Source organism: Larus michahellis, chromosome 1, assembly GCF_964199755.1.
Source record: "Larus michahellis chromosome 1, bLarMic1.1, whole genome shotgun sequence".
Classification (NCBI taxonomy): domain Eukaryota; kingdom Metazoa; phylum Chordata; class Aves; order Charadriiformes; family Laridae; genus Larus; species Larus michahellis.
Window position 1 is genome coordinate 125539991 of NC_133896.1, and position 103255 is coordinate 125643245.

At 44.9% G+C, this 103255-nt stretch overlaps 3 protein-coding genes across 3 annotated transcripts; 1 reads left to right on the forward strand and 2 right to left on the reverse strand.

The window, feature by feature from the left end:
• Positions 1-33834: 33834 nt before the first annotated feature.
• Positions 33835-51915, reverse strand: TMPRSS3 (transmembrane serine protease 3). Its single transcript, XM_074572870.1, has 13 exons — positions 51898-51915; positions 50693-50837; positions 48633-48743; positions 47636-47752; positions 45904-46027; positions 44812-44937; positions 44040-44083; positions 43139-43304; positions 41417-41586; positions 39656-39751; positions 38353-38495; positions 36782-36934; positions 33835-33855 (listed from the first exon to the last, which is right to left on the reverse strand). The coding sequence occupies exons 1-13, from the start codon at positions 51913-51915 to the stop codon at positions 33835-33837; spliced, it is 1434 nt and encodes a 477-aa protein (XP_074428971.1).
• A 1938-nt stretch (positions 51916-53853) lies between these two features.
• UBASH3A (ubiquitin associated and SH3 domain containing A) lies at positions 53854-77378 on the forward strand. The gene is made up of 14 exons (XM_074602658.1): positions 53854-54126; positions 57585-57638; positions 59253-59439; positions 61751-61949; positions 62652-62821; positions 63722-63930; positions 64786-64912; positions 66873-66981; positions 68246-68368; positions 69160-69252; positions 70273-70417; positions 74589-74695; positions 75187-75293; positions 76184-77378. The coding sequence occupies exons 1-14, from the start codon at positions 54014-54016 to the stop codon at positions 76319-76321; spliced, it is 1881 nt and encodes a 626-aa protein (XP_074458759.1). The 5' UTR covers positions 53854-54013; the 3' UTR covers positions 76322-77378.
• Positions 77379-86229: 8851 nt separating this feature from the next.
• Positions 86230-95486, reverse strand: RSPH1 (radial spoke head component 1). The gene is made up of 9 exons (XM_074602742.1): positions 95199-95486; positions 94534-94647; positions 94307-94412; positions 93031-93121; positions 92658-92793; positions 92284-92355; positions 90305-90521; positions 89731-89874; positions 86230-87897 (listed from the first exon to the last, which is right to left on the reverse strand). The coding sequence occupies exons 1-9, from the start codon at positions 95250-95252 to the stop codon at positions 87848-87850; spliced, it is 984 nt and encodes a 327-aa protein (XP_074458843.1). The 5' UTR covers positions 95253-95486; the 3' UTR covers positions 86230-87847.
• Positions 95487-103255: the final 7769 nt, after the last annotated feature.

The following is a 103255-nucleotide window of genomic DNA, read 5'->3' on the forward strand; positions in this document are numbered from 1 at the left end:
TCCTTGTTAAAACTGATTTGCGTTTGTGACAGTTCTGCATGTTGTTAGAAGAGAAGCCTCGTTGTACGCTTATCCCCCACCTCTCCCCAGACAGCCCTTTTGGTCACTGAAGGACAGAGAACCAGAAGACCCCGTGTGGCCACCCGTTGGTCTCAAGGCATCATGGTTGCACTTGGATTTCTTTCCATTATGCAGACTAATCAGGTAAAGTAACCAGCCTGAAACACTACAAGCAGTTTTAAAGTTTCTGTTTAAATTTCTCTTTCTAGTGCTGGACACAGGTCCATACAAGCAAAAAGAATGGGGGGAAAAAATATGAAGAAGGGACAGAAAAGGACAGACTTTAAACAATCCAATAGTACGAAGCCATTTCAATTGCATCAGCTGATGAAGCCTGTCAATCTATTGACGCAAAATAAATGAACGACCTGCGCATATCTACTTGTGTCTATCTGCTGTCCAGACTATGAGCTCCAAAATGCGATCAATGCAATCAGCTGCCAGGACGCCTCCGTTCCCGTGCAGCGGTGTGTCTTTCTTGGGCCTCTGCCACCAGGTCGCCTAGGAAAGCCACCATCAAGCCAGAGGTGTGTGCCAGGGCAGTGGTGTTCCCCATCTCTCTTTCTCCTGTCCCTTGAGTGGGTCTCTCCAGCATCGAGAGGCTCTGATGGGGAAACCCAAGGGAGCAGATATGTACAGCTGCTTGTGTAGGCACCCTTTGGAGCTGGGTGGAGCCTTTCTGGACAGTTCAGTTCACTCTACTGGGGACACCTGAACTAGCCAGATGATTTTCAGCCCAGAGGTTGTCTTCTCCTCTCTGAGGGCTGTGAACGGGGCCTGTGGTCACTGGCTCAGGTGTAGGGAGCCCACAGAGCAGCCCTGAAAGTGAGGAGAGGAAGGTCCCTCTTTCTGTAGACACATCTCTGCAGGTCCTGCACACTCCTCTTTGGTGTGCATTCCTGTTTTGGGATCTCACTTTGCTCTACCTTGGCTCTGCCTGCCATCTTCAAATCCTCGGCTTACTCATCGCAAAAGCGTACTTGGAGAAATCTCTAAGGTGGGATGTGTCTCCACCATTTTCTCTCTCTCCTTGCAGCACAGCCCGGCACAGCTGCTCTTTCCTGCCATGCCCCGAGCACGGCTTTGCTGCCGCAGCCGTCTCATGTTACCCACTTTGTTCCCAGTGGTGCTCTTAGAGGCTCCTTGCTGTGCTCTCACTCAGCCACAGCAGGGAAGCGTTCCAGCTGCGGTGCTGAGCACTAAAGGCACCCAGGAGCAAGCAGCCACACTCACCTGGAGACCCGGAGCTTCTCCGGTGTCTGGCGAGACACAGCAGGCTCAACTTTAGGTACAGGTCAGGACCTGTGTCTTGCTCTTAGTGTTGCAGAGAGTTTTCCCGAGCATGACCCACGGGACCCGCGTGTGGGGACGCTGGTTGACAGTGAGAGTGGCTGGTGCTTCAGCTGCATGTTGGGCCAGCAGCCGGGGCCCATGTTGGGTTAGGCAGGATACCCTGTGGGTACCCGCCTTCCTGAGCTACTCTGTGTCCCCGCTGGTAGCAGCAACGAGGTATCAGCAGCATCAGGGACACAGTGATGCAGAGAGCAGGAGGTCTCTGAGTCAGATGAGCTCAGTTGTCAGCTAACAAAGGTACCCTTCTCAGGGCCATGAAGATGATGACAGGGCTGGAGCACCTCTCCTGTCAGGGCAGACTGAGAGCGCTGAGGTTGTTCAGCCTGGAGAAGAGGAGGCTCAGGGAGATCTTATAGTGGCCTTCCAGTACCCGAAGGGGGCCTACAGGAGAGATGGGGAGGGACTCTTTATCAGGGAGTGTAGCGATAAGATGAGGGGCAACAGTTTTAACCTGAAAGAGGGGAGATTTAGATTAGATATTAGGAAGAAATTTTTCACTATGAGGGTGGCGAGACACTGGGACAGGTTGCCCAGGGAAGCTGTGGATGCCCCATCCCTGGCAGTGTTCAAGGCCAGGCTGGATGGGGCTTTGAGCAGCCTGGTCTAGTGGGAGGTGTCCCTGCCCATGGCAGGGGGGTTGGAACTAGGTGATCTCTAAGGTCCCTTCCAACCTGAACCATTCTGTGATTCTATGATTCTATGTCTTGAGGGGAAAAAACCCACCAAACCCACAGCTGTAGCCATATAAAGGGAAACTCTGAGTATTTTCAGTATTCAGAAAGGCGAGTGGCCAGTGTAAGGCCACATATCAGCTAACAAATGCAAGCAGTCACTTGCAAGTGTGAAGTGTAACTAACACGAAGAGCTGAGTGCCATGTTCCTTTCAGAAGTGTTAGTGATTTCTCTGTCATCGGCGAGTTGCTAAGATGCCGAATTTCCTGGGAAACAGAGAAACACACAGCTCTAAAATAAAGATACCAGAGAACTCACAAATTGTGTCTTAGTTCTTTTATTACAGTGAAAACCTGCACAGTACTAGCCTACTGAAGGAATAAAAGCTGCAAGTAACTTTTCATCAGAAAGGAGTCGATCCAAGGTAAAAATGACCTAGAAATCATAGCTGTTGCAAACTGTGAAGTCTGAGTTGGGACCTCTGGCTGTTGTTTCTTGTTGGAGCAGGTCCAAAGATTGCAAGGTTCTTGGTGGAAGTTTCTCTTTTAACAAGCTGGGGAGGTAAAGAGGAGAAGCAGATTAAGGGACGTGTTTTCTCCACGAATTACACAAGGTGTTAGGAAGTGTTTTGCTCAGATGCAGGATGTCAAAAAGGCAATTTTTTAGCAATTGCTTCCCCTCTCCGCTCCCCGTACACGTGTTTCCTAACTGCGATTCAGATCAGTAAAACCAAATTATGGTTAATTGTTCCCAGTGCAAAATACACTGTGGGGTGGGTTAGAATTGACTGAGGCTGTTGGTTATCTACGTTAGATATGCTGAAAGGTCAATGCTCATTAAAAACACAGAAGCAGGGGAACAGAAATTTCCGCAAGTGTTTCATTCCACCTTTCTAAAGCAAAGCCTTTTATCTCTTGTGATAAAGTAGATGTGAGTTTGGTAGCTGCACCTCTAGCACCGCCTTAGCCAAGGGCTTGAGCTCACACCTGAGCCCAGACTCACTGTTCAGCCACGTTGCCCACAAGTCCCTGTCTCAGATGCATCAGTAACACCCACCCTCGGTGCAAGAAGCCAGTCGTTTTAGCGTTTAGCTATCTTCTCCCCAGTCACACCCTGGGTGAGGAAGACCTGCACCCGCACCAGGATAGGTGAGGAGACCCCATCCTGCTCCATCCCTCCTGCGTGACCTCCCACCACTCCAGGGCACACCAAGCCCGGGCACAGCACGGACCCTGCCAGGGGCCGTGGTGCATACACGGGGATGCAGGGATGTTGTCTCATGCAGAACGTTACCTTCCTCCACCACGCGGTGGTAGAAGCACCAGGGGACACCGGCGGGATGTGCCCTGAAGCAGCAGCCCTTCCTTTCACAATCCTTAGCCGTGATGCCGGGGAAGCCGCAGTTTATCCTGGCATAGGAGTCGTTGGGACATACTTTCCTAACTGTGTAAGGCGAAAACGAAGGAAGGAAGGAGGCTATGTTACTTTATGTTCTGTTTACCTGGCAGCATAATTCATAAATAAAAGGCAGGCCACCAAGGTGAGATCAGTGAGTGAACATGACAGCCATGATAACCTTCTCCACACCCATTTCAGGCAGCAGGTTCACCCAAATCCTTACCATGCCTGTTAGGCAAAGCTAAATACCAAGGGGTAAGGAATTGCTGCTGTACCCCAGGGGTCAGAGGGGGACAAATTTTCCCCCAGAAGTGCCTGGCAGACAGCGACCCAGCTTTACTTTTCCTAGATCCATTAATGGGGTCAAGAGCTGAATGTCTTCCATCATGGTACCACAGACACTGGCCTCGGAGCAGGGTATATTCATGACCTGACCCAATGCTAACCCCAGAGAGCCTGGATAATGTGGGGAGAGGAAAACCCAGCCTCCCCTGCATGCCAACTTGAGCTACGGAAAGGAGATAGGTCATTTTGGAGGAGATCACAGCTCATCCAGGCAATTTAATGTAAAATCAGAGGTAAAGAGGTTATACCACCCGGCCTGAATAATTCGGTTTTTCCCTCCTGAAACTCAGTTCTGCTCAGAAAAGCAATTCTATGAAAATGACACTGTAAGCTGCTGCCATTCATTTTTCAAGATTTTCATGAAATGCAAACAGTGTTCAAATGCAATATTATTTTTTCCTCTGACAGTTCTGAGCCCTCTTGGCCAATCTTGATTCATATCAAATTCTTTTACGGGGTAATGTTGCCTTTGAACCCTCAGTTCCTTTTGTTTCACCTGTACATCTGCTGAGATTGCCCTGAAGTTCTCCTCAGAAGGCGTCGGGCAGTCAGCCCAGCGAACATAGCTTACATTCAGCAGTTGTGTAAAATATACACCCAGCCCTTGAAGGACTGGGAGAGCAGCTCTTACCCTCTCTGAGAAAGCAAAGGCAAAAACTGGAAGCAGGAGTTTAGAAGATTTAGAAGGAAGAATCTACTGGAGAAAAGGATTTCCCCTGGGATATTTTGATGTTTTCATTGGATGAAGACTGGGAGCCAAAATGGGAGAGAAAATAAGAACCAAGTGGCACCAATTCCAAGTGGAATTATGCTGGGAAACAGGAAGGATCTAGCAATTGTCAAAACAGGCTAGAGAAAAGAGCAAAAAGCCTAGAAGAAGCCAAAAGTCTGTGGTCTTTTGCACAGGTGCCAAACAGCTACAGAGGCACTCATCTACTCAGGACTTTGACATGCAGTGCTAAAGTCCTCCTCAGCCACATAGAAAACCCACTTAAATAAGTGCTGAGGATCCCTTGCTCTACTGATGAACAAGACCACAAATGGCAGTGAAATGGGTTTAAATAATCAGCACGGGTTGTTTGATAACTAGAAGGCTGAAGGGAGAGGAAATATATTTTGTGAAGAGGGTGAGATAAAAGACTGATGGGTAAGCAAGGTTTGACTTCGTGTTTTGCTACCAGTGGTCTTCTAATAGAGGTTTGTACCAGCTTCATTGCCCTAAGAAGAAAAGCAGAGCTGCTCCCCGGTTGTACACATTTCCGCATAATCAAACACGAGGTAAATCAGTGTTTCTGGCAGAGCTATTACCTCTCCTTGGTTTAGGAGCAAAGCACCAGGGAACGCCGGGGACTGAAGCGTTGAAGCAGCACCCAGCTTTCCTGCACTCCGCTGCTGAGATTCCCGGGTAGCCGCAGTTCCTTCGCTCCCTGGGGGCCAGTTTACATTGGCATCTCGCTGTTCGGGACAGAAGTAGCAAGTTACTGGGTGTCAGTTTGCACACTCATTAGCGGAGGTGCATTTGTCAGGTGTCCACTGGGAATAACAATCTTTCCCTAGACAGTCCATCTTTGCAAGTGTACCTTTTCTGTCGCTTGCTAAGACCAGAACTTGTGCAGTTTAAAAGCTGCTTTTGAAGTCCCACCGATTTCAGGAAGGGTTGTACTTCACCCTTTGAGAATCTGTGGTCTCACTTGCAGCCCAGCACAGTGGCGTCTGTGGGCTTCAAATAGACCACATCAAATGGTAAAAACCCATAACTTCAAATGTCATGCTAGGAAATGCGCATTGCTTTGCCCATCTCATGTGAAGAAAGAAAGAGTTAAGGGTCCAGTAGATATCCAAACTGGTGTAAAGATACAAAATCTTTGCATTCTCGTCAGGTGACTATAAAAACACAGGATTACATGCAAATAGTTGCGGCTACACTTTCAAAATTTTGAGTCTACAGCACAGTCATCTGCAACCAAGAAATTCTGGAGATGGCCCTAGGTGTCTGTCATTGATTTACTCGCTTTCCACTTCCTAAGTTGTCTAAATGACTTGTCTTTTATTGAGGAGGCAGATGGACTCCTTTGAAATTGCATTCATGTGGCAAAGTAGCACAAAATAAATATCGTAAGACTAGACAAAGCTAGCTCCTGTTCCAGTCCTGGTCTGTTCTAGTGAGCTCCTGGGCTTGTCTGTCCCTCTGCCTTTGCAGCAGGCTCCTGGCTATACCACCAACAGGAGACTTCAGCTGCAGTCTTTTTTTTTTTTTTTTATTTTGCCATAGATTTCTCTGAAAAAATTAAGAAGTAAACTCCAGCTTTGGTAACGGTACCAGAGCAAGACATTTGCTGTCTGAAACATAAACTGGAGACGTGCTCTTGCCACAGTTACAGTCAGCAGGGTGAGGCCCACGTACATACCTGTGAAGGCAGCAGTACTTACTTGGTAATGTCTTTCCCTCCGCCAAGGTGCTGAGGGCTATGACGAGGATGGCGGAGAGCACACAGATCACTTTGAGATCCATTGCTCTTGGAAGGTGGGTGGAGGAGAGGTGCCGCTCTCCCTGGGAACAGCTCGTTTTATACGCTCCTCGTGTTTGCCTGGGGAGGTCTGATAACATTGTTCCATCCGATGCTTCACCCAGAGGCTGGGTTTTCTTTTGTTTAATTAGGAAACGTTGACATGCATATTTTGATATGCCTGAGATAAATTCCTAGGCTCCCGTGAGCTATTGACCACGTATCTATTACGTACTTACAGATACATATCTATTACGTGATCCCATAATCTATTAAACGGACGCTGCTAGGTGCCTCTGGCAGCCCCAGTTGATTTCATTGCCATTAGAGTATTCCACACCTCTGGGCAGCTTTAAATGGTTACCACTACTGAAAAATATGTACATATATTTCCTACCCAAGTGTATCTTTTCTGCCTCGTTTTCTTCCCTGGCCTTAAGGTTTGGGTTATGCTTATTCTCACAGAATCACACACAGAATCACAGAATGGTTCAAGTTGGAAGGGACCTTAGAGATCATCTAGTTCCAACCCCCCTGCCATGGGCAGGGACACCTCCCACTGGACCAGGCTGCTCAAAGCCCCATCCAGCCTGGCCTTGAACGCTGCCAGGGATGGGGCATCCACAGCTTCTGAAATGAGTCAGGCAGGGGGGCTGGAGGTGTGATACCTCCAAGCTTCAGGAGAACACAGGGTAAACCGCGCACCTGAAGAAATACGTAAACACAGAAAGTGGAAGGTGTGACAGTGAAATAGCGAGCCTGGCTGAGGCCACTGTTCATTTCCACACTCGACGCAATTTGCATCAGTTCGAAACAGGAAAAGAAGGTAAGATTAGGAAAATAACCCCAAAACCCAAGAGGCACACCAGCATAAAGAGACTTCAGAAAAGAAAGGAGAGTTTATATACGATCTCAGCCTGACCCACAGGCACTGTGCTCACCCAGGGGTCGGACCCAAGTGCCCTAGACAATATTTTGGAGTTGCTGTCCTGTGCAAGGAGGAAGGTCAGGCTCCTGGAGCAGACTCTCTCCCAGCCAGCAGGTCCTGCCCCAGGGGGGCTGTGGCAGGGGCTGCCCCCATCCCCTCTGCCTGGTCCCCAGAGCAGCATATTGCTTTGTATCCCGTCCAACACCACGGGCACGTGATTTGCCAAAAACAAACTTCCGAAGCACTACATTTGACCTCTTAATTTCCCAATTGCTTTTCTCCTGGTTTCAAAGGTGGCCTCTAAGATAGTCTTTGGGCTGGTTTAGATCAACGGGCCTTGGGACTTGGACTGCACCGTGAGGCTTTAAAAAATCTTTAAAAAATCTTCCTTTTGGACATTTTTCTACCATGTACAGTAAAGTTTCTTAACGTCTGACTACTTCCCAGCTCTTGAACACAAGCAGAGTAGTGCCAGGAAGGGCGAGACAAGGAGCAAGATGGTGGGACCATCTTTCCACCCTGCCCAAAGGAGGCACCCGCAGAGCAGACAGGGCTGGCCACAGCCCCCATGGTGCTCTGCAGCATCCCTTTTCCCATGGGAAAACCACCAGGGGATTCTTCCTCTTCATCACCAAAAAAGGCATTCAATGCATATTTTGATCTTGGACAGAATTGTGCCTTCATGCCTTTGATTATTGTATATGAGTTTTGTTTGTGCCTGCTTCCTTGATAAAATAGAAAGCGAGAACTTTAAACTTCTATAGTTGTGTTTTGAACGTAATTTATTTGTTGAAAAGTATTTTGAACCCTGTGGGACGGATTTTGGTCTACAAGGGAAAACATAATAGAGCTCATTTTCCTGCTGTTTAACTTATTTAATACTTTACGTACTTTATTTATGTCCATCCCTATTTAATATATTGATGGCACTTCTCACTGAAAGGCAGGATTCGTAAACCAGACATTTTGTGTATCCTTCATTTTACAAGATACAAGCTGCAGGCAGAAGAGGACTGTGTTCCACCACTCAGCTGTTCATATCATGCCTTTTACCTCCATCGCTGGGAGAAAATGTCAGACTTAGAACTTAAAAATCTGTTTTTCTCCTTGCATTCAATGTCAACAGTGCTCCAAATGCCCATCGTGATGCCTGGTCCAGTGAAGTAATTTTTCCATCAGCTTTCTTCTCTCAGTGCAGGGGCTGAGATTGGCTGAAATGTTGCCCGTGCAGGAGAGAAAAGCAGTCATCCCAAGGGGGGACCACGTTGCTTTCAGACCTCCATGGAGTTCTCAATGTATTATCGGCCCATCGCGTGAGTCAGGTGAAACTGCCGATAACGTTCCTTCCTCCTGCTTCTTGCTGGACATTAATTAAGTCCTTATCTGTTGGCTGTCACCTCCTGGGCCCGATCCCAACTGCGTGCACAAAGGCAAATCTACCACTGAATTTTTGCTGCGGAAAGACCATTTGATTGGCATCTTAAAACAAACACACTGAAAGAAATAAGCTGCTTGCTTTCTGCCAGCAGATTACTTTAAGGTCTTTAATATGTTTATATAGCAAAGACTTGAAAATTATCTGGGGTTTCCCTGTAAATGCGTGTCTTTCCCTGAGGCTGGCACCTACCTAGACCGTTTTGGTCACTCGGCGTAGGGTGCCCAGGCTCTGCAAGCACCCGTGGCCAGAAGGGGCTTGGAGGGCTCCTTCCTCCTCTCCAGCCTCCACATCCTCCCTCATCACCCTCCTCCCATCCCACGGGGTTTTTAGCTGAACTGTGGTGCTCTTCTTTCCTTCCCAGCAAGGAAATGGAGAAATTACCATGGCTGGTAAGGACTTTCTAGCTGCAAGTCAGCAACAAGCCGCAACTTTTTATTCTGATATTGCAGAGCTTTTAAAGAATGTGGGTATTTAATTTTTTTCTTTTCACTTAAAATCAAAGAACCAGCAACCAACAGTACAAGTTAGTTTTTCATCTTAAAGGGAGTTTTTTTTCCTAAAAGGAATTTGGTTTTGTGGTTACTGTTGGTATGAGTGCTGATCTAAGAAATCTGTCATTGGGCCAACACCACCGCACGTGAGCCCACAAAATAAATCCCAAGTTTTGAGTACTCCCTAAAACAAATATAAATAAAAGATACATTTATTAAACTAAATAAAAAAGGAAAAAAAAAATCAGAGACAAAGGAGGAGGGAATTTTCAGCAATTTTGCTCCTTCCAGCTGTGCGAGGGGTGCTCAGCAGGAGGAGACATTCAGGAGCAGGGATAGTCTGGCACCACCACTTAGGTGTACCCCACTACATGCCACTCATTCACTGAAATATTGTTTTTTTGAGAATGTTTCTAGAAACCCTAGTAATGAGTAGTACTCTCCTCCCTTATCATCAAGCTTACTGTTTGCTTTCCTTCATGATGACCACTGGTGCCCTCCTATAGCTCCTGCCTTCCTCCATCCCTTTTTGGAGGTACATGGAAGGGGCAGTTTGGGGAACAGGCAGCTCAGGTGCCTGCTCTCCCCCACGCTATGGCCACGGTAGGACCACAACATTTAAAGCGTGTATTTTTCAGGGTGTACTTCCCATGGGGCCCATAGGACCATATTGTGGGGCTGCTCTACCATGATGGGTGCTATGGGCGGTCTGTGTAGGGCACCAACACAAACCCTCTGTGTGTGTGTGTGTTTGTGTGTGCGCGGGCAGCTGCTGCTTCTCTGGGCAGGGTCTGGGATCCCAACATGGGGACGTTCATCGCAGCTTGCATCTCTGGACGAGATGCTGTGGCTGGAATTAGGGATGTGGGTTTCTTCCAGCAAGTCTCTTCCTTGTGTTTTCAACAGACACATTCCCACAAGCTGCTTGTCCTTGCAAGGCATGGTACAGTGTTGAACTTCCTTGCTGCTCCTGTTAAAACCTGGAGAAAAATTAAATAGAGATAAAAAAAGTAGGGGACTTGGTTTGGAGCTACAGGTTTCTCTATGCCTCAAGGATCCTGGGCTAATGGCAGAAATCATTCCAGTCCTCCCCAGTCCCTGGTGTAAATTAGAGTTACCTGGAGGCTGAAAAACTTGTAATAGGATCTTTAAGCACTGTTGCAGTCAATTCCTAATGTTCCTTCCTGTTCTGAGCCTGTAGTCATTTATTTCTGTGCCAAACACATCTGGGAATGGGAATTTCCAGAGGGCAGCAAAGTCGTTGGGATTGTGCAGGAAGGAGTGTGCATTTGAACAGAAGTGAAAATACCAGGAAGAGGTTCCCAGTAAGATTCGCAACTCAGCGCCTGTAACAAGCATCATGGTCTCAGATTTGTATTTGGCTTCCCTAGCAGAGGTTATTCTCTAGCCCACGCAGGAAATCCCCATGTTTTTGAAGCTTAAAGGTCAATATTTTGAGAGTGTGTGGGAGGTGTCTTAACCATGTTGTTTTTAGATATAGGTCTGTTGCAAAACACACTCGAAAATTTTGTTTCCCACATAGCAGGCAGGAGCTGTGCGGCAGCTTGGAGATATCCGTGCAGAGTGGTGTGAGCTGTGCCCCTTGTTGGGCACAGACCGGGGCTGGCTTTCCCTTTTTCTATCAGGGTGGCCCCCATTTCAGAAGCAATCAGCCAAGCCGTGCTTCACGGGGAAGCTTAAAGATACCACGTCGGGAGAAACACAGCTGGGCCTAGCTACAGTGCATGAGACTCAAGCTTGTTGTTAAACACAGGTTAAAATATGGGACGGGTGAGATTTTGGAAAAATTTAAACACTTGTTTATATACGTAAGCCCCCAGGGTCCAGCCAAAGGTTTTGCAGTTCTCCCCTTGCATGGTTGCTGCCTGGCTTACTTTTGCAAGCCATGCTATGGAGAAACCTGTTGCACAAAAACATCAGAGCAGGGGCAGATGTGTGTCACTAGGGAAAACAGGGGAGGCATTTAGAAGGTTTAGAGAGGAACTCTGTGTGTGACCCTCACCTACACCAAAGTTTGGCTATAGATTCCTGCAGCAGGCCATGTCCCACCACACTTCTCGTCTCCCCAGGCTGCTAAACTTACCGTCAGTGGAACCAAAATCTGAACAGGTTTTGGAGGAAAAGGTCTGGAGAAGGAACTACAGAAAGAGGAAGAAGCCTTGAGCTGTAAAGGTAAAAAAAAAAAAAAAGAAGAAAGAAGAAAGTAGTAGGGATAAAGGGATAAAAGGTACTATACAGTCTCTGACTACCTGTGTTGTGTAGGGTGTGTTGATCTATGCATATGGAGCAGTTGGGAAAACCCTGGCATTTCTGGTGTAAACGAGGGAGGAGGCTGTTAGCCTCCCATGTATTTTAACTAGAGGAGTTAGCACACAAAAACCCTCAAATCAGGATGTTATCTGCCTAATAATGCTGTGGCTTCAAAAAAATTAATAGAGAAAACCATATGTGTTAATTCTGGGAATGGCCAGTTCAGAGTAACCATTGCGATTCACTGCTTTGACAAACATACCTCCCTGAGATACAATAACGCACGTGTCAAAACCAACTTTAACCTGATGTGTACAGACTCCTTCAGGAGTCATCTGAACAGAAGTGAAAATACCGGGAGTATGTCATTTCTACAAACCACAGACAGTGATGGAGGAGGGCTTTTGTTACATTTCTGTGGCCAACGTCCTTGCACAAGGTAAAATGAAAAAAATAATTACCTGAAGTTAATGAAATGTATAACTCAGCGCTGAGTCAGACCACAAAGCCTGAATGTCAGCATCCAATACATTGCAAAAAGTTTTGGTTGCAACTGCGGAAGTCAGTGCCGATTTAGAAATACGGACCCAAGCCTATTATTTTTCCCAGTGCTTCTGGGTTGTCCAAGCAGCACGTGATACCTGCATTGCCAGCATTCGCCTTTTTTTTTTTTTGTGAGCACCAAAAAAACACCAGAAAATGCTTATTGGTCCTCAGGTGAGGTGGGGACCAGCCTGTGGAGAAAAGGACGCGCTGGCTGTAACCAGCAAAGCAGGGAAAGATGCATTTCATTTATTTTCTAGACCTCATCATTTTTGCAGTGACCGAGAGAGGGAAGATCACGTTCAAGATGTGGCCATTGAACGGTCTCTTTATCTAGTGATTGTGATGCATTCCAGTTTACCACGGCCCAAGCAATAAAAAAAGCCCAAATCCTGATCTATTACGTTCTGAAAAGGGAAACATACAAACCAAGGCGACTTATTAAATGGAACTTAAAGGAAGAGTAAAATGAGTGAAACGTTCACAAACAGCAGGGTGCTATTTAAAGACACAATATAAGGGAGACAGAGCAAATATTTGCCATCAAACAAAAAATATGAAAAGGATGTCCTCAGGCACACGTATATACCCAGAATAATTAAATGACAGAGTAATGGAAGCTACTAGAAGAAAAAAGACTTTTTTTTCAAAGCCAAAGAAAGAAAACAGAAAACTTCCCTGCCTGCAGGAAAGTAAAATCATAAAGAGGTAAACAGATAATTTCTTTTAAGATAAGAGACAAAGGTCAGCTATCACCACGGAGAGAAGAGGATTTTTGTTGTTCAACTTATTCATAATCGATTGGGAAAGGTTGGTGAATAATTAGGCGATGAATATGCTGATGATTCAGAATTATTTTTCATATTTTTCAAAAGTGCAGGTAACTGAGGACTTGCAGAAATATCTTACAAGGCTAAGTGACTAGGTGATAAATGGCAAATGAAAGTCAGAGTGGGTAAGTGCAAAGTAAAGCTCATGGAGGAAGAGTAACCCAATTATACAAACACAAAGATGGGCTGCAAATTAGCTATTGTCACTCAGAGATCTTTGTATCACTGTGGACTGAATATTCAGAGTGTCAAAAAGGCAAATTGAGTTTCAGTAGTCATTAAGAAAGGGCCTGAGTACAAAGCAGCAAACATAATTTTGGTGCCATCGCGATCCCTGCCGCTCCCATGCCTGCATTGCTCTGCAACGTTGTGGTTGCCCCAAGCTAAGAAGGAGAAAGTGTAATTAGAAGAGATGCTGAGAAGAGCCCTCTGGCTCATGGGAGCAATGAGCTATGAAAAAAAGATTTTGAAGAGTGTCTTAGAAAGTAAGGTGCCACAGGATCAAAGGGGAAATTTTCTCCTGGATAAATACCGGGGTAACAAGCAGAGGGTGGGAGCCAGTGGATGGTTTTCACTGTGGGGACAGGCCATGAGGAGGCTCCTGCAGGGAGCTACGCTGGGACCTTTCCAGCTTAACAAACTCATAAACCATCTGGAAGGGGAGGCAAGAGGGTAAAATTTGTTGACAACACAGTATTTCTGTGGTGGCAAAGATACAAGCCAATTGCTCAGATGGACTGTGAAAAATTGAATGACTGCAGAATAAGATGGCAGATGATGCTTAATGTCCGTAAATATGAAGTGATGCACACCTGGGAAAGGAGCAATCCTACCTTTTCAAATAAAATGATGGGCCCTGAGCTGATTATGATCACTCAGGTACGTGCAAGTGCAACGCAAGTATGACATGAACATATGGAGGACAACAGTTTTATGAAAACGCCAGCTCAGTGCTTAGCAACCGCAAGAAAAGCAAATGGCAGATTAACAATTACTGGGATAGAAAATCACACAGATTCACACTGTTATGCCATCTTATAAACCCACCGTACTTCCACCTTTTTCAGGCCGTGTTCTCAATTTCCAGCCTGTAAAATGTCCCGTGACGGGGATGGCAGTGTGGGACAGCATCACACCAGGACTGACCGCGTACACGAGGTGTCTCCAGGCTGTGAGGTCTGCAACGGTCACAAGAGGCTGAGCTCATTGTCTCATCTAATATAAAAGTCTGACCGCCTGAGTGGCAGGTTTAAAGCATGTGAAGGAAGACAGTTCTTCTCCGAGCATGTGGGTACAACGCATTTCAGCTGTGGAGCTCCCTTCTGCAGAACGTTGTGCATGCTAGAACTTCACACAGATCTGAAAAGCAATTGGAGGAACTCAGAAGGAAACTTGTTTGGGGCTGTTAAACCCCCAAACTATATATCTATCTCAGGAAATGTATAAACTGCACATCACTGGAGGTTGGAAGAGTATTCTGGGGGAGTATCACTGCCCGTATGACTACTCTTGCTGCTCTTGAGGACAGGACATTGGCTGGCTGGGCTTCAGCTAATGTTACTCATCATTTCCCAGAATACAACAACCAGAAGGCATTCAATGAAATGATGAGGCAGGGGTTGTAAATGAGAAGTATATGGGGCAGATGTGGTGCTTAGGGACATGGTTTAGTGGAGGTTTTGGCAGTGTTAGGTTGATGGTCGGACTCAATGGTCTTAAAGGTCTCTTCCAACATAGACAATTCTATGATTCTATGAATCTATGATTGTATTCTCCATACTCTTTCTTGAAGTTTTCCTGGAAGCACCTGTAACTGGCCATGTACGACATGGGGAACTGGGCTAGGGATGGCTTTGGCTTAGTCTGGCTGGTCCTATGATTTCATCATTGCATCTTTTGATTTTCATCTTTTTTTTTAGGAGCATCTTTTCACGCTGTCCTTACTTGATGAGTTTAATCATCTGGTGAAAGTCTTGAGCTCAAAACCAAGATAATCTAGTTTCTTTTTAATACTGAATCTGGTAAAAATATCCCAGTTTGGAGAACGGAAAATGCCGTGATGAGTGGAGTTTCACAGATGCTTCTGAAACTCACCAAAACCCAAAGCAAACCCACCCCCTGTGGATCAGTTGTGATTACCCGAAGAAAGACCCCAATCTAGCACCGCTCATGAAGCTGGGAGGGTTTCTGAGTGTGTTGCCTCCCTTGGTGACTGTCAGGAGGGAGGGATGCTCGCAGGTGCAGGGAAGTGCATCGCCCATGGTACCACCACCAAGGGGTATGAGGAGGCCAACACCTCTCACCTGTGCCCGGGACAGGGGATGGGGGAGGCACTGAGGACCGGTCAGCAGCTCCAAACACTGACGCGCTGAGGGCAATGGCATGGAGCAGCTGATAAATATTGCCTGTATTGTATCATTTTAGCATAATTCACTCATTAATGTCAGAGCACTTGGTAACATAAATAGGAGCACGCAGGGGTAGGCAGCCATTAATCCTGCAAACTAAAGGTAAATGTTCCCCTTTTATTTTTCTTGCAGCTTCTTAGAGCGGACTGTGAACTCCGGTTTTCACCTTACATGTCAAGGAATGAATATTATTCAGGACAGATGAGGAAAAAAAAATAATCTGTAGTTCTCATTTCCTACTACGAGAACAGTGGGTGATCAAAACTTTGAAAACCAGGCAATGCAGGCAAAAGGGTCGTGAGGTTATTTTGGGCACAAATAGCTAAAGAGATAAATACAAATGAGCAATTCTTGAAATAGGAGAAGCAGGAAACCTGGGAAATAATAAGTGAGCCCGAGACATCATGTGGGAGGAAAAGGTCATTTCAGAGAAGTTTTGCCCTAGCCATTTCAAAAGCAGGTAGCAAAATGATACTGTCTAAACTGCTGTCTCTAAATAACGGTGAGGACGGCAGAAGGCAGAGAGGGAGGTACAGTGTGGCTGGGTCTGTAAAAAAATTAGAGGGCAGAAAGTGACCTGGACTGTCTGAGCTGAGCTGCTAGCAAAAATTACCTACTGTTGTGGCAGAGAGGAGTCAAGACAGTTGCTGCTTTTAGCAAGTTTCAGTCATTGCACTTTTCATTGCTGACAGTGAGTGGAGGAAATACTGGCCGGGAAGTGTTTCTTCTGTGCCAACTAGATGTGGTTAAAAATAGAGGGAGAAATATTAAGCTCTAATGTTAGCAAGAGTATACAAGGATTAATGGGAAAATTACTTCAGGGGAAAACCATCTCTCTATATAGTTAAATTCTTCAAAGGAGTTAACAAAATAATGAAAGAAAAAAGTAGAAAGTAGAAAGAAAAAAGTAGATGTTTCAAAAGAAAAAAGAAGGCTAGCTATAGAATTCCTCCGAAACCTTCCTTTTATGGATTTTAAAGAGAGTGAGCACATGAAGTGAACCGTGAAGTTTTGGCAAGAATCAGAAAAGGAGAAAAAAATATTTTCCTCCTCTTGAAACTAAATAATCTTAGTAAGAACATTTTTCTTCACTGCGTTTTTTATAATATGTTGCTGCAGGTGAGAGAACTGCAGAATCCACAAAGGTCTTTATCTCAGGTCTAGACGAACACGTTGGTGGTCTACAGCTGGGATGAAGGATGCCATGGCAGATGAAATGACACCTGAGGCTGCCCTCACTGTGTCCCAACACAGCTTACCCAACAAAAAGCTGATGCTTACCCAACCAAAGCTGATGCAACCTGCTGGACTACAGCTCAGGTGCAAGAACTAGATCAAATGCACTCAGCAGGATTAAAACATTGCTCACTACAGTTGGCTGGGATTTTTTTCAACATAAAGTTTTGTCAGGATGAGTAGATTGAAACAGAAACTTGATGCCTGCAAGGACTGCATTGGCAAAACACCACCACGACAGTTCTCCCCGGTCTGAAGGTGTTTTGGGATGGATTAGACAGCAAGCAAGAGAGCTCTCTGTCAGCTCAACAAAAAGCCATTTGCAACAGTTCGCGGAAGGCAAAATCCATCCGGGCTTTTGAAAAACCCCAAAATATCACAGTCGGTTCATGAACTCCTGAGTCAGGAATTCCCAGGAGCTGGGAGTGTACTAGACATGAATGCTTGCCCCCTTGTTGTGACCATGGAGGCTGGCGTCTAGGGCCAAAGGCAGCACAGCTCTGCTCTTTCACACTTGTTGAGGAGGTGGCACCAGCTCAAGTCTTTTCCCCTTTCATATAACGCCCTATCGCAGATCTGTGAGATGAAGTGAGAGCTAAAGCCAGAAAAATCCTTTAATAGTGAGAACATACAGCCTTTGGGTGCAAATAAGAAAGCAATCAAATTTTGATGATAAAAGATACTGTTCACACTTTCTGTGTATGTCACACAGACAATACATAGCCCAGGAAGACGCTGTCATTGGATCACTGGATTAGATCCCTCATTTGTAGCACAATAAAGTAAATTATCAAACACATTTCTGTCCACAGTAGCAAAACAGCAACTGATTCATGCCCATAAATACAGGGAGGAAAATGTTAATATTGCAGTAAATCAAGCTGCTTCTCTCTCTATCACATTTTGCTTTTCAGAAGTGAGACCTGAATTGTCAATGTCTCTCTGCTAATGGAAAAATTCTAAAACCTAATTAAAAAGTCTCTATTCAATGGGCTGGGGAGAATTTATAGCAGTGAAACTGTCTGTGTCAGACAAATATGCTATTGATAGTCCTGTGGGAACTAATGATGAAGGGACTACAAATAAGAATAGAGAGAGAAAAAGGAAATGGACAGTACGCTGGGCGCCGTTTCAGACAGCTGGGTGCTGGTGCGTGGGGAGGCCGAGGAGGGGAGAAGGCTGGGGGCATGTGCTGGTGTCAGCGCTAACAAATGCCACTCTGGGAGAGGTTTTGGTGGGAGAATCGGAGGTGTCCTGTGGGCTTTCACCTTGTCTCAAGGAAGGGGCTGCATCTGTGGTTTTGGTTAACCAAAAGGGCAGGAAACCATCCCACTAGGCATCACTGTCTGGAAACATCACAGATCCCTCCCGAAGGGTGAAGACAAATACTGAAACACAGCACCAGACCATCCTGGGACACTCTGCTTTCTCCAGTGACGTTTGGCCACCTCGACAGTCAGGAAACAGGTAGCTGTTTCCTGACAGCACGTGCCATAGCCTGGCTCGGCTCCAGCTCCATGGGAGGTTTTTGGGGAGTTCCAGGGGCTGCTGCTTGCCTGGGGCTACCGCAGGGCCATAGGGATGCTGGGGGTGACCTGCACCCTGGGCTGAAGGAGGACACCGTTGTAGATGGTGTGGACAATTCTGCTGGGCTCAGCTGTGTGCATGCCTTTGGCCGTCCCCCACGGCCGCAGCACTTTGCAGCTGAGGGCATTGCAACGGCAGCACCCGTTGCGGATAGGAGGGCCAGCAACGTTTAATTACATATAAACTGGAAGAGGAGTTTCTTGTTGCCGGAACACACTGTTACTCCTTTCTACAAATGCTGTTTCTGGGTTTTACTCTTGGGCTGGTTGGACTTTATTCGGAGAAGTTCAAAACCCCTTTATTCATCTCCTTGGCAACAAAAGAGAGCTTTAGAAATGTGGAGAACATGAGGCCCCTACAAGAAAAGGCCTGATTTCTCAATAACAAGCCAGGTGCCCTTACCTTCCTGACAAATGTCCTTCTCATTAGGCAATAGGATCAGCCACTTTCACCTAATGCGCATTTAATTGTTTGCATTAAGGAGGGCCACCTGCAAGGGCAGAAACTGAGAGGGGAACCATGTGAGTCAGAACGAAGCCTCAGAAGTTGGGAGACCCGGCCAGGTGCCCTCACCTGAAGTTTTCGGGGTTGGGGGTTTTTGTCTCATTCCTTCCTCCAGCCTGGACTGGATGTAAATTCCTGGCTCAGTCCCTTTGCTCTTTTAAAATACTTTTCTTTAGTGAAACTACATTAGTAGTAAGAAAAAGCTCTGCCAATAATGTAATTCAAATTATTTGTTGCCACCTATACAGCCCCTGGTGTTTGTGTTGGGATCGATTCAGAATAACTGTTATTTAGTAAATGCTTTGTTTGCCATTCTTAACTGTATCTTTATGTAAACTTTGATTAGATCATACCCTGCCCGGATACAGGAGCCAATGCGCTGGTCAGAAATTCTCAGTCAGAGGTTTGCTTCCCATGCTGTAACTAAACTTGGTCATTGTAACTGCATAATGTAATGAAATTGTTGCTACTTTAAAGACTAATTTGGTAGTTTCTTCGGTATCACCTTAGTCTCAGAGATTTTCTGTGTTCAAAACAAACGATCCCTATTGTTGGCCCTTGGGAAATGCAGGCCTGGAGATGCTGTGAAGCAGAGGCCCCAATGATATAAATGCTAAAACGCTCCTGAAAAAATAGCTTCCAGACTGACTTCATACAGGAGATGCCATCAGGCAGCTGGGAGGTCCTGCAGAAGGAAACCTTGGCAATGAGGCTTGATCCTCTTCTGAAAGAGCCTGTCTGGCCACAGGGGGAGCCAGGAAGTTGAGCTTCACTGGCTTTAGATGGCCCCAGGGTCAGGGCTCTAGCTCGGCACGAATGGTTCCCATTCATGTTATGTGGGTCATCCTAGTGCCAACAGGACTTTCTGTTACTGGCCTGACCTCATTCACCTCACCTTTTAAAAGAAAGAAAGAAAGAAAACAAGTTCATGTAGTTCTTGAAGAGACCAATTCCCATACTGTGGTCGTAGCAAAATGGGTGGATAAGGATAGGATGAGGACAAACTGCTTTATATGCTTCATCTGTCACCTTTATGTTCCTCTATGATATAGAAATGCAGGTCACAGAATCACAGAATGGTTTGGGTTGGAAGGGACCTTAAAGATCACCTAGTTCCAACCCCCCTGCCATGGGCAGGGACACCTCCCACTAGACCAGGCTGCTCAAAGCCCCATCCAGCCTGGCCTTGAACACTGCCAGGGATGGGGCATCCACAGCTTCTCTGGGCAACCTGTTCCAGTGTCTCACCACCCTCACAGTAAAGAATTTCTTCCTGATATCCAATCTAAATCTCCCCTCTTTCAGCTTGAAACTGTTACCCGTTGTTCTATGACTACCCTCCCTGATAAAGAGTCCCTCCCCATCTCTCCTGTAGGCCCCCTTCAGGTACTGGAAGGCCGCTATAAGGTCTCCCCAGAGCCTTCTCTTCTCCAGGCTGAACAACCCCAACTCTCTCAGCCTGTCCTCATAGCAGAGGTGCTCCAGCCCTCTGATCACCTTCGTGGCCCTCCGCTGGACCCGCTTCAACAGGTCCGTGTTCTTCTTGTGCTGAGGACTCCAGAGCTGGACGCAGTACTCCAGGTAGAGTCTCACCAGAGCGGAGTAGAGAGGCAGAATCACCTCCCTTGACCTGCTGCCTACGCGTCTTTTGATGCAGCCTAGGATGCGCTTGGATTTCTTGACATAGGCAGTAAAGCCCCTCTGCAAGAAAGGAGCACAAGGAAAACAGATTTCGGCAGGTGCTTTACCCCACTCTCTTCCCATACAGTTAAACTTAGAATATGTCTTTCCTCTCCAGTCCTCCGTACAAAGCCTCCAGGGCCTAAAAGTTAGCAAAACTGCTTTTGAAGTTCTCTTCCACGGGCTGTAGGGTAGGGTTAATTATCCAGAGTCGAAATCATAGGAGCAAACCCCTTCTGAAAAGCAGGATGCTTGCAGGAGATGGAGTGGGACGGGGTCACGGTGTTTGTATTTGGCAGGTTCAACCCAGTGGCCAGCACACAGCTCTGCTGCCCCAGCCTTTGCCCAACACCGTGCAGCCTGCAAGAGAGCACAGCCAAGACCGCAGGCTCCCGACTTCTGGGGCTGTCAGCAGACCCATTTGCTCCTTGAGCTCTCTGAGCCTTTTTTCCCCCAATTCCCCTGAAAACACAAGTGTCCACAGGTCAAGCGGCAGAAGTTCAGCTCGAACTGAGCCACAGGGAGGGCAGAAGCTGCAGCAGCCGTTGCTGGACCCTCCTTGCCCATCCTTGCTTGCCCACAGCCCTGGGCCTGGGGCTGTCCCTGCCCCAGGAGAGCTGCTGCAGCTCCGCAGAGCCGCTCCTGCCTTGCCAGCCCGCAGGCCTGCACGGAATAATTGCAAACCCACGGTTTTTCCTCTCGTCAGCAATTTTGGGACAGGAAATATGAAGGGACTAATTACTGGAGATAGAGGTCTTTATTTTTACTTTATAAATTGAGCACATTTGGACCTGGGAAGCGCTGATCATCCCGAGCGCTGTGCCCTGCTTTGTGAATGAGCTTTGTGCTCCCTCTTCTGGCACACGGGCCGGGAGCGCAGGGGGATGAAGAGGAGGGACGGTGGTGGTGGTCCCCTGCAGAAAGGCTGCTAAGGTGCTTGAGGGTGCCAGCAATGGAGGACCCTGCCTGCCCTGAGCCACTCTTGGCCCCGCTGCCGCCAGCCCAGCTCCCCCCATCCATCCTCACCCACCCAGAGGGGATTCGGCTCCTCTCCACAAGGGAAACCACTCACTCCTCTTTTGACAGGAGCCTCCTGCCCCAGCTGCCGAGGTGCAGACCCCGGCGGGAGGGTCTTCTTAAGCAGAAACCCCACTGTGTGGGTTGTGCTGGGGAAATGACCCTCATGGTGTGCTTTCTTGTGGGTTTGGGCATGCCAGAGTCCCTGCGAGCTTTGCGTCAGGGCTCGATTTGGTTGTCTGCACCCCTCGTGCCGGCTGCAGTACCCCATGGTGCCTGTGACGCTCCTGGGTGCTGGTCGGTATCACACAGGACCTGGGGGGGTTGCTACAGGGCACCCAACACCCAGCTGTGAGTGACCCCGTCCAACTCTCAGCATCTCTTTCCCAGTCATGGTTCCTGCTCACAGGTGACCCAATGCTGCGTGTTTAAATGGTTCCTCTGATCCAAACACCAGTGGTCCCCCAGGGTCATCCTCCTGTTTCCCCTTTCCCCTCCCTCCCTCCACCACCAGCTGAGCACACCCCTGCCTGAGCCACCCCATAGTGCTCCATCTTGCTGCAAGAGAAAGAAATCGATTGTTACTGGTTAGTCCATGTACTTCATGTCCTCGAGATACAATTATTTCCCTTTGGCTTGGTCCAGTGCGTGGATAACCCTCAGTTCCTCCTAGCACTTGCTCGTGCTCCACAGTTGCGGTCGCTTGGAGGAGGAGATCTCTGCTATTGGCATTTGCCTCCCCGGTATTCCCAAGTGCCTCCTCCCATACCACAGCCCTGGTAGATCAAGCATCCATGTTGCACCACACCACAGGCTGTCTCCTTAGCAGGTCCTGAAGAGAAGGTTGCATGTCACAGGGCCCTGGTGTCAGCAGAGGGGAGGGGAAGGAGCAGCCTCTCCTTGGCCCCCTGTTCATGTCAGGGCTGTACCTGCCCTTGCTGCGGTGCACGTTGGCAGGTAGCCAGCCATTTACCTATATGCCACATAACTGCTTTCCTTCAACCCGTGGTGGTGTGCTATCAACCAGAGAGCAACCGAGCTGCAGGTGGTGTGGTGTTTCATTGAGCCTGGGACTCATTCTGCAGGGTCCAGCATGGACCTTACAGTGCAGCAGCCCCAGTGCTGAGCCCTCAGCACAGCACAGGTCTGGAAAAAAGCCATGGCCACAAAGGTCTGTCATTAAAAACTGAGGAGAACTGGCAGCGCTTCTGGTGGATACTGACCACCTGGAGAGAGGTCTGAAGCACCAGGGCACAACGTGAGGTGGTTGGGTCAAAGCAACACATCTGTTGTAGAGTATTGTGATGACTCTGTGGCGCTTAGAAACCCGCGGTTTTCGCTTGCTTTTAGGTGCGCACCACATTAGATGCATTTTGTCTAAAGCAAAGAATAAGGTAAACGACATGTATATAAATCTATATGCCACACAAACATATACATACATATACATACATGCGTTTATATAAAAAAACCCAAAAGCATAGAGATACATAAATATTTTTTCTTAACCAATCAATGCAGCCACTCCAGGGTTACATTTGATATTTGACCTGCCCAGCAAAATATCAAATGTAGCGGTGAACACAGAGGTGTTTTGCCTTCCACTATAAATAGGCCCAACAGGGGTCAATCCTTTAAGCAAAGTGCTACTTAGTGAAGTAGGTTATGGTCTTGGCCTGCTATCAGAAGCGGAATATGCTAATCTTCACAATTTAATAGTTTCTCGCTCTTCACATTAGTCCCTAGCACCTGTCTGTGCATATGGCCATAACACTGCTGTGCTGACTGACGTCCCTCTAAACGTCGCCCGAGGACCCTCCGAGGGGTGACGCTGCGCTGCTCTGCTGCCCGTGGAAACAGCCTGCTGACAGTGGTGGCAAGTTGTTAACATCAGGCACTAAAAGCTGATTAGGTGTAAACATGAGGCAGGGGATGACTTAGCCGTAACGTGAGACCGATGCCACCAAAACTGTGGGCAATGTGTCAAGGACTGTTTGTGTGAAAAGCGAAGGGGGGTCATGTGCACCAGTGATGATGGTGGGGTGCCTCCAGCCGCCTCCGAAGCAAAGCCAAGCCTTTTCCCCTCCATCCACTGGAAATGCTCTGCTGCAGCCGTCTCGCTGAGGATGCCCCAGGGACCAGAGGTCAAGCCGGAGCTACTTGCGTGGTCCGGAGGTCTGAGTCACAACAGCCTCTTGCACCCTGCCTGGGCACTAACACCCTCAGCAGGAATCTTTCTTACAGATTTTGTAGAGTACAGCCCGTACATATGTCGGGCTGCAACTGCGACCGCCCGAGAGACCCCCTGACTTACTTGATGGCTCTCCTCTGACAGAGGAGATGAAGGCACCTGCATAAAGAACATCTCTGAGCTCTGTACAGCAAGGATTATACAGGATGATGCCGTAGAAACTTATTTAAATAAATCTTACTTATATTATTAACAGTAGATTAACTAAACATTCAGAAAATCTCCTTTGCATCTGAATATTGGTTTGGTTATGGAGTTCATTTGGCTTGGAGAATGAAAATTGATTAAACCTTTCGTAAAGTAATCCTTTGGGGACGTTCTCAATGCCGTTATATTCTTCCTGATGTCACGTACATAACGGAGTGAGGGGCACCCATACACTATCTAAAAGCAGCTGCGTATCTTCACTCCCTGAGTCTCTGCTAGTGGAATGGGGCTGCTCCCTTTGAGCTGCTGAATGCTTTAAACCCAAAAATAAATCTGCTTTTCATGAACTCAAGAAAGAAAAAAAAAAAAAAGAAAAAAGATTTGCAGTAATTCCTGAACAGATTCAGAAAAATGTTAGTTTTGAGCTGCTCAAAAAGCAGCGCTGCTGGGAAAGCAGACCTGCCTGCGGCTGCGCTACCACAGCTAGGAGAAACACAAATCACTGGTGTCCTGATCTCTCCTCTCCCAGCTTCTGACAGGAACAACATGGGAAGTGTCTTCATTTGCTGTGTCCGTCATGCTTTTCACGATCCCATACCAAATCATGTTTTACCTCTGCATGTAGCTTTGCAACTATGAGGATAATATTCTTTTAATGTCTAGTGTATCTTGATAATGAGCAAGCCCCCCAGGAAAGATGTTACTTAGCAGCACCCCTTAATAACGCAGGCTCATTTCAGGTGGCTTGATTTTACACCCGGTACAAGTGCTGGATGCTGATATGAAAACTCCTGCGCTTACTCTCTGGGGTGCTGCTGAGCCCCACAGCCAGCCGGGTGGTGAGAAGCCACAGCAACATCTTCTGCACAGCTGCCCTCCGTCTAAAGACTTCAGGCAGGATGTGTGTCCACAGCAAAAAAAGTCACTTTTGAGGCTTTTGTTTTGTATCAGTTGTGTTTGTCCAAACACTCCCATTTACATTTGCCTGAGGAGGAGCTTTTTGGCTCTTTTATTTTTTTTAGTCACTCTTGATTAACTTTTTGTTGGCGCATTTGGTGTCCTATAAACGGGCAGGTGGCTGACCCTGGGCAAAGGCCCATCGTTTGAACGATACCCCGTTCAGTGTCAGGCCTGTGGGGTAGGGAGGTTTGACCATCAAATCAGTCATTCTCACCACTGCTAGCCTGGCTCTCGTTTATCACCGGGTATGTGTTCTGCCAGTTGCTAAATAAGTTATCTTCAACACAGTGAATCACCAAGTCAATGCTTTTATGTGTGTGTACAGCAATATTTTTTATTTACTTCTTAAATTATGCAGGTGACGGGGAGCCTCCAAATAATGCTCAGTCCAGGGACAAAATGAACAGGGGCTGCAAGTGCTGGGGGAAAAAGCAAGAAATGCGGTTTCTTCTTTAGTGAGGTACAGCAGCACAGAGCCAAATGGGAATGGATTTGCAGAGGGGCTTGTTATTACCCCTCCTTCCTTTTAACAGTGTCTGGTAGATATGAACTCCCAAGTAAATGGCGGGGGAGCCGTCGTGCAGCCCCTCCGCTCCTGGCTCTTGACACCTCGCGAGATAGCATACACAGCTTGTCTGTAGCACAGGGGAAAATTGAGATTGTGGGTCAGGTGGAGCTGCACTTCTCTCCTTCATGCTGCAAAAACATCATTAGCAAAACAGCCCGGAAGAAGTCAGGTTCCCGCGTGTGTCTGTGGTTTCTGTTGCTTCCCGTAACAGAGACTGAAAAAAGGCCTTTAAGATATTGCGCTCGCTGCAGTTGCAGGGGCTCTCCACAGGGACTGATAAAGCCTCCGTCAGCATTGCAGAGCTGGGGACCTCCCTGCTGTAAAAGGGGTGCCACGCGGTGGCTTGCTGCCCAGCGAACCCAGAGGGGTTACAGGGGCAGGTACAAGCCGCATACAGGCAGCCCCGGGGTACAGGCAGCACTGAGTGAAGGCAGCCCTGGGGTATAGGCAGCCCTGGGGTACAGGCAGTCCTGGGTGCAAGAAGCCCTGGGGTACAGGCAGTCCTGGGTACAAGAAGCCCTGAGGTACAGGCAGTCCTGGCTGCAGGCAGCCCTGGGGTACAGGCAGCCTTGGGGTATAGGCAGCCCTGGGTGCAAGAAGCCCTGGGGTACAGGCAGCCCTGGGGTATAGGCAGCCCTGGGTGCAGGCAGCCCTGGGGTACAGGCAGCCCTGGGTACAAGAAGCCCTGGGCTACAGGCAGTCCTGGCTGCAGGCAGCCCTGGCTACAGGCAGCCCTGGGATACAGGCAGTCCTGGCTGCAGGCAGCCCTGGGGTACAGGCAGCCTTGGGGTATAGGCAGCCCTGGGTGCAAGAAGCCCTGGGGTATAGGCAGCCCTGAGTACAGGCATTCCTGGTTACAGGCAGCCCTGGGTGCAGGCAGCCCTGGCAGGGCTGCAGGAACCCTTCTTGGAGGGAAGCTGATGGTGTGGGCTGAGGGGTTCCCCTGGCTCCAGGTGGGCGCTGGCCTCCTGGGTCTGTCCCTGCTCTGTCGTAGTCTTCACACCTCAGCCTGTGTGTGTGATTTATGCGATTCCAGCAAGTGACAGATCCCCCGTGACACGCAGGTCTCTGTGAGGATGGGTCTCACAGTTTTGTCCCCGGTGCCTCCTGAAGGGATGCTGCCAGTGCTCAGAGGACATCTGGGAACAGCAATTGCCGCTCTTCCCTCCAGCTCACCCATGTCTCAGGCAGGGATGAGTAGCTTCAAGTCCCATGGGGGTTGGTGGTCATTTTACCAACCTACTGCAACATGAAGGGGAATTAATTAATGATCTGGAGCAGCATTTCTGAGCCTCCAGTCTCAGTCCGTTGGGGACCAGTGGGTGATCTGCACAGCAGCTGCCAACAAAAAAAGGAAAAAAACTCTCTATAAATATGAACACATCCCCATGCATATAGGTGGGTGATCAGAAAAAGGAAACTAGCATAAATAACAAAGCATCTCTACTTGTAAATAAAAAATCTTTTTGGGTGCATGGTGAGGGGTGGTCCCTGGCTTTGTTTAAAATTGGCCTTCAGACTGAAAAAGGTGGGAAATGCTGATCCCTGTGTAGCACACGTGCACTACATCTGTCATTACACAGCAGGCAGGGCTGCCAGCGATAAAGACCTTGTGTTTGCCGACATATAAACTGGGATGCTCCCAGTTTGCTCTGCCTGATGGTGACTGCCCGAAGCAGTGAGATGTGCTGTGCCTGTGCAGCCACTGACCTGGGCTTGGCTTTCTCTGTAGAGTCCAGTCTCCACTAAACACACTCTGTGGTGGTTCTCCTGGGCTGTCAACTGGGGGAGCGACAAGGTCCTGGAGGGATGCTGGAAATGAACCACAGCCATAAAGCTCTTAAACTTTTCCAAGGCTTTTTTTGTTTTGTTTTGTTGGTTTGCGGGCTTATGTTTATTTTCAAGCCCATCTGCCATTTTGAGGCTTCTTTGCTTACTCCCCTTCATCCAAGAAGACAAACATCCTGAAGGCTTGATTCCCCGAGGCTGAAGGATGAGGCGGCCCAAGGGCTTGGTTGCCCAAGGAAGGAGGGGTGCATGGTGCCCTGGGGGTTGTGGCCACCAACGGGGGCTGCGTGTGGCCCTTCTCCCTGGAGCAGGGGACTGGGCTCTGCCGTGCGTGGGACCATCACGAATAGCATGAGGATACCCAAGGACTGACCAGGGCAGCGTGAGCAGAGGCTTTGCCCCAGGGGATGAGGAGTTGAGGAAGAGGAAAGACTGCTACCTTTGGGAGGGAATGAAGGCTTGAAGCTCTCCCATACCTTGGGGATACCTGTGGGGTTTTTCCTTTTTTTTTGCAAGCAGGCAGCACCTCTGCCCTCCTCCTGCCTGGCTTCCAGGTCCCCTAATTGCTCCTGAGCCTGTGGGACATTTTAAATAAACTTGAGGGATAAACTGGAGGAGAAACTATTGAAACACTCTACCAACTTCTGACAAGTTTTGGGCAAATTTGCAGCTGGGAAGAAGAAAGAGACCTGAACGACTCTTAGGGATCGGGGGGTAGAGAAAGCAAAGGGCTTGTGAGGCAAGAAAGAGGTCTTGAGAGGTGGAGAGGATCTAGGGGTATTGCAGAGGAGGCACTATAAAAAGCAGGGATTATCGTGATGTGGGTGGACGTGGGGACGCAGAGCCATGGAGGGGCAGGGACACAGAGCCTGACCGTAGCCTCCAGCTGGCACGGCCGTGCCTTACTGCTGCAGCAGGGAGAAGGAGGAGGTGAAAAAAAACCTCAAGTAGGTGATCATCTTCCCCTTCACTCTTGCTGCAGCCACAGTGCAATGAAGTAATTTCCTTCAGGAGAAGCTTAGCTTCCATTTTCTTACCAACTTTAAGGTTTGCTTAAAATTGAGCTATCTAATGGGTATCTGCACATGGCTGTAAGTGTCTAGCGCTGGGTACCTGTACAGAAGTATTTTTATGTGACAGTTATATTTTTGCCCTGAGGCCTGTAAGTTGTGAGACCATTGTAGTCCTAGTAAAAGTGCTAGTAAAAGGGAAGGTTGCTAAATGACTAAATAAACTTCTTTCTTTCTGCCATTGTAGGGAAAAGGTTCTTTTCCACTGTTGTTGTCCAATTATAGCTTCAGTCTCAGATGGGAACAGCCTAGCCAGGTGGTTGGAGATGTGGATAATATACTGCTCAACAGATCTCTCTGAATCAAAACCAGCTCTGCAGTAACAACTTACTGCTATTTCATTATAATTCTTTAATATTTTAAAAATATCAAATGTATCGCTTTTAAACCTATCGAAGCATGAGAAAGCCTGAGGCTGTGATTTCCAGGGAATCCCACAGCATGAAGAGCCAGCAGCACAAGCACGCAGCCACAGCCACTCGGTGTGGGGACCCAGGGCCGGCACCCACCAGAGGAGACCTGGGGAGGCTTATGGATGCTCTGACCACGCTCCTGGGTGCCTGAGAGTCCCCTCCTCTGCTGGGGGAGTTGCACCTCCCCAGTAACCTCTCTTCAAATAGCCAAGAGTGCAACGGGGACCCTAACTGTGTTCGCATTACCCACTTCTGGTGGCTGAGCCATGAACTGTTCAGTATTTATTTATTTATTTATTTTAAACAGGGGATGTAGGCAAAATTTTGATGTATGCTGCCATCTGCTGTGAGCTTAATACTATCATAAGCATTTCAAATTCGTTTCTGAGAGAGGTAATGCTACTGAGGGTACGGGTGCCCAAGTAAATGATACGAGGCAGTCACACTAGTTTTATAAAAAGGATCTAAAACTCCCTTCCACTTGACCCTCTAAGCAAGCGTACTTCAAAAAGTGGGAAATCCGTAGGAAGGAATTACAATTTACTGCTGATTTTATTTTTAAGTGCAAATGATTTCCCCTGAGTGCTTTATGCTGTGGTGCTTGTTCTTTACTCTTCCATTCTCATTTTTCACTCCCTCGCTGCCCTCCCTCTCTCACCTGAAAGCTTCAGGAGGATGATTTATTTTAAGACCACACCTCAGAGAAGGAGGCCTCATTGCCACTATTGCCATTGGGAGTCACTTTAATTTAATTCAGCAAGAATTAAGCAAATCCTTTCTCGGGAAAGCCACAGGCAGTCATCCAGCCACCGGAGTCCCAGCAGCCTGCCCTGCGCCAGGCTCAGCAGGGGACGGTCCTTGAAAAATGGGTGCACAGGGCAGCATCCCACTTGCTGCAGCTCATTTCCATTTATTTCGTCCTCTGCTAAAGGATTAAAGCAGTTGCTTCGGCCTTTTCTTCTAAGGATGCATTTTGCCAGGCTTTCTTCCAGCGTGCGGCCGTACCCAGCCCTGGCTATGGGGACACAAATATGGGTGCTGGCAGCCTCAGAGCAGAGGTCTAACGCGGGTGCCTGAGGCGAGGCCGGGCTCCTCGCTCCGCTGCCACTCCTGTGCCTGCATTTGCCTTGCGTAAACGCACTCCAGCATTAGGAGATGGGGGATCATTATTTTTTTTCCTCGCCTGTTGCGCTTTGCACATTTGTATTGCTCAGACTGGCAGCTACCAACGTGCTCTTCAGGAAAACAGATCAGTTTAAAGGGTCAATTTTCTTTTAATCAGGAAAAATTGGTCTGGCTATTTTGTGCCACCCACAAGGCTGCATTTTCACCTCTCCTCTGCCAAATCTTGAAGCAAACTGTTCAAAATCCTACCCGTCCAACCGGTGTTGATGCTGTGGACACGACCTGCTGTCCTCTGCTGGGGCAGGAGCTCCACCAGCAAAAAAAAACGCGTGACAAAAGCAACAAAACAAACTCAGAAGCCTCTGCTCATGTAAAATACATAAAAACAGAGATTAAAGGCAATGATCAAGTGTGCTCTTTCGGTTCAGATAAGAAACACTTCCTTGTACCTTCCCTAAAGTCAAACAGCTGAAGTAAGCTCCCTTCTTACTTGTGCTTTATGTGATCTCAGGCTCCTGCTGCCCACAAGCGTGATATTGCTTCTCCCAGAGTTATTTGTTGAAGAAAAGAAATTTGATCTGCACATCTTAAAATGGTATTACACTCACAGAGATGCTGGAGGTAGGTTTGTCACCACAACAACAAGATTTACAGTGCAGCACTTAGAATATAAGATTTCAACCTGCTTTGTTCAGATGTAGAAGACTCTCAAAAAATTGGATGAGGCAAATCTATTTCTTTTTAAGTTTAATGTGCAGTTCTTGGATTTGTATTTACAGACTTATATAAAGGTATAGGGTTTATTATAGGGTTTGTTATATTTCAAACTGGAAGAGACTAGATTTAGATTAGATATTAGGATTTACTGTGAGGGTGGTGAGGCACTGGAACAGGTTGCCCAGAGAAGCTGTGGATGCCCCATCCCTGGAAGTGTTCAAGGCCAGGCTGGATGGGGCTTTGAGCAGCCTGGTCTAGTGGGAGGTGTCCCTGCCCATGGCAGGGGGGTTGGAACTAGGTGATCTTTAAGGTCCCTTCCAACCCAAACCATTCTGTGATTCTATGATTCGATGATTCTATGAATCTTACCAGTGAGAGAACCACTACAAGCAGAGCTGTGCAGCATCCCCTCCTCTGCGCAGTGATTGCTTCCTGGTGCAGGATGTGTTAGCACGTGAAAAGCATGTCACCTCTCAGGAAACACTTTGGCTTTCTCAGGCACCAAACCCATGCAGTAATTTTTTTTATGCTTATCTCTGTATCTTTACAGAAATTGCCTTTTTATTTATACATCTCAAGTGAAAAAAGATTCATTTCAGATGGGTCAAAGGAGAGTTCACCTGTATGATGTTTTTGGTTTTTTTCAGGGAAAACTGCATATTGAATAAAATTCACATCTGGTTCGTCCAAACTTAGCAGCTTTGTCTCAGTTTCTGGGCTTAAATATCATAGTGATGGGAACAGGTGATGAATGGCAAAGGAATTTTTTTTCATGTGCTGGGCATTTCTTGTGAAGTTGTACATGGGATTCATTTTCTGAGAGTCTATTAGATGTTGACGGAAGTTAGCTCCACAGGCTGTGCATACAAGCAGGTTCCATTTCTAAGGGATACTATGGCTGTAACGTAATCCTGTGTTAATGCAACCATTTTAACCAGTGATCTGAGTTCACAAGCTAGAAACTGTTTCATCAGCCTCTTTAATAATGTAGCAGATATACACTCCTCTAGTATAAAGATCTTAAACACTTCCAGGATGTTTACCGTGAAAGTCCTAATCAGCATTAGTTAAACTAGAGCTGCCTTCAGACCCATCAGGTTTGGGAGGCCTCTGTACATGCACATGCTGTATAGCTAATTATTATCTTCATTGAATAGAGAGAAGGAAATCCAAGGAAAAGGATAGGTTTGGTAACCTGTCATATAACCTCTTTGAAAAGTCACTTTACTGTCTACCAGTTTACTCCAGCTGTAGCACTGACTACCTGTAGAGACCATCTCATTGATCCCACCTCTCTGAATAAAACGCAATGCTCATCTCTACACAAAACCCTCCCCACAGCAAATGTGCTGAAACCCCACGTACCTTCACCCGGGCTAACACAAACAAATATGCTAATATTGAGATTATATTTATTTATATTATTACTTCTGGCATGCATGTTAATGGCATAAGTTGGGAGAGGGACATCCAGCTTTATAGAGTGACTCTTTTGTATTCTGCCTATACCCAAGACGACGCAGCAAGGGGCATAACAGAAATCAGAAAAAAGATTTGCAGCTCAGTGAGCCTGGACTACGTCTACCCGTAAGCGACTATCATTGATCTGGGGGTCAATGTGGCTTCTTGTTGGGAAGAGTTCGCTAGCTTTCTACATTTTACATTGGATTTGTCTTTAATATAAAGGCAGACCACGATGGATACTTATTGTACAGAGTTTTTACGGAAATAGAAGGAGTTCAAAATTAATTTGCTTTCCGAAATATGAAATAACAACTCTGTGAGCTCAGAGAGCAGTGCCCTCCTCTCCAGACTGCTGATAATATTAAAACACGAGCCATGTTGGGCTGTGAAAATGTTATGATAATGCACAGTGAACATTAAAAATCCCCTGAAAATGTCTTAGTTACACAAGGTTTCAACATACTTTGTTTTAATTCTGTCATGGTTCTGTCAAGTGAAATTTCTCACTTCATTCCAGTTGTTGTGTCAGCTTTGCAATAATGCTTCCTTCTTCTTTTTAGCAACGTGCTGTTTCTGGAAGTGTTGTTTCCATTGCACTGCAGTTTCTTTAGCCAGGGTGAACAGGTACTACCCAGTGTCCTCTGAGATCAAAGTTTGTATCCACGGAACAACGCGGAAGTTGACAGTTTATGCGGGTTTGCTGTTCTCTCGCGATTCTGACGGGACGTGTTGCAGTGAGGATGCAGTTCCAATTTCACCAGTGCTTAAGAAAGCTGCAAGAGCAGCAGTGGTGGATGACAGTGGCGATGCAGATACTGATTTGGAAGCGTACAGACTGCATCCAAAACCACATTTCAAGCAGATCAGCAGCACTTGATTGGATGATAAGATCAATTTTGTCTGATATTGAAAAGCTCTGGCAGTACTATCCAATATTCAGCCTACCTAGTCGCTGGCAAGCAATTCTAAAATTGACAGCTTTCATCCCAGGAATTTTACAAAGGGCAAGCACAAAATGATCAGGCGTTTTCCAACCTAACAACATGAAGCTGTTATATTAAAATGGCTTGTAAGACAGGAAACCACAGCAGCACTTCAGATATTTTGTCCCTTGCCTGGCTGGCATCAGTTCATCTGCACCACTGATGTCACCAACAGGTACAAAGAGCGCAGGATCTATATCATCGCATTCGCAGAGAAAGGGAGGGAAAGCAGGGAAGGTGGCTGAGCGTGAGTGCCTTGGTGAAGTGTACTGCGTGATGTGAGCTTGGGGGTATTCGATGGCTGTTGCACCGCATGGTGCATCACAGATAGAGCAATGGTTTGGGCTCTCCAGCCTATTGAAAGGCAGTAAAGAAGCTCCTCTTCCCTTGAAGACTGTTCAGTAATCTCAGAATTTTTCAGTAAGGTTACATCTGTACGTTGCTCATTTCAGAGCTATCTACTGCAAGAAAATGCCTAAAAATTCATTTTTAGGGACTCTGTTCACAACCACATGATAAAAGATTTGAATCCAGAAATTTTCTTCTAACAAGAGTTGAACATACTTGCCAAATGCTTGCCAAAATTGCCAACTGCTTGCTTCCTGCTTGCTTTATGGCTTCAAAGATAGCTGCTGCTATCTGTGCAACAGAGTGGACCTTATATGTGAACACTTTCAGGAAAAGTCTTTTTGTAGACTGGTTCTTGGAAGGTAAGTACTAAACTAATAGCTAGCAATCTGATCTGAAGCTGCTCTAGTCTTTTACTCATGGTGCCTGCAAAACTTTACTGCGATAGCATCCTGGGTTACCAGTCTTAGCACTTTTTCTACATGTGAAATTTGTAGCTGACAGTAAATACACATGCCCATCATCCAGCGTCCAGCTGCCTCTTCCATCCGAAAGAGGGTGAATGTGCAACAGTTTTCATTAAGCACAGTTACCGGTACACAAAACAAATGGTAAAAAGTAGTCTGTGAAGGTACAAAGCTCAGAGCAGATGTCCAGAAGAATGGGATGGGTCCTTCTGTGGGGCTGGAGCGTGGTGTGAGTTTTCAGAAGCCCAGCATGTCGCCACTCTCCTCAGGTCTGCAGTTCTTCTCTCTGGGAAGCAAAACCAGTTATGCATCTACTCAAACACTCATGTTGCCACCTATTGAACTCTGAAAAGGAATGACTTTTTTTTCCCCCTCTGTACTAGTCACCAAAGGAACTGTGGGGCTGCTGCAGCCAGTCCTGCCAGCTGAAGTTCTTCAGAAAAACACACCACCTTGACAAAAGAGGTGGAGTCCAATTTCCATCGCATGCACTGTGAACCCGAGCAAATGCCACCAGCTCCTCTCACCGCTTTAGTTCACTAGTTCTCAGCCTTGCATGAGCTGAGACAGGAACACGAGGCTTATAAAGATGTATGGTTATGGGGGATGGAGGAATATATTAGTAATAGTGGTAGATACTGCATGCATGGGACACTATGCAAAGCTAAGTAGGCTTTGAAGAGGTTTATTCTGTTTCCTCTTAGTTGTTCCATTGCTGGTTTCTTTTTTTTTTCTTCTTTTTCTGGGGTGGGAACCTTTCATGTCTATTCAGGAGTAATAGTTGAAGCATAATACTTCTCAGACAGTAATATATGTCAGTCACTGTTACGCCCCTTAGTGCTATAAATTTTTTGCTTCCTCCCTAGTGGGAGAACTGTCCAAAATGGAGACAGCAGAAATTCTGTTCACAATGTAGGAGAAACATCTTGCTAAATGACATCAACTGCTTTTCACCACTTAGTGGAAAGCAATAAGAAACTTTTCTTTGCACTCACAGGAGAGAGCCTTTAGCAAAATATTTGTATTCTCCTTAAAAGTTGAGAGACAGAAGTGCTTTATTCAGGTTTCCAAACTGTAAATGGAAGATCAGAAAACACAAATGCCTCCTTTTCGATCATGTCTTGCATTAGATCATTGGCCCTGACAGGTGAGCTGTTAGAAAGCTAATTGCCAGAAAGAAAGCCTTTAAGGGCCTGCTGATGGGCGAATTCCTTTTCTTGCAATTTTGCATCTCTTAGATCAAAATTGATCTCTTTCCTAATTCCTTTGCTAAGCCTTAGCTATGAGAGTTAATTTTGTTTGGAGAAAGCACAGAAACTTCTGGAGAGACCAAAAGAACCCCAGTCCACCCCGGGTAATAGCAGGTAAAGAGCAGATCAGGACCGTTGTGCCACACTACAGATCTGCCAGGTGCAAGCCATTCCCTTGGTCTCATTTTCAAAGGCACAGTAGTTCTAATTTGTTTTGATTTGTTTCAGCGTCTGCTAAAAAGTGTCCATGTTTCTATGCTGCAGTTGAAAATCCTTTCTAAGAGGATAAATTGATGAATTAATGTTTACATCTGAAGGATGTCCCTGAGAAAAATGGTAACATGTTAACGTTTAGCTAAACAAAGATTTAGCTGTATTTTTTCCCCCTTGATCACTTCTTTATAATGGAGATCTGTGCTTTCATTAGATATGAACTCCTCATCTGAAATGTCTGGGCTTTTGCATCTGCAAATTAATCACAATGATATATATATTTTGGGGGAAGAAAAAAAAGTAATATTAGAGAACTTAAAGATTTAGGAGTGTTATCCTGTCTTCTTTAGCTTTGTTGACTGACAGATAGGCATGTGACAGCATAAATCTTCACATGTAATATAGGTTGTGAAAACAGCGTGTGTCATACAGTATACGGATGGAGGTCTGAAGTGAAATTGCACACACAACCTTATTTGGGGCATTTCCTTGTCTGCGAACACTTGATATTGGCACTTTGGTTTGAGGAGGACATCTCACATATTTCACAAATAAGATAGGGGCAGCAGCGGTTTCATCAGGTGCCTTCATGGTGGCACAGGCGGCTGTTGGGGCTGGGGGGCTGTATTGCTATTCATTCATTCATTCATTCATTTATTCATTCATTCATTCATTCCAGCAAACCGGGTGCTGGAATAGCAGCGCTGGCACCACAGTCTGTGAGGACTTGGCTAGAGCAGGACTGAACGTATGCTTTGGTCCTTAAGGTGGCTTTGCCATGAAGCTAAAAAAATGACAATTAAGAGCTTGTGCATAGGTGTGTACCTGTGAGCTATGTGTCTAGGCTCCTACCAGGGCAGTGGAGGATGGCTCACTTGCCTTGCACATGCACCATCTAGTGCCACCTGAGGTGTCAAAGTGCACTTTGCCTGACCTCCAGTGGCTGGTCCAGAAGGCCTCCGATCTCCCATAGATCCTCTATCATATCTAGCTGAGCTGTTGCAGTGTATCAGAGACATCCCCATGGGGTGGATACAACCCAGGGCTAGCTGCAGATCCTTGCCTTTCTGCAGGGACACCCGTGAGCCAGGCAGGACAGACTGGCGTCTCTAAAATGGCTCTAGATGCCTCTGCTCAAGCAACGGATTCCTGCCTGGGAGTCCACCTGAAGCACAAGGACTCTCCTGCACAGCTAAACCTGCTGAACCCAGCATCTCTCTGGCAGCGCTGGTCTACGAAGAGCGGGCCACCTTTGGGGCAGGTGAAGGTGGCTGCAGCGTCCCCCCACTTCCTTGCCTCTGCTCTCCTCTCCTTCTAGCCAACAGCGTCTCCCTCCCTCCCTCCCTAATTTCTTTGTCCCTGCACAGCTTCCACTCCCCAGGCTTTTTTGTAGCAGCCTCATGGCTTCAGGTAATGCCCCTTAGCATCAATTCCTTCGCCCTCCCCTCACCCCCCCACCTCCTTACTCAGCCCTTTCACACTTCCCTGCTCTCTGCTCCGTGCCTCCAGCCCCGCTCCCCAGTCACTCACACAGTCCTCTCCCCTCCCTGTCCCTGCCCTCGTACCCCCCACATCTTGTTAAGACCCCCCACACCTTGCCCTGCCTGGTCTGCACATGGACCTGCCCCCATCCCCAAACACGTCCTCGGGTCACACGCTACTCAGCTGCGACAAATATGAGCTAAACCCTGTGTGGCATAGGCAGACCAAAGCGACAACCCGAGGTGGAGAGACAGAGCAAAACCAGACCTCCATCTGCTCGTGTATCCAGTCCAGGAAGGAGGTGGTTCGGCTGTAGACGCCCGGCTTGTTCTTTTCTGCACAGCCCACGCCGAAGCTGGTGGTCCCCACCAACTTCCAGACACTCATATCTTCGCATGCTAAAGGGCCCCCACTATCTCCCTGGAGATCAAAGAATTAAAACAAACATCAGTGCCGCAGAAATGGAGGCTGCTATTTCTGCTCTGTTCTATGTCCTGGGAAAAGCATAAGAGGATGGAGTCTTCTTAGAGATGTCTATTAGATCGTATTTTGCTTTCCCCAGTTACCGTACAACAGAAGCAACATTGAAGCTTGCTGTTAAACACCATTCAGGCGCTGGGGAGCGTGCCTCTCCTGCAGGCAGGACACCGCTAATCTGCAGTCTCCATGCCATGGGCTTGGTCTCTCCCAGCTGCTCCTCTCAGAAAGCTTCCGGCTACTGAGCTGAGCCGAGCCCAGGGTTGCAACAGCAAGCTTGCACCCCCCCTCCTTCCCTGCTTGCCCCTGCCTGCAGTCTCGCACGCTGCTTTTCTGGCCCTTCCCAGACACTTTGCTGAGCAGATTCGACTCATTAAGACTGACATCTAAGTACTGAAAACTCTCAATTTATTTTACCAGGGCAATTTCCTGCCCTATAAGCATCAAAGCCCAACACAATAACAGGAGAAAAAAAGGGAATTTGGAACGGGCCTCTCCCTTTGGCGAGTAGGGCTCATTTTGTCACGTGGAGCCACACACTGAGCGTGATGCCTCTGGGCAGCTCTCCCAGGCACAGTGACGTGCTGGTGCTGGGTACCTTCCTGGGGATGTTGTGCAAACAGGCGCTTAAATGAAGATCTGTGCAGCTAATGCCTTCGCTTTGTCTTGTCCCCCATGTAATTGGGACTGAGCAAACCTGGAAACATGAAGTTCCTCCCCAGCCCTTGCTCTTCATCCATAACTAGCTAGGTGAGTCCACATTAGTGTGTATGGGGATGAGACCTGGCACAAGGTGGGCGCCATCATGACTCAGACAATGATTTTGAATCATCGCCGTCGTGTGATGTGAAGGATCTTCTGATCCACCACTGTCGGGAACCCCTCTCCCCCAGAGTCATTACCAACCCTCTCAGTTACTCAAACACCTCTCTCTTTCTTCCTTCCCCCTGCCTCACTCTACTTATTCCAAAATCACATGCTTCTGCTTCTCCCTTGATATACGCTTTGGCTGCTTTTCACCACAGGGTTTCTACACATTGCAGGTCTCCAGAGCTGCTCACAGTGCAGTGCAGAGGCCACAACCAGGACAAAGAAAGGATGGCACCATGCTGTAGCACATGCAAGAAATCAAAAAATGTCTTAAGTAAATTTGGCTTCAGAAGTGGGTCCACAGAAGAAATGTAAGAAGGGAGTTGTAGCACATGAATGAGCGCACAGTCAGTGATTGATATTCACGGTAAACAGAGTAAATGGCACAAAATGAAATGTTTGCCTGGGAGTGCCTTCTGATAACTTATCACTCATGTTTTTCCATTGCTGCTGTTAATGAGCACAGTTGCAGTTTGGAAACTTTTCCATACCTGGCAGGTGTCTACCCCTCCCTTTAGGAACCCAGCACAAAGCATTGAAGGAGTTATGATCCCACCGTAGACATCCCTGTGATTGCAAATTGCATTAGATATCAGAGGAACACCTGCATAATTCATGGTGTCAGATGTATCACCTGTAAAAACAAAACAAAACAAAACAAAACAAGAAAAAACTCTCTATCCTTGAAACTAATCTGCAATTATAAACAGAAAACATTTTAGTATATGAAGAATTGGCAAACAAGGGTTAAAGGAATACGCTTAAAATTACAACATACAAGTAAGGCAACGAGATGCCTCATCCCTTACAGAATCCAGTAACTAACAACTCTATAGAGCTGTGGATTACCACAGTATATCATATAAAGTTTATATTATATGTTTCTACTCAAACTAGACAGTCAATGAGAGTGACGAACTTAAAAGCTAGTTGGACACTGTCTTCAATACTAGCACCCAAATTTGTTTGAAATTTATCCCCTGTTCTGTCAATCAACAAAGTATCTGCAAATATCTCATTTATTTTATAAATATTTATTTTATTTTGTTCAGAGTCTGAATGAATCATTTCTACCAATAGGAGTATTTGCACACTGACTATTGCCAATTTATAGCTGACTTTTTATGTGGTAAACCTTGCTTTCATTTTTTTTCCCCACCTTTCGCTATTATCTGTAGGTCAGGTAACATACTGTTCTTGTTCTCTGAACAATGGGAACACGTTAAATGAGACAAATGAACAATGATTAAAAAAAAAATGACCTGAGAATTCAAGCATTTTCCTATGAAAGTGATTCAGTATGTATTATTGACTAACATGACCTGAGTCATGGTAAAAAAAAAAAAAAGTAAATTCCTTTTTCTTTGTGATATTATTCACAGATGCAATTTCTACATCATCCCACCTGCCTGAAAATGCATACAGGCTTTCTCTGATAAAAATGGATGGTTGATTCTTACATTCATGCTGTGTTTTCTGTGCTTGAAGTTACAAAGGACACCGCCTGTTCGACTGAGGCCGAGTACAATGCTCTGGATGGTGTTGCTGCCCACAAGTCATTTTCAACCTTTTCACAGAGTATAACCACCCATTCCTTGTGATAAGGGTTTGTACAGCACTTTTGCCTCCTTTGACCCCATGCAGTTCAATGTGAGCATAAAATTTAGCAATATGTCTTCTTTTTCCAGATATTCCAGAAAACTTAATGTTGAACAACGCTCTGACCAAATCCTGTATTTACTGTGTGTGAGATGTTTTCGTGTAGTGTAATCAACAGCAGACAATTTAAAATACCTCCTTCCACAGTTGCTCCCCATCCTGATACCCAACACATTTTTCCTTCTGGGAACTGTTCACCAAAATTAGGCAGACAAATTGGTTCTATGTGACCTATTAAAAAAAAAAAAGAGAGAGAGAAAAAAAAGAGAGAATTGTTTTTAAGATTTATCAAAAAAAAAAATCATATGCCTCAGTAAAACTTGAAGATTTGGCTTGCAGTGAACTTGTTAGGAACACCATCCACTCCCCACATGAATAGCCAGGCATCTCTGCAGCTCTTTTGTCTTATGGCCAAGGTTTGAAGGTTTGATACAATACCTACACCAGGCCTAATTAGTTTCAAGTATGAAGCAACAAAAGGAGGTGTTGGCATGTCAATAAATTGAAGAATGGGCAAACAAGAACCACACCACGTATGCAGCTGCTGGGCAGATCAGAGGAGACCCCACGGTGACCTGATTGGGACTAGAAATGGCCGTGGCTAACCATCGCGCGACTGTGTGGCACCTCCTACACCAGGAAACACCAGGTGTTTTCCAGCGGCACGTGCAAAGACCCGTGTGTGCCCATCTCTGCCCTCTTCTGAAAGGGCAACGAGATGTCTGGGGTGCTCTTTGCTTCCCATCCACCAGCTCATAGAGTTTCAGGACCTCTCTGTTGTGGGGCGCTGAATGCCGTGCAATATAATCAGTGTTTGATGCTCATGGGGACAAGCTGCAGCCTGTCAAGATGGCACATCGCAAAGGGAAGGAAGATAGGAGGCATTACTGGGCAATTCTTAGTGGCTCAGCTCTCCACGGTGCAATGATCCCAGCTCAAAGCACCAAGCCCCCAGCACGGAGCCTCCAAAGCCCCCCAGACTGCCCCCAGCGTCCCCCCGCCCGGGGCATAGCGGGTATCTGGCTCAGGTGCAGAGCCACTACTGTTCTTGACATCCTCCCAAAGTTATTCCCAAGCAAAAGAAAACAGCACTACCTGAGACATAAAACAGAACAAAATCAAGCTTCATTTTCATTCAAAGTGGAAGTTTAAAACTTGATTTAGGATTTAGGAACTGACAATCTAGATGCGTCAGAGAGAGCCAACTCCCCTTTGCAGAGAGCTCACAGTGATTAGGAGGTATTGGCAGGTGATCATTTAAATTCATACAATATTATTATACATTATTTCACTTCACTAACTGTGTCAGCTGTAGATAGCATCCTGCTGAGAAAATAAAAGTGGTTTTAATTTAAGAGCGTCATTATATTTGAATTGCCTTTTCTTCTCTTTGAAATTTAAGCTTGATTTTCAGCTTTGGACACTGCTGGATCTCCCTATACTCACAGAACGGACATGATAAAAATCTCTGTGACCTCCAAGTAAAATGAGGTGGGGCGTTTATTTTAGATAGGAAAAATATTTAGAAAGAATAAAGCTAATGTTTGCCTATTATTAAATGCCTTTGGTAAGCCGATACCAGAAGGGACTGGGAACATTTTGCAGAGCCCTGTGACCCCCTGGATATCGAGTACAGAGGAGTTCCTGATACTGAGGCCAGGGTGGGTTTCTGTCGGTATAGTCCGAACGGGGTGGCTGCCTTGCCATCACAGCAGCAGGCTGGCTACATCTATGCTGCACATCTCATCGCTTTTAGAGACAGTGGGGATCCCCTCAATGGTCCTGGGTCAGGTGTAGGGCGCCAACAGAAATTTCCCTGTCTGTACTAGGAAAGACCCTCCACACTATTTGCTAGAAAGGTGAGAAAGTCAAGTGAAAGTTAACAGAAAAAATTACCATTGAGAGCAAGAGGTGCCGCCAGTTTCATCAGTGCTATATCATTTCCCATCGTCTTGGGTTTATAGTTTCGATGGTATATAATTTTTTCCACTGAATAGGGGTGAACCTGGGTGTCTTGCTGAGTCACAAAACCAACCTGCACACTCCATGAGCTCGGCAAGTACAGGCTGAAACAAAGAGGTCAGAAAGAGTGAAAAACCCTGAAGAAAACTCTCAGCTTTTCTAATTGTCTCCTGAGATTATGAACAACATAAAACTCTACACCCAAATAACTACAGTCTGCTTACCTATCTACCAATATTGGCTATGTATTGCATCTAATTTCAAAAAATACAGAAAGAATGACTAATCTTAGCAACACACTGCTATTCACTGGTTTATTATCTGTGCAGCTTTTTACAAACATATGAGAGCTTTGCACTGGTCTACCTTGAAAAAACTGTCTGTCTTCCTATGTGACCCCACGGCAGTCGATGGTGCTGCCTGGCAGGCCTGTGCTCAACCATGTGGCTAGCTCAGAGGCACTCGTGGCAAGGCGTTTTCAAAAGAGAGGCTTTCCGCCTGGAAGGTGCTTCTGCCCCCAGCTCATGAGCAGCCACATCGTTCAGCCTTCAGCTCATGAGCAGCTCCTCTTCTCCTGGCTTCGCCCCACCAGGCTAGCGGTGGGTTAGCGACGGTGCTGGGAAAAGGCTCCAGGTGCTGGGAAAAGGCTCCAGGGGATGTGGGTTGTGTTGCCAGCTCCCATCCCCATCAGCCTTTGAACACACCACAACCAGCTGAGTTGTGCAGGACAGAAGTCCTAAGGACAAAAGTCCTAAAATGCTTGCTTTCTAAGTAATTCTTTTCACGGCGACACAGTGCTCTATATAAGATCTAGGAGGGGAATTTTTCTGTCCTGTCTCTTCTCTCCACTGGGTATAAAAGCGTGCTACAGGACTTGCTCAGAAGCAGGCATCTGTGCTGTGAGCACCTAAAAGTGGTCAGATAAATCCCATTTTAGCTGTCTAAATGTCTTTGGTGAAAGTGGCCTGGAGTTTGTAAGAGTGAGAAGCGCTCTCCTGCGCTATTGGCAATAAAAAGCACCGCAAAACCACACAGCTCATTATAAATAGGAGAGAAGGCTATGTTTATAATTACACAAAAGAGTTTAAATAACTGTTTAGCATCTATTTACAACTCAAAGACTACTTGAAACAGCATAAAAAGGAGCAGTGAGTATGTGGTAAAGGGCACCAAGCACAGTACAACTCACTGTCACTGATTCATCCTATCAGCTTGAAAAAGATGGTGTGATTCATTTTGGAGCTCCAGGGTACCAGAGCAGCTGAGTTCAAATTCCTCCTGAGCTGTTAACCCACATGAAACGGACAGAAATTGCAGATCGGGATACCTAAGATCTAGCACTTAAATGTTGTTTTAAGCTGATTTCCCAGGAAGCTGTGACTGCCCAGAATATCTGAAAACTGGGGCCCCTGATTTGGACCACTTCTTGGGGAGACCTTTTCTCAATAAAGACTCACACGCACCGTTGCAAGAAGAGAGAGAGAGGTCATTTAAATGTTATGGAGGAAGCCAGTGAAATAAGGAGAACCCAGCCTCTCCTGCAGTTTATTTTGAGAGAAAGCACAGTGCATTATCCCTACCCTGCAGTACCCCAACCACAGATCTCTGCAAGCGGCATCACTGGGACACCCTGAACAAGGCGATTTAGGGACTTACTCGTAGACACAGTGGGCAGCTGTGATGATCCAGCGTGGGGTGATGACGGACCCTCCGCAGAGGTGGTGCCCATGGAACTGCAGGCTGACCTGCCAGGGCCACTGCCGGGGGGAGGACGCATTGCCCCCCACGATCCGTGGCCCGTAGCTGGCCCGGGTACCACATGCTGCCAGAAAGCAAAGGTTATGGTCCATGAGGGAAACGCAGTCATCGTTTTGGTCACTTTCAGCCCTTCTGCTCCCAGCCTTGCTGAGGTCAGATGGTCTCTGCAGCAGGACTGTCCCCATCCCCATGGCCTACGTCTCCAGCTGTGGCTGCCACCAGAGGTTTCTCCTCCTCTCTCCTGTACCTGCAGCATCCTGCCTGGCAGCTGCTATGGGGGCTGTGGGGCTCACATCTTCTCCCCTGCAGACATAAGGCCCAGCTGATCTGTAAAACCCACTGCTCTGCCCTCCTAAAATGCATGGGGTGCCACATAGGTAGGCTGAAGCATCTCCTCTCCCTTAGTGATGTTTGTGCTGTTGGTTTTTGACTTTTCATATCCTGATTTGAAAACTAGCTGACATGGAGTAGCATGGGATGAAAGTTTGAATGTTAAGAGAGAATTTCCCTTTCCCCACAAAGATGGCAAAGAGTTGGGATTACAGCATCAGTCCACGGACTCGACACTCACAATCCTTAAACGTCTGCTTCCTACTGTGATTCTCACCAAAACGCTCCTGCTACCTGATGCTCCCAATCTGCCCTCCCAGCCTATTCTCACCTCCTGAAATTTTACTTTGGTGTGATAAATTGATGGTAAGGTATGCCCATGAGTACACACAATTCCTCCCAAAGCTTGTTCTGCAGTGGATGAAGAAGGACAGTTTCTGATTGTATTTTCACGTTTCCCAATTCTTACCCAAGCATTTTAAGATGATCACATTGCCAGAAGCACATTCCTCTCTAAGATGAAAAGACAGTGCAGTATTAGTTCCAATTTAGGAATACTGTTATTTTTTTTTTTTCAAAAGCAACAACTTATATATTGAAAGAGACACAAAGTCATGTAGTCATCCAATCTAGTTTGGGCATTTAGTGGAAATACCTAAATTAGGAGCATTTAGCTGAAATACTTCAGTCAGTAGCTTAAACACCATTGGGAGCCTGCAGACCATATGCTGCCCTGCTGAAGAGTGGTTCACTCTTCTGCAAGGGGAGGTTGATCAGCAATTTTCAACATGTGATCTGTAGTCTCCTTGGATCCATATCTTGCTTCTCAGTGAAAGGTAACTAAGAAAAACAGGCAATTGTCGGGAGGAAGAAATGGACCATAAAGGGTTCATTATCCCCATTGGGAAATATCTAGGGATCTGTAAACTGAAACAATCTGCTCCACAATGGGAAAAGATAAGTGCCTGGTGTCTATCCATTTGTAAAAAAAAAGGGATCATGGGACAAATAGGCTTTTTAAATAGCTCATTTTAAAGCCTTTGTAGATTTTAATGGGCCTTGGATCAGGCTCTTCATATTCCAGCAAGACTGCTACAGAACCTTGGTGTATGATGCATAACAACACCAACCACTTATGAAGTACTACGTGCCTGAAAAAATAGTCAACAATCTCAAACTATTAGTAATTCTCCTTCTATTGATTGGTCTCTTTCAGTCAGGATGAACAAGCTGAGGCACACCTGAGGTTTGTCGCGTTGTGCAGGGATGTCGCTTGATCAGCTGATAACCAGTAGCTGAGGGACACGAAATGTCTTTGAAACTGTTTTTCGACTGCAGCCACAGGCAGGTAACCTGAACTCACATAACTGCAAATAAACCATAAACACAGCTTCCTCAGACAGCATTTCAGTAATCCATTTAAATAATTCAGCGTTTCTGCTAATGAAAACCCAGTGTAGCAACCACAATAATCACATTCTGACACTTGATAAAGTAATCCTACCCTCCCCAAGAAATGCTTCTTATAACGTGTGTGTATTTTTGCCATAATCGCGTGGAAATCACACATTTTCAGAAGCACTAGCGAGCTCATTGTCTGTTTTTTCTAGGGTTATGTTTTGCAGCAGGGAGGATGAACAATTTGTAATTTTTTCTTGTCTTTTGTGTTGAACAATTGAGATATATTTTACCCTAAAGGTAACAAGAATTTATTTAAAGAATCTTTATACTGCTAACTATACTATGCAGAAATCAGAATTACAGTATTGTAAGAAATAACAGAGCATCACTGCAAGTCACAACTTCAAACTCTTTCTCAAGTGTGTGAAAGTTTGTGAGAGAAATGGTGCTTTTCCAGTAATGGGATCAATCCAGTAAGAACCACCTCACCAGGTGCTTCTGTAATTGTGAGGTGGACCTTAATTCCTAATAGATGTAATGGCATGATTGTATATACAATTTTCCCATTGAGGAAGTAAAAGAAATGGAAAATGTTCATACGTTTTTAGTGCTTTTTTGACAGGCGGTAAGCTACAAGAGAGACAAGTACGATTCAGGCACCTGCACCCCATAGGGAAGATTTAACCAAACCATCGTACTTAGGCCTCATCCAGGATTTAGAGCAGTAATAAACAGTATTTGCAGTGCACAGGTATTCAGGACTATTTCTCACATCATCTCAAATCTCCTCAACGGTGTCATTCACAAGGATGGATTTTTAAGTCCTTTTTTCTTTCAATGCACAGACGAATAGAAGGTTTCACTAGAAAGATTGAAAACTTCACAGTTTGTTCAAAATGCCAAATAAAGTTTCTTCCATTTTTTGTTCATACCTTGAGAAACCCAGGTGTTTGCAGGTAGTATTTCCATACTCCGCTTTCCAGTCGTCAGAGCAGACTGTTCGCCAGGACCCAGAAGTGAACACTTGCAGCACCGCTTTCTTGCCACTCAAGCGGACTTTGAGAGTCAGAGGAAGAAATCCCTGAGTGAGTTGTGAAGAAGAACCACCAGGTACACAACACTTACACATCTGTGTCTATGCACCACTGTGGCATCCACATTTCTTGGCTCACTGAGTTTTTACACAGAGTTTTTCTGTGCCCCCCTGCCTCCACACACACACACACACACACTTAAGGAAGGGAACCAAGGTACACCGAGCTAGAACAGCCAGGAGAAAAAAGCCTGTGCTCATGGGAATGGATATGGGATGGTACTCTAATATAGATGGAGAAGGCTGCCTTGCCCTCCAGTGAGCCTGGGCAAGTCTTGCTGATCGCAGTGAGTTGGAGCTGCAGACATCTGGCACTGAGAAAACCTATGATCAAGGTAAGTGATGAAAGGTAGTTAGCACCTGTGCTGAGGTGGATGAGGTGGATGCGCTTGCCCCCAGCCGCCCCTGGGCTGCCATGGAGCTTCCTGCCCTCTTCCCTCTGCTGACATGGGGCTGGCACGTCTGGGCTGATGGGTGGGTAAAGGGCGGGGAGAGGAGAGATGCTCAAGTTGGGAGCTGGCCTCCCAAGGACTCCCTTCCCGCGCCAGCCTGGCTTTGCTCAGCTCAGCCATTCCCCATGGGCAGATCTTCACGCCAGCCTGGCCGCAGGGCTGAGCCGCCCCGGGGAGCTAACACTGCTGCCAGCTGTGCTGAGATGCCTCCGGATGAGAGGCCGATGGTTAAGTCCTGCAGGAGGCCCAGGTACAGAACCATCACCCACGGTTCCTTCATCCTGCATGTCACCATGTCCTCCTTATCCCTGCACCTCACACCATGGTCCAGGAGGCACCTGGACCTGGGAAAAGGCATGTCTTACATGGTCTTCCCAGGGAGAAGGGAGGCCATGTACATGGTCACTGCTGGACGAGGGTTTCCCACAGGCGCCCCTGGGCCAGTGTTATTACTTTGCAAAGGCAGACAAGAAAAGCACACGTGTTGCCCAATGGCTCCACAGAGGCCTGAAGATTCTTCCCTGGGGAAACCATGTCAAAGGTGGAAAGCATTGCATGGGGTTAGCTGCAGCCAAAAGCTCGTGGTTCTTCTCATTCCTGATTTCACACAGATGTAAAGCTGTGCTGCCTCCCTTGCCTGTAGGTACAGGAGTGAGAATTACAAGTACACTGATCTAAATATCAGTTCCTCTGCTTACTAATACTAGAGCCCTTTCCCTCCAGAGGCAGAAATCACCAAGTCATCTTCCATAGCACGGGACAGGGAGGGATGATTTAAAATGGCCCTGTGATGCCCAAAACCATTACAGAGAGAAACTCAGACATGGAGGCATACATTTCACAGTAGTGAAAATCATCAAGACTTTTAATGGAGAAACATGCCCGATATGTCAGTAGCAGTATTCAGCAAACATTAAATTTATCTTAAGAGCCATTTGATTTATCACACATTGTAAATCAATACCTCAGAGAGATTGTTCCTCTGAAGTCGTGATTTAGATAGTCCATCAGTCTCTATCTTTCTTGTCTCACCCAAACTCTCTACAACATGCATTTCTTGATAGCGTGCCAGATGCTACAGGAGGAATTAGGAGGGATTTATAATCAAATTTAAATTACCACATCCATACTCATCCTCCCCTTCTTTACAGTTGAAGACACCGTTGCACCTGGCTGATTTCTGGATACACTTAAAGGATGATCGGCAGCGAAACTTCCCAATGCAGTTGTATTGGACTAACAAGAATGAAAGAAAACAGGGTGATGAGCATACACTTGGATATTAATTTAACACTTCTGACTTCCATTATCTGGCCAGATTTCTGTCTTGCTAAGAAAAAGACACCTCCCGCACTCTAGGAACTTTTGAAACACAACCTGTAGGTTGCTACATGGTGCTGCTAAACTCATCCATTAGTAATGACTTGTAGGATGAGTCAGCCTTGCTCCCTGCGCTGGCTCCTTCCCAGCTCCCTCACCCCTGCTTACATTTCACCCCAGGGCGAGTTTCTGCCTGGTGCTTCAGCCCCTCAGCAGCAAGGCAAGGAGACCCTCGCAAAATAGGCCCAGTGCGCTCCCTCCCCAGGGGACACCTCAGCCTCCTGCAAGTTTACCCCTGTTGCAGGTGTGAAGACACTGCTCCAGCATCAATATATTTGGCACCTAGACCTGGGCAGGTCACACTAAACTCATTCTGCATTTTCTCCTCCTTTGTAGAGGTTGGTTGTGACAGGGGAAAGTTCTTTAGTTCTTTGAAAAAAAACTTAAAGAAGTGAATTACAGGACAAAAATATAGTGTACGCTACTTGAATCTTCCCCTGGTTTCTAAACTCTTAGCTCACCACCCAAGAGGAATCAGGAAAGTTTGACTCGAGAGAGGTTTCTTGGTGCTGCAGGTTCCCAGTGTTGTAAATATTACACCAACCCTCTCATGAGCGCCAAATCTATTTTATCCCTACATGTAAGTAAAATTTAAAGCCATCACATCAACAAGATTTTTTTACTTCAGCAAACAAGCCACAGTAGCAGTTTAATTCCATTCTAAGTAAAAGGCTCATGAAAAATTAAGCATTTGAATGGTTAAGCGAGAACTTAATGAATAACTAATTGTACTCACCACCCAGGCCAATGGCGACTGTTAAGATTACTGCAAGGAATAAACCACAGATATATGGAAAGTATTTTAGGGAGATAAAAGCATGGCATATTGAAGGTGGTTCGATATCTCCTAGAAACCAAACAGAGAGAATAGCTTCTGTGAAGTTAAACCAGCTTGTGTTTGCAATGAAAAAGATTTATCTAAATTTAAACTAGATGGCAGTAATAACCCCTGCATACACTTTGTGAGCTGACCAGACCCAAGTGCTCTCAGAGACCTGTGAGGTGTCTGAATTGTGCCCTTACAGAGCACCTGGCCTGTCCTCAATGCAATTGATAATATGTGCTCTATATTTTTATTTTCATGGGCCACATCACACTGAAAGCTTTAGAAGTATACAAACACCTCTCCTGAAAATGTGAGACCCTGAAGAAAAGTAAAATTCAGAGCTGGTTTGTTCGTGTAATCAAACCTGTGTGTGCAGGGTACAGACATACTCTCTGAGGACTTCACAAAGCTGAAGAGGACTAATATATTCTTTCAGTGAAAGTAGCAAAGAATGCACTAGTTTAGTTTGAGTCTCCTCATTACGATCATTCCTGTCTGTGATGCCTCCTGATTCTTGTTGGTACCAAGCCCATGGTCCCAGTGCTCCCTCCAGCTGTAGCCCCAGCCGGATGCTGCTCTGAGCACCGCGTCTGGGACTATGAAAATCCCGGGATGAGGCCAGCAGCCACATAGCTCCACCTCGTGCACTGGGGAGCTAAGTCCCACGCGCGATGCATTCCTGCAGAATCAGGGTAACAGAGACACGGGAACAATTAAGAGGAGCCTAAAGATTTGAACAGGAGCAGGGGTGCTGGAAAGAAGACAGTACTAGCTAGCAAAATAGGTATTCGAGACAAGAAGGAGGAAAGTTAGTGGTCCTTTTGGACTTGGAAGCAAGGTTAACTAACAATGATAGAAAGCTAAATTTGCAAAAAACCAAGACTCCCCCAAACCAGAAGATAGCTTCAAAAATGTGGGGAAAAAGGATCTAGCCAAAGTTTTGCTATAAAGACAAGGACTGAACTGAGAAATGGCTCAAGGTTGAGTTTTGAGTTATCAAGGAAAAAAAATGCAACTAAAGTTAAAGTATACATCTGTAGTAACTGCTGAATACATTTCATGAGCTGGACCTGTCCTGCTCACCCATAACCTCCACAGCTGACCTCAACTTAGTGGTATTTTCATTCTGGAAGACAACAACAGATTCCACTGAAAATAATGAATGATTCACTTGTGTGACATGTATTCTGATTATTCTGATATTCGAAGGGCAAACTATGGGAAAATAGCATACACAGCTTGGTCATGGGTACACACAGGAACTGGCAGAACCTTGTCTTCAATTTTAATTCATGCAGCTCTTCACCCCCTGTCTTCAAGCGTTGAATTTAAGATTGGCAGGAATTTATAATCAGTCAAGGATGAGGAGTGTCTCCTAGCGCTTATAGACTCACAAGCAAATCCCAGCCTGCACAGATCCTTTCAGCAGCAGTTGAGTAACTGGTTTTGTGAACAGTGTCTGGTGTGCTAAAAATCTTACACAGCTCTAGTAGCTAATGGACTAGAAAATTAAATTACTCTAGCTTCATCCTTGATGCTCAGCCTGCCTCTGTTGAAGTTAATGGGTACTTTTGCCATGAAACTTATGGGAAGTAGCAGACATGCATGCTATTCCTCCAAGGCTACTGTATTGTATATGTAGTTTTTTTAATGAACCAATTTCCAGGTTGATAAAATTTCAAATAAGCCATTCAAAGATGTGTCTGAAAAGCGTGGGCAAATGTATGCTATGTGGCTGAGGTGTGTGAATAATCTGGCTGTGAAAAATGCTTTCATACACAAGTCGACACAAGATGTCATCACCTGTTAATATGCTGGCAAACCTCACAGCTGGGGGAGTGAGGTTACGTTTCTTCTTTCTCTAAGTGATTGCTTTCTCTGACTGAGTGGGCAAGCATAGTTTTGCAAGGTTAAAGACCTACATTAGCCATTTAGATAACAAAGGTCAAAAAGCTCTGCAGTATCCCTACCAGATCCATCTGCACTGGGGTCCACTTTTGCTTGTGGTATGAAGAAAAATCTTTTGAAGGAAAACTGAACTTCTGGTACTGGCGGTTCATCTTCCGTAATAGAGATGATTTCAAGACTTCCAGTAGTGGGATTTGTCTCTTGTACCTGGCTCAACATGGTGGGGAGAACATAATATTTAAACAAATTGGTTCTATCAACTCAAAAAAAAATCTGACTTCCTTCTCATGATATGAAGGGACAGGTAGTTTTGCTTCATACTTAAGTTTTTATTCCATTTTTTCGAATGCAATACAGACCCAATGTGAATCCACCGAGACACTCTCAAGAATGCAGTGTTTGCCCAAAAGAAACCACCTTGTAAAATGTTGTCTACTTCACGCTCATGAGAGGAGCTCTTATAATTAATTAGCCAGCAAAGTACCGGAGTTAAATTTTGTTCAAGCTTGTCTAAGCACCAAAGCTACTTGTAATGACTCACACTAGGAGTGTGAATCCATCCCTGCTCTTTAATTGCAACTGGAAACAAGAGAAAGACTAAAAAGCATATGACACCTGCATAGAACCTGACAGGATCCTCACGCACCGGCCCACTGAATTTTAATTCAGAAAACCTTTGATCACTTTCTACGCTATGAAAAACAAGGAAAATGGGATACACTAGAATTCAGAATAAAGAGCTTTGAAATACTAATTTCTGACTCTGGTTCTACTGTCACTGGCAAAAGGAATCAGATTTTCAAACCCACGCTGGTGTGAAATAGGTCCAGGTTTGTTAAAGACAGAGGAGCTAATAAGCGGTAAAAGCAGTGTAGGCGTTTGCAGAGTCAGCCCAGACAATGCTTACAATGACACATTTTAGGCAAAGAATACATGTTCTGTCTGTGACACTGTATCTTTAAGTCACCTGGAATATCTTTTCACCTTTCATCAAACAAGTGCATTAAGGTCTCTTTCATTTAATAAAACTTCATGTACATTTCAATGAACATAAATTAAATTTTACATACAATCTGCTAGCTTTGAGGCAAAGAAAAGGACAGCTTACTGTGCACGGTTTTTAAATATTAAAAAAAAAAGACTTCTAACTGGTGTGTAAGTTGTTCATAAGGAAACAAAACATCGTTGTGAAGTGTACTACATGAAAGCTAAACACTGATGTGTCGGTTATTTAGAGGATACCACATGCTCCCAAAGCTTCACTCACCTCTTCCTGAGAAGTCATAGTTAAAAGCAAAACTGTTTTCTTTCTTCATTATCAAAAGAAACCACAAGGAAATTCCAAGGTTGCTAAGCCAGTCTGCCCTGGAAAGGTTTCCACTGAGCCATCCGCGGCTGCCCAGTCAGTCATCTGCCGCATACGGCATTACGGCAGCAGCCCATGTAATTCAAGCTGGCAAGGGGTATCGGGTATCCCCGGATGGCATGGCTACAGAAAGGGGAAGATACAAATTCAGCAGGCTTTTTTAATTAGCCTAAGAGAGTCAGGTAATATTGTCGTATTTGCAAACCTTGCTGTAACCCCTCAGCAAAGGAGCACCGCGAACGGAGCACCACGAGCGCTTGCTCATCTTCTACCAAAAGTCGTGCAGCGGAGAAGAGTATCTGCTGCTGGCTGTGGGCGGCAGAAGGCAGAAGCCCCAGATGCTTCATCTCTTCAGCACACAAGGCCTGTAGGCTCACCGGGCTCTTCCTTCGCTTGGTTTGCCCTTTGGTGTGTGCTTGCAGAGAAGAGCACACTTGAAGAGGGCTTTTCAAAAAGACCCATGCTTTAGTTATAGAAAACTCTTACTATAATTAAATATTGTACAATTTTTTGGAAGCACCTTGCAAGCAGTGTCACGTATCTCTGAAGTATCAACTCATTTGTACTCTGGGATTTAGAAAATGAAAATGTGTGCTCAGCTTCATAAAATGCTCAAGAGTAGCAATAATTTGGTTTGGTTTTTATTACTAAGAAGAAACATGACAGCCGAGAGTGCGGAAGGAAGAAGGAGGAGGAGAGATGAAGCAAAAAGCTACGGCAGTGTAAGTGAAACAAGGTTCCTGAGAGGCCAGGGGAGAAATAGAGGTTTTCTGTGACAAAACCCACCTCCTTGGAATGTGGCCGCGGTGAGGGAAGCTGTTTAGTCCCTTTGCTGTGCCTGGTGGAAACCGGTGCTTCCAAAGGACAGGACGCCAGATCACATTCCTGTTAATCATTCACATCTAGGCTGTGGCATCAAAAGTTCTTCCTCATCTCTTATGCCACTTTTTCAGCAGGCTTCCTTGGAAACAGGAAACGCAGGAGGACATTAAAAGAAAAAAAAAAAAGAAAAAAAAAAGAAAGTAAATGAGGATGTGTAAAGAAATTTGCACTTCTTGAGTTGCTCACAGTACTTGATGCTCTTCCCACCGGGTTTCAGTGACAGATGATGGGAGAGGCAGCCAAAACTGGCTCCCCCCTTTGGCTTCAGCCAAGGGGGAGAAAGTGAGGGCTCATTTCAGGACACCAGCAGCTCAGGTGACCATTTCAGTCCTCCCCAGGGAGCAGTGTTACTTTCAATGAGGACATTCCAGGTCAGGCAAAGTTGGCTCCAACAATTTCACCAGCTCTGGCCATGCTGGTAACCCAGGGGACCAGCCAGCACAGCTCTGCAAAGGCTCCCATGGTGGGACTGGCATCACCAGGATGGACAGGCGTGTGCCTTCTGCCACCCTGAGCTGCCCCAGCCCCATCCTTAGGGCACAATGTCTAGATGGGACATTGAGTTTGACCTTGCACAGTTGGCTGGCTCATTGCCTTTGGCTGAGAAGACCAAAGCAGGAGCCATGTATGATAGGGACTGGAGGACATGAAAATTGAACCCAAAAGGAAAGAATTCAGCCTACAGACTAATGTCTTACATGCTGCAGTACATCTCTGCTCACCTCCCCCATGCTGCAGTAGCAACTCAGGTGGATTTCTTGGCTTTCAGAAGACAATTTAAAATGAAGAGCTAAGGAGACCCAGTCTTAGACCCTTCAGCAGGTTCACCCTCTCTGTGGTGTTTACCTTTGGACTGCTAGTCTTGTTCTGCTGGGACAGATGGGAAAAGCCTGCAGATACCTTCTGCTTTTATAGCCACCCTAAGACAAAAATTCGGAGATGCAGACGCTAAGAAAACAGGATGTAAGCTTTTGTCGGAAAAGATCGCAAGAGGTTTGAGGTTTTGTTTTTTGTTTTTTTTTTTAGCTGCCTCTTTTTCTCTCTCAGTTTCTTATTCCCTCCCTCCCTCGCACCTTCCTCCCACCTCCCAGTTTCTGTCAGCAGCCAGCGCACGGTCAGGGGAAGAGCGGAGGAGATGGCGGTGGCCGAGACACAGCTGTATGCAAAGGTGTCCAACAAGCGCAGGAGCAAAAGCACCTCTGCACTCCTCGAGTCTCTCCTCGCCAAAGGATTCCCAGCTCATATCGCGTGAGTAATGTGTTCAGCTGCCTTTGCGCCCTAAGAGGCATCTTAAGATATAAGAGGTATTTCTCATGAGATCTTGAAAGCAGGCAGCTTGGTCTATTCATCAAGGGAGCCTGCTGCTTCGTGGGAGTGGTGTCCCTATACAGGGATCAGACCTGTCTTCCTTTGAATTTCTTGTAGAACAGTGTGTATTGCTCATATTGCAAAAACAAGCTGCTCTGCATTCATTTTTATAAATGCTGTGTATATCTGAAGACATGCGCCCTTCCATGTCTTCAGGTTGAGAGGCTTCACAACGAATTACGAAGTTGATGTCCGAAGTTTGCTCTTGGGATATATTCTCTTTCATTTTTTCTGCTTATCGCTGTTATTATACGGGAGCTCAATGTGGTTGTAAGTTCTATCCAAAATTTTTTTCAGGCCTGGCAAAGATCTCTTACAGGATTTTGTCACTGGAAACAGTTTTAAAAGAATAAGCTTTCCTTAACAAGATGCCACATAATTCTGTCGCTTTTTCTTCCTGTCTTGAATCAGGATCCTGTTCCAAAAGAACATCCTAGCTGCAAAATATAATAGTGACGAACCAGACACTCTTCTTGGCAACCCCAGTGAATGAGAGAATAACTGGTGGCAGCATTTCCAACCAAGTTAATAAAAAAGAAACATCATGGTCACTCCTCCCCCAAACATTGCTCTGGTCAGAAAGGGAAGTTTTAGGGAGGATTTTCAAACTTCTGAAGGGCAAGTATGGACACTTCAGTTCAAACTGTTAAAAAAAAAAATCTTTTTATTTAAATGTCAAAAAACTCCTCATAAAAATATTTTAAAAAGGAGAGCAATATCTTTGCATTTTGACTCTTCATTGAAAACTGACCAAGTTGAAAGAGCTCCATCCGTAAGTGCTGTGTTGCTTTTCTAGGAACATCTCTGTTCAGTGGAGCAACTCCAGACACAATGGGCACAGCTTAAAAGGAAACTGTGGATCCCTTGTTCCCAATTATACCCAGTGTTATTTTAGCTGTGCAGCTGAAAACCCAGATTATCGTTTCTCTAATAATGCTATAAGTTTGGACACCCAAAGTAATGGCTAGTTTTTGAATTTTTAATCCTGTGTGATGTGATGTTCTTCAAATCCCCTTTGAAACACTTGCTGCTGTTACTGAGTTGGCTTGCTGCTTCCCAGGTCAAAATCAAGAGGCAGTGGCAGAAGTACTATGCAAATTGACATAAAATGACAAAATGTCCAAAAGTGCTTTATTTTTTAATTTATTTGCTTTTACTGATTTTAAGACCTTTAAAGTTTTGATTGTGTTTTTATAAAACCTTTTAGCTGTGTCTGCCATTCCTGGATTGAACCATAAACGACCGTAGTGAAAAGTTGTTCTTTTGAGATGTCCTGGCCTGAGAAAAACAAGGCTGGGTGGAAACATTACAAAATCTTCCACAATGTAGAACCAGCACACCAAAGCAACATTTCCCCAAAGAACAAAACCAAAACATATGAGGATCGAGCCAAGCATCAGACACACAAAATGGGCCTCCCCTTGTTCTTCGGCAGAGCGGAACTGTATCAGCAGTTTTCTGCTTTAGGGAAAAGGCAGTTTATTCTCGCTGTAACGACAGTATTTTTAACACATATTTTCAATGGTTTATTCCTACTCTCTATCTCAGAGAATTTGGTATACACAGAATTTATTCTACGTGTTATCTTTCAGTCTTCACCGCTCATCTTGGTAGCGTAGGATGCCTAGTTACAGCCTAATAATCTCCGGACGCCAAGGGCTCTATGAACCCTGGTGGAAAGCATCCCGCAGCCAATGTATACGCTGAGACAAAAGGTGGGAAGAGGCACAGAGAGGAGCACAAGGGAGCAAGGAGGTAGTACTGAGCAGCGTGACAGTCCACGGTCTCAGGTCTCACTTGCTTTATCACATTCATGATCGTGTAGGCCCTGTGGTAAAGAAAAGCTGAAGTCAAGCTCCATTTGGCTTCAGGGCTGTTTGCACAGGGCTTGCCTCCGAGTGGGAGGAGTAGCAGGGCATGAAGAGATAAAACACTTGCTTTGAGGTGTAACAAGCGGTTGACAAAGTTTGGCATCATTGGCTGAGTAGCAGCAGACACTGACATTTCAACGGGATACAGCAGGAAAGGCTGCGTGGGAAGAACGACAAAAACACAGTTGTTCGCTCTTGATGTGGCAGAGAAGGGGGAGCCAGCAGAGGGGCAGAAAGAAAATGTGCAGGACTATTTAGTCACAGAGGACACAGGCTAATTTTAGACCAGCTAGCTCATGGTTTTGCATTGAATTGGCCATGGTAGTTGATTTACTTCATGGAGAAGAAAGGTAAAGCTTGAGTGGAAAGATTCAAGTTAGCCCTCATCCATGTTGAGCCCCCACTGAAGAGTCAGGCAGTGTACACACAAGTACATTTCAATGTTTTTAACAAGCCCATATGTAGTTTTTGCACTAGAGAGAAGACAGAAGGCTGGGAGGAATCACCCAGGATGAGCCTGAGTCCTGCTGTTTAATGTACTCGTTGCGCTGCTGGTGGTTGCTCAGGTGTTGCAGGGATGAATGGAGGATAAAAATGTGGGGAGACTAAACAAATCAATGCCCTCAAGACCCAGTGTCCGGAAAGGATGGCCTCAAGACAGAAGGAAAGAGATGAGCAGATGCCAAGCAATTTAGCACGTTTTCCTCCATGTCCACTCTCTCTACCTCCCCTCCATGTCTCTTCTGAGAAGTTTGTACGTGGGTTACAGGGCTGGAAATGGGGTTAATGGGTGCAGCTGCTACTTCAATACTCGAATCCTTCACCCATCGTCTAGCATTTAGTCACAAAGACTTGTTGATATGAAGCACATATTTGGCATTTTGAAAGCTCTAGTGAGACAGGGAAAGGCGAATCAAATCCCATCCCAGTGAATGTCAATTGTATTAACAGAGAGAAATGTGAGATATTGTCCCTCATCTTGGGCTGAAATGGTGGCTTAGATCTGGCTCTCTGATGGCCTGTGGGAGATCTTCAATACAGATTTTCAAACCCCAAAATGAGTGTGTTTTGCTTTGGTTATATGTATAGACTTGGGCCTGTCATCTTGAACCAGAACATCATCCTATGAGTCGAGCAAGCCCTGCGCTTTCAGTGCGTGGATGGATGGTTTGCCCAACCCCAAGGAAATCCATATAGTCCGTAAGGCTGCTTAGGAAACACCTCCAGAACACAAAGGAGGACATCCTATGTGGAGGACAGGTTACCAATCTTCAAGGAATTAAAGACTTGCAGTGTAAAAAACTGTCTGTAGGGTGTCAAGAATGTTAATATTTGCCAGGAATAACCTAGTTGTTAAAGGTCCTGTCTGTGCTGGAAAATAGACTTGGTGACCACAGCGTGTCCATTCTTTACTTTCTAGGAGTTTTGTTTCTGTTATTCTGATTAATCCATTTTGGTTTTTTCTAGGCAAAAAGCCTTGGCTGCTACTGGACAAAAGACAATAGAAGATGCTGCAAAATGGTAAGTACCTGTAATTTCTACAGTGCTTTCACATTAAGCCTGTCTAAAAATCCTCCTTCATGTGCTGATTGTCACTGAATTTTAAGTTAGCTACCATAAAAAGCCCTGCATCTGGGGTTTTGGGGTTTTTTGTTATTTTAGTTTACATGGAGAAAGAAATAATTGTATTTGTATTGGTTATTTGCAGAAGGTCTAGGGTAACTCAAAAAAGCTGGGGAGGCAAAGGCAGTCTTAGATAAAAGCAGCTGCTTTCGCAGCAGTGATGTTAGTCAGTTCATGGGACAGGCTGCTCTGGCCAGACACTGCTCATCAGTTTTAAGCCTCCTGCTTATTTATGGCTCTGGCCACTGAGGTCCCCGCACTGCCTCTGCAAGGGCTTCCCAGGCTCCGAGCCAGGATTGTGGTCACGCACCGGGGCGCATGCGGAAAGGCGCTCGGAGGCACCCCTGGGGTGAATGTCCTCCCTGCCTTGGCACAGCACTCGCACCTTGTGGTGGGCACCCATGGGCACCAGGCACAAGGCCCAAGGGGGTAACCTAGACTCTCTGTCCCTATGGAAAAGAGGAAGAGAATTGGGAAAATATCTGTAAACCCACGGTTGCACTTAAAAACGCATGCAATAACAACCTGGGGGGAAACGGCAATGGCTGAAGGCAAACAGCCCATCTTCTTCCCCTGAGAGAGGGTCATTATAAAATAAGCTGAAAGGCTGATGGTCAGAGGGAGGTATCATTAGAGTCAAAATCACTTGTTAGTCTTGATCCGTACAAAATTTTTTCCTCTTTACCAAGACTTCCACAGAGTATTCGTATGTTGATTATTGATTTATTTGCTTTAATCCACTCTCAAATTAAACACAGTCTTTCCTTGCATTCTCTTCTGGGTTTTGTAGTGCTTTTTTTTGGGCTTGATTTGATTCTTTTTTCTTTCTTTCTTTCTTTTTTTTTTTTTTTTGTGAGAAGCCAGAGGAGACATTTGAGAACGGCAGACTCTTCCCAAATAAGTTTTTGTCAGGGATGCCACCACGCTTTCCAACAATCACCTCCCAATCCAACAGCTGTGAAGCCAAACATAAGCATGTGCAGAACAGAGTGGAGGATACCATCATGTGGGATATGAGTTTCTGATCTTTGTTTGTGCATTTTCTGATTTGTTTTGTTTGCTTTTACAAGGGCTGAATAAAAATCGTAGCTCTTTTTGGTTATTTTGTTAATCTTCAGTTATTTCTCATTTTGGCATTCTTCAACTTTTTCTACCATTGCTTCTTTTTCCTCCTCCAGCCCTCTGTTTCCTGTCATGAAAAAGAGGGAAAAATAACCCAAAAAACCCTAAAAAAAATCTTTTTTGTCGTCTTCCATTTTCAGACATTGAAAGACGTGAAGGCACATAGTAAAATGTAAAGTACAGAAAAAATAAGCAGGAGAAAAATCCATTCTCCATTAGTTAGCATTTCACAGCAAAAATTTCTAAGGAGCTTTTATTTTAGCTTTTCGTTTGTAAGAAAATAACAACCTTGTGTTTCCTTTTTCTGGTTTCTACTATGAATGCCTTCAACCACAGGAAGCAAGAATAAGTGGTGCACATGCTTAGTCTGTGATACGCTCTTGATTTCAGGTTGCACTCCCACTGCAATGATCCTTCTCTGGATGACCCAATCCCTCAGGAGTATGCTCTTTACTTGTGTCCCACCGGCCATTTGCATAACCACCTGCAAGAGTTTTGGAAGGAGAGCAAGCGCCAGTGCGGGAAAAACAGAGCCCACGAGATTTTTCCACACATCACTCTCTGCGACTTCTTCACAGTAAGGCACAAAAGATTTGCAAGGGTCAAATATCATCTACTGGTGAAAGTGGACCACCGGCAGTTTTCTTACACCAGAACTTCTGCTTGGTGATCAAACTAACATGACCTAGGTCCGGGCATGTTTGCTTAATATTTGAATGTTCAGCCTCTGCACAGGCACCCAGGGCTTTCTTCCCACCACCTGCTTTAGCTACCCACCTTAGGCCTTCTCATACCTAAAAACTGGATGCTGGGACCAATGGGATGCTTCAAGGGTAGCCGAGTGATACATCCACCTAGAGCAACCCCGTGCAGTTCAGGCTGCACATGGACCTACCTGTGGGAAGCACTGCTCCACACACACAGCTATCGCCAGACAAGAGAGACCATGCTCATTGCTGCACTGATCTAGGATGTGAAACCTTCCTGCCCAGGGCAGCTGTGGCTGCCTTCAGCCAACTGTGCAACACTGACAGCATTATCATAGGATGTAGACAACTTTGGTATTATGCCTCAGGGAAACCCCTGCCTCCCCCCGAGAACCCCAGCCAGAAGGTCACAGCTATGGTGGCATGTCCCAGTCTTTAGCCTTTCTATTGAAGCTTGGATGTTGTGAAAAAGAGAGAAGGAGAATGCACAGGGATGGAAAGAGCAAGGGGAGCTGGGCTGGAGCCCTACAGTGCAATTGAGTCACTTTGTCAATAATTTAACAAGGAAGTTAGGCTCCTGAGCGGGAATCCGTGGGCTGTTTTCTGGTTCTGGAGATGCTACTGTCCACCTAGCTGGGCTTCTGAATGACGGGTAACCCTCTAGAGAACTTCCCAGCAGAGCTGCTTCTCCTACATGGGTGAATGTGCCAGTATCAGCAAAGACCAACAAAGGTCTAGAAAAACTCTGGAGCCAACTGGTACGAAGTTTTCGCATGCTGATGGTGCTGCACATGAACGTCAGCTGCAGCTGAGGTGTGCTGAAACAGACACGAGCTAGAGCAGCTGGACAAAATGATTATGTTAATCAATCATACTTTCATGCTAAACCATGCTGCTAAGGATAGACAGTGAAAATAAGAGTATTTCATTGCAAAATATTGAATAGCAGGGTACCGTGTGGCTTTTAATCACAATTACACAGAAGAAAAATCATCAATTAATAACAAATGCCATGCTGTTGAAAGGTGTCAAGTTTAAAGGCCTGTCCCTGGAAGAGATGACTGAATTGCAACCTTCACCTCGTTCACCTCAGCCCTGTTTCAGGTAGCATATTCCTAGGGATAAATGCACCCTCTGGTGCTATTCTCTGCTCCTCGGCTGTCAGCAAGAGCTGACCTGGGCACCTCACAGGCAGAAAGCGAGACTCATTGACCTGGCTCCCACCTCCTTCTCCCGACCCAGCCCTCTCCTGCTTCCTGACTCCCCACGTCTCTTGCAGCTCCTGAACTTGTTGGCCCCAGAGGACCCTGCTGCACGGCATTTGGGTTGGTGCAGGATCCCACCCACACCTATCTCCCCACAGCCCAGTCTGCCCGGTGCTGCTCAGAGCATCTCTCCTCACCACGCCTGAGCCTTGCCAGGCAGCGGGTTGGTGTCTTAAGAAATGCTCGAGAGAAAGACGGTGTAAGCAGGTCTGAGCTCCTTTCTTCTCTCCTGCTCTTCCCCTTCAGCAGCTTCACCCAGTGTAAAGGCTAAACGGAGCTAATAGCTCTGTGCAGGAGAATAAAGCAGCGTGGAAATGGAGCGTCATCAGTGTTTCTGTCTTTGGCTGGACGGCACAAATTTCATCTTTGTCTCTTCACTGTTTAAATCACTTAATTGATGCTTTTTGTGGAAGCATGGCTCTGTACAATCCCTTAATTTGCTGTCATTAGGGCATTAAGGAACATAATGACAAAGATGCCTCACGAATTTTGCTAGGTATGTCGCTCAGCATCTGAGATCTTGAAGTTTTAGCAAGAGTGATTTCGGGTGTCCGATAGCAATGGTGCAACTTCTTACTTAGAATTGAAGATGGAAATCTGGGGTGCCTGCCTCATTTCAGACAGGTTACTGTACACCTGTCAGATGGTAAAATCTTCTGGTTCTTTCCTACCCAATCTAGGTACACCGCCAGGTAGAAGGCTCCATCTCCTATTATAGCACCAGGATACTGTGATGATCAAACTGCCCAATATTACTGATTTTAATACCAGGAATTTCAGGCAAGTTCGTAGGTGTGTTGCCATTCTCAGGAAGTCTAATGCCCTCACTGTTTTATGATATTACTGTGTGACACAGGCTACAGTAGTGGCTGTTGAGCCAGTGGGTAAAGCCTGCTTTTCTTCTGTTTTCTTTCAGTGTGAAGACCAGAAAGTGGAATTATTGTATGACACCCTAAAGCGAGTCGGTGACAGCTTTTCACAGAGCTTTCCGCCATTCATTTCCCTATCACTACATTCATCCACCAGCTACCTTGGCTTTTTTGTTGGTGACAGCCATGCAAATATCCTCAAAGATTTTGCTCTGGCATTCTCGTCAGAGGCTTCAGCTCTGGCAGGTAGGACCAACATCAGAAAGAAAGCGGGTGGGTTGTTGCACAGATGCTTAGATATGGTATTTGAAAGCATCGCCTGTGTCTCTGGGGAAGCTTAGCTCGTGTTTTATGCTAGCACACACCCTTTCCTTCTACAGATTTGAAAATAACATGGCTAGGGGAGCGTGTTTTAGACTTTGAAGACTCAGTGCTTTTGTCGAGAAGCTGAAATGGTTGTCTGTGTAACTTGATAGGCCATTGATCGGGATATTCAAGATCGGAATATCCCAGACCCCCATCGCCATGCTGCTATGGCCCAGCCTGAAGGCCCAACTGCATCCCTGAGAAATAGGTCCTAATCTCCCCTCCAGTGACATCCAAGAGAAACTGCATCGCCAGTGGTGACTGAAGGCACATAGTTCAGGAATAGCTTCATCTGGGAGCAAAGTGTTCAAAACATCTCAGACAGGGAGAGGAATTCAAAACCTGTTCATTTTTTTCCTCCCAGCTGAAACCAGGGAGCAAATCCAGTCCAGACTTGTGACTTATTTTGGCATGATTAAAACCATGACATTCTGCAAAACAGTTACTCAGCAAAACTATGATCTACTCTACTGCTAATGACTATGATATTTCCTGTATCATGAAATGCATGTAGAACAAAACAAGAAGAGAGCTTTAAATGATCTTCACTTCCATGTTGTGACGTGATTGTTCTATTCCTAGATTGTCATGTGAAGCCCTGCCTAAAGCAGCTCCACCTTACCTTGGCTCACAAGTTTTATCCTCACCATCAGAAGACTTTGGAACAATTGGCCAAATGTATTAACCCAGGGGAGGCCTGCCAGTGGGTAGCTGCTCTCTACTCACGGGACATGCGTTTTGTGCATTACCAGGTACTGTCATCAGACTCACTTAATTTCGTGAGCCCATGGTCAGACTCTTTGCTACAGTCATCCTGCCTTTTTTTTTCTTTCAGAAAAGCAGTGCATGCACAGTACAGTGTTTCAAAAAACATGGTTGTTTCAAGTACCTCTTCGGGTTGAAAAAATGTACTCATGAATCAGTAGAAGACACCTTTATGGTAGCCTGCTTGACCTTCATGTCAGCAAGGTCTAATTCCAAACTCCAGCAAAAAGCCCTAATCTTACCGTGGCATGACAAAATATGAGAGACAGAAAATGATGAGGTTTGAATATTTGCTAGAATTTGTTAGATCAAAAGATCAAAGCTTTGCAGTAAAATTCCATTTGGCAAAATTAGTTTTCTTGATTGTTCCAGCTATGATGAAAACTGCTGATTAAATATCAGTGAGAAGGGCACGGTTCTTGCTGATGATTTTCTGCTTAACAGACTCCTGGTTAAAACCAGTCAAGACTTTTCCAATTCTCATTTCCAGATTTAAATTATGGAACGATCAACATTTTTTGGTCAGATGAATATATTGCTTTGCCACAAGTCTCATATTGGATTTTGGTCACACTCAGGGGAGTTGCAAGTAACCACAAAAATAGCTGATAACACTTTTGCTATGTCTGCTTTCAAATCAGTCTGTACTGCTTACAGGAAAAAAGTATTTTTATGACAACTAAATGCCTATTTTTACACATACTGCAATTGTGGTAGTGCCTTTGTTTTTCTCTGCTGAAGTATCATTAAAGAGCACATTGCGGAGTGGAAAATACTACTGGTCACTGTGTCCACTAGAGAGTTGAGCAAGCAACCCCTGAACCGCTGTGGCACGTGCAGCAGCAAGCTCCGGCCATCAGCCTGACCCTGCGGCGTGTTCCCCCCAGACGCTGAGGGCCCTCTTCCAGTACAAGCCCCAGAACATTGACGAACTCATGATCAACACCGGGGACTTCATCTATGTTGACCCAACGCAGCAGTCCGATGTCAGCGAAGGCTGGGTGATTGGGACCTCGCATCGCACCGGCTGCAGGGGTTTTCTTCCCGAAAACTACACTGAGAGGGCCAACGAGTCAGACACGTGGGTTAAGCACAGGTAAGTTGGGGTTTCGTGGGGTCAGCCGCTTTTCCTGCTGGGGATCCGTGGCAGCGTTCCTCCTCACTGTGAGCTGTGGGCTGACAGGTGGGAGCTGGAGGTGCCGTGAGCAGAGGAGAGGGTGGTCGTGGGGCCCTGGGTGGGATGCTGAGACTTCTGGAAGAAAAGACATGGGACACACACCCACAGACACCCAGAGTTCATTAGTTCAGCTGCTCAAGGGATTACCTCTGCTCGTGAACAACGTGAACATCCTAATGAATTTTAAAAGACCACATTCTGCCGGGCAGGCTGAGCCTTCCGCCTGGCTCACTGCTTTCTTCTTTCTTCTTTTTTTCTTATTTCAAGAGCTTGCAAAGTTAACTTGAAATGAAACCACACAAAGGTTACTCCACCACCTTGAGCCCACCCTCATCTTGTTGATTTACCCTGTATCAGCAGGCATCTGTCTGGCTTCCTGCACTTCGCTCTGCAGCTGACAGCGTGGCTGATGCTACTTGTAGATTAGAGCTGATTTTTCTAAGCAGGGAGGTGTAGGTGCACTTCTTACTGAGTCCTCAGAGACAGAGAGGAGGCAACCAGGTAGTATTTCCTGTTTGAAGCTCGCACTTTAGCAGGGTTACACCCAATATGTACCGTCAGTTCATATTATTTTAGCCTCGTTTTTACTGGGCAGATTCTAAATCAAGAACAAAGCAATGAAGTGGATTGTAAGTGTGCAAAAAAATATTGAATGGAACGTGAATCCAGACTTACACGTGTCTGTAGACAAAATCATGACTTAAAAAACCCTTCTATTTGTGTATGCGCCCATATTTTGTGTGTGTGTGTGTGTTGCTTCTGCTTTTTCTACAGGGAATATGTTTTTGTAACAGCTTCAAGATTATTCACTCAAACTGAAAATGAACCTAACGTAAAGCTGAATGGAGGAGTCTGTAATCCTAGTATGTCAAGGAGCGTAACCAATGTACTTTCTCTTCAGGTAATTGTTTTTTCCCTTTTCTTATCTTCACCATGTGCTTGTGCACATATACTATTAATTAAAAGCGTTTAGTCAATTTAATAGTATCTTTGATTTTCTGTCTTACATTTTCATGTTAAGTTGTAATGCGCATATATATGCACACATTCATACCCTCATACTGTATGGTATAATATCTCATAAATATTTTGTAACCTATATGGTGTACATTACTCTTGCCTTCTTTCATAAAACTCTTTTCGTTCCTGTCGTAACAGCACTACATATGAGCGCTCTGCCCAGGTTTCTCTGTGCACAGCCTTACGGGGCAAGCTGTGCAGAGGTATGGCGACAAGACCGACAAGTGAGACGCGGGCACAACTTCTGCTGACTTTCATATAGGTTCATAGCAGAGTAACTAGAGCAGAATTAGGCTCATTGCTCTTTGTTACTTTTATGCCCAGATTCCATGGATGTCACCTTGGGGGGTTTTGTGGTCCCAGATCTAAACACATGTAAATGTTTCATCATTTTTTGTATTTTTAGATACATAGCTAATGCAAATAACTGCATAGGACTGCAGCAAGGCAACAGCTAGCTGGAAAGGTTAGCAGCACTGACGGGATTACATTTTTGTCTCAGTTTCAAAGTCAACATGTATCAATTTTTTTCACAGGTTTTCCACTGGTCTTCTGGTAGGAAGAGTAAAACAAATAAGGAATCTGGTTTTTTAGCTTCAGCACATTTGCTCCTGCATTGCCTTATTGGCTCTGACTGTCAGGGATGCCAAGCCAGTCCTTTCCAGCACACCAACATGCTGCAGAAACCCCTTTGTGCTTGCTGGCCCCACGATCTCTCTTCTTGCTGTGCTGGGGAATAATCCCAAGTTCATTTGTGTTATCAGAGAAACTTGAGGGAATCTTGAGGGAATTTCCATCCTGGGGTCTCCCAGGACGCTGCGTGTACGACTGTAAGACAGAAACTTCTGCACAAGTCACACATCCTTCCACTGGCTCTTGGTTACTCTTGGCCTCTCTTATCTAGCTCAGATCTGTGGCAGAGCCACTGCTTGGCCTGAGGAACACGTTCTGCAGATGTGCACGTCTGCAGTCTAGGAGTTTCCCTGGCCTCTGGGTTCCTCCTAAGCAGAAGAGCAAGACCACAAAACCTTAGTTTTAAACACTGATCTTGTGGTGGTTGATTTGTGTTTCGAGGCAGAAATGCAATAATGTTTAGCAGAATACATACCAAATCTCATGCCACTTCTTAAGAGTACCTTTCTCTGCTGCTGAAGATACACATCTTTAACCTCAGTGCTGCAGCAGTAACGCTGCAGTGGCTTACTCTTGAAAAAGTTTTAAAGCCTTTGACCCGTTCCTCCTTATCTTCTCATCTTTATTTAACATGCATTGTATACTAACCCCAAACTACTTAGAACTTCTTTGATATTCCATGCAATCTGACTAAAGAGCGGCCTCAGAGGAGATTTGGGTTCACTGTTGACTTGGCCACAAAGTTATGAAAATTGTAAAAGTAGTGTTTTCATTAGGAAAAGAACGATGAGCTTGGTGTTAGTCCTGGTGTAGAAAATAGCATTACCACTTAAATCTTAGCTAGTTTCCCTCTTTTGTTTATGCCAAGCATATGATATATATTAAAATTTTAATGTCTTTCCACACTGTATTTAAAAGATCTGTTATCAGAACTACCTTTCACTACTATAAACAGAGTTAAATCCTAATCTGTAGTCCGTGAAGGTCAGGAATCTCTTTCGTTTGCCTCAAGTGGAGAGCCGGTCAGGCTTACTATTGTCCTAAAGGTAGGCATCTATTATAGCAGCTCCTTTTTCCCCCACTCTATGCTTGTTATAAACCTCCCAGGACAGGTCTGCTGTTCCTTCCTCCATCAGGCAGCATCCAGGAATCCAGACTTTTCATGCAGGTTATCTATAATACTGTAATGAGAAACCCTCTTTACACAGCTGTCTCAGAATGCCACCCTGCGAAGAGGCGTGCTGGTGATGCGCCACGGGGAAAGAGTTGATCAGGTCTTTGGCAAATCTTGGCTTCAACAGTGCTTGACTGCAGATGGTGAGTAAGACAATGGAAGGATCTTAGCAAATCAGAACCAAAACCAATTAACCCCAGTAACGGGGGTACAAGAGATTCCGTCTCCTATGTGTAAATGTAAACACTGACACAAAAGAGCGAATAACATTGCAAGTCAGGTACAGCACTGCTTTGACCTGCATGTTACCAGTATTTCATGATGTTCTAAAGTCCTTCATGTTTGTGTTGGATGATTTGGGACAACAACAGTAAGTCACTAGTAAAACCTGGGGAAGAAGAGCAACAGCAAACCATGGTGGAAATGAGATGTCAGCACTGACGTAAATTAAAAGCTGAATTTCTTGGCTCTCTCTCTCAAAAAAGTATGTCTTGAGGTGAAGAAAACTGACCCAGAACACGGAAATACATGTCATGAGTAAGGAGGAAAACAAGAAAGTGTGAGTTCAGAAGGGAGAGCTTTATGCCCAAAGTCTTCTTTGTTATGCTGGAGATCTCTGATATTAAGTGTGCAAAATTCACACTAGATAATGAGGGTGGCACCTTCTGGCTGCATAATCAATTGGTTGGTTTCATTTTTCTTCATTAGTAATATTGGGCTTTGTCATTTTGACAATAGTAAAAGAATATCGATATGGAGTGAATTTTTGTTTCATTTGAGCCCCACAAAGCTGAATTCTCATGGTTTACCATCTTCTCTCTCCTCCCCCATTTTGATCCTTCAGAGCTTGCAGAAGAGGTGCTATTTTGTTAGGACAGGTGATTTCCCAAGCCAGTGTTGTGACCTTAAAACGTGATCTCTTTAAGCTAATAGCAGTCACCAGTTTTTTTCATCAGGGAGACACTATGTCTGTAGTACTGAAATAATCCTGGACTCATCTGAGTGCAGGCACTGCCCTATGACCCCCCAAAACTGCTTAGTTATTACCTTTCTCCTTGGTGTGGTCTCGGCTGATGGCAGCTCCCCCTCACCCACGTGGTTTCCAGGAGAGGTCTGGGGAGAGCATAGCCCGTAGTCAGTCCCAGTGGACAGACAGTGTGGGTGTTTGAGGCGGAGGGATGAGACACTAGCTCCTTGGGCAGATGCCCTGCTTTACCATTTGCCCTCGTGGCCAGAGAACGGGGCCCGACCTGTTTCATTTGCCAGTCAAGATGTCACTCTGGGATGACTTCTCATAACCAGCCCTCCAACCGTTCTGAAGAAACGAAGCCATTCTAATAAAATGCCACCTGTGCATTCAGCTGCTGCCTCCCTTGTGCTGTGGCAAAATGTCCCACCTCGTTTCAGGAAAATACTACAGAGCAGATCTGAACTTCCCTTCCACCCTGCCGAAGCGGAAAGACAGCGTGAAGCACTTTGAATGCGATCCTCCTTTATCTTGCTGTGGTATTTTCCAATCAAAGCTTATAGGTAAGTTGGATAATATCCTACTGCAAATGTAAGGGTTTGTTTGGGAAGCAGGCTTTCATCGTCTGCAAAAGCTCATTCTGGCTTTGCAGTAGAAAACCTTCCTAGCAGCTCTCATTGTGATAACACTTCTCTATGGGCAACCACTGCAAGATCTTGTTTAATGGTAAAATAGAGAGCGGGGCTGGTTGCTCATCTTTGAGACCCATTCTGCCAGTTCCTGGTGAAGAAAGTTAAGAGGAAGAAGCTGCAACATGACCTGTGCCCTGCTGCTTGTCTGCAAGGGACCAATGTCTTATGCAGCTGTCACTGAACGGGCGGTGAGGAGTGAAGGGGCTGGCCAGAGGATGCAGCTTCATGGTCAGCAGACTGTGGTCACCTCATCATGCCTGACGGGTGGGTGGTATGGGTTAGTCTGACTCAATTCGCTCACCAGATGAAGTTGTTTCTGCGCCTGACTGTGACAATGCAAGTTTGGTGCAAATGCTTGTCTCTGATGATCCGGATATATGGGGACAGACAAATGCCTAACTGCTGTTTGCAGATTTGGAGCGAATCTTCCATAATAATCTCTCCAACCCTCATTTTACACTTGCTGTTGCATCTAGAATGAGCTTTTTAGTGAGCTCAGTCAGACAGCAGTGTGAAAAAACTGAATAGAAAGGGACTGTCAATGTATCCCGTGTCAACGAACCTGAGAAGCTCCAAGCTGTTTTTTGCAGGAAGTATTTTGTAGCAGTTTCTCATCTGTTGTGATTTGTAAAAGAGCAACTCACTTTGCTGTTCCCATCCAGGGGAAGCTCTGCTGGACCAGGAGGTGACAGTCAGCTACGTGTACTCGTCACCCGCACTCCGCTGCGTACAGACAGCTCAACACGTGCTGCAGGGTAAGGCAGCAAAACTGGCCAGGTGCTTTTGCCATGTCGAAAATATCTTCATCAAACTTCTGTGAAGTCTCTGAGATGAGCAATTATGAAGATGTACAAATTTGTGGTTATTTATGGTTACATTTAAGCAGGGAAGACGAGGTGTTCTTGTCTATCTGGTAATATAGGCAGTAATAAACCTGCTGCCATGTGTAAGGCCTGGAGAGTGCGATCCCATTGACTCTAGTCTTCGTTAGTTAAAATGGAATCTGATGTTATATCAGAGGCGCTTCACATCAGGTTGAATTCAACATTAGTAGCTGCTCATCAAATCACCACTGCCAGAAAATATTCTGAGCCAAAAAGCAAATGTTTCCAGTGCTCTGAAGGATATGTATGTCAATCAGGGAAGACAGCTTTCTCTCAAAACCATTTGCCTTTGCTTCAGTTCCTTCATACTGCAGAGCCTCTTTCCTTATCCCTCTCCCTCTCCCACTCTTTTTTCCTCTCCTGTCCCCTCCAAGAGGTTTGTCAGAGGTTCACAGTTCATTACCACATTTACATCAGTGCATGTCTTTTGGGAGCTAGTGCCACTGAGTAACCTCTCTTGAGAATAACCAACAAAATAATGTGTGTTTTAACAAGAGAATTCCATTTCTAACACTGTCAGACAATTTATTGCCCCACCTGAGGACCAGTGAGCAAAATACTTTATAAAGATGTTAAAAACATTTCCTGTCTAAAGTTTATTCAGATTGCAACATTACTCAGTCTTTTCTTCTATTCTCTGCTGTACCCTGCAGATCACAAGAGAGATCCAGAAATAACAACAATAATGTAAGAATTTGTAATGCCTTAACATTAGTCAGACGAGAATACAATGTTGGCTTCATTTAATCAACACGATCTTCCTTTGTTCGATAATAAATAATTCTTTTTCATTAATGAAAACATTACAGCAAACAAGGTAGAATATACAGCACAAATGTAACACTTCGAGTGTGCCTTTCTCTTCTTAATAAACATTTCTTGTTCTTGCAGGGCTTAAATTAGATCAAAAAGTCAAAATCAGGGTGGAACCAGGACTGTTTGAATGGACCAAGTGGGAAGCAAGCAGAGTAATTCCTAACTTCATGACTGTCACAGAACTGGCGGAGGCCTCTTACAAAATAGACACAAGTTACAGGTAATTGCTCCATATCTACCTTTTAAAGCTGTACTTTTTTTCCCCGAGTTGCCTCTTCATCTTTTTATTTGTCATATACCATTATGAACACTGCAAAAAATGGGCGATTCTGACCAAATTCAAGCCTGTGTGATCTGTTCCCAAAATATGCTGTCAGCTGTCTTGTCCCAAGAATCAAATTTGTTAGCTCCTCTGACACAGACACACACGCACGATTGGGAATCTGCTCGCACGTAGCATGTGGGTGCACCTGCACACACACAGACATCTGACACTTGTGCATGGGACCAGCCCTGCTTTGGTGTTGCCTTCAGATCCTCCAGTGCAGGCCCATGGTTTGTCAAACACAAAGATAGATGCATTATAGGCATTAGTGTCAGGGACCAGGAGTTTTGTTTTTACCTTTGGCTCATGTGAAACACGCTTTAGAATCACAGAATCATAGAATTGTCTGGGTTGGAAGGGACCTTTAAGTTCATCGAGCCCAACCGCAACATAGCACTGCCAAGTCCACCACTAAACCATGTCCCTAAGCATCGTGTCTACCTGCCTTTTAAACACCTCCAAGGATGGTGACGCAGCCACTTCCCTGGGGCAGCCTGTTCCAATGTTTGATACCCAGCTTTCACTGGGTTCAGTGAAGAAATTTTTCCCAATATCCAATCTAAACCTCCCCTGGTGTAATTTGAGGCCATTTCCTCTCATCCTATCTCTTGTTACTTGGGAGGAGAGACTGATCCCCACCTCACTAGAACCTCCTTTCAGGTAGTTGTAGAAGGCAATGATGTCTCCCCTCAGCCTCCTCTTCTCCAAGCTAAACAACCCCAGCTCCCTCAGCCGCTCCTCGTAAGACTTGTGCTCCAGAGCCCTCACCAGCCTCGTTGCTCTTCTCTGGACAAGCCCCAGCACCTCAGTGTCTTTCTTGTAGTGAGGGGCCTGAAACTGAACACAGTATTTGAGGCACTCAGTGGTGCTGAGTACAGGGGGACAATCACTTCCCTAGTCCTGCTGGCCACATCATTTCTGATACAAGCCAGGATGCTGTTGGCCTTCTTGGCCACCTGGGCACAGTGCTGGCTCATATTCAGCTGGCTGTTGACCAACACCCTGGGTCCTTTTCCACTGGGCGGCTTTCCAGCCACTCTTCCCCAAGCCTGTAGCACTGCATGGGGTTGCTGTGACTCAAGTGCAGGACCTGGCACTTGACCTTGTTGAACCTCATACAATTAGAAATTTAGAAATGTGAAGAACCACCTATCGCGTAAATAACATGCTGGTTTTCAGCAACGAAGAATTGTGACTTTAGAAAATGTTAGTAAGCCCTTTGCTTAGGGCCTGCAGGGCAGCAGCAAGAGGTCTGCCCCATGGCAGAGGGTGAGCCCAGGCTGGGAAGTGGCAGGGAGCACAGCTCCATGCCTGAAATGTCACAGGTTGGTGTCACTGAAGCAACAGCTACAAGAGCTGCTGTCCTTCTGGTTTTGGGGGGCAGGCAGAACAGCAGTGTTTGACTAGAATTGATGTTTGCACCAAATTCTGTCAGGGAAGGGGGTTGTTTTGCCTTGAGTTGCCCAAAGATTAGTACTGTGTTGAGCAAGGACCCTTTGGGGCCCTCGCAACTTGGTGGTGATGCCTTTTCTGAGTGCTTGCAAACCACAGAAGGGCAGGAAATGATAAGCCTCCAATTCAATCTAGCTGCTCATCTTGCTCACAAACCAGGCTGCTCTGTGTTTGCAGTGCACAGCCAGATCCAGGAAATTACTCAGATAATAAAAGTGAGCATCTCTGGGGTTTCCCATATGCACAAGAAAGGGGGAAAGGAAACTTCTCACGTCTTAATGCATTTCTTACAGCCAAGAAACTGGCTTAATTTGAAATTGTATGGAGGAATGAAATCCTTCATTTTCTTGGATCATAGTACTTTCTGGTGTGTTTTACCACCAACAGACTGTTTTCCCTAGGTTCTTTTGATAAAAAATCACTTGCCTCAAACTTCCACATAGAAAAAGGTGCAAATGAAGAGCAGTGGGAAGTTCAGAGGGGAAGCTTTGAAGCAGTACTAACTACAGGGTTTCAGATCCTTCACAGTTCACTCAGGTCCAGGCAAAAATAGGGTGGATGAGATATAAACTTGCACATATGATGCCAGTTTCTTCCCATCACATGCAGGGTTCAAAATCCTTGGGTCCCAGGAGCTGGTTTTACCATATTCACCCACTGCAAATGACAACCTTCAACTAGGTTAAGTCCGTGATCACTCCCTGTCAGCAGTTGGGAACCCAACCCAAATTCTCCTGTTTCCAGTGCCTCTAAGAGGCAACGTGAGTGACGCTGAAATATTCACTGCCCATGCGTTGTGTGCTGAGACGAAATCACTTTGAGGTTCACTGCATCCAGTTGCAGACATCTAAGAACTGGGTGCCTAGCCTGTGATGGTTAGCTAGCAGCCTTCTTGTTGGTGGAAAGAAGGGGACTCCCAAGACAGCAATTTTCTGTCTTAGTCTATGTCAGACACTTAAGACAGTACAAATTGCCTTCTGAAGGGGCTTACTTTCCTCCTTTGACCTAGCCAGACAGTTGAGTTGTGGGCAGCTAAGGTTGGGTGGCATCAACCCTGCCTCTCTCTCCTCTCATGCCCTGGCAGAAGCAGAGGATTGGTAGGTTCTCACTGTCCAAGATCAGGATAAACTCTGCCTTTGCCATTCCTGCTGTTAAAGACTGACAGTCACGGTGTAAGCCACTTATTTCTTTCCTCTTCACCCTTTGCATGGAGGACAAGGCCTTCCTTTCCTCTTCATAACAGCTTTTTGCAAACTGTTATCACAGCCTTCTTCGGCCTTTCCTCTGAGCTGAACTCTTCCCATTCTCTCTTGTAGGCTGTGCTTTCTGGACCCCTGTTCACTGGTCCTTTCTGGATTTTCGCTTGTTAATCCTCATCTCACTTGCCTTGTAGCCCCCACAGCTGGACACAGCACTCCCACCAGGACCTTAGCCTGGTCTGGGCACTCCTGGTGCTATTTGGCCTGGAAACCACCTGGGCAAGTGCTGGGGATGCTCAGTTTTGCTGCAGGACAGCTGGTTAATAACAGGGTTAATACTGAAGGGACTGAGGTACCAACAGGACAGCACATTAAAAAAAAATTGCAGCTCTGCCAAAAGACAGACTAGTTTTGAATACCCCAATATAGACTTGTGTGACCTAGCCAGGATTAATATTAGCTATGATTAACAATCCAACATGAGCCTTTCACACGGTTTTACAACCTATTTTCTACTTCTGCCGCTTGTGCTGACTTAATACACCAAGGACTCACCTGGGAAAGTACACTGTGATACCATGCCTTACTACAATATATTAATCTAATCTCGCTCCTGCCTATTCACTGAATAAGGAGACAATCAAACTGGGGCAAGGGGGACAGTTGTTTGTAGAAAAAAAATTAACACCCTGTATTGTATCACAACACAGGGCTAACAATATTTGCCAGCCATAGCAGTGAATGCCTCCCATTCTGGAAGAAGATAGATTTAAGAGGGTGACATGAAAAAACAGAAGAAGGCTCAGACACTTAGGAGTGGTGCATTGTGATTAATGTCCTTGGAAACATTTTATTTGTTTTAACTCTAGGGTTTAAAGTCTTCTACTATCCATTTGTCCAGCTGATGCAGATATGCCATGTTTCTTGTTGATTTTGATTTGCTTGCTTTATTAAGGAGACTAACACTGAGGTAATCTTGAAAGCTTTCACATCATCAGTGTCTTGCCCTTGGTTTGAACTCGGTCGGGATTGCTAGAGCTGGGCTACTCTGCAGGTCTGCAGCCCATACCTGGGCAGTGGTCCTTGCCAACAGTATTGCTCAAAGCACGAGCTTTTCTTAGGCATGAATCCTACTTTAAATAATCCCCACTGTAAACTACAACTTTTATTAAAGCCTGGTTTTCCCTGCATCTGGCGCGTTATGAGGTATGAGATTTAGCCATAAGATTTAATAGAAATTACTGTGGGGGAAGCTAATGCTCCATGCAATCTGAGGTAGCAGTATGTCATCCAGGTCAGTAGATAAACCTATAGCCTTTTAACCAAGTAACGCTTCTCTGGTGGAGTCATTCAATAGTGCTAACAGTGTCCCCATATTCATATAGATTAACATATATTTGTGGTTTTATTGTCAGGGGTAACTTCCCACTCTCTTCTCTGGTGCCATCGGAAAGTTATGAAGAATACGTGAGCAGAAGCTCTGCGGTTATAAAACAGATCATCACTGCCTGCCCCAGCAAAGGTAAAGGTTTCAGATCTTTGTATGTTCTGTCAGACACTTTCAGTAACAGGAACAGGCAGAGATTTGCCAGCAGAAGCACATTTAACATGAGTTGTTGATACTGCACAGAGCTTAAGGCAGGCTCTTAGTCCTTGTCCTGGGTTACACTGAATCTAAGTCCATGCGATTTATGGAATAGACACGAGAAAGCAAAACTAAACAGAAGACAATAGAGTACTAAATTGTAATAGTATACTCTTTGTTGGGTCTTTCTACATTGGGATGTAGCTGAACATAATAGACTTTTCTTGAAAGCTTTTTTTTCCCTTTTCTTAGCAAATGCTTTCTCTCACTAGCTGGCCTGCCTACAGCACGCCAGATTTTTTCTGACCAACACAATACATCCTGCCACAGAATCAGAGGTCTGCAAAGATGAACAGCTCTCATCTGCTGATGGGTAACCTGGCAGTGCTGCAGGTTACTACTTTGCTTTGCTTTCTTTGGCATATCAGGTGTCATCCTCATTGTGGGCCACGGCTCTTCCTTGGCATCTTTTACCCGACCTCTGATAGGACTCCCCGCCAGAGACAGCAGTGACTTTGCCCAGGCGGTACGAAAGGTAAGAAGATTTTTTTTCAGCAGGAAGCTTTCTTTTTGGTTTATTATACTTTTAATAAGGAGCCTGTTTACACAGCGAGACATGCGTGTAATTGCATGCCAATACCAATGGCATTAGCTTTCTCATTACAAAAGGAATCTCATGTAGTTTTAGCAAAGCACTGGAGGTCAAGAGAAGGATTTTCTCCTGGTGAACAGTATGTGACTAGCAGCTAAGTCATTGGAGAAGATTTTCAGCTCCCCTGGAAAGTTAATGCTAGGTAATACCCACAGACAAGAGGTACATTTGGAAACCTCTCCATCTGGAGATAGCCTCCTTCCTTTAGAAACATGGCTAAGAGCCTTCCCTCTCCTCCCCATGGTGTTGTGAGTGTAACCTGCAGATGCGTTCAGTGAGTCACTCTTTAAGAAGCTGTGTGTTTTTCAAGTCACTGTAAGTTCACAGCTTCGGCGCTTAGCTACAGAATGAGGCGGAGAAGGGTTTTCTTGCCAGCTTCACAAGTGGGCCCTGTGCTTGAGACTTGGTGGCCAAGGTTTTATGTCTATCTGTGTATTATCACCAGTGCCAGATTTCTTCACCCCAGTTTTCCTTTCCATCTTCCTTGTTATGACCAACCAGATAATTCAGCCATTAAATATATTTTTACTACCACTGTCTGCATAAGGAGTGAATATGTTCTGATCATCAAATTCAAGTATGAATGTGGGGTGATGACACAAGTTCAGCTTTCGCCCCGCAGGCCTCCAGTCTATTTTTAGTTCATTTCAGAAGTGGCAAGATGAACTCCTCCCAGAACAGTCTCAGGGTCGACTCTCTTCTGTAGCAAAGCCCCCTCTTTGATGTCAAAGCAACGACCCTGATAGTAATTCCACTGGTAAATTCTTTCCTAGATCCCTTCACTGGGCATGTGTTTCTGCGAAGAGATTAAAGAGGAGAACAAGTGGCAGATGGTCAACCCACCAGTGAAGACATTAACTCATGGAGCAAATGCAGCATTTAACTGGAGAAATGGTATCGTGGAAGATTAGAAGGCCGGCTCTGCCTTTGCAGTTGTCAAAAATGAGCCAAAGACAGGTTATGGTTCAGCACAGTCCAGTGGTTCATCCAGAAGAATTACAGATGGTGGGAAATACCCTCTCTGAGTCGTCAAAGCAGAGGAAAACACTTCTAAGATTGGTGCCTGAATTTTGTATTCATTTCAGTGGCTGAGAAGAAGTAACCTAGGAATTGGCGTGCAAGTGAGCAATTAACTCACTTAGTGGTGGTGAAGAAAGTACCTTTTAACCTTTTCTGAGAGTACCAACATTGAATAAACACGGAACTATAAACTCCACTGCTAAAGACACTAAAGTAGACAATGTTGCATTTTCTAAGACCAAAATACATCCAGTGAGAATTGCTTTTTTTTATGTGCTCGGGTATTTTCAGACAAGCAAAGAAACTGGAATGGAAAAAATGTCATCTCCTATCCAAAGAGGAGACCAGCTCTACCTAAAGCCACTGGTCTTCCTGTTCATTCCACCAGTTCCATGAGAGCAAATACCACACTGACTATTTACCTCTTCAACAAAGTGGTCCATTTTCTGTCACAACAGCTCCTCATTCAGCAATTCCCAAGTGATCCATATTGCAAAAGGGACTAAATGGTTCCTTTTTGAAGAAAACTGAACTTATCGCTTTACGGTTGCTGGGACAAAGAAAGATGTCCTGCAGTACTGTACTGGTGATGAAACCGTGACATGAGCAACTCTAACTGCTGAACACTTCCTGAGATGGCACTCGCAGGACAACAGCTTTGCTTTGTGCTGTCAAACTGTATAAATGGGGACACACCTACTGGACAGGTCACCCGAAAGGTCTCTGTAGCTTTTCTCTTGGTGATTTGTTTGATTAAGGGAAGGTAGTCCTAAAAAATTGTGCACAAAAGAACATGCCTTTACACAGTCTGTTTTCCTTTGTATTTTTCCTTTCCAGTTATCCTGTCAGATAACTAACTCTGGGAAAGCACAAGTGTTTCTTTCAATGAGAGGAAAAGTGGAGGTTTCTCTTTCTCTCTTAACATGACTAAAAACGTTTTCATCTTCACTCTTCGTCTCCCTGCGCCTTCCTGACATATTCCTGCATACATGCCATTGGCCATCAATCAGGGCATGCGGTAGAGCCCATCCAACATTCAGCCTTTGGGGCTGAGGCATCTGACAAGCGCCCTTACCTGTGGGCGTGTGTCAAGGTCTGTTTGGATCCCTTTTGCCCAGATTAGTTTATCATGTTAATTCATTTATTCACCATTCAAGTCATAAGATTTCAGAACTGATAACCCGTAACTCTTTACATTGTGCACCTGTGAGCAAAAGAAAAGAATTAGTTACCTAGCTGACGGTGAGAGTGCCCATCCTTCCTCCTCCATCACGGTGCAGGCGTCCCCTGTATCACACTGGGAAGCAGGAAAGCCTCAGCAGTCCAGCTCCTGTTGGATCCACTTCAAAAGTTTTTTGGGTAAGCTGATGTTTTATACCCTCCAGCTTGGAGGTTTGGTCTATACCATTTCCAAAAGTTAGTGGATTCTGAAGAAACTGCCAGATAAAAGAGAATGGCTGCTGAAGACAGCAATTCGCAGGTGATCATGGCTGCACAATGGCCCTTTAGCTCTTCCTGGCCTACCTGCCTCTCGACCTCCCTACGTGGTGGTCTTGCTTTGACCTAAGGGTGCTGCTCCCAGCATACATCAGGCTTTAGCCTGATCTGGGTTAGCCAAAATCTAAGCAGGAGTTGAGTGAACAGTCACAGTGTGAAGATTTCATATCGCAGTCTTGTGCCTGAAAATATTTGTTTTGACTTTCCAGCTCTGGTGACGTTGTTTGAGCTCTGCCAAAGTTGCTTGAGCCTTGGCTTTTCCAACAACACTGTAATTTTAAAGTGAAAATCAAAGGCCCCAGGTCCAAGACAGGAGCCCTTTAGCTAGCAAGCAATGCGAGGAAGGGTATAGGACTGCCTTGCTGGTTGCAGACCAAGCACACAAGATGGGTGGCTACAGACACAGCCTTGGAAAAAGGTAAAAACCCCAAGTGACATCACAGCCTCTTCTTTCTCTGGGGAAGCAGGATGACACTGCAGTGCTGAGAAGACCATGGCTTGGTTACTTCCCCGCATCTCACCCCGTCACACGCTTGCTGTCAGCTGAGAGGGGCAAGGGGCAGGCGTGGTGGGACGATTTTGCACTGAGCCCCAAAGGCAGTGGCATGGCTCCTCTGTGGTCTTCAGGGAGGGCTGCACATCAGAGGTCTAGCTGAAAAAGGGCCATACGATACAAGAAAACCAGCATATAGGGGAAGAGCCCACTGATGAGGGAGGGAGCAACATCTCCGTGTTGCACTCATCCATGCTAACAGCAACCAGCAAGGGTGTCCCACCACACCACCAGCTCCTTCAGGCTGGGCTCAGTCCTGATCATGGGGGCAAGCCCAACCTTCTGTTGGTTAAGGGTCTTTGGGTGCCTCATTTCCTTGCCAAGGATCCCATCCAAGCGGCAGGGGAGCAGGAAATGGGGACAGGAAATGGGGTGTGCGTTTCTGGTTCAAATTTTTGCTAGGGATACAGCTTCTGGATAGGCACCTGGCTCTGTTTTAACTTGTGGTAGCGGCTGTACTTGTTATGGTGCATGCTAATGTTGTCCTTCACCCCTGAAAAGTTGCCTTTTGCCCCCAGAGAGACAGCTGGAGGATTCTGCAGTCTGTGTCGCAGGCTTAGCCAATTTTCTTTCGATCTTTTAAGTTGCTCCAGCCTCAGGACTGATCCCTCCGTTCTACGTGAGAAGAAACACAGGCAAGTTGCAGGGACCACATTTCTTCTCCAGTGGGGCACATGTCTATGCAACTGTACTGCATACAGGGAGGTCTTGCGCTTGGTGGCCTAGGCATGGAGGCTGGCTGGGGCAAAACTAAAGCGCAGGTGAGGATAAGGATGGGTGGAAGTGATGGTGGTGCTCCTGGTTCACGCAGGAAGGGAAAATGCCTACTGCTCAGATGAGACCCTGTGGGAGTCGGGTATTGATGGCACACTGCCGTCCTGGGAATGGAGCCAGGAGCAGATAAGGAAAGGCAGGTGAGACCTGTGCTCTCCTCATTACACAGCGCACCTGCCTGCGGGGCATGCAGTTGGCACCAACAAGAAAGAGAAAAAGGAAAGTTCCTGCAGGAAAAGGAGTCTTCAAAGCCATTTAAAAGTTTAGTCACTTCCAAAGCATTATTGGCATAATATTTCAAGTGCTTTCATGAGAAACTTTACCCTATCTTTTTAGAAATAAGGGCTTTTTTTTCTGTAATACTCATATTTTAATCCTAAATTGTACTGCAAATACCAGTTTGGGTTAAGAATCTGGGTCTTCTTCTAAAAGAGCAAAATAAACCACCGAATGACATCTCTCCCTTCACCCAATGGCATCGGAAGCATTATCAGGGTGGGTCTGTTGTGAAGAGTAACCTGTAAGGCCAGCAACATCTCCTTTCTTCGAACAGCTTTCCTACGCTGCTGCTGCCGTGTGCAACATAGCAACGAAATGCTTCCTTTTGCTCTGCCAAAATAATGTTACTAAAACCTCATTTACGACACTCTATTTTTGTTATTGTCCATCAAATTTCTATCCAAAGCAAATATGTGCAGGTTGCCCTAGAGGAAGGTGTGGAGAGGGGAGATGGACACAGCCAGGTAAAGTGCCTCTCTCTCTGGTAGGACCTTTCTCACAGGTGGTGGGGACATGGGGGGAGGATGCAACTAGCTTACCCAATCTTGGCATGTAATCAAAAGACCCGGACAGCATGAACAACACTATCTGCAAGCTGAATACGCTTAATAGGCAGATCGCTAAGATGCTTCAATCAAAATGCCACTATGCTATTTTTTTTTTCTTTTCAATACAGATGCAATCCAATCAATTTAACTTTGGTGAATGTAATGAATTAGAGCATGCGGGAAAGAGGGTTGGGGGACTTAAATATTTCTCTTGCAATGATTTCTAATTCAGACAGTGCTGAGCAGGTGAGGACAAATGCTCCGTTGCAAAATACTTTCTTTAACTTATAAATGCTCCTGCGTTTCTACCATCCAAATCAATTGAACAGAAAGAACAGGCAGCAGAACTAGCGTCGAAACTGTATCTCAGTCTTAATGAAAGGGCAAGGGCAAACTCTTCTACTTACAAGGACCCCGCTTTCAGCTTTCCTGGGACCCCAAGTGAGCACAGGTTCACCTCTAAAGAACAACTTTTTAGGATCAGAGCTGAAATTATCTCTTTAACATACAAGGGTCCTAAGTTGTAAAATCTAATGCTTAGGAGAGAGTGAGAATTCCTAATGTGACGTGTTCATAATACAAAACTAATCAATGAACACAGGTGAAATGAGGAAAATGTCCTCAGAGGCTTTGAAGTTATTTTTTAATAAGCAAAAGAAACAGGAAATTCTTGTCCAGCTTCAATATTTTTTATGAACTTCAAAAAATAGGTGTTGCTTTACTCCGTTGCAATTTTCTTTAACTGGATCTGTTTAATTGCATGTACTTTAATAGATGCTTTCAGTAATACCTACAGAATCTGAATGTTTTGTTTATATCTTAAAAACTGAAAATATATATTCTTTAGATAAAGACCTACAATGAAGTTAATCTATGGTGACACCTTGTGGGAAAACACAACCTTAGATTTACATGATTAAAGAAGATCTGATGTGATTGAGGGATGGAGAAGAGGAACAGCATTTTTTGGGTTTTGAACAAGAATGCTCCTTTCACACACTTTGAACACATAGAAATGTATAATAATGTTTGTGACTACTTTTAGGTAGAACTGCTTGGAGAGACACTTGAGTCCAGTTTTTCCAAAAAGCAGGACTAAAAAATGCTATGAATGTTTTGTTCCTGATTTTTCCAAAGCTTTTTCCTTGTGCCAGCATTGATACTGGTGCAAAGTGAACGTTCAGTTCTGCTGACTCAGAACAGTAGGTATTTCTATTCACTTTGCACAATTTTAAATCATCAACCGGGGAGTAAAGCAGTTGAGTAGATTTTTGGCTGTCTCCTGAGAGATTTGTTACTGAAATGCCTCGAAACAAAAAGAAATTTTTTTGAAAAGACTGTATGCAGCTGTTTATTGTGAGTTCAGAAGGATGTATGGGTCTGGTCTTGATCTTTTAGTGCTTTCTTTAATGGGTGCTTAAAAATTGAAATGTTCATGACCCTCGAACTTGAGAACAGCACAAAAGCTTTGAACAAATGAAAGATTGTACTATGGGGAATAGGAAAGAATTAGTGAATCATTTAATTTTATGGTCCAGTTTTTGTGGAGATCACAAAGGGTCTGGAGAGCGCTTCAGGCCTCTTGATTCTAACACCTAGTTAGAAAAAAATCTTTGAGAAAAACTGTACAAAACCTCCAAATGGGGTCTCCCTGAGCTTCCCGGGTTCTCGGTGTGGATACCCAGGAGGCAGCATCTTCTACCTCTATAGGTGCAAGGGATAAAAATAAAATCATATTGTTAAAAGCATTTAACCTGATCCACCTGAAAATGCCTCCTTAATGGAACTATTTGTGTAATTAAGTGTTTAGAAAACCAGGGCCTCAATCTGTCGCACTTTGGTGTTCAGATACTGCTGGGCTGGGAAGGGAGAAGCAAATAGAGATGCTACTAACACACATATGCTTTCTAATTCACAGCAGGAACTTCTGTTGCAAATGTGTTTATGAAAATTCATTAATCTAATTTTGACAGAACACATCTAAAATACAATGACCTCATTTCTCTCTTTTAAAGCTCAATTGTCCCTAAATTTGTCTGATGCTAAGATATCATTTTCCAGGTGTTCTGCCAGGTTTCTCTTGCCACCTGTGGGCTAGAAAGCTGAATAAATAACACACAGAATGGAAAATATATGTAATATAACCTATTATCCAGTACCAAGTTATTGAAAAGGACCCTGTCTTTACGAAAAATAGCAAGCTAGATGTACTTAAGAAATGGGGTTTTGTGGTCACACAGAACTTGCATCAGGATGTTAATTTAAGACAAACTGTGGTGTTCAGTTTAAAACCATGTAGTACATCACTGCACTTGAGTAGGGTTCGGAAACTGCTCCAGCGCATGAGAGTAACCGTGTTATTTAAAAAAACCTCTAAAGAGTCTTTTGTGGAAATAGCTCTGCCAGTGAAAACCTCCGTGATTGCGTGGGTTGGCAAATGAATCACAAACAATTGCTCGCCTTCACAAGTGGAGCCAAGCTGTTGTATTCCAGGCAGGAGAATAAGGAACACACATGTAAATCTCTTTTATGGCTTTGTTTCCCACTTTATGTACACAATAAAACTTCAGCCCCTGTGGTCATCTGTGCTTTTCTGCAGGGCTGAAATCACAGACACTCACATCTGCACTGTAGTTCTCCCTTCACTTGCCCACATGGTTCAGCAGCGCTTTGTGCAGAGATCCTTGTGTCCCTGTCACACCTGGAGAGATGCTCTTGGCACAGAGCAGCAGGCTACAGATAACCCCTTTGATGGGCCTACGGGCTGAACAAGGCAGGTTACGAAAGACCCTTTCAAGGGGATGTCAAGTTTTGGGATACTGTACTGGTTTTGGCTGGGATGGAGTGAATGTTTTTCATAGTACCTTGTACGGTGCTATGTTTTAGATTTGTGACCAAAACAGTGTTGATAAGACAGGGATGTTTTAGTTATTGCTCAACAGTGATTAAATAGCGCCAAGGCCTTTTCTGCTTCTCACCCCACCCCACCAGCGAGTAGGCTGGGGATGAATGAGGGAGGGGACACATCTGGGATGGCTGACCCCAGATGACCAAAGGCATATCCCACACCATATGATGTTGTGCTTAGCAATAAAAGCTGAAGGAAGAAGGAGGAAGGAGGGGGGATGTTTAGAGTTATGGCGTTTGTCTTCCCAAGTAATGCATGATGGAGCCCTGCTTTCCTGGAGATGGCTGAACACCTGCCTGCAGATGGGAAGAAGTGAATTAATTTCGTGTTTTGCTTTGCTTGCTCCCACAGCTTTTGCTTTACTTATTAAACTGTCTTCATCTCATCTCTCAAGTTTTCTCATTTTAACACCTTCCAGTTTTCTCACCCATCTCATTGTGAGGGAGTGAGCTCTAATACGCTCTAAAATGATCTTTCTTCATTACTGAAAAGTGAAAAGGCAGAAGGATGAGAGAGGTTTAGCATACCTTTATGCAACAAGTTTTGGCAGGGGCTCCTCCCTCTCCAAGAGAGGGATGAAAGAACTACTACTAACTAGTTTCCAAATTATCCTTAAGGTATTTCTGGAAAATAGAGTGACATGAAATGTCTCCTCCGACAAAAACACCGGTGGTTTCCGAAAGGAGCAAGCCATCTTCTTGGGAGCACTTTTTTGCACATTAGATAATTCCAGATGTTCTTAGCTGCTCTTGATTGTATTCCAGACAGGATGCATTTTTTGCAGGTATACCACTGGAGGTCACTCATGTACTAATAAACAGTACAGTACTGGCTGCTGCAGGGGAGAATGTAATTTCATAAATTATCCAAGAATGAACTCATCTTGAGCTGAAGATTACCTTAAAATGGAAACGAGTTGGGAAATATGTTGTGTGGATATTTCTCAAATTTACAATAGGATATACTAAAACTAGCAAATAAACTCATAATTTCTAGTTTTATATAAAAAGACAAAACCCCCAACAAAGCAAGCCAAGTTTGCTTTGATCAAGATCCAGTAATAATGGAAATGCAGGACTTCTCTTTGCCAAAGAAAGTAAAAAGAGGAAAAGATAACCAGATCTAAAAATGCTGACTGAAGTGACAATTGGTGTGACAAGAAATTGCAAACAAAATGACATGTAAGATAGGAAGGGAAAGATTGCATGTGAATTTTCTTACTATGACATTTCTGATAGGAGAAAAATTGCAGGAAGAAGTAATGAACTCCACTTACATGACTCATTTTTTTTTTTATCTCTGCTTTCTGTTAATCCATTTTTATCACTACCTTTCAAACTTCTGGGCATACCTTTGCTGAAACTGTGAGTTGTCAAGAAAAGGAAGTTGTTAAAATGTTTTCCCTTTTTACCCTAAACTAAAAATTTAGTATAGATGCCCTGCTCCCAGGTGAAGAATAAAAAACCTGCAGGTCTTGTTTCAGCAATATCAGTACAACTTCTCTTATCCCAACTGGGCCAAAACGAGCTATTTTACTTCAAAAGCAAACTGCTACTGGCTGGGAACTCTCTACCTCGGGCTCCAGGCCCATCAACATTCATACCAATATTCCCACAGCTTGAGAGAGTCAATTGAAATCAGTCACATACATAAGTTAATAATTAAGGTATTCCTTACATATTATCAGGGAAAAAATGTTTCAGAGCAGTTTTATTCACCCGCAGAAGAGGAGAAAAGTTCTGCCCATGGCATTTAGCGCTTGTACAACACTTTGTGCAGCTCTGCCTTCCTCGGTACTTGTAACTTACTATTTATATAATGCCATTTGATTCTGGTGCCTTCTAGGGTCCTTCTGCAGCTGCTGTCTCCCGCTGGCTGCTCCCTGATTGACAGCTTCTTGATTTAAAAGGAGCTGCATGTTCAGGAGTTAGCTGCCTGCTGGTTAGGGGGTGCTGCACTGGTTTTTGCCTGCCGCATAGGGGTGCTTATTCAGCTGGGAGGTGGGAATACAGCAAGCAGAGCTTTTGGTGGTTTGTGTGGGTGGTGAGGAAAAGCAGAAACTCTCCTGCAAACAGTGCGGGACTGTGCAACACCAGTGTTGACGAGCTACTGAGTCTGATCTCCAGCACCAGTGAAGAAAGTACCCTTTGGCACATCAGTGGTGACAGCCTAGACAGGACTTGGGCAGGGGGATGTTGTGCCCAGGTGTCTCGCTGGGGCTGTGGGTGATGTGGTCCTCCCCTGTGGAAGGTGTGTAGTGGCCCAGGTCCTCTCTAAGGACCTGCAGAAGGAGGTTTTCAGACTCTTCGCCATTAAGGATGGTAAATGGGATATCAATCAGCAGCGTCTCCACAGAGGTGAGAGCCTGAGCCTGAGGTGGAGGGATGTCTAGGGGCTGTGCTGGATGGAGAGATGGATGAGGACTCCCCTGAGGGATGCTGCTGAAGTTCATGACTTCCAGCAGCAGGAAAACTGTTCCTCCTCCCTGCTCAGATCTGAATGCAGAGAGCTGGTATCAAGCCCCGATAGGCATGGGAGGGGAACAGATGCTGCTAAGGGAGGCTTCAGAGCCAGTTGTGCCCAGCTTGAGCATCAGCAGCAAGTAGTAGCAGTTGGAGATCCCCTTCTGCAGTGAATAAAGGAACACGTCTGCTGACCAGACATGCTGTCATGGGAGGTTTGCTGTTCAATAGATGCCCAGATACTGAGTGTTATAGAGAGATGGCCAAGGGTCATCCAGTCCCCTGACTGTTACCCCTCATTGCTCATCAGTGTGACCATCAGTGATACTGATGAGGGACACCTGGAGCAAAACAAGTGTAACCCACACGATGTGCCCTTGATCCTCCATGGGAAGAGGTCAGGTAGGAGGGGACACAATCCTGAAAGGTAACAACTGGTCGCATGGCCGTTGCCATTGGTAGTGCTTTGGCCTTCATCACCACGGGTCCCTCCTGGAGGAACGAGGAGATCTAACAAAGTCGGGTAAGAGTATCTTTGCCAACAGGTTTGTAGATCTGGTGAGGAGAGACTTAAACTTGATACCTTGGAAGATGGTGATAACTGCTTACATTTAGTGAAGGAATGGAGTCCAGGAGTAGTAAGTAAGTGGGACAGGGCGGTGGGAGCAAGCTACCCCTTGGGCAAGATAAAAAAAGTCAAAAGGGAGCCTACCTTAAATATATGTATACAAATGCATCCAGCCTGGGAAACAAAAGGGAGGAACTAGAAACTGCTCTGTCTGCAGATGCAGAACTGTTACTTTATTGGAAAAACTGAAACATGGCGGGACAGCTCACACAACTGGAGCTCTCCAATGAATGAAGGGCTCATTAGTAAAGACGGAAAGGGAAAATGAGAGGGAGAGTTTTCCTCTGTGTGAACAAGCAGCTTCTATGCATGGAACTCTTCTATGCTATGGACAACACGCTGGTTGAGAGCCTGTGGATCAGCGAGGGTGTTAAGTGTGGCATAGTGTTGGGAATTTGTTACAGATCCACTTCCTCACCCTGATGGCTGACAGGCTCCTTTAAACAGCTTAAGAAAGGCCACAAGGCAAACAAGAAATTTGGGACTGACCTGTAACACACACACACACACACACACACACACACACACAGTAGTAATACACAGAAAACACTGAATAAGTAGTATTATACAGAATATACTGAATTTTGTATCAGCAATCACGTGGCCAGCAGGACTACAGCAGTGATCATCCATCCATACTCAGCAAGGGTGAGGCCGCACCTCAAATACAGTAGTTTTGGGCCCCTCACTACAAGAAAAACATTGAGGTGCTGAAGCGAGTCCAAAGATGGGCAACAAAGCTGGTGAAAGGTCTAGAGCACAAGCCTTAGAAGGAGCAGCTGGGGGAACAGGGGTTGTTTAGCCTGGAGAAAAGGAGGCTGACGGGAGACCTTATCGCTCTCTACAACTACCTGAAAGGAGGTTGTAGAGAGGTGGCGGTCAGTCTCTTCTCCCAAGTAACAAGAGATAAGACAAGAAGAAACATACTCAAGTTGCACCAGGGGAGATTTAGACTGGGTATTAGGAAAATTTCTTCACTGAAAGGGTTATGAAGCATCGGAACAGGCTGCCCAGGGTTGAGTCACCATCCCTGGAGGTATTTAAAAGGTATGTAGACGTGGCAGTCAGGGACATGGTTTACTGGTGGACTTGGCAGTTAGGTTGACAATTGGACTCGATGATGCTAATGTTCCTTTCCAACCTAAATGATTCCATGATTCTATGAAAATGGAAGAAAAAACAGACTACAAAGGAAGAATTTAAATACACTGCAATGGTGTGTTAGGAAAGCAAAATTCAGTTTGCGTTCAAACTGGCACGGGGATATTTAGGGCAACAAGAAGAGCTTCTACAGCTACATGAACAATAAAAAAATAACCAAGGAACATGGAGGTCTGTAATCAGTGGTCTAGTGACAGGGGATACAGATAGAGCTGGGAAGCCCAACGCTGCCTTTGTCTTCAGAAGCAAGACCTCTAGGTCTCTGTGCCCAGAGGCAGGGTTCAAGGAAGAGAAGAACTACCAGTAGTGGGAGAAGATAGAGTTTGCTGCTGCAGACTTGTGAGGACAGAACTTCATGAATCCAGAACAATCCCGTACTGATTTCAACAACTGCCTACCTGCTACATGGAATAAAGTTGTTGTGAGATTGTGCACTCTGAGATCATAAAAGTTTGAGATACATATTCCAGACAGAACAGTGACAGAAATGTTTATTCAAAGTATCTTAACTCAGCCTTTTATGAATAAAAATATTGCAGGGTTACCATAATAAATGATTCACTCTGAAATTTCCTTTTTTTGGCTCTTTGTCTTTAGTTGTATCCAATTACTCTGCTTCCTTTGATTCATCTTCCTTATCCTCTAAACCAGTAGTTTCTGTGGAGGTGAAGGAAAGACAGGACATAAAGATGCATTTTCTTATAAAACACTGGAAAGTAATACTAGAAACTTAAACCATAATTCTAGGACTATGCTGTCTACCTCAGTCATCTTTCCTATTGCCTTTCACTGCCAATACTTGAATTTAACTGTTATACATTGTTTGTCAGCTGCCAGACAGGCTCAGTACACACATATTGACTGCCAGCCAGCCCATATGTAACTCTGGAATAGCCAAAGAATGTCTCCCATTTAGACAAATATCATAAGAAACATGGAGCAAGAAAGATGGAATTCCTGTGTGGAAAAAAATTATGGTAATGGGACGGAGAATACAAGGCTGCAAGAAACCAGATTTTGTTACATCTGCTCTTCACAGTATGCATATTTTCTTCAAATCATTTCCTCTTACTATAGCTTAATCCTGCTAAACATAAAGAAAAAGGGAACAGTATGTTGCCTAATTAATTATGGATGTAGACCTATGCTGAAAAAATGTATAAAATCCAGCTCTTTGATTCTAGCAAACAAGAGCTGGAAGGAACTTCGAGAATATCTATCACATTCCTATGTTCTCACGAATTATAATCTACATCTATGCTGTCTCTGACAGATACTTGAGTCCACTTGTTCTTTTTAAAAAGAAAAATCAACACAAAAAAACAATGGGAATACCAGAACTGCTTCATTGTGGTAGGTCAGAAAATTTGTTAGAATCGAGTTCAGTCAAAAATGTTTATTTGAGTCCAAAAGAGTTTGAGACAAACCAGGCTCAATGAACTTTTGCCAAATCCAAAGCAGAGCTATGCAGGAAACCTGCTTAGATTCCTGGTGGATCTGATCCAAGGCCAGGGATCCTGTTAAGATGTCAGTCCTACACAATAGAGAAGCTAGCTGGCTAGTCTGCCCTGAAGCAGGAGTGCACCTTCAGAGGTGATGGGTAAAAAAATGAGAGCAAATAAGACTACGAAAATTCATGGAGTTGACCTAAATGTTTAGTGTGTATCTCCAGGCATTTTCACATGATTTAATAGTCTTTCTGATCCCTATGGATAGTGCTTTGCTTTGATTTATTGTAAAAAGAACTGATTACAAATGGATAAATTTATCTTATGTTTTCATACATCAGATATGTAAGCTTGTAAATGTCAACACTTAATAAATACAAACACCACAATTGGGTGGAGGCCTATAGGCTAAATATGAGTAATCATAGATGCATCCTTTTGTTGCTTCTTAGTAATTTTGTATTTAAAACAGGCTTCTGAACTGCCTGGAAGAAAACCTGAGCATCTGAATTCCCAATCTCTTTGGTTTGTAAAAGAAACAAATCAAGCAGAGACTGTTCAAATCATAATGCATAACAACAACTAAAATTTGTTTCTTCAGATTTGCTTTGCCTGCTTTTTAATTTCGGTTGAGAGAATAAGAATACATAGTTCCATTCATGAAAGAAAAATGGAGTGCCCAAAACCCCCTGAATTTCACAGGGTCTGAAATTTTCTCTCTCCTTTTGTACAAAAAAAAAAGAAGTTTGCAAATGCAATCACTTATAAACTCAGCTTTGCAAGTGCTGTCAACTGTACATGCACAGATAATGCTGCACAGAAGTGTCACTTCTAATTTGTACTGTTACAGTATATGAACTTGACTACTTAAAACCAGTTTACATCTACAGAAGACTTGCCCCCCTTATGAAAGGTAGATTCCCATGGTCTCTTCAGCTTGAAATGGACCTCTCAGCAGTAGCACGCCTTCAGTTGACTGACATACATAATTCCAAACCCTGATTGCTAACTGAAGAATGAGCATGCATGCTTCATTCCTCACCTTGATCCTCCTGATCTGGGTTTTCTTCTTCTTCTCTGCTTCTCTCATCTTCCTCTCCTGCATCCCTTACTGGGCCAAAAACTTCACTGGATACTTCTTGAAGAGAAGGCTCATCATCCCTGCCCTCAGCAGACTCATCAGTGACTGAAATATGAGAAATTAGAAATAACAAAGAAAATTAATTTTTACAAATTTGCACTCGGCCATTGTTTTCATGCAGTAACTAATAACTCATACTGAAATCTGCAGTCTTTACTCAGTAGAAATCACACAAAATTTTCTGTAATGGTTTATAATCAAGTTTGTATAACAGACCATGATATAGACTAAAATGATTCACAGGCTTCCCAAGACAGTTATATCTCATTATGCTATGTGAGATAAAACAGAGAGAGAGAGAGAGAGCATTTTGGTTTGCAAACTGGCTTGGAAGCTCTGAACTTTCAACATGTGGTTGGGAAAACAGGGGAAAAAAAACCACAGAACCTCTTACACAACTTGGTATTAAACATGAAAAACACAGTTTCAGGAGATAGTCAAAGCATGGAGTTTCCAGCTGTCCAGAAGAACAAACCTGTAATTACTGGCATTTTTTCCATTTCAGTTACTGCTTCTGCTGCTCTTTCTTCCACTGCTTCTGCTGCTGCTGCCACCACTTGGGAGGATTCTCTGGGAGAAGGTGTTTTTTCCCCATGGGGAGTCCAGAGTGTTAATTTGGTAATTTCTGATGCTTTCCATTTTGGTGCCCCAAGAAATGAGGGTTCCTCCTCTTCTTCTACCTCTCCTTTATCCTAGAAGACAACCCATGAAATCCAGCATCTCGTCTTACGGATATTAAGGGAGTAACTAAGATGATGATTTTGTGTACTAAAACCTCTTTATCTGGGCTCAAAATGGCAATGACGTAGCTTTTAAAAGTATTTACAGGTGGAGGAACTTCAGCAGTCACAAATCTTGGAAGACAACTACACTTTGAACCTTGATGAAGTCAGTTGACTATTAATAATGACCAATGCTTGCTAGCTTGCTTTCTTAAAGCTAAAATTTTGTCTCTGCCTTGAACAGAATGGCTGTGAGGGACCTGCCAACTATGTCTCCTCCTATGCCTGTCTACAGTATAACAGCAGCAAATAAGACCTAATGCTCTGTCTGGTAGATGCTACACTGTCTCTCTCACGCAGGAACACAGTGGCGTTCCAGATCTTTCTGCCTCAGTCTTTGCTTAGGGTAGACCATGGAATGGATCTAGGAAGCAGTAAGGTACTACACAAAGCTTATGTTTTTGAAATCTGAAGGTAATTTTTTTTTTATTTAAAAATTCATACTTTATTTTATCCAAATATGAGGGAGTCTTAGTAATGGAATCATTACCTGTATTTCAAGTTAATTTATTTTATTTTTTTAATAGGCCTTCAACTAAAGCAAAGAGGCAAAATTTAATCTTACTTTAGTGACAGCACCATCCCTTGCTTTACACAGTCACTACAGCATTCACATGAGAAGAAATTAGTGTTCCTGAGAGTAATGATTTTCAGAAGCCAAGTGCTTAACCTTGGATTCTTAAATTCACATTTAAACTCTCATACCAAAGGCCTAATATTCCAAAATCAGCACATCCAACAATTCCCAACTGAACTGAGGATACTAGATACGCATCACTTTGGATACTCATATGAATCTGATACTTAATTTGAGCATCACTTGCTTTTAGACAAAAGAGCAAAACATTCTCCATGTTTTGCAAATCTCTATCACTAATGATAGGATATTTTTATTACTATTATTTTGTCCTCGTCTTAAGAAAAAATTATGGCATTGAAGAATTTTCAAAGAGCGTGAAATGAGAACTAACAACCTAGGTAGCAAACTATAAGCTAAAATGTGGCACATTTTCTTGAAACCAAAACAGTAATATGAAGGTACATTTCTTACTTATATAGCTATTTTGCACCATATTAATCAGAAATGTTTCAAAACATTCATGTGTGAAGGAGAAGGAAAAACAGGCCCTGATCCCAGCTGCTCCCTACATTTATTAGGAGCTGTGAATATTAAGCTCTTAACAGGACCAGAACAACAATGGGACATATTTCCAAAACATGAATCTGCTGGAAATTACCATTTGTACACAGAGCATCAAGCAATTGAGAAATATAAGAAGAAATATTTTTCATTGTTTTCTGGTGTTCACAACAAAGTGAAATACAGGCTAAATGTACAGACAAATACATCTACATTCTTCTGTAGTTTGAAACTTCAAATGTTTTGGGAAGGTCTTGATTCTTCTCAACTTTAAGCAGAAAGGACTCCTGTCTGCAAGTAGTGCAAAAATCAGACTTTGTACTTGTCAAAGTTTACACAGTAGAGAAGTTACAGAAAAAAGCAAAATGAAACCTCATTTAGTTCCTAAGAATGCACAAGTTTCTACCCTTTTTTGACAGGTTACATCTACTTTAACATCAGTATCTATAAGGCATTTTATAGATTACTCAACAATAGATTTCATTTACTGAGTTGTCTGATATGCAGTATAATTTGCACTATTTCTTTTACCTGCTCCGAATGTATGTATTCACCATGCTGTTCACATCCAATATCAAAGATATATTTGCCATGACCTACAGGCTGCATAAAGATACAAAAATGTTAGCAAAACTATAAAGTTAGTACATTCTAAGCACACAAATGTAAAATATGCTTTACTACAAAATTCACTCAATAGTCAGTAACTAGTTTGAAAGCAAAGTTGCAGAGAAATTTGGCATTCTGTCCTGCAGATTACTTTGGTTTCTTCTGTTACACCTATGGTACCAAAAATACTACAAAAGATCGTGAGCCTAGCTTCTTATTTTAAGTGGAAACAGATCATATTAAGGCAATTCCATGATAACTGTTCAGATGAATAAAGAGTATTCCAGTACACTTACATTTCCATTCAAAAACTTGCCCCTAAATCGATGGTTTAGGTAGATAAGTTCAGCTTCTCCTTCCTGGTTTCCATTTACCCAACCACCAACGTATATAGCTCCTGTGTCTTTATAGATATATCTACCTTGTCCGTGCCTAAGGAGAAAATAATAATTATGCTTTATATTACTGAATATTGAGAATGTAGAATATTGTTATACTTAAGGTATTACAGCTGTATTATTTAAGTAGCTGAAATGACTCAAGTTGGCCTAAATTGCCAAGGTCATCCACTAGCACTTGATTTGCTGCAGTCAGCCACACTTTGAAAATAACCTTTGCATTTTAATGCCAGTGGGTGACTTGAAACATCACTGCAAGAATGAAACAAACCTATTATGATTAAACCATTCTCCAGTGTAGGTGTCTCCGTTTGCATATGTATACACTCCATGGCCATGTCTCTGGTCATTCACCCAGTCTCCTTTAATGAGAATACAATAAAAACAGTGAGATGTGGTATATTTCATTGCGTGATACAGCGGTCAGTTTGGGAAGTTATTATACAAGAATTATTAGAGAAGGAAAAGGAATCTATGACATCATTGTGATTCCTTACCATTCCTTACACCATTCTTTACTCTAAACTCCCGTCTTTTTTCTTCTGTCTGCCCCTCACCGCACATACTTATGCAGCTGCCTGATCTTCCTTACACTCCAAACACGTTTTGTCCATCATGGTCTATCTCCATTATCTTAAGATGAACACTGAACACTAGAAGCCATGGAACATGCTGCTCCTACCTTTACATTTGGTAATGTATTACAGTTTCATTAGATAATGTGACATCTCCACTCAAATAAAAAGGGGGACTACTTTGGTTTGACTCATTTGCTAAAATTGTCCTGTCAGTCAGGGGACATATATACTCAAAATGATGCTAGATTGTGTGTCTTAATTACACTTCTATTCAAACTTAAAAAAAAATAATATATATATATATAAAATCACAGGTGGATATGCTCCTGCAAGGCAAGAATTGGGCTGCTCTTTCTGCTCTCTGCTTCTAGCCCTCACAATGTGAATGTTCTTTCTTGCCTAGCTTGGAAAGGAGGGGGTGGAAATATTGTGTCTTGAAGGCTAACTGATAGGCAGAAAGTTTTGAGTACTATACTGAAAAAAGGGAAACAATGTGAGTTTCAACTTCTTCAAATTTCAGAGGCATCCCAGTCCCTGAGTAAGTGTGCTAATCAGTAGAACATTTTTTAAGGATGAACCTAATAATGTTCTAAAATACTTTATACTGAACACAGTCAGTGGTTCTAATCATCATCCAGAAATATGTAATTATACTCTCTTCTACCAAGATTGCACTGATTTGTAAAAGATTGTTTAATATTTCTCAGGACGTGGAACATCGCACTTGAAAGGAGGACGTGACAAGCATAAACTGCTACTAAACACCACAATTCTCACAGTAATTGACAGAAACCCACGCTTCTTAAAGCTTGTAGTCAAAAAGGAATAAAACGAAAACATTTCATAGAAAATGCATCTCTTCAAACTAATATGCTCTCCAGTTCACTATCTCCTTGCATTCCAGACACGGGGAGGGAGCTGGGGTAATGTGTCCTTTCAGTTACAGAAATCCTTGCAACTGGGCTTTACCTTCATATTTTGATCCATCTGGATAATAAAAAATGCCCCGGCCATGTTTTTTGTTTAGAAGATATTTTCCAATGTAGCAAGCACCATTTCTAAACCTGTAGGTCCCCTGAAACATATTTGGTATAGATAAAATACTTGTCAGTTCTCATTCTTGTTTCAATATAGTGCCCAAAATAACAGAACTGCTGAAACATAAGCACAACCACTGTCTTCCGTCACTGTCTCACCTGTCCACTTCTGAAACCATGTTCATATTCTCCATCGTATATATCACCATTGGGTAGAAATGCTTTTCCACGTCCATGTCGCTCACCTTCTGAATTGCGTTCACCATCATACTCCTGATCAAATGTGGGGGGAAAAAAAAACCTGTTTAAGAGGGCTGTGCCTGACTGAATCTAACCTCCTTAGACACAGGAAAACAGGTGTTTGCTCAAAGCTGCTCCAGTTCAGCTTTGAATCGGAGACTGCAGGAGCACCTGGCCAACAGATGTGCTGCTTATGTGCCACTTTCCTCGGATCCTGGCACCCAGGGGCTGACACAGTACTGGCAAGTATGGACGACTTCATCCAGCGGAGAAAGTCGGGCAGGTCCCAACTGGAACGGCACAGCCCCGCTTCCCAAACCCCCATCCCCACCGATGAAGCGCCTCGGGAGCTTCCCCGGGCTCGGCAGGGCCGGCACACGGTATTTAAGACTCCCTGAGCGGGAACGTTCACTCTGCCCTTCCCCGCCGGCTCTCCCCCACCGCCTGCCCGAGCCGCCCGGGGCAGTCGGCCGCTTCCCTCCCCGTGACGGGCCCCCCGCCCCCGCCGGGGCCGGGAGACAGGGCAGGACCTCCCCCGCCCGTGCTGTTGAACCGCCAGCGGCAACCCGCCCGCCCCGGCGGACCCCCAAATCGGCCTCGGCCTCCTCGGCCTCCTCCTCCGAGCTCAGATCCGACATGGCCGCAGCGTCGCCGTCTCCCTGGCAACCACGGCGCGCGTGGCGGGGGGAGAAGGAGGGGGGCTCGCGCTGTCCCGGGTGCTGAGTGCAACGGCCGGCCCCGCCCCTCAGGGCGGGGGAGCGGGGGGAGCGGGGCCGTCCCGCCCGGCCGCCCTCTCCCCACTGAGGGGAAGCGCCGGCGGCCGGCGCCGTGTGAGAGGAAGCGGCGAGCCCCGGCCGCCCCAGGAGGCCTCCCGGGAGGGGCGCGGCAGCCGCCAGAGGGCTGTCGTGTTAATAGACCCGCGGGGGAGGAAGAGGGGCGACGCGCCGCCTTCCCCCGGCGCTGGTCTCCCTTCTGCTCCTGGCGCCGAGCTGTTCCCGACCTCTACCTGCGGTGTCGTGAAACAGGCTGGTGGCATTTGAGGTGAGACACAAGAGCCCTCAGTCTTCTGACAGCTCCCAGTAGTTTGGCCGGTTTGGCCTGTAAACAACATTTATTTTTTTTTATTTTTTTTTTTCCCGTCAGGTTTAATTATGTTCAGAAATTCCAGTCCACGGATCTCACCTTTTCATTTTATATCTTAACAGTTTCAGTGTGATGAGCTTCATTCACCCACTCGACTGAGCAGACATGTTCCTTTCCCCACCTTTCACAGCCTGCTGAATCCCACTGTAAATTCGGTACGCTCCTTGAACTGGAGCCAGAAGGCCAACAGCATTCAGCTCCAGTCTCTGAAATCCCACAGGATCCTCACAGCTGGCTTTCCCCGCCATTTTCCTCCGATGGTGCAGTGGGAGACAGAGGAACCACATGTATCCTCAAGAGAAACGTGCTTCAGCTGTCACCAGCACGCCTGGAGCACTGCCCTACTGTTAGCCATCGGGCTCTGCATTTCGGGGCGCTCTGAAGAGATTCCTCTCTTTTCTATGCAAAGCGCAGCGGAACGGTCTGTCTGGCTAATTTGGGGGGTCAGGACAGAGATGGGGAAATGCTCTGGCACTAATCACTTCTGGAGCTTAGGCACTGGAAGTGATCGAACCACCGTGTGATATGGCCTGGAATATCCTGTGTTTCTGCATAAATGGATGAAGGGAGAGTGCAAGTGACCTCTCCCGTTATTTTTTCTAGATTGCAGTGAACTGCTGTGGTGACAGGGGCACTGTGCAGTTCTAACAGAGTTACTAGTGAGACAGCAGAACGATGAGTCACTCAGGTTTTTACATAACTTAAATGTCTTCTGCTTTCACACATACAATGACTTTTACTTACACTAAAATTTTTTTCTTCTCCTTTTAATAACTATAATTCTCAATGATCTTAATGTGTAGGAAATGCTCTGTATTCTGACTTTTCTCCAAACCCCTCTGCTCAGTCAACTTCAACAGTTATCTACATAACTCTGGTGACAAGTTCAGCCCCCTCAGCCAGTCAAGAGCCTCCCATACTAATATGATTACAGCTAAGTCAATGCAAGGAGGCAAGAGAAGGGCTCTCCTTTCTCAAAAGGCCAAGAAGAGTGGGAGTAACTCACAAGGAAAAGGAGAGACAACAGTACATCATAGCCACTATATTAATCAGTAATAATACCCCAACCGGAAAAGACCTGCTTCATATTTTATGTCACAGTTTTTTATGTTTCATATGTGAGCTGCAGTATTCAAAAACAATCACTCTTTTAAAAGATCTTATGTGCCTCAATGGAAAGTAGTGTTTTCTTTACACAGGAAAATGTCCTAAAAATCTACCTTGGCTAAGGGAGATGATGGTGACTGCAATACGGCTCGTGCCTCCCTCCTGCAGATGTTGAAGGCGAGTTGTCTTGCTGAATGCAAGTGGCACTTCGCTTCTCTGCAAAGCATCATCATCACAGTGCTTGCAGGAGCTTGGCAGGACTCGGGGCCTGCCAGTGACACAGGAGTCAGGCAAATCACCTCACTGTCACTTTGCATGGGAATTTAATGGCCAAGATTTCAAGAGAGGAGCCATGCGTGAATATGCGTGGTGAAAAGCCATTAGCTAACTAAGCACTGGGCAGAGGAGGTGACGCTTCTGAAGTAGGCAGCAAAAGGAGTGGTAACTGGTTGGAAGACGTGGTGGAGGTCACCTTATACCCTAGGTCAAAGCTTCACCACCCAAACCAGAAGAAAAACAGGGTCACGTCTCCACAAAGATATACCATATATTCAGGTAATTTTCTTAGTTTTCACAGGTAGGAACCTAAATAGCCAGTATTTAGATAATAAATAAATAGTGTTTATTTATTATGATTGTCACTTATGTGGCATATGTGTCTTTTTGTTTTCAGTTGGGCAAAGGTGAAAATGAAAGAGAACTATTGCTCAATACCATAGTGTTCTTAGCTCACAGGAAGCATTTGGGCTTCCACATTAACACACAGTTACTAATTTGAGAGTGCTTTCTGTTTAAAACATTTAAGAACATTGAAATTAAATTTTGTTAGCTGGCAGAGTTTTAAGAAGTTATACATTTATTAACTCAAAATTGTATGGTTATTTCTCTTTCCTGGACATGCCCAGCGTTTAACTAGGGAAGCCTAATTTGCATAATGGCTGTACTTTTAGTAATAACTGCAGAGTGTGCAAACTACTGCTCTGATTGCTTACCTCCTGCAGAACTGGATATGAGTGCATGTTATCTGAAGCATAATCTGCTCATTTCCTCCTTTCTCACTCTTGATGATGCCTTAGTTTCTTTTTTCACCTAAGGATGGCTAAATTCTTTTATCTGCAATAAGGTAATGTTTCTAATTATAAAACCAGTTACTTAGTCTGTGAGCGATGTATTAATTCTAAGCAGACACTGCGGCTGAGAGTTGCATGGAAAAATACAGTCGGGACACATATAGAGGTGCTCCCTGTTAAACTCGATGACGGAAATAACTGGATATGTCTTCTGGCTTCAAAGTTCATGTAGCCCAGGGTCACAGCTGTGACACAAACAGGACACAGTGACAAGCTGTCAGATACGCTCCCAATGATCACTAACTGCACTTGCTCTACGTATGTTTCAGAGTCCTAAAGGAGGAAAGGGTCTGAAGGAGGAACAGTTCACTTTTCTTGGGAAGCAGCCAGGAACTATTTATTTATGAAATGTAAACAGCTCTGAACCTAGAAGTGGCAGACAGCACAAACATCTGTGTGTTGGGATCATATAGTTTGACCTAAATGAGGGAGGCATCATTTAAAGTTTTCTATACCTGGAAAGTGTCTTGTGAGGACACCTACAGCTTGTACAGATGCATATAAGTAATGACAAGGAGGATATATTTTGTAGTTTCTGGGTTTCCAGTTGCATTTGGGTGTGTTTCAATGTCAGATTAAAGTTAAGCTTTACATACGTTACTATCGAAAGCAGGGCTGCTATCATCCTTATTTTCTTGCTCATTTTCCTTTTCCATCGAAGGGCCAACATAATACCATAAATATTCTGGTCCTGCTGATCTTGTATATAAATTTCATTCGGCAAAAGCCTGGAGAGGGTTAGCAGATGTGCTGATGACCTGCTTCTGCTCTTTCTGCTGGCTCAGCTGGCAGCTGCCGGCACCGACTGCTGGTCGCCCTGGCAGGAGAGGGCAGAAGCTGCCATAGCTGCGAGATGCCCTGGAGAAGTTCCTGGTTTGCAATTTGAGCAGAAGGTCTGTATGGAGAACGAGCTCCAGGGAAATCTGAAGCCGTTGCTGCCAGAGGTACTTACAAATGGGAAAAGACAGTGACACAGCAAAGCAAAAGGCTGGTAGGCACGGGACTCCGTCAGGTGCCTCCTGCGGGAGGCTGTCCTCTTATCCTGCGTTGCAGGTCCTCATTTTGAATTTAGCCAGAGAGCTCCTCTGTAGGGAGGAATGGCCAAAAGGCCTCTTTAGGGTCCGCTATGCTCCCGGATCTCTTTGGACTTTACCCTATGTTGGGGCGGGGCGGGGGGGACACTTTTGGCAGGGCAGAGCTATTGCAGGGAAAATGCTGCTGTGCCAGGCCTGACCTCGGGGGTTCCTTTCCAGCACTGACCGAGCTTTGAAAACACATTGCAAAATGAACATAAGAAATGACAGTACCTATTTGTTCACCTCTACGCTGCAATCAGTGTCTGGCTTCAAAAGGGTGCTAAAAACACAGCAGAGTGCACACATTACCTCTGATGTGGTAAAGGTGGCACGCTTCTTAATTCACCCTAGGTGCACTTCGGTGTTCCTGCCCGCCAGGAGCTCTGTCCTGCCATGCATCCTTCTCCCAGGGGCAATGCCTCAGTGAACCAGCTTCTCTCCACTCAGCCAGCGATGTGTCTCTAGGGAGCCACCTTTTTGAATTCTGCCATCAAAATTAATAGGGAGAGTGGAGGTAATGTGCCTGATTCACAGGTTGGTTTCCTCACTTTGCATACTCTTCAGTTGTTACTGACAGAGCTGGGTACGTTGTGAGGGCCAGTCCTTGGGCACTCAAGTCAGTTTGAGTTTTGCTCTGGGTTAAATCAGAGATGCAAATGACCGTTTATTGCTTTTGGGAGGGAAGACCTGGGCAAGATTACGTCTTTTGACAGGAATTTAAAGAACATAAATCTGTTGGGAAATATTTTGTTATCTCTTGGAGGATAGTCATTTACATCTTTCTCCATATAAAAGCTAAAACCACAGTCTAGTGTACTGGTCAGTACCAGATACTAGCAAAGTGTAAACTGGAATTGTCAGAAAAAACTTAACGAATCAGCTTTCTTCCTCCTGAAAATTAATATAAACCAGGTTGATTTCATCAGCCTTTTGGAGGAAAATTCTGCATCAGGGAATCAAAATAAGGTCTAACGGGGAGTTCTTGTTTGGGAATATATATTTCAGGTCTTTTTATTATTCTGCAATGTATACTATCAGACACACTTAAGGAATTGAAAATATTTTCTTAGATTATGGGAGCAAACAGTGGGCAAAGTGAAATTTACTGTCATTAACATCAATATATTGGGTTTTTTTCGTTCAATTCAGAATGAAGCCAGATTCTGAAATGTCAAAGTCCTTCACAAAATGGAAACTTCTCTCCGCACAACTCTTTTTAAGCCCTTTACAGCAAAATGAAAGCTGCTTAGTATGTTTGCATGCCAAGTAAAGATAGCCTCTTTTTGTGCTCATAGCCAAGTCAGAAAAACAAGTAAATGACCTTTCTAGTCACTTGGTTTACAGCTGCCTCCTCCAAGTACAATTAACATTGGGATATCCCAAAGGCGGGATGATTAGGAAAAAAAAGTTTGTATGAAAGCCATTCTTGAAATACCAGCAATACTTTTTTTGCATCTTGGCTAAACACAACCTTTCAGTTCCCTCCTGCAAATTATCCAAGGGAAAGCATTCTGCTGTGTTTATACCCTGCCTGCCATTTCTCTGACCTTACTGCTCATTTTGAAATACAAAGCGCATTCCATTCTTCAGACATATGGGAAAATCATCAAGTTTTTCTTTTATATATGGTGTCTCCCTTTTCCACTAAAGTGCAATAGGGATATATAGAGGTCACTTCTATTCCATTTAGGAAATTGTTGCTAATGTCTTTTCTCAAGACTTACATGATAGTCAGCATTACTACTACTGCTATCAAGAAAGCAGTTGACATTCATGAGATAAATCTTATGGTCAGTATAAGAATAAAGCAGTGATAATATTACATTTTTCTCTGCTTATCTCTTAAAGTGGGTTTTGTTTCATTAAATAAACCCCCAAACCTAAGCTTCTTTATTTAGGCATATCTTGTAATGACATAAAGTGAAAGCAGCCCAATCCTTTTGTCCATACCATCTAAAGTCCTAACCTGGTAACTCAGAATGAATTCAATAGAGAAGAATGAAACGATTGAGGTAGATGGCACTAATTTGCTGCCTCCTCATTCCTGTCAGCTTCAATACCTTTGTGCTTCATCTTCTCATACATGACTTGCAAGGCAATTGCTTTAGTGTAAGCTCTCTGTTCTGATCTGCATTCTATTTTACTGTGGTATTTGTAACTGTTCTGGTATTTGATTTCTATTAAAATATACCTCAGTCCTCCCTTCTTATATAACTACCTCCAGTGATGAAGTCTGCAAGCACGAAGAAATGAAATCTATCAGTAGTCTACCTGCCTATTTTGATCTGTGCACTCCTCAGCCATTGTTTCCATAGCCATTTCTTGCACTTCCACTCAGCTCTGCAGGCAATCTAAGAAGAGTAGAAATACAGCCAAAGTAACAAGAGAAACTCTTCCATTTCCTCCTGGAAGCAGAATTAAATTTTTCAAGATAAGTTCCTCAAAATAAATGTTCTTCTTTTGTAATGAAAGATGATCTAGATGTTGTTCTGCAGTTTCCTTTTATAATAATACAGCTTGGTTGGGGTTGTTTTGGTTTTTTTTTAATTCTGCATTCTCGGAACATTCTTCATTATTTTTCTGTGAGCAGGCGGCTGAAGGTATGAGCTGATCTGGATCTCTCACCAGGGAACCTCCATCCTAGCTGCAGGGGCCACTGATCCCTGTAGCAAAAGGTCATGCGCAGCAGCTTTGCCCAGGACTCCCTCCAGTAGATCCTACCCCAACAGACGCCACCATTGCTATAATCACTTTTTTTTATAGATGTTTCCTTAGACAGCATGAGGTGATTTAACAGCCCCACTGTCCACCCCTCTGGAAAGCCTTGGGGAGAGTCAGAGTAGCACAGTCATCACCACTGATCTGTTTTCTGAATGGAACCAGAGATCGATAGGCAACTCACAGGGTTCAAATGAATGCCATTATTCCTAAATGTCTCCTATGTGTTTTTATGTAGGAGGCCTGGAGGCAGTTTCACTGCCCCTCCCTCTCCATGTTCCACATTCTATATGGTTTTTTCTTCGTAAGGAGCCTTTACTACTCAGATACTGTCCTGGCCTGTCTTGGGAAAAGGCTCTGCTGGCACAGGGGTCTTGTCCGCTGGTCTCTTTTCCTAAAGCTACTGACTGGTGATTCTCACTAGCTTTCTGGCAAGCTAGATGCGATGAAAGTAGCAGTCTGGAAACCATGTAGTCATATTAGTGTGGCACCGTGCCGGCACTAAAATTCCTCATCAACAGGCAGGACATACTGTGCTAACTCATCTCGATAGCGCCCAGACCACAGCTGGCTGCCCTCCAGCCCTTCCTGAGCACGGACACAGCAGGGCTGTACCCTTCTCTTCCCACACATACAGGCATAGCCTTTGCAGCCTCCTTCTGTTTTGGCTCTTTTGGGTATTATTTTTTTTTTGTCTGCCAAAGCTCGATGGCAGGTTATATTTGGATGGCACCCAGTGTTGATATGAATTGCTTATACAATATCCCAGCTGCTCTGTTGGGAAAACAAAGCATGCAAAACTAATAAATGCAACTCAAATCTGCGATTATATCAGTTCTGAGAATCCTGATACCTCTGTGAAATAAAGTCTAAGTAAATATCGATTTTTATGTAGTAAAATACTATTTAACAACCCATTATTATGTAAAAAAGTTATGAACTTTTCTGATCCCGTAAGACAAAGAGATCACTCAGTGGCTAAACAGATTAGCCTCGTCCATCTGTGCAATTATGGATCATAAAATATACTTGTGCAGTTTACTGGAAAGAAAATAAACACATGAATCAGCTCAAGGACGCAATAGTCTGCATTCAGACCTCTGTTCAGCCAGCATCACCTCTTCAGCAAAGGAAAGACACTGCTGACATCCACGGACTGCAAAGTGTTTTGCTAAGTCAGGACTTGAGGAGTTAAGAGCACCACTCCTGTTCCCTGGACATAAAATTTAAGTGTCAGCCGGGAAATGAGATTATCTTTTCTGAGAGAAGGGCCAGCAGAAGCATGCATAAGCATCTGTCAACTCATACATCTTTACTTCTGTTTGGTTTTGCAGACGAGAACACACCCTTTTCTGTTTCCTCTAGTATCAACATTGCCAGAGGCTTAGAAAGCCAAGCTGCTGCCATGCTTGCTACCCAATACGACCATTTACTGGACTGTATCCTTCATTTGTACTCCCTTCTAGA

Excerpts from the sequence above, each read along its gene's own strand:
- TMPRSS3 (XM_074572870.1), bottom strand. Across the intron at positions 46,028-47,635 it reads GGAGGATGAGTATGGATGTG|TCCGCTTGAGTGGCAAGAAA; the intron begins GTAATTTAAATT and ends TGACTCTCAAAG. Across the intron at positions 44,084-44,811 it reads CACAACGCGACAAACCTCAG|AGAGGAATGTGCTTCTGGCA; the intron begins GTGTGCCTCAGC and ends TTTTCATCTTAG.
- RSPH1 (XM_074602742.1), bottom strand. The coding sequence starts at position 95,252 with ATGTCGGATCTGAGCTCGGAGGAGGAGGCCGAGGAGGCCGAGGCCGAT. Across the intron at positions 94,413-94,533 it reads ATGGTTTCAGAAGTGGACAG|GGGACCTACAGGTTTAGAAA; the intron begins GTGAGACAGTGA and ends AATATGTTTCAG. Across the intron at positions 90,522-92,283 it reads AATACATACATTCGGAGCAG|GATAAAGGAGAGGTAGAAGA; the intron begins GTAAAAGAAATA and ends GTTGTCTTCTAG.
- UBASH3A (XM_074602658.1), top strand. The coding sequence starts at position 54,014 with ATGGCGGTGGCCGAGACACAGCTGTATGCAAAGGTGTCCAACAAGCGC. Across the intron at positions 62,822-63,721 it reads TGCGTTTTGTGCATTACCAG|ACGCTGAGGGCCCTCTTCCA; the intron begins GTACTGTCATCA and ends TGTTCCCCCCAG. Across the intron at positions 74,696-75,186 it reads CACTGCCTGCCCCAGCAAAG|GTGTCATCCTCATTGTGGGC; the intron begins GTAAAGGTTTCA and ends TTGGCATATCAG.